The following is a 124,879-nucleotide window of genomic DNA, read 5'->3' as shown; positions in this document are numbered from 1 at the left end:
CTCTGAGTCACTTTCTTCTCCAAGGCCTTCCCTGAGTCCCCCAAGCAAAGCAAATTTTTGGTCTTTGTGTTTCCCAGAGCACTTTGTATTGTAGCTACTGGCGTGTAAATATTTATTTGCATTTTGGAGTAAATATTTGCATTTCCACTCAGTACTGTGGGGAGCAGGGGCCTTTTTTCATTTATATCTGTACTTCCAGGACTTAGCAAGGCCCCTGACACACAAAGAAATGGAATAAATGATTGTTTCGTGGATGAGTGAAGACCTCAGTGATTTGAAAAGATATTATTCTTTCACGGGGGAGGCTTCAGCACCCCTTTTGTCCTCGGTTTTAATCAATGATTGACATAAGAAGCAAGCATTTGAGGAAAATCTCTGAGTCTTCTGTAGAATTGTTGAAGATAGTTCTCCAGGAAGATGGTTGTCCTTGAAGAAAGGAGACTTGATAAATTCTTCCAAAATCTATTCAGAAAAAAAAAAAAAGTACCCATAGCAATTTGTTACAAGTTTGATACCTGTTTGCTTCCTTCTTAGGGAACTTGCTCATTGCCTTCCAAGGCAGACCATTCAATGCACTGTTGGACAATTCTTCAACTGGGGTGCCTTGGTGGCTCAGTCGGTTAAGTGTCCAGCTCTCAAGATTTTGGCTCAGGTCATGATCTCACAGTTCTTAAATTCAAGCCCTGCATCCAGCTCTGCACTAACAGCACAGAGCCTGCTTGGGATTCTCTCTCCCCCTCTTGCTGTCTGCCACCCCCTACTCCCATGCCCTGCTAGCAAAGCTCTCTTTTTCTCTCTCTCTTTCTCAAAATAAATAAACATTTTAAAAAAAAGTTCTTTAACTGATATCTGATTCTCCGTGACTCCCCTCACTGCCCCTAGCTCTGCCCCCAAGGATGCAGAGAGTAAGCCAACTCCTTTTGTCTTTTGAGAACTCTCTAGAGATTTGAGACAGAGGACTCCTCTTCCATACTTGCATCCTTACTAGTTCTGGCTCTTGGACCCGTCATGCCACATTATATTTTCCCTTTTCAAACTCACTGAGTGCTTTTGCTTCCCATGTCTCTGCATGTGCTATGTTTTTCTAATGCCCTCCCTCTACCCTTTCTTATCTGGCAGCCTTACTTTTTCCAGGATTAAAACTGCTCCCTCCTTCATTCATCCAACCTTGTGCCAGGCACTGTGCTAGGTGCTAGGGACACAGTGGAGAACAAGAGAGACACTGGTGCTGGTAGGCCAGGTTCTCGCTGAAGTCTGTTTCATGGTGTCTGAGTTAGCTTCTCTTTGCTCCATGCTTCTGTGTCTCCATTGTAGCACATACCACTTGTCACCTTGTATCATCAAAGGTTTCATGTCACCTCCTCTAAAGTGAGTTCCTGGAGAACACAGACTACTATCTTCCCTAGCCTTCACACACAGCTTTGCACACAGTAGGTGCTAAATAAAGTTTTGTCAAAGAATAGCCTTGTTCCTTCAAATAGTCTTCTTGTGACATTATTTGTGGCTAAGACCTCCTCCTGGGCTGCAGGCTCCTTGATTATGAAAACTTAGCATAGTGATAAGGATCAGAGAGATTAGCATAAAGCAAAGACTTCTTAACCCAGTCCACTTAATTCTGTAAGTAAGATTCTAAAAGCAGATTCACCTAAGAGTGAATATAAGAGGACTACATAATAGACTCTACATCGGTGTGCTCGTAAATGTGTAACAACCAGCTCTCTAGGGGAAAAAAAGCCCTGGTTTATAGCAGTTGCCAATTTCCATGGTGTAGATACTCCCACCGTGGCCAATTTCAGGCTAGCAATGTGACATCACTGAATGTGGAGTTGACGATAGGACACCATTATGTAGTATTTCCATTAGCGGGTCCAGTACATGTAAATAATTTCAAGAACATTGACGGTGAAGTGCAGGAATATAATTAGGGGTTGAAGAGTTTGAATGTTTTGAATATAACTTACTTGTGAGTTTATATGATTTAATGTTCAGAATGATAGTGTTAAACAACCAGCTTGCAAAATTCCTGAGAATTTAACACTTAGCTAGCTCTCCTGAGTCCTTAGAATCAGCTGTAGTACACTGCCTTTACTTGATGATGTCCTGATGATGTGAACAAATTGAGTCTTTAAAGCTGGGTCCAGTTTAGGTACAGCGGGAGGAAAGTCTTATTTAAAGGAACGGTCAGAGTTAATTTATTTGTAAATTGAACAATCCCCACTCCACTCCCACCCTTCAGCCAGGTTAGAGTTACTTATCTGTGTAACAAACATTTACTTAAAACCTATTATTGCTTCAGGACATATTCCTTTGAATCTCCAGATATTGTGCATATAGTTGGCTTAAATAAATGTTTGTAGAACGAACTTGAAGCTCACCAGTATTTATTTGTTTGGGTTTTTAGTGTGGCTTCGTGAACATGTCTAAGTCTTTTTTTGTTTGTTTGTTTAACCGTAGTGGGCCCTCCTCTCTTCCAAGAACAGCCTGCAAACAGAAATTCTGATGGAGAGAGGTATAAGGAACCAGGATGAGGGAAGGCATAGCCCTTAATTTCACAGGGCCCTCACGAGGGAAACAAGTGTCTTCGGAAGATAGAGTGGGATCATCCTTCATCCAGACCCTAAGCTCTGCTACCGGCCAGAGGCCTCCCTACTGCAAGTGCCATCACCAGCCAAGCCAAAGGAACTTATGCTACTGCCTCCTCCATGTTCAGGGGACCTTTGGAGAGCAGCTTGTCCTCAGAGATTTCTGTCTATAGGTCTGTGAAGATGTAGCTAGAGTGCCAGAGAACGGTGCCATATAACTTGGGTCCCACAGCCGGACGGTGGCAGGCACTGTACCCACCCAAAGCTGAGAATGAAGAGCTACCAGTTATCTCTGTGTTTTCTCCAGCAATATACAGAGTTTAAAATTTTTTTTCAGGGTTACTTTTTAAAAAAATGTTTATTTATTTATTTTGAGAGAGAGAGTGCACGCAGGAGCAGAGGAGGTGCAGAGAGAGAGGGGGAGAAAGAATCCCAAGCAGGGTCCCCACTGAGTATGGAGCCCTACACCGGGAACAATCTCACCACCGCGAGATCATGACCTGAGCTGACACCTGAGAGTCAGATGCTTGACCAACTGAGCCACCCAGGTGCCCCCTTAATTCTTGATCACTGCTATACTCCTGGCTCCTAAGACAGTGCCTGCCCATGGTAGAGTCTTACTGAATTTTTAAATTTAATTAATTAATTAATTAATTTAAAGTAAGCTCTATATCCAACGCAGGGTTTTAACTCATGACCCCGTGGCATGTTCCACCGATGGAGCCAACCCCGACTGTTTTTTTAAAATAAACGAAAATAAATGGAAGATAGAATACTTACCTGGATGATCTGATTCATGTGAGAAGTGAACCCTAGACTTAAGACTCCAATCCTTGGCGGGGCGCCTGGGTGGCGCAGTCGGTTAAGCGTCCGACTTCAGCCAGGTCACGATCTCACGGTCCGTGAGTTCGAGCCCCGCGTCAGGCTCTGGGCTGATGGCTCAGAGCCTGGAGCCTGTTTCCGATTCTGTGTCTCCCTCTCTCTCTGCCCCTCCCCCGTTCATGCTCTGCCTCTCTCTGTCCCAAAAATAAATAAACGTTGAGGGGCGCCTGGGTGGCGCAGTCGGTTAAGCGTCCGACTTCAGCCAGGTCACGATCTCGCGCTCCGTGAGTTCGAGCCCCGCGTCGGGCTCTGTGCTGGCAGCTCAGAGCCTGGAGCCTGCTTCAGATTCTGTGTCTCCCTCTCTCTCTGACCCTCCCCTGTTCATGCTCTATCTCTCTCTGTCTCAAAAATAAATAAAACGTTAAAAAAAAAAATAAAAAAAAATAAACGTTGAAAAAAAAAACTTAAAAAAAAAAGACTCCAATCCTTGGAATTTAACCACATTAGTATTTTCATCACTGTTATTATTACCTCATATATTGTTATCATCCCCCCCATCATCATCAACAACAGTGCTGCGTTGCACATGGGGGTTCTTACTGTTTATTGACTGACTGAATGAATGAATGGACAGACATCAACTTTACAGCTAGCCTCAAACTACCTTTCTAGTCTTATTTACTATTCCCCCTCCCCCATTCTAACTTCTTACATATACTATGCTCCAGCTACTCAGAAGCAATCATTTTCACTTACCACACTATGTCTCCACATTTCTGTGTGTTGACTTATTCTGCTATTCCTTGTATTTGGAATTCCCATTCTTTGTTTGGTGAGTTCTCATCCTTTCTTTAGGACCCCATTTTGCATCCCATCTAGATAGTCACTCTCGCTTCTGGCCTTCCAGTTCACTATGCCTGCACCACTGAAAAACCCATCTCCTATCTTGAATTATAGCTGTTTGTTGACATAGCTGACTATTCCCTCAGATAAGGAGCTCCTTGAGGGCAGGGACAGTAAATTTTCCTCTCTGTATTCTCAGGAATCATTGCTGGGCCTGTCACATAGCAGTTTCACAGTATTTGTTGAAATCAGTCTGATATCAGGGGCGCCTGGATGGCTCAGTCGATTAAGTGTTGGGCTTTAGCCTAGGTCATGATCTCATGGTTTGTGGGTTTGAGCTCCGTGTCGGGCTCTGTGCTGGCAGCTCAGAGCCTGGAACTGCTTCGGATTATGTGACTCTGTCTCTGTCTCTGCCCCTCCCCTGCTCACACGGTCTTTCTCTCTCTCTCTCAAAAATAAATAAATGTTAAAAAATACTAAAAAAAAAAAAACAACCCAACAGAAATCAATCTGGTATCAGACATAGGCTACATGCAGAGCCACATGCTACGTGCTGGAGGAGATGATATACAAGGCTGGTCCAAAACACAGTCCCTGACCCTGAATGCTTACAGTGTAATTGGAGACACAAGTCCTTTTCATAGGAAAAAATATCATTAAAAAACAGTGTATTCTAGAATTACATATGAGAAAGGAGAAAGCTTGGTGTGCTGGAACACGTAGAGGACTGGACTTGGTTTCTGGTCCCTACTTTACCATTAACTCACTATGTAGCCCTGACACCTTCTCTTCTTTAGACTTTGGTTTTCTTCTCTGTAAATGAAGATGATCAGAAGGCTTGGATGATTTCTAAAGCCAGATTCCAGCTCTGACATTCGGAGTTTGGCTCCATGGAAACTAGGTGGAAGAGACATGGTTAGAGCTCAGTAGTCTCAGTTTGCCCCCTGCTGGTCACTCGGCAACATCACAGTCAGGGTGACAGCTGTAGGCTTTTCCCAGGGCTGGAGACAGCAGAGCTCAGAGCCTGATAAACAAAGAACAGTGGGACAATGACCATTCTAGAAGAGAACCAATCAGGCTTCCCCCTGGTTACTGGTAGGTGGGTATGGAATCCTATACTCCTTCAGAATAAAGGAATTTAGGAGATCGTGCTCTCTGTTCTCAGCCTCCAGCTGAACCCATTTCATATCTGTTTCTTTCCAAACCAGAAGGAGTCAATCTTTGGGAGGCTGCTTTGTAGTCCTCCTGAATTTTTCTTCTGCTCCCATCACAGTGCTCTCTTCTGAGGCAAATCCTTCATTCTGGTCAGTATAACTATCCATTTATTTATGACAAAATGAGGGTTTCTCTCCCTCTCACTCTCTTCCTGGTATAGGGCCATGAGCCAAAGTGAAGGTAGTAGAAGGCTTTCTTTGGTAGGGTGGGGAGAAGAGACAGACTGTGCTAGAATGAGGCATGTGGTTTACACTGTTAAGATAACACTAGCAGAGAGAGGGTTGTCTTTTAGATGTTTCATTCAAAGTGGGATTGGGGAGGCCATTTGCCCATTTATTTCCTTATTCTCTATATGTTGAACCCAAAGGACTCTTTTTTTTTAAATATTTTTTTAATGTTTATTTCATTTTTGAGAGAGAGAGAGAGAGAGAGAGAGAGAGCATGAGCGGGGGAGGGGCAGAGAGAGGGAGTCACAGGATGGGAAGCAGGTTCCAGGCTCTGAGTTGTCAGCACAGAGCCCCCACGCAGGGCTTGAACTCACCAACTGTGAGATCATTACCTGAGCTGAAGTTGGCACTTAACCAACAGACAGCCACCCAGGTGCCCCAAACCCAAAGGACTTCTTAAAGTCACCTCAATTTCCTCCAAAAAGCCCCACAATTAAATCAAAGATGGAATTGGTTACTTGGAATCTTGGGCCAGAGCATAGAGGAAAAAGAATAGGGACTCTGAGGGTAGGGAAGAGAGAAGTAAAAACCAAGGGGAAGGGAGGTGGGGCAGAGACAGACAGAGTGAGAGCTGCTACTAATTCCATGTGGATTTATAGGTATCTAGAGGGGAAATTGTAGGAAACTCAAGAATTCTTTTTCTCCACAAATGTGCTTGTTTGCAAACAGAATTTTTTCTTTTCTAACGGTGCACGGTACTTTGAACCTTACTAAACATTAAAGGCATGACTACAGGGATAACGCTCATTCATCCCACATTATCTGGAATGTGCCCAATACTGTACCCAAAGCTGGCCCACCTGAATGGGCTCAGCATCCATACCTGGCCTGCCTGTTCACTGCTGAATTCTTAGAACCTGTCTTATGCTGCCACCTAGCAGGTGCTCAAAAGAGATCTGTTGAATAAGTGAATGATAGCTGCACTGTACTTTGTCCAGTAATATCTCAATTCCATGAGGGTAGGAGAAAGTCTACTTAGATTTTCATTCCTCACTGATAATGATAGGATTGAGAGTTATCCTTATAAAATACAAATCCATATGTAGAACTCCTTTGGTTCCAATGTTAAATCTTTCAATAGTCTCCCAATATCCTGAGTTTCTCTGTAAAATGGAGACAATACACACCCCTCACAGGGTTACTTTAGGTCTAAACGAAATAAAGATATCATGGCTTAGCATGTTGTAGCTGCTCAATAAATTCTAGTTCCTTTTCTTCTCCAATTTTCTAGCCTAATATCCAATCCAGTGTTCTAGCCATATTGAATTTCTTATCAGTCCCACCACACAGGAATGCCAGGAAGGCCATCCTCTCTGTCTGCCTGGTGAACTCGTCTTGTCCTTCAGAACAGAGCTCAAATGTCCCCCTCTTCTGTGAAACCTTCTGTCCATGCCCTCTTGCTTTCTGCTTCCTCATTACCCTGTATGTGTCTCAGTCATAGAGCATGTTTCTGTTATACTTTTTTTTTTCGCTTATACTTTTGCCTCTCTGTTAGGCTGTGACCTTGACAGGTGCAGGGACCAAGTCTTACTTGTATTTGTAGAGTGTTTAGAAAGAGTCTGGGAGAGGCTGGAAAGATGACAGAAGGATTAGCTTTGCAAAAGAACTGCTTCTTGGGTGCCCGGGTGGCTCAGTTGGCTAAGTGTCTGACCTCAGTCCCAGTCATGATCTCACTGCTTGTGGGTTTGAGCTCCGCATTGGGCTCTCAGCTGTCAGTGTGGAGCCTGCTTCGGTTCCTGTCTCCCTCTCTCTCTGCCCCTCCCCAGCTGGTGCTTTCTCTCTGTCTCAAAAATAAATAAAAACTTAAAAAAAAATCGCTTCTTCCTCTGAAACAAAAGGGAAGTAACTGAAGATGAATAATAGTAAGAATGTAGCAAGAATCTTTAAAGCAACAGGGAAGAGGCCAAATCTCAAGGGGGGAAATCTGGCTTGAGGGAGAGAGAATACAGGAAGAAGATGTCATCCCAAGAGATGAGGAGGGTAGAGGAGAGGGGGCAGTGGTATGGTCTGATCCTTCTCCTTCCTAGATGTGTGAGGTCTCAGGATGGACTCAGCACCTGGCTTAGCAAGAAGGGGTTCTTGGGCCTGCGAGGCAAAACAGCCTGGCCCCACAGAACTTGGCTGAATGGCCTTGCTTCACATCTGAGTCTTTCAGTCCAGCTGGGAGAGGCTGGAGGCTCCAGATGCCAGGAAGAGGGAAGGTTTGCAGTGATGTGCATGGGAGATTCTGAAGAGCTAGTGGTGGTATGGAACCATGGACACGCGATGAGAAAGATAGCAGGTAATCTGGGCAGCAATGCAATCCTCAGAAGATATGGTAGGAGTGACAGAACAAAAGCAGCTGGAGAGGGAGCACTGGTACATGTGACGCACTATTTGCTCCAGTTGGCATCTTTTTAAAGAAATATTTATTCGTGAAAGAGAGAGAGAGAAAGAGAGAACGAGCAGGGTAGGGGAAGAGAGAGAGGGACACAGAGGATCTGAAGCAGGTTCCACACTGTCAGCACAGAGCCTGTCACGGGGCTTGAATTCACAAACCGCAAGACCATGACCTGAGCCAAAGTAGACGCTTAACCAATTGAGTCACTCAGGTGCCCCTCCAGTTGGCGTCTTTGATGACTGCATTAAGGTGAGTCTGTGAGTCTCTCTTCCCTCAGTGGTCTGTGGTATAGGTGGGGACTTAGAAAAAAGACACAACTCCGACTCATTCTACTCTAGGCTGTTGTACTAAGTTTCTTAGACTGTTTCGTAACTTACAAAGCACCCTTGACAACTGTTTCCAGGTGACACTTCAAAAACAACAAACCATTATCTTAATCAGAGTACTTTGATGCAAACAACAGAAATTGCAAGACATTTAAGAAAAAAAAGAGAATTTACTGGAAGGATACAGAGTTGACAGGAAAGCTGGAGAGTTGGATGTGGAAAATGGGTTTCAACCTAGGAAAGCCAGGCAGCAGGCACCACAACCAAGTCTGTGCCTCAGGAATGATCTGGAATGGCCACCATCACTATGGTAGGGACTCCCATACCCCCAAGCTCCATCAGGGACCCACTGTGATTGGACACCTACTGTTTCTGTTGCTCTGAATAATTCTAAACTTGTCAATACGTTACATTTCATTCCCTGAAGATTCAAAGTTCAGAGAAGTGTGGCCAGGTGGCCAAGCCTGGGTCATAAGTCACGTTGTAGCTGCTGGGGGGCAGGTAGAATACCTCCCTGCTTCAGCTTCCCTAGTCTCAGCAACACTGCAAATACAACATAGAATGGGGCGTTCCTCCAAGTAAGAAGGACTCCAGATGCTGATGGTAAACTAAATAAAACAAATTATCCACCACGCCCTCATCTTTCAGACTGCTTTTCCTTTCCACTTCTGTTTTTGTCAGTTGTCAGTTGTGGTCATCATGTAGCGTTCCTAGGCTTGACATTTTAGAACCATCCATCACTCTCATTTTCCCACACAGTAAATAACTCTCCAGATTTCTTAGGTTTGCCTTACCTTCTGTCCCTGCTATAGCTTTAGTAAGATTGCTCTGGCGACAGCATAGAGGAGAGAAGAGACTGGGAGAAATTGGGAGTCAGATTCCTAGAAGGTTAAAGCTAAAAGAGACCTTTGAACTTATCTGTTATAGTGGTCTTATCTAGGAGTATTCATTAGAATTCCTATGGCGTTAATAAAATACACATGCTGGTATCTCACCTTCAGTAGATCTGAGGTGAGATTTTGGTGTGTGTGTGTGTGTGTGTGTGTGCACCTTTCTGAGGTGTGTCCCAGGTCACAAACTGCTCAATTTCAATACCCCCCCTTTTTTTTTAATTTTGAGAGAAAGCACGTGTGAGCAGGGGAGAGGCAGAGAGAGAGAGAGAGAGACAGAATCCCAAGCAGGTTCTGCGCTGTCAGTGTGGAGCCCAATGGATGTGGGGCTCAATGGACATGGGGCTCCATGGAGCGGGGCTCCATCTAATGAACTGTGAGATCATGACCTGAGCAGAGATCAAGAGTCAGATGCTTAACTGACTGAGCCACCCAGGTGTTGCACCAATACCCTGTTTTAAAGATGAGGAGCCTGAGGCCCAGAGAGAAGTTAGGTGTTTGAAATCACACAATGAGTTAACGAGAAGGGTAAAGGGGTCAGGACCAATCCCAGATCTCCTGGCTTTTGGTCTAGTGCTACTCAGACCTCTTGTTTTTTCCCTCTGTGACAGGAAATTTCCCGTCTTTATTTGTATCTAAGGAAGCATGCTGCATGTCTATCGTTCAGCTCTTCCAACAGTAAACAGGCTTCAGATCAAGAGCCCCAAACTGTCAAGAACGAGCCCACACCAAGAGCCCCAATCCCAATGGTAGTTAGTTTGATCTCTGGACCACAGGCCTCCTTGTCAGAATCTGGGCAAAGCGCCCTCAAGAACCTCAAGTGGGGAGTGAAATGAGGAGGATCCCTGGATAAAGGACAGTCCAGCTGAAGCCATACTTCTGTGTTTGCCAGGATTCTGACTGGGCCTCTGTGCACACAAGACCTTGTTTCAATTACTCATTGACTCTTCTTCAATTCTTGACTGTTCTTTAGCCATCTGGTTCTCATCTTGGGAATCTACTTCTTTCTTTTTCCTGCTCTCTGACTTCCACCAATCACTCTGCCTTGGATTGTTTTACCACCAGTTCAGACACTGTTTCTGGGCAATGGAAACCCAGGGCCTCTGATGCCTTCCATTACATTATGTTGCTTTTTTTGATTTTGCTCTCCTTATAAAACTTGTGCTTTCTTATAAAGATTCCCAACAGGAAATGCCATTTGCTTAATGTCCTCCTGCTCCATATCTACCTTAGTGCAAAGAAAGCAAAGGGTAGGAGAATTGCTATAGCAGAACCATCTATCAGAAGGGAGCCATTCTTTCTCCCATACCCTCTGCATCCAGGGGGGCTGGCATCAAAGTCACTCACTTGGTGACTAGCCCAAGTAGGAATGACATGGTAAGAGCTGTCCTTTAGGAAGCAACTCTAAGAGCTGTGGAGCATGGATTGGAGGAAGAGAGGCTGTGGGCAGGGAGACAACCTACTGCAACAATCTAGGTGAGAGATGACGGGACATGAATTGGGTGGTGGGAATGGAATGAATAGGAAAAGACAGGTGGGAAAATAGTCACTTTGGTGGGAGAAGTGGCAGGATTAACAAACTGACAGATGTGGTAGATGAGAGAAATGTAAAGAACCCTAGGTTTAGAGCTTGAGGAACTAGGAGGATAGTACCTTTAACAGGATGAGGGAAATAAGAAATACGCTGTTTTTGAAGGAGGGTGGAAGACAGTGACTTTGGTTTTGTACACGAGGGATGCAGACATTCAATATGATGTTTCCATCAGGCAGTTGAAAGTGCAGGGCTGGACTCAGGAGGTCTGGATGGCCAGTATCAGTTTGGGAGTTTCAGCTGGAAGAAAGTGTGAGGTGAGAGTGGGGGCACACCCAAAGAGAGAGGAGGACTGAGCCTAGAAGAAAACGCAGGCTTAAGCCCCAAATAAGGCGGAGGGATCGAAGGAGTCTGGGAAAGGGCTGAGGGGTTGAGAAAAAACCAGGAAAGTCTGATTTTGCCAGCCAAGAGAGGGGAGTTCCAGGAAGAGACGTGAATAGGGAAGATATGGAGATGAGAACTGACAAGAAGCTGTTATTTTTGGTAGTTAGTTGCTGGTCACTAAGTAGGCCTGGTCACAACAGCTACCCTTTCATGAAATGAAGCACTGAGGGAAGAAGGTTCTGGATAATTCACATAACCCCCCCACTCACTTTAGCCTTAGTTATCAAGGTAGTGCAGGATAAATGTAATTACTTCATAAAGTTTAACATCGCTCAGAATTTCCAAATCCCCTCAGTCCTCAACTTCACCAGGTTCGATAAGAGGAAATTGCAAAAACTGGAGGGCGAGGCTGAGGACGACATAGAAGGTAGCTAATAAATATTAATGAGGTTTCGCCTCCCGCCAATCGGGCCCGGGGAGAACCTTCTCCCGGCTCATTGGAGCCCCGCCCCCTCATAAATATGTAGCCGGTACCGCCCGCCGCGCACTGCCCCGCCCTCTACTCTTCTCCCTCGCAACGGACTCTCCCTTCAAACGGGAAACAAGATGGCGGCGGCAGGTCCGAGTACTCGGGCCTCTTCCGCGGCGGCAGCGGCAGCTCTGAGTCGGCGGGGCCGACGGGGCCGCTGTGACGAGATGGCGGCAGCCAAGACTGGGGCCCCGGGCGCGGCCTCTGGTCCCGCGTTGCTGGTGTTGCCGCCGCCGCTGCTGCAACCGCCGCCACCGCCGCGGCCGGAGGAGTCGGGCTGCGCCGGGTGTCTGGAGACCCTGGGCGAAGCTGCGGCCCTGCCGTGCGGCCACTCGCTGTGCCGAGGCTGCTCCCAGCGCGCCGCCGACGCAGCGGGCCCCGGTTGCCCGCGCTGCCGTGCCCGCGGCCCGGGTTGGGCCCGCCGTCGGGCCCGCGACGACGGCCAGGCCGACGCGGAGGTGCAGAGCGAGCGCGCCCGCCGCGGCCAGCCGGAGCGCTGCCGCCAGCGCCGGGACGGGGGCGCGGCCGCCGCGGGGTCCAGGCCGGAGCCGGAGCCGCGCGCCGCGGCCACGGAGCCAGGTGGAGCTTTCCCTCCTCCCTTTGGGGGTCTGGAGCGAGGCCGAGCGCGCCCGGCCTGGCCTGGTTGGGGGGGTGGAGGGTCCCAGGCCGTGCTCGAGCGGCTGTGTAGAGTTCGCGTGGGGTTGGAACTGGGCTCTGTCCAGACGCATCTGTTTCTGAATTTTGAACTTCAGAATGAAGTACGGGCACGATGGATTTGGAGGGGCAGTAAGGGGATCTCGCGCCTTACGGAAGTTAGAAGTTTGGAGGGAAACAGCATTCTTGGAACAAGTTAGGGCCAGGTTGGAATGGTGTGTGGGAGAAGGGTTCCTAACTTTGCAGGAGCCCTGGAGGATCAGAGAAGTGCTTGGTTTCGTGTTGGGTGAAGAGCTTGGGGTCGAACTGCGTGTAGAGAAGTGGCTCCTGGGCCTAAATGGATTAGTGAGAGGTATGGAGTATCCGGAGTTAAGGGGGCGGGTTGAATTTGAGGATGTGAAGAGAGCTTTTCAGACTAGAGTGTGGAGTGGGTTGAGAGAATGAACTCACAAGCGCAATTTTCACAAAATCTTGACAGAGCCTCGCACATCGGGGTTATTTATATTTATAATTAATAACTCCAAAAATGAATAAGCTGTCCAGTAGTGCTCGACAAAAAAAAAAAAAAACACAAAACAACAACAAAACTGGGTGGGGGTTAAGTTTCGTAAATGGAGATTGGTTGGCAGGGGCTGCTTCTGTCTCCATGGCTGTGTAGGTTTCCTGCTATCGTCCTGGTAGTTAAAAGTTGCGGGACTGTTGCTTTCAACTTCTTTGCCTTTCGATACCTCCCACAGCCTGCCCCTCTGGTGCTGAGCTTGACGTTGAAAGTGCCCTGTAAAAACACAAAACAGAACGGTGTGTAACTTAGGACTCCGAGACACATCCAGTCAACACAACATCTATGTTCTTTGATAAAAAAATGCTTACCTAGGAGGAGATTTCCAAGAAACATAATTAGGAAAGGCCAGATATTTGCACCTTTTGTGTTGGGAATTCTGCCATTTTTTTTTTTTTTTTTTTCAGTAGGGAAAAGGAAGCGTTGCTTGTGTATGAAAGTGCAGTCTCTAGAAACTACAGTTTCCGGAATGCAGTTCTGTTTTGATTAAAGCAGACACCTGCCACTGTCCTAGGATACCTTCCTTTTATTTCTTTGTCTTACTTGGCTATATTCCTTATTTTTCCTTTTAAGTTTCACAACATCCTTATGAGAGAGGTACTTTTATTTCCATTTTAGAGATGAAATTGAGGCCCAGAGAGGTTAAGTAACTTGCGGAAGGGTGAACCCCAATTCTATCTGATCCTTGTTCAGAGTAGGTGAGAAGGCCTCCCCAAACGTCATCTAATTTGTGGGTGCTGAGTGATGATCTCATATGCTCTTTAGTTTGCTTCAAGTTCTGAGATTATGGTAAAAATTTCTCTGGTCTTCCTACTAGTACTATTGATTATATGGTCAAATAAGATAGAGATGTCTGTTCTCATTTATAAAGTCTGGACTCCTCTGTGAAATATCAGTTCTGGACTTTGATTCATGAGAAGGAGTATGGCTTGATAATTTGTGCAAACTTTTTCTGATGAAGAAATTTGTCATAAAGTGTATCAGTGATTAAGGAAAATTATATAAAATGAGATTCCAAATTAGGATCTATTGAATTACTGAGTATCCACCAATTACTTATATGTTTATATGAGGACTGTGATGAAAAATATTTTTCCTTAAATATTCTTGTCGGATCATTGAGTGTATATAATTACAGGCTTATTAAGTCAAATCATTATAGGAGAATATTGCTGAACAGGGTTTGCGAATTATCTTCTAGCTTCAGTGGGTTGTCTGGACTTGTTAGGGTTATATACAATTTTTTAATTTAGAATTTTAATATGCCGTGCATTCACATAATCCAAACACAAATGTAAGAAAGTGTACAATGGAAAGGTTCCTCCTATCCCTTTACTCATTTCCCACTGCCACCAAAGATTCTCATTCTTCCACAGTTTCTTTATGCTTCTACATAAAAATTCAAATATATTTATTTTAGTTTTTGATCTTTTTACACAAAAGGTTGTATATTGTATACATTGTTCTGTAACTTGCTTTTTTCCATATAAAGATACATGATGGAAAACTTTTCATATCAGTATATAGAAGGTTTCTTTATTCTGCTTACAGCTGCAAGGAATTTCATTGAATGGCTATAACAATTAACTGTCTATTGGTAGACATTTAGGTTGTTTCCAATCTTTTGCTATTATAAAAAGTCAGTTATAAAATTGTTATATACATGTGTATGTGCATTCATATGGAGAGGTCACCTGTAGCTTTCACTAGATTCTCAAAGGGATGCAGAAAGAAAGCTAGGAACCATTGTTTTAACCCAGGTCTCTCATTCTACAGAAGAGAGAACTGAGGCCCAGAAGAGAGTAGAAAGTGACCAGCTAATGGTCATCATGAGTTAGTAGCAGATAAACAAGGACCAAAACAATAACCCATAAATAAGGGCTAAAACATAGCTTAATTCACAGTTAAATGCTCATGATGACTTGTAATAGAGAAAACTAAAAATACCAGTTTTATAAAAACTTACATTGTGTTTTTGAGTGGGAAACAGCAACAGAACTAGCAATTTTAGGTATATTCAGAAGTATATTGCTTAGCAGTTTTTTTGGGGCATAGTTAGGTTAATTGATAAAAAGAAAGGTCAGAATTCCTTTTTAATACTGGAAATTAAATTTTGTAGTAAATGCACTGGTGCTTAAGTGAAATTCTTATATATATATATTCTTATATATATATATTTTAATTTTGTTGAAGCCCCATGGCTCTTTTGGAATTGAATTGTCTATATAATAAGTATAAGAGTTTGTGCTTGTCGAAAATTTTGGTTGTGTTGGTGACATTTTTGTTTTTTACCAGTTTCCTGACAAGCTTTAAAATTCAGAACCTTAAGGACTCCTGTATAACATGTTTTGTTTTATTCTTCTATGCCTTGTCAGTTTGCTTTTGGATATAGCAAACTGTTGCACAGTTGACTTGTGCAACATTGTGTGAAGTCTACTTCAACTTTATCTTCCTTGAGGTTATAGCTCATGGCATATATTGACATAGTATTTGAACCATTTTGAGCAATATTCACAAGTATGTAATGAATGTTTGTGCTGGGCCAGGCACTGTTCTAGGTTCTTGGGAGACCTTAGTGAATGAAATGTTCAAAGATTTCTTCTTCTTGGAGCTTATATACTAAATTTAGAGGCAGTCTTTGTCCATTGATTAAAAATAAAAACTGTAGCACATGGGCATATATAGGTGCTTTTGCAACTGCATTTGACCCTTGAACAACAGGGGTTTGAACTGTGTGGGTTCCACTTATACATGGATTTTTTCAATGAATACATTACAGTGCTGTAAATGTATTTTCTCTTTCTTATGATTTTCCTAACATTTTCTTTTTTCTAGCTTAGTTTATTGTAAGAATAGAGTATATAATGCATATAACATACAAAATATGTGTTAATCAGCAGTTTATATTATTAGTAAAGCATCCGGTCAACAAAGGGCTACAAGTCAAGTTTTTGGAAAGTCAGTAGTTACTGTAGATTTTCAACAGTGCTGAGGGTCGGTGCCCCTAACCCCTGTGTTGTTCAATGGTCATCTGTATATACAACAGCAATACTTAAGTCTCATTGATAATAATTAATGAATCTTAAGAATTAATTTAGTCTTTTGATATGAAATCAAGAGTGACCATTCTAAATTATACTGCTTCTGAAATTGAAACCAAGACCTTTTTAGGATAATTCTTTTTCTTCTACCCTGGGTAATAATTGAAGAGAAAAGCTACACAAAGGCCAATGAGTCCTTTTTATTTTTTTATTTTTTTATTTTTTGGAGAGAGATAGAGAACACGAGTTGGGGAGAGGGGCAGATGGACAGAGAGAGAGAATTCTGACACAGGTCTTGATCCCACAACCCTGCGATCATGACCTAAGCCAAAATCAAGACTTAGACTCTCAACTGACTAAGCCACCCAGGAGCCCCACCAATGAATCTTTTAAATTGGCAGTTAAAACTTAAAAAAAATTTTTTAGTGTTAAAAGCGCGTTTCAAAAATTCAATAGTACCTCATTTATCCCATCCCTTTCATCACCCCTCAACCTCCCTGTTCACTTAGGGTTAACATTATACATTTAAAAAAAATCCTCTTTCTGTGACAAACAAGTCGTTCTGGTTTATTACTCAGTTGGCAGACAATGTTTGCTATGTGTGCAGCCTAAATTGCATTTAGGACTAATGAATAATGAAATCATGTGATTGTAGTGTAAAAGGATAAGAATTTCCCTCAACTGTAGGGATTTGTTGTAAAATGTATAAAATGACTCAACTTTTTATCCTTAATGACACGTACACATATTCCAGAATTTGAGAGTGTCCTTATGTGTTCTAATGCAGGAAACAATTCAGAATGAGATTACCTCGCCAACTAAACACTAATTACCATTAAAGGAATATCTGTATCCTATAGAATTCAGGGTTGAGCCTCAAGAATTTAGGAGGTATTTGGTTTTCTTCTTATCCACTTCCAAACTTCCAGTTAATCCGGACAATTGCCTACCCTTGAATTCATTTATATCTGAGGGGTTTTTTTGCTTTTTGTTTTTGTTTTGTTTTTTTTTTTTTTGAGTGTAGAATACGGGATATGTTTGTCAAATGTCATCCCACTAATTCAATGAGCATTTTGGGGGCACATGCTCTGTAAGATAATACAGTAAAAAAGGGGAATAAGACATGGTCCCTGTTCTTTAAGATTCCACAGTCTGGTTGGAGAAACACCTTATCAAAAATATTACAAAGTAGTAAGTGAGGTAAATGCATAAAGCCAACAGAGTATAGGAATGGGATAACTAAGCATCTGGAGGAGAGCTGAGGAATTTGAGCTCTATGCTGAAAAGGTAGGAATTTACCAGGTGAGAGAGGAGGGGATGGCCATTCCAGGCAGAAGAACCTACATGCACAAAGGCATGAAGTCTCTTGGCATATTCAGGGACTGACAGGAAGTTAAATATAGATGGAATGTGGGACTGAAGTGGGAAAGAAGAGAAGGGACTGGGGAAGTTAGATCACAAAGGGCATGGTATGTCATGATAAAATAATTTGGGACTTTGTCCTATAGACAGTACAGAGCCCTTACAGATTTTTAAGTAATGACGTCATCATAATGGTGTACTTTAGAAAGAATATTGGTTGGGGTATGGAGGAAAGACATGAATAGAAATGAAGAAGGGAGTCCAGTTAGGGGACTATTTTAGTAGTCCAGGCAAGAGATGAAGAGGGCCTGGACTAAAGCAGTGTCTGTGGGGATGTTTCCTTCCGTCATGCATTAATTTAGTAATCATTTGAGGGTCTTCTGTGTGCTAGGCAATGCAACTGCATATAGAATAAAGCATGATTCTTTCTCTTTGAGTCAGCGTAGTTGGGAAGATTGGTGCACAAACATGCAACTGAAATGTGTAATAAATGCAATTATAATGGTAATGCAAGATATCATTGTAGAAGGCAGTAAGGAATATGTTAATGGGGCAAGTTAATGGAGCAGGATCTGGAGACAGATTGCCTGTGTTTGAATTCCAGCTCTGCCATTTATAGCTGTGTGCCATTGCGTAGGTTGCTTCAACTCTCTGTACCTTAGTTTCCTCATTTGCAAATGGGGATAGTAATAGCAAAATCATAATGTTGGTAAGACTAAATAATTGGTAGAATGCTTGGCATATAAAGAACTCAATGAAGAGCTTCCAGCTTGGATGGGTCAGAAATGGCTTCAGTGAAAGGCAGACACTTGACCCTGAGTATTCAGTAGGTGGATGGGGGCAGGATGAAGATGAGGGAAACCGGTATATGCAGAAGTACAGGACTCTGAAATAACAAGGAGACTTCCAGGGATTGTAAGTAGGAGTGGTTGGAGCATAGACTACATGTGGGAGAGTGGGAGGAGATGGAATTCCAGAAATAAGCAGTTACTGAATAACAGTGGACTTTGAATGCCATGCTCAGGAGTGAGGATCCACTGAGGAATTTTAAAGAAGAGTTCCATCTTTGCATTTTAGAGTGATTACTCCTATAGGGTTAATGTAGCAAATGGATTGGAGAGCCCAGATTCTCTTTTAGCAAGAGGGCTGAGATGAGAAGATGCTTCTGCTGCAAATATCCAGAAAAGCTAGATGATATTGAATTAACAATTCTTTTAAAAGAATTCCCGAGCTTGCAGGAAAGACAGGAAAATCTCCAGGTTCTAGAAATAAAAATGGAACTAAAAACCAAAACTTTAGTAAGCTCATGCTATGTTGCCCTAGAGTGGGGGTGAAGGGGTGGAGTGAGGGGCTATTTCTGGTTTTCTATTCCTAGTGGATTGAGTTTTAACCACAGAAAAAGGAACCAAAACTAAGACTTATGCATAAAACTGGGATTCTTGATGTGCATTCAGAGTGAAGGGGTGGGCAGAGAATAATCTTCCTACTGGTACAAGCCAGTAATAAGAAATTTTGTCTTGATTTACTTGGGCTCTATGCAGAGAGGAAATGGAGAAAAGAGCTTTCCTGAGAAATTGAAGCGCATGATGTATGCCTTGCTCATATTTGGGATCTGATTTTATATTATATGGTTTTAAGTATCACCATGCTGAGAAATTAATATAAAAGCTGGCTCCAAACTAGTGATACCCATGGATCACCTGGAGAAAGGAAAAAAAAAGACTCTAAGAAGTACTCCCAACTCGCTCCAGAAGAGATTCTTTTTTTTTTTTTTAATTTTTTTTTTCAACGTTTATTTATTTTTGGGACAGAGAGAGACAGAGCATGAACGGGGGAGGGGCAGAGAGAGAGGGAGACACAGAATCGGAAACAGGCTCCAGGCTCTGAGCCATCAGCCCAGAGCCCGACGCGGGGCTCGAACTCCCGGACCGCGAGATCGTGACCTGGCTGAAGTCAGATGCTTAACCGACTGCGCCACCCAGGCGCCCCCAGAAGAGATTCTTTAAGAAGAGATAAGCCCAACCAAAGATGAACTTATAATTGAATGTGACACACGAGGAAACCATTTTCTAACATAAATGAGACTTAGTAGATATAACAAGCAAGGGGATTCTGTCTCCAGGAACTGGGATAGTAGAATAGCAGCTTGAATGATAATTTAAATTGGCACATTTTAAGTGACTAAAGACATTAAAGAATTAATGGAAATCTCAAGAAGTGAGAAGGACATTATGAAACAGGTGCATTTAAAAAAGAGCTAAACATAATGAAAAATATAGTCAGGGAGGTTAAAAAAAGCTCAGTGAATAAGGTAAGCACTAGTTTACACGGATGAAGAGAAAATCAGTAAGCTGGGAATTAGATATGTGGAAATCCTGAGGATGCAGAACAGTAGGATAAAGGAAAATCTGAAAGAGAGGTGAAGAGAAATGAAAGATCAAGAAGATCCATCATCTAATAGTTACAGAAGGAGAAGAATAGAATGTGGGAGACATGGAATTTAAAGAGATGGTGACTTGAGAGTATTTTGGAATTAATAAGAAGACATGAATCCTTAGGTTTTAGAGTCATGAGGCCCTAGAAAGAATTAAATGAACAAAGCAAACAACCCCCACAACTAAACACATTGCAATGAAACTGTAGAACACCACAGGCACTTTAAAAAGCAACCAGAAAGGAAAAACAAAGGAGCAACAGACTGAGAGCAGACATAACCAAGAGAGGCCAGAAGAAAATGGAACAATGTCTTCTCAGTGTTGAGAGATCTGAATTTTGTATTCAGCTAAGTTATAATTCAAGAGTGAGGACAAAATAAAAATATTTTCAGATAAACAAAAATACAGAGAATTTACCACACTGTTTCTGAAAGAACTATTATACTGAAGAATATACATCAGCAAGAAAGAAATGTAATGGGAGAAAATAGGATACAAGAAAACATGGTGAACAAAGAAATGGGTAGGTAAACTAAGTGAATATTGACTCTATAAAGCAAAAATAATTATGACTAATATGTGGGGGTTAAAACCAAAATGGGACTAAAATATCAGACAAGGATAAAATGTAAGCTGGGAGGGAAGGTGATCAGCATTGAACAGTTCTTAGGTTCTATATATAGTTCAGGAGGATAGAGATATTGATTAACTTTAGGCTCTTGGTCAGATGCATATTAAAAATTTAAGGGTAACTACCAAAAGAAATAGAATGTAAATTTGATCTGCTGCATATATATAGAACCATACTCCTCCCAAATTAGAGAATATACATTCTTTTATTTTTTTTCTTAAAAAATTTTTTTTAACATTTATTTATTTTTGAGAGACAGAGTGTGAGCAGAGGAAGGGCAGAGAGAGAGAGCGAGAGCGAAAGCGCGAGAGCGCGCGCGCGCGCGAGAGAGAGAGAGATTCTGAAGCAGGCTCCAGGCTCTGAGCTGTCAGCGCAGAGCCTGACATGGGGCTCGAACCCACAAACTGTGAGATCATGACCTGTGCCAAAGTTGGACGCCCAACTGACTGAGCCACCTAGGCACCCCAAGATTTTACGTTCTTTTAAACAAATGTAGAACATGCACATAATTAGGCACAAAAAGTTTTAACAGATACCAAAGATTGCTATATAAACTGTTATCTCATCCCAGTACAATAAAATTAGAAATCAGTGACAAATATAACCAATCCCCCTCCCAGTCCATGTTTGGAAATTTAAAAAGCAGAAACAAAAACGTCTAAATAATGTATGGTGAAGAACAAAATCATGGAAATTGGAATATATTTAGAGTTGAGTAACAATGAGATAGTAAACAACTATCTCAGAATCTGTGGAGTATAACTAAAGCAAAACTAAGGAAAATTTAAGTGTCTGAATTATGTTTCATTAAATCTTAAGATGCCATCATTTGTAAGATGTGCTGTCATTTACCAAACAATGCTTTACTGTCACTCAGACTTTTTAACTTTGTACTTACTGAAAGAGTTCTTATAAATTTATTACAGATTTAACGTATCACTTGAGCATATATTTTTTTTTTAATTTTTTTTTCAACGATTTTATTTATTTTTGGGACAGAGAGAGACAGAGCATGAACGGGGGAAGGGCAGAGAGAGAGGGAGACACAGAATCGGAAACAGGCTCCAGGCTCCGAGCCATCTGCCCAGAGCCTGACGCGGGGCTCGAACTCACGGACCGCGAGATCGTGACCTGGCTGAAGTCGGACGCTTAACCGACTGCGCCACCCAGGCGCCCCACTTGAGCATATATTTATAAAAGGAAGTAACGTGATAAATTAGAATATTCCTGTGACTTCATATTCAGAGCCTGATTCTTCTAAATCATGGAGGTTGTGTTTTTCTATGTAGTATTGTTTACTGTGTCATTGAGACCATTGGTGATACAGAATTTCTTAAAAGAGTGTTCCACAGCTCTAACATTTTTCTTTTCTTTTTAAGGAAAAGAACTTTTTAATTTAAATTTTAGTTAACACAGTGCAATATTGGTTTCAGGGGTAGAATTCAGTGATTCATCACTTAACATTTAACACTCAGTGCTCATCACAACAAGTGCCCTCCTTAGTATACATCACCCATCTAGCCCATCTCCCACCTCCCTCCCTCTGTCAAATTCATAGTTTGTTTTCTATTATCTAACATTGTTCTTTAACACTGCTGACACCCATCATGTTTGGATGCTCATGCTTGTTTGAGCTTGCCAAATGGCATCAACAAAATGTTTTCAGATGAGATTTATAGTTCTTCCTCAGATGGCCTTTATAGGCTAATACTGAGGTTACAGTTGTCCAGTCACCAGGGATAACCACCAAATCATACATTTTTTGATGAGCTTACTCTTTAATTGTGTACATTTATACATAAATAAGCAATGACAGTGCCATCATCACTGCTGCCTGGCTGACAGTGATTATAAGACTTCAACTGTAAGAAACATCCCAATTTCAGAGATGTTAATATGAAGAAATGTAGGTCCTAGAACCTGTAAGATATTTGAGTTGAAGAAAGCCTAAACATTATTGAATTAAGTGGTGAACCGAAATAGTTAGAAAAGTAATAGCAGAGGGGCACCTGGGTGGCTCAGGTCGTGATCTCACGTTCATGAGTTCCAGCCCTGCGCTGTCAGTGCAGAGCCTGCTTGGGATTCTCTTTCTCCCTCTGTCTCTACCCCTCCCCTGCTCATGCTCTCTCTGTCTCACTCCCTAAATAAGTAAATAAACAAATATTAAAAAAAAAATAGATTAAACCCAAAGGAAGTAGAAGATAGGAAAGAAAAATAACAGAAATTAATGGAATAAAAAATAAACAGTGAAGAGGATTAATAAAGCCAAAATCTAATTCACTGAAGGTCGTAATATGAGATTTATATTATGGGGGCGCCTGGGTGGCTCAGTCGGTTGAGCATCTTAACTTCAGCTCAGGTCATGATCTCACAGTGTGTGAGTTTGAGTCCCGTGTCAGGCTGTGTGCTGACAGCTCAGAGCCTGGAGCCTACTTCACATTCTGTGTCTCCCTCTCTCTCTGCCCCTCCCCTGCTCATGCTCTGTCTCTCTCTGTCTCAAAAATAAATAAAAACATTTAAAAAAATAGGGGCGCCTGGGTGGCGCAGTCGGTTAAGCGTCCGACTTCAGCCAGGTCACGATCTTGCGGTCCGTGAGTTCGAGCCCCGCGTCAGGCTCTGGGCTGATGGCTCAGAGCCTGGAGCCTGTTTCCGATTCTGTGTCTCCCTCTCTCTCTGCCCCTCCCCCGTTCATGCTCTGTCTCTCTCTGTCCCAAAAATAAATAAACGTTAAAAAAATTTTTTTTAAAAAAATAAAAAAAGGTTTATATAATGGACAAATCTCTGGCAAGATTGGTCAAAGAAAAAAAAACGAAGGCATAAATGATATTAGGAATGCAACAGGGAATACAACTACAGATGTGATAAAGATATAAAAATCCCGTAAATATAGAATATGGGCTTTATGCCATGAATTTGAAATATTGCATAAAATAGTTCACTTACTAAAAACTGCAATCTGTCACAGATTGCTTAAGAATAAATAGAAAATATGAACAGAAATGTAACTAAAAAAGAAAATGAATAGTAAAATCTATCCACTAAGTAATATGTAGATAAAATAAGCAAAATCCAGAATGTGGGAAACTGCAAGATACATGGCCCATTACCACAAATAATGTGAAGAAGAAGGAGGAAGAGGAAGAAGAGGAAGAGCAATAGAAGGGAAACCTGTAGATGAAAAGACGTAACAAATTTAAGTGCGTGAATTTATTTGGATCCTGATTTGAAAAACTGTTAAAACATTTGATAGGAATTTGAACACTGTTTGGATGTTTGTTGATATTAAAGATTATGAAATGTTCAACGTGACAATAGTTACATATTTTGTAAGAGTCCTTCAGGAGAGATACTAAAATGTTCCCAGATAAGATGATTTGATGTCTGGGATTTGTTTCAAATCATTCTTTCAAGGGGAGTGGGGAGAGGTAATGACTGGGGAATAGATGAAATATGATTGGCAATGAATTGATTGTTGAGGCTGGGGGATGGATAGGTTGGGGTTTATTATACAGGTATCTGTAATAAATATTTGGGACTTTTCTGTAATAAAAGGCAGAAGAAAAATTCTATCTGCTTAGGATGCACCAGGCACAGGGTTTTACAGGTTACCCAAATATTGCAGGATGCAGACTATTCCAGGAAAGAAAAGTGTTTTCAGGTTCCTTTTGGAAGGCTTTTACAACTTGATATCAAAATCATACAAGGACAGCATAAGAAAGGAAAAATACAGACCAATCTCATGAATGTAGATTTAAGAAATCCAAAATGAAATATACACTAATCTAGTAGTGCATTAAAAAAAACCTCACAACCAAGTAGCATTTATTCCAGGAATAGGGGTTCAGTTTAACATTAAGAATCTAATGTAATTCAGTATACAGCATTAATGAACTAAAGGAAAGTAAAACCATATGATCATCTCAATAGATTCTTAAAAGAGCATTTGACAAGAATTTACCATTCATTCATTTAAAAAGCTAGAACACCTGGAATAGAGGGGAACTTTTTCTTTTTTAGTGGAACTTGTCAATAAGGATGATTAGTGAGTGGCCAAGAACACTCAAGACAATTTTGGAGCACATTGCTTTATCAAATATTAAGCTATTATAAAGCTGTATTAATTGAAACAGGTACTGATGTCAGGATAGTTGGATAACCAGTGTTAAATAATTAAAAAGTCCAGGGGCACCTGGGTGGCTCAGTTGGTTGAGCGTCCGGCTTCGGCTCAGGTCATGATCTCACGGTTTGTGGTTTCGAGCCCCGCGTCAGGCTCTGTGCTGACAGCTCAGAGCCTGGAGCCTGCTTCAAATTCCGTGTCTCCCTCTCTCTCTGCTCCTCCCCTGCTCGTGCTCTTTCTTTCTCTCAAAAATAAATAAACATTAAAAAAATTAAAATAATTAAAAAGTCCAAAAAATAAAGAGTTGAGTAACATGCCCTCATATATTTGAATTTGATAGATGACAGATGGCATTACAAATCAGTGGGGCAAAGATTTTCTTTTTCTTTTCTTTTTTTTTTTTAATATAATTTATTGTCGAATTGGTTCCCATACAATACCCAGTGCTCATCCCAACAAGTGCCCTCCTCCCTGCCCATCTCCCACTTTCCCCTCTCCCCCAACCCCCCCTCTACCCTTAGTTTGTTCTCAGTCCTTAAGAGTCTCTTATGGTTTGCCTCCCTCCCTCTCTGTAACTTTTTTCCCCCCTCCTGCATGGTCTTCTGTTACGTTTCTCAAGATTCACATATGAATGAAAACATTATGGTATCTGTCTTTCTCTGCCTGGCTTATTTCACTTAGCATAATACCCTCCAGTTCCATCCACATTGCTGCAAATGGCCAGATTTCATTCTTTCTCATTGTCAAGTAGTATTCCATTGCATATATAAACCACATCTTCTTTATCCATTCATCAGTTGATGGACATTTAGGCTCTTTCCATAATTTGGCTATTGAAAGTGCTGCTATAAACATTGGGGTACATGGGCCCCTATGCATCAGCACTCCTGTATCCTTTGGGTAGATTCCTAGCAGTGCTATTTCTGGGTCATAAGGTAGTTCTATTTTTAATTTTTTGAGGAACCTCCACAGTGTTTTCCAGAGTGGCTGCACCAGTTTGCATTCCCACCAGCAGTGCAAGGGGGTTCCTGTTTCTCCACATCCTCTCCAGCATCTATAGTCTCCTGATATGTTCATTTTAGCCACTCTGACCAGCGTGAGGTGATATCTCATTGTAGTTTTGATTTGTATTTCCCTGATGAGGAGTGACGTTGAGCATCTTTTCATGTGTCTGTTGGCCATCTGGATGTTTTCTTTGGGAAAGTGTCTATTCATGTCTTCTGCCCATTTCTTCACTGGATTATTTTTTGGGTGTAGAGTTTGGTGAGTTCTTTATGGATTTTAGATACTAGCCCTTTATCCCATATGTCATTTGCAAATATCTTTTCCCATTCCATCGGTTGCCTTTTAGTTTTGTTGATTGTTTCCTTTGCAGTGCAGAAGCTTTTTATCTTGATGAGGTCCCAGTAGTTCATTTTTGCTTTTAATTCCCTTGCCTTTGGAGATGTGTTGAGTAAGAAATTGCTGCAGCTGAGGTCAGAGAGGTTTTTTCTTCCTTTCTCCTCTAGGGTTTTGATGGTTTCCTGTCTCACATTCAGGTCCTTTATCCATTTTGAGTTTATTTTTGTGAATGGTGTAAGAAAGTGGCCTAGTTTCATTCTTCTGCATATTGCTGTCCAGTTCTTCCAGCACCATTTGTTAAAGAGACTGTCTTTTTTCCATTGGATATTCTTTCCTGCTTTGTCAAAGATTAGTTGGCCATACATTTGTGGGTCTAATTCTGGGGCCTCATTCCACTGGTCTATGTGTCTGTTTTTGTGCCAGTACCATACTGTCTTGATGATTACAGCTTTGTAGTAGAGGCTAATGTCTGGGATTGTGATGCCTCCCATTTTGGTTTTCTTCTTCAATATTACTCTGGCTATTTGGTGTCGCAAAGAACCCATTTTCAATTGTTGTGGATAGTTAGCTAACCTTATAGAAAACCAGAAAAAAAAAATAGATCTTTACCTCATACTATACACAAAAAGTTAATTCCAAATAGATTAAATGTCAAACCACAAAACCTAGAAAATACTAGAAGTATCTTTATGAAAATGAGGTAGAGAAGGATTCTTCATACAAATAAACAGCATAAAGGAAAGACTGATAATTTGGACACATTAAACACTTCTGTATGATAATGTAAAGTAAGAAGATAAATCACAGGGTGGAAGAAAATGTTTTCAATGAAATAACCAATTAAAGATTAATATCCAAAATATATGAGAAACCACAAATCGCTATGACAGACACCTCACCAGAAAAATAGTGAAAAGATAGTCTATTTGAATAGACATTTCATGGAAGAGGAAAACTGAAAAGCCAGTAAACATCTGGAGTTATGCTCACTATCATTGATAATTAGGGAAAAGCAAATTAAGCCAATGATGAGAGGCTACCAGACTGCATAATTTATGATCAATTAATGATAATTAATGGGGACCCACATGCTGCTGGGGAAGTAAAACCCGGTATAACCATTTTGGAGAGCGGTTTGGCCATACCTAGTAAGGTTGAAGAGAGATATTCTTTATCTCTTGCCATGTGGCAATTCCGTTAATAGGTGTCTGCCCTATGTATGAATGTGTATGACATTTATGATATATATTCATGTATATACACCTATACACAATTACAAAGTTTTAAAAAATGATGCTCAATATAGTACTGGAAAGAGTAGTAACAGCTGTCCTTGATAAGAAAAGGGATAAAGGGATAAATTATGGTTCAGGCAATTATTGTTTATCTTTCTAGAGAGAACTATTGTTAATAATTATACATTTCCTGCCAGACTTTACTAGCTTTTTACCTATGCCTAAATATTATATATGGCTTTTTAAAAATGATAATTAGTAAAAAGAAATTGTTTAACTTTCTTTTGATATATAAGGGCCAAATTGATGTTTAATCACTTCATTGACTAGGGAAGGTTCTGTTGCCTCAGGATATCACTCACATGTATCCTGTAGTATCTGAAATTCAATACATATTTTCTTTAGGTCCCTTATTCTTGCGGTTCTCTTAAAATGCAGGTACTTTTGAGAAAGAGAACTAGATAAACTTGTTCATATAGGGTAGGGAGGTTTTATCATTTTATGCATTCTTAAAGTTGGGATAGTTTTGAAGAGGGAAATAGCATTTATGGAGTTTACTTTGTATTAGGTCCCATATGTTAGGTTTTATAGTTTACTTGCTAGACATTTATAGAGTATCTAGATGTGTAAGGCATTGAACTAGGTGCTTAAAAAGGGTAGACTTGAAGAGAGCAAGAATGTTTAGAGGAGGAACATTGAAGGAAGAAGAATTATCTTTCACACTTAATAACTGTGCCTGAGTCTATTTTAGAAGATTAGGTTAAAAATAAGTGTCAGACGATTGTGATGAAGATATGTAAGGGAAGAAGAGTGCTGATTAGTCATACTGATAAAGATGGTGCAAGACTGTCCAATTTCAACATCTCACTTTTCTTTCTGGTTTTCTAGAAGAAATGGATAGTATTACTGTGGAGATAGTTGTATGCAAAAGCTGAGCTGGTTTATCCCAGACTGATAACTTTCCATAAGCCTGCTATTAGCTATTTTGATTTGAAAGATCCTTAGTACTTAGGCTAAGTAAAGATTCTGTTTGTTTATCAGATTATCCCCATTCATTGAACTCTTTCGTGCCTATTGTAAATTGACCCTGGGGAACCTTGGAGGTCCTTCTTGGTGACTTTATTAAGAGCAGTTTTGGGAGAGTGGTGGAACAAACTAAGGCCCTAATAGCATGAGTTAAAGTGAGAAAGGAGAAACAGTGAATATATACACTACTCTTTGGAGGGGTCTGCTGTAAAGGGGGGCAGGGAAACAGGCCAGTACTTGCTGGAGGGCAAGAGCTCAGGAGTTGTTTCTTTTTAAGATAGCTGATATTATGTCATGTTTGTGTATTAGATTTGTGTGTTATCATAGTAGAGAGGAAGAAATTGATGCTGGAGAGAGTAAAGTGATGAGCTAAGGTGAGAGAAGATGAGACCTGGAACACCAAGGGGAGATAGATTTTATACATGAATAGGGATATTTCTCCCATTGTGGGGACTACTCATTGCCGTCTCTATATTGGACAATTTTAATGGTTTGAAAGTTAAGTTTTCTAGTGAATTAAAATCCACTTCCCTAGTTTTAGTATTCAAGTATTTAAAGACCATGATTACTTCTATCTAAATTTTTAGGTTAAACTTCTCAAATTCATTTCTTTGGTCTTCTTCCTTTCCAAATGTTCTGATCATGCTACAGTACTTAGAGTTCTTGTAATATAGTATGCTTTTTGGCCTTTTGTCCTCTATGATTATCCTACCTGGAAGACTCTATCTTCCCGTCAAATTATACTCATCTTCTCAGGCCCAGGTGAAATATTAAGTGCTCTGTAAAATTTTTTTCACACTCATACAGGAGTCAGTTATCTTCCTTTGTGCCACCACACAGCATATGCATCACTCATGTCACTGGATTTCAGTTCCTCATTTGTGTATCTGGCACTGCAGTGAACTTTCTGAGGTCCGAGATTATGTCTTCATGTATTCAGCACTTCATATGGTACTTAGAATATATTAGATACATAGTAAATGTTTAATGGAGGAAAAAGATTTCTAAAAAAAAATCCCTAAAAGTTCTTGATTATATGTTATGATTCCTTCTGGTTGGTCATCTTTAAATACGCCACTCAGAGATGACTCTCATACTTTAAATAATACCTGACTAATGCAAAGTGTGGTGGGGCTTACTGTCCCTCCTTCTGGATGCTAAATTCTTTTCTTTCTCTCTCTCTCTTTCTCTTCCTTTCCTTCTCTTCTCTTCTCTTTTTTTCTAAATCGAGAGAGAGTGAGGGGGAGAGGGATAGAGAGTATCTTAAGCAGGCTGCACGCCCAGTGCAGAACCTGAGGTAGGGCTCCATCTCATGACCCTGAGATTATGACCTGAGCTGAAATCAAGAGTGTATGCTTAAATGACTGAGCCACCCAGATGCCCCTGGATGTAAAATTCTTAATACTGCTAAAGATTACAGTAGCCTTACTCATACTGAATTTGTCAGCAACAAAACTGGTTTCTTTCCTTGTTTGTGTGTTTGTTTGTTTGTTTTTTGGGCATGAATTACTGTCAAGACATCTTCCTCATCACATGATTTACCACAAAATTTTTAAGCTTGAAGATAACTTATTTCCAATTTTGGTTTGGTTTTTATTTTTCTGAATAGCAGTGGACTTATTTTCCCTTGACTCCCTTCTGTTTTGCCATTTCTCTTGTGTTTTGCTTGTGTTTGGTTCTGTAAAACTTCAACAAAAGATTGGACTTTACTGAAGTTTACCTTTGCCTTAATTATAAAGAAAAGCTTTATTAACTTCAGCTTCCTTCAGACAACAAATTATTTGAAACTTTGGTATAAAATGGTGCTAATGGTATTAAAGATCTTTCTCATTGGTTCATTCTACAAAAATGTTTTAGGCCACTGAGTCTTACACTGAGACACATACCTAGAGACCATCCCTATCTTAAAGGAAATCTTCTAGTTTGGGGAGGCAGAGGCAGCGACAAATAATTATAACACGGGTAATAAATGCTACTACCATTGAGAGAAGTGCAGAATGTTATGAGGCCTACAGGAAGCTGATGTAATTCTCTCTGGGTTAAGCGGGAAAAGCTTCACAAAGGAGAGAGCGATGGATCAGCTTTGGAAGTAATCACTGTATAGTGAGAAGGAGAAAAACCATTCTGGAAAGGGGAAGTGGCATATATAAAGTCATAGAGGAGACAGGGTATGGCATATCCAGGAATAGATGTCTTAAGTCTGGGGAGGGGAGAGGTATTGCAGGAATGGAAAAATGTGGCTGGAGTGGTAGATTGGGTACTGTTTATAAATCTTGTAGGCAGAAAGAAGCCAGGAGGATGATAGGGTAAGGTCTGTGTTTTATAGAAAACCAAGGAAGCAGTGTTGATGGTAGATGGAAAGACAGAGAGTCCAAGAGAGCAATTAGGCTACCATTTAATACACACAGAATCTGTACCAAATAGATATTGGAGGATTAAAAAAATTTTTTTTAATGTTTATTTATTTTTGAGAGAGAGAGAGACACAGAGACAGAGTTGTGTGTGGGGGGAGAGGCAGAGAGAGAGGGAGACACAGAATCCTAGATAGGCTCCAGGCTCTGAGCTGTCAGCACAGAGCCTGATGTGGGGCTCAAACCCACAAACTGTGAGATCATGACCTGAGCCATAGTTGGATGCTTAACCAACTGAACCACTCAGGTGCTCCTAGATATTGGAGGATTAGATGAGAAAAGCAACCCTATTATGGTAAGTAGTACTCCCATTTTACAGACGAAGAAACACAGGCTTTGGGAGCGTAAAGATAAATATTAATATTTATCCTGTGGGTGGTAGCTTTGAACGCATGTAGTATAGCTCCAAATCCAGCACTCTTTCTAATTTTGGTATCATTCCACCTTGTGGACTAGTGTGAATGATTCTTTGACTCAAACAGAGCAGAAATTAAATCCAAAGGATTTTGTGCTAGGATGATGGATATAGTGGGACAACCATATGGTGGTCTTGTTCTGCCTACATCTACAGGGCCTCCCTCTCTGCAGCATTCCTATACCTGTATTTGCATCTACAACATCTTTTATTGTGTGTCTCCTGTTGATTTGACTGTGCTGATCCAATGCAGGCTGCCTAACCATGTCTAATTGTTTGGGCCATTTCTGGACTAAACAAGGAAGCTTACTGCTTTCACTCTACTCTTGTTTAATATGTACATTTGCAAATTCTGTTGATCTCTGTTACTTTGTCTTTCTCCAATCCATGTGTCTTAGTCAATTTGGGCTGTTATAGCAGAATATCATGGACTAGGTGGCTTATAAACAACAGACATTATTTTCTTATGGTCCTGGAGGCTGGGAAGTCAAAGATCAAGATGCTAGTAGATTTGGTGTCTTGTGAGGGCCCACCTCCTTGTTCACGGACTCATTTTCTTGCTGCGTTTGTCCTCACTTGGTTGAAAGGCAGAGGTCTCTAGCATCTCTTTCATACGGGCACTAATCCCATTCATGAGGGCAAAGCCCTCATGACCTAATCGCCTTTGCAAGGCCCCACCTCTAAATGCCATCACACTGGGGATTAGGTTTCAACATATGAATTTGGGGGGGGGGGCGGGGGTGAGGGGAGAGGTGGTAATGCAAACATTTAGCACCAGGCATTGATAGCTAGAGTCAGCAGGCCAGACCCAGCCTGCTGCTCATTTTTGTAAATAAAGCTTTTCTTGGAACACAGCCATACTTATTGTCTATGGCTGCTTTCATGCTACAGTAGCAGAGTGGACAGAGACCTTATGGTCTGCAAAGCCTGAAATATTTACTCTCTGGCCACGAGTCTATAGTCTTGGGCTACTCATTCTTTCCAAATCACGGTACAAATCAGGTTAATTCTTTAAGCTAAGGGAGCAAGATGCAACTTGAAATTTGAGTATTTATTAATTTTTATTAGCAGTTAATTTAGTAAGTACTTTAAAGTTGACCCACTAATACATATATGAAAAAACACTTTGGTGCCATTTTTTTTTCATTGAATTTCTCATATTTTCCTACAATTCCAAGAAATTTATATCCCTGATATATATCCCTATATCCTTATAGGGAAGTTTCTACATTCAATGAATATCAGTTATATAGCCAACACTGTACCAGACACATTACATTAAATCACATTTAATCATTCATAATAGTTCATTTAAGGGAGTTATTGTTACCCTTTTGGGAATGGGGAAACTGAGGACTAGAGATGTTGTGGTGTGCCCAGAGAGTATCTGAGTGGTATCCACAGCCCGGGATTTTGTACTTAAGAAGTTATCAGGTATACTCATATGTTTGGTAAAGTGCTATATTAAAAAAAAGTATTTAACTGAGTGACCAACCCAGGCAAGCACTGCTAATAGAATCACAGAAGTACCTCCTTCATACTGTGTGTAGGGGGGATTCTGCCCAAATTTGGCATTGTTACCACATAAAAGTAAAGAACAACCTATTCCCCAAGCATGTGGGATAACAGGTTTTATAGTTTATTAATAGTCGTACCATATTAATAAGATTAAATATGTTAGTATCATCATTGCTTCCGACCGGGTGAAGTTTAGATTCCTTAGCCTAACTTCATAGAGAACCTTGTTGAAGGTTCTCTATAATCTAGCCCGAGCCTACCTTTCTGGCCTGTACAACCTTTCTGTTTTAGTTAAACACTGTTTTAGTTATTCACTGTCCAGCCTTTATACTTCATGCTTTGTTGTTCGCATGAATTGCTTTTTCTCCCATCTTTTTAATTAAATTTTACCAGTTAGACTCTGCTTCGTCCCATCTTTTTTTTTTTTAAATTTTTTTTTATGTTTTTATTTATTTTTGCGACAGAGAGAGACAGAGCATGAGCAGGGGAGGGGCAGAGAGAGAGGGAGACACAGAATCGGAAGCAGGCTCCAGGCTCTAAGCTGTCAGCACAGAGCCTGATGCGGGGCTCGAACCCACAGACCGTGAGATCATGACCTGAGCCGAAGTTGGACGCTTAACCGACTGAGCCACCCAGGCGCCCATGCTTCGTCCCATCTTAAAGTCTTGCCTCTCCTTCCCAGCCCTGGTTCTCTTCCTCCTGTGGGTGGGCGGATGAGTATTGCAGTATTGGCTTGTAAGCTTCACTAAGCAATTGTTTATTTTGTGATATTGCATCTGTCATCATCTCTGTTGTTATTTAAATCTTTTTAAAAACTTTATGAATTTGTCTTCATTAATAAGCTATATTATAAATGCTTTGGGCAAAGGGTCTCATACTTTTTTTTTATTTTCAAGGGTTTTAAAAAAATGTTTATTTATTTTGAGAGAGAGAGCATGCAAGCAGGGGAGAGACAGAGAGAGAGAGAGAGAGAGAGAGAGAGAGAGAGAGAGAGAGAGAGTCCCAAGTAAGCTCCATGCTCAGTGTGGAGCCCGATATGGGGCTGGATCTTGTATCTGTGAGGTCATGACCTGAGCCGAAATCAAGAGTCGGATGCTCAACCAACTGAGCCACTAGACGCCCCTCAAGTTTTTATTTAAATTCCAGTTTGTTAACATATAGTGTAGTATTAATTTCAGGTGTCATGCCTTGTTTTGTATGTTTTTTCTTCCCACAGCAACTCCCTTCTTCTTCACTGGTCATTCCTCCTTTAATTTCCTAATCTCTGGAAACTTTTTTCATTATTCTTACATACTTTTTACATGATAACTTAATATTTTTGTTCCTTTTGTGACTTCTACATTTATATTGCTGTTTCTTTTTCCACTTGTTTATTGCTATTTCTATGCTTAGTGTTTGTTTGTTTGTTTTCTTTAAGCAGGCTCTGTGCCCAGTGTGGGGCTTGAACTCATGACCCCTAGATCAAGAGTTGTTGCTCTACCAGTGGCGCCAGTCACATGCCCCTGCTTAATGTTTTTTGTTTTTTTTTTATGTTTGAAATTATAAGGCATTGAGTCTGGCAACTTGCATCTCTCGTTTAATCTAAATGGTTTTCTATCTTTCTATCTTATTATTTCTTTCTTATATCTCCCATTATTAAAAAGTCTTTATATAAAATTTTAATGGCAGAATAATCATGCATTATATAGACTGTCTGTAATTAGCCTGATCATTCTCTCAAAATTGGACTTTTAGGTTATTCTCAGTTTTTGTTTTGCAATTATGAATAGGTTGCAATGAAAATCTTTTTATGTAAAAGTTTTTCTGTATTTTAGATTATTTTTTTAGATTCCTGGAGATTAATTATTAGGTCAAAAGTTGTAAGCATTTTATATGTTCTTGGTATGTGAGCTGTAACATTTTGATTTCATTAGTTCTTTGCCAAAGGATAGTTTTAAAATACAAGCAGTATAAGTTCATGTAGTGGTAATCTGTGGTGTTAATTACAGTACTTAAGTAAACAGTCTTAAAGTTTGGTATTAACATTTTATTAGCTTTTAACTTTTTCTCTCTGCCCTTTTTTTCCCCAGGTAACCACTCTTTATATTGCTTGCTATAAATTGTTATTTGTCTTGGGCAAGTGGGGAAATGAACAGTTGCGTTAGTTTAAGACAGTTAGTACTTGGACAGTTAGTACTTGGCTGTCATCTGAACTCTTAGAGTTAGAAGGAGTAAACCAAAAAATAGTAGATAAAATAGAAAACACTTTAGTTTCATTTTAGAATGGATTTGTGGTTCACTCTGCATGTCTCCACCTTCCTAATTCTAAATGATATGCTTAATTTAACATTAAGATTTCTCCTTTCACTTACTCTATTTGATAGTGGTTGTTTGGTGGATAGTACAAGTAGGTAACCTTGAAATTAATATGGATAATGCCCTCTTGTATCCTGTGGATCTCTGCACTTACATATATTTTGTTATAGAAGATGTACTTGGATTCATTGTCTTCCTTTTGCTTTTGTGCACCTCTATCTCTTGCTGTTCTGTGCAGCTCTTTTTTTTTTTTTAAAGATTTTGTTTTTAAGTAATCTCTACATCCAATATGGACTCAAACTTATAACGCTGAGATCAAGAGTCACATGCTCTACTGACTGAGCCAGCCAGGTGCCCCTGTTTATGCAGCTCTTAAATGTTTAGTTTTATAACTCTTTGACATTCTATAATTGTCTCACCCAACCAAGTATGTTTTTCCTCCCCTAGAAAGATTTTAAGTTTCTTTAGGACTTGGAACACAAATGTTTTTACCTTTACTGTATCCCTTTCTTGATTTTCTCGAAGGAATATTCTCTACTTTTGTATTCTTCCTCACTGCTCATTCCTTCTATAGTAATGGTCTGTTGTCTGATGATAAAATTTTGTCTTTTCCACTGCTTATGAAAAATGTAGATTTTGATTCTGGCTATGATGGAGCAGATTGTAGCAGACCAAAACTCCTGTTGAGAATAACTAGAAAAGCCTGATTTAAAAAAAAAAAAATCTAGGGGCGCCTGGGTGGCGCAGTCGGTTAAGCGTCCGACTTCAGCCAGGTCACGATCTCGCGGTCCATGAGTTCGAGCCCCGCGTCGGGCTCTGGGCTGATGGCTCAGAGCCTGGAGCCTGTTTCTGATTCTGTGTCTCCCTCTCTCTCTGCCCCTCCCCCGTTCATGCTCTGTCTCTCTCTGTCCCAAAAATAAAAAATAAAAAAAAATAAAAAAAAAAACGTTGAAAAAAAAAATCTATATGAAGGCATTGATACGTTGCTAAAGCAGCCAGGACTTCAGACATTTGTGGTCTCTTGGCGAATGGAGAGTGTAACTTTAAGAGGTGGAAAGATAGCAAAGCTTTCTTCATGGGGCTGGGGATACAAAAATTGTAGTTCAAGGCTGACAGAGCAACAAGAACTTGAGAGGCCAAGATCCCAGAGAGAAGGGAAGTACATTTCCCCACTCCCTTTTCTCCCTCTACCTGCTTTTTTATCTTAAGGATTTGTTGATTCTTAAACTGTGGAGGGTAAAAAAAGGGCTAAGAACCTTCACAGAAAGCTACTGAAAAGCAAAGGATTCTTGTAGCAGTTCTTTAATGGAGAGAAAATTTGAAGACCTTCCAAGGGAAGTAGTCCTGGTAAACACCCGGACTCTCAGTTGGACCTCTGAAGGGCTACAAAGCAGGGTAAGCTTTACAAGCTTTACAAAGACTGCAGCCAGCCTTGAATCCGCTCCTGTCCTGATTGGATTGCGAGGTGATCTGCCCTCATTCTAAATGCTTATGGAGAATATGATGAATCCTCTGTAGGAATGTGATATCATCCAGAGCCTCTACAGTTTTTCATACACAATGAAAGACATTCTAATAAAAATTACTGGGTAAACCAAGAAACCAGACCAGGAATTAAAGCAGACAGTATAGTAATAGATTCATGGTATCCCAGTCATCTGATAATTTATTCAGTGTCTCTAATTGAAGGATATTTAGGTTGTTTTCAGTCTTTAGTATTGTGAGGATCCACAGTGAACATTATTTAAAAAAAAATTTTTTTTAAGTGTTTATTTTTGAGACAGAGAGAGACAGAGCATGGGCAGGGGAGGGGCAGAGAGGGAGGGAGATACAGAATCTGAAGCAGGCTCCAGGCTCCAAGCCATCAGCACAGAGCCCCACACAGGGCTCGAACTCGTCAACCTGAGATCATGACCTGAGCCAAAGACGCTCAACCGACTGAGCCACCCAGGCGCCCCCACAGTGAACATTCTTATACGTAACATCTTTGTACACATCTGTGAGATATCTTTAAGATAAAGGATACCTTTGCTAACTCGTCTTTATCAAACTCTTTGATTTTTGCCAATCTGATAAAAAGAAGTGTTTTGTTTTTAAAAGTTCTTGGTATCTTAAAATATGAGTGACATTGAACACATTTTAATATGTTTATAAGTCATCTGAATTTATTTTTAAATGTTTATTTATTTTGAGAGAGAGAAAGAGAGTACATGCAAGCAGGGGAGGGGCATAGAGGGAGAGAGGATTCTAAGTAGGCTCCGTGCTTCTTCCTTCAGGGGGTCAACCTCACAAACCACAAGACTATGTCCTGAGCTGAAATCAAGAGTTGGGTGCCAACCTCTGACTTTATTTTTGCTATAAGCCACCTGTTCATGTTGTTTGCCTATTGTTTTATAGGGATTTTAGGCTTTAAAAAAATTATTATTAAAGAAGTAATAAGGAATTGTGAATAAGAGCACAGATTCTGGAGCCAGATTGCTTGGGTTCAAGTCATAACTCTTTCACTGATAGCAGCATAGCCTTGGGCAAATTAAATGCTCTATAAAATTGGGATAATAGTATGTCCCCTTTGGGTCATTATAACGATTAGATGAGTTAATAAATACAAAGTGCTTAGAAATGAGCCTGGCATAATGTAAGTGTTACATAACTGCTGGCCATCATAATGGTGTCGCAGGTGGTGATAGAGATGGAAATTACCCAAAGAGAATTTTTTTTTTTAATTTGCCCAAGGATAAAAAGCTAGTAAGTCTGAGTATTCAAATTAGGATCTAGGTCTTGGGACCTGAGTCCAAAGTTCTTGTTCTTTCTGATGTACTGATAAGAATTTGAATGTACAGGGGTGAAAACTCAAGCATAGCCAGGTACCAAGGAATGATTAACTTTGGATTTGGGAGTTGTTAGGGTTAACATCTTCCCAGTACAGTTGAGTGAGTTTCTTTTTCTAATTTTGTATTGAGTATGATTTGTCAGTGATGCTTCATTCCTGAGGTTTTGGTACAATTAGAAAAATGCCTGTCTTTTATTTTGTTTTGTTTGTTTGCCTTTATTAATAACCCAGTCACCCCACCCCAGAGAAAATCCTTTTCAGGAAGGACCTTCAAGGAAGTATAGCTGCTCCTCCAGTTCACATTAGACTGAATGCAATACTCTGTTTAGGTCACCAGCCACAGGGATGTGTCATTCTTAAGGCATCATATCCTTAGAGAGTTTCTCTTCCTGTTAAACATAGTAGTAGTTGGAGGACAGGCATTAAGAAAGTATTACAACCAATGGATTCATTTACAAATACCAAGATATTCAGCACCTCAGTGACACCTGAAGTAGTTTCTAGCTTGTCTTTTCTGTGCAGTGAAGGAAAGGTGAGTGGTTGTTTCTATGCTACTGAAACACTTGAAAATCCCTATAGAAGCTGGTAGAGGAATTGGGTTTGGGACTAACTTCTCTGGACTAAGGAGGGTAGTGGTGTTTTTAGTCTCCCACGTTATCAATATCATTCACCAAAATATTAGATTTGTTACCAAGGATGAGCCTACAATGCCACATTATAATCACACAGTCTGTAGTTTGCTTTAGAGTTCACTCTTGTATGTTCTTTGGGTTTGGACAAATATATAATGACATATATCCATCATTATAATATTGTACAGAGTATTTTTTTATTAAATTTTTAAAAATATTTTATGTTTTATTTATTTTTGAGAGAGACAGAGACAGAGTGGGAGCGGGGGAGGGGCAGAGAGAGAGGGAGACCCAGAATCTGAAGCAGGCTCCAGGCTCTGGACTGAGCATCAGCACAGAGCGCCATGGTGGTGTTTAAACTCACAAACTGTGAGATCATGACTTGAGCTAAAGTCAGACGCTTAACCAACTGAGCTACCCAGGTGCCCCTGTATAGTGTGTTTTTACTGGAGTAAGAGTTCTCTGTGCTCTGCCACCTCATCCCTACCCCCCTCCATTCATGGCAAACCCTGGTCTTTTTTTTTTTTTTCTTTTGTCTCCATAATTTTGTCTTTTCTAGAATGTCATGTGGTTGGAATCATTCAATATGTAGCTTTTTCAGAGTGGCTTCTTTCACTTAGTAATATGCATTTAAGTTTCCTCCATGTCATTTCATGTCTTTAATAGCTCATTTCTTTTTAACACTAAATAATATTCCATTTTCTGGATGTACCACAGTTTATTTATCCATTTACTTACTGAAGGATATCTTGGTTGTCTCCAAGTTTTAGTGATTATGTATAAAGCAGATAAAAATATCTTTGTGCAGGTTTTTGTGTGGACATAAGTTTTTAACTCCTTTGTGTAAATATCAAGGAGTACAATTGGTGGATCATATGGTAAGACTGTTTAGTTTTGTAAGAAACTGCCAGACTGTCTTCCAAAGTGGCTGTACCATTTTGCATTCTCACTAGTGGTGAATGAGTTCCTGTTGCTCCACATCCTCGCCAGCATTTGGTTTTCTCCATGTTTTGGATTTTGGCTATTCTAATAGGTGTGTAGTGGTATCTTGTTTTAATTCATAACTCCTTAATGACCTATGATATGGAGTATCTTTTTATGTGCTTATTGCCATGTGTATATTCTTGGTGAGGTGTCTGTTAAGGTCTTTTACCCATTAAAAAAAAATCAGATTGTTTTCTTTTGAATTTAATAGTTCTTTGTATATTTTTAAAAAACTTATAATTTTTTGGAAGTAATCTCTGCATCTAGCATGGGGCTTGAACTCACAACCCCGAGATCAAGAGTTGCATGCTCTACTGACTGAGCCAGCCAGGCACCCCTAGTTCTTTGTATATTTTAGGTAATAGTCTTATGTTTATATCAGCTATGTCTGTTGCAAATATTTTGTCCAGTCTGTGGTTTATCTTCTCATTCTCTTGACATTGTCTTTTGCAGAGCAGACATTTTTAATTTTAATGATGTCTACGAATTATATTTTTGATAGTATATATGAAAAGGCATCACCATACCAGGGTCATCTGGGTTTTCTCCAGTTGCTCTGCTCTAGTGGTAGCATTGCAGGTGTTTCAGCCATAATTTCATCTTTTGGAGTGGAGGAATCTGACTTATGACCCTAGAAAGGCAGAGGGAAATAAAGAGAAAAAAGTCCCACATCAGCAGACAGCAGCTCTTGTATTATAAGTGATTGTTTTTTTCTTTATTAAAAGGTGGGGAACCTGAAAGGTTAATAATGATTGATAAATGTCTTAGTATAATTAATAATGTTGATTTTATACATGTTTTCCAGTCAGCTTTAAGAGACATTGTAAAAGGCTGTGATTTAAAAGGGGAGATTTTCGGGGCGCCTGGGTGGCTCAGTCGGTTGGGCGGCCGACTTCGGCTCAGGTCATGATCTCGCGGTCCGTGAGTTCGAGCCCTGCATCGGGCTCTGGGCTGACAGCTCAGAGCCTGGAGCCTGTTTCGGATTCTGTGTCTCCCTCTCTCTGACCCTCCCCCGTTCATGCTCTGTCTCTCTCTGTCTCAAAAATAAATAAGCGTTAAAAAAAAAAAAATGGGAGATTTTCATTTTTCTGGCCCTTTTCTGTTCCATTTCTCAATAGTTAAAGCAGATTGAAACACCACATTTCAAAAAGCTTCAAAGAAATTATTTAGATATTATAGCTACTCTTACGTAAGTTTAAAATCTAATAGCATTTTTACCATCATGTTAAACTTTAATAGAGTATTTCAGAATTTGGAGAAACATATTGAGTAGTAAATTAAAATGAAATAAAAATATTGTTACTGAATCATTAACTTTACAAGTTATCTAGTGTGTTGCCACCCTTGTCTCTCAGGTAGAAATGAGATCTAAAGAGATTTTAATTTTAGTCCATGGTGTGTGTGTGTGTGTGTGTGTGTGTCTCAGGAAAGCCCAAGACCACCCAGTTATGATGATTCACCAGCAGTACTAATAGGACACTGCATATAGTTATGCTCATGGCTATGAATTATTATAGTGAAAGGATATAATTCAAAATCAGCAAAGGCACATAAGACAAAGTTCAGGGGAAACCAGATGAAAGCTTCCAGAGTCCACTTTCAGTTAAGTCACACAGAACATGCTTAATTTCCCTAGTAACAAGTTGTTAACAACACATGTGAAATGTTGCCAACTAGGGAAGCTCATTAGAGTTTTTATTAGGGGCTGATGATGGGCACCCTCTGCCTAGCATGTGCCAAAATTACAGACTCCCAGCCTGAAAGAAGGTATTCACCATAACTGTATTGTTTCTATAAATAATTTAGGTGTAGTAAATCTGTACCTAATCAGTTGTGGGGGTGCAAACTCTACTGAAATCCAAGTTCCTAGGCCCCAGTCACCCAAGGGCCAACCTTGTAAGTGGGCCTTTTGAGATAGGCAGTGAGGCCTGCTATGTTAATTCTTTTCTACATTGTGTGTATGTGTGTGTGTGTGTCCGTGTGTGTGTGTGTGTGTGTGTGTGTGTGTGTGTGTGTGTGTGACATTTAGTATATAGTGTACTTTTATTAAATGTTAGCTGTTTTTATTTATTATAGGGATTCTTCATTGATTACTCCTACTTCTATTAATTGTGATCTTCTGCATTCCTAGGAGGTAGGTTGGCCAGTATTTTGATCTTTATTTGATAGATGAAGAGACCAAGGCAAAGAGAAGCCTTGGCATTTCTAAATACTTTCACTTGATTGACCGAGCAGGTATTAGAATCTAATATGGGTTTTTTTTGCAAGTCCATAGGATAAAGATGGGATTTTTTTTTGCCATGTTGACATTTCTAGAGGGCATTAGTAAAATGGGAAATAGGATTAAATATTTAAATTAGTGTCATGTTGGATCAATTCACAGTTTTTTTGTATTTATGTAATTTGTGAATTTGGGGGCACAATGCCATTTAATGTAGCACAGTTCTGTTGGGGCAAAAAATGATCTTGACTATTTAGCATTTTGTATTGTTAAAGCATTAAACATCATTAATCTTTAAAAAATTTTTTTTAATGTTTATTATTTTTGAGAGAGAGAGACAGAACGTGAGTGGGGGAGGAGCAGAGAGAGAGGGAGACACAGAATCTGAAACAGGTTCCAGGCTCTGAGCTGTCAGCACAGAGCGCTACGTAATGCTCAAACTCACAAACCATGAGATCATGACCTGAGCCCAAGTCAGAGGCTTAACTGACTGAGCCACCACCCAGTTGCCCCTAAACATTATTAATCTTAATCTGAGATTAAGCTAATCTATATTAGTACTGATTTTGGTGAATGTAAATTGGTACTTCACCTCTACCCTACCCATTACCTTTTACTCTCAAATAAGTCAAGGCCCAGATTTCAGTCAGTATGCTGAGTTCCACTTGGCCTTATATATAAACTTTGAGATTTCTATTAATAGGTGTCCGAAAGTTAATTTAACTTGCAATGTAATATACTTATCAAAGCAATTGAATAATTATATTTTTTTCTTGTTAAGTTGTAATTGCAAGTAAACCATACCAAACCACAACTTCTTTCTCTCTCCAATACCAGAGACAATTTTGTAGTTAGTAGATTTTATTGCATTCCACTATACTGGCTGAAATAGTTTATAGTGTTTTCATTTTCATTATACTCATTTGATCCTCATAATGGCCGGTCATAATACTCTGATTTTACAGAAGAGGAAGTAGTTGAGATGAGTTCTCCAAAGCTCTGGAAACTTCTAAGTTGGGGATCAGGCTTTTAACTTTGTATTATTTACACTATGTGATGAAGATGGTAAGCTCTTTGGACATTTTGTTCTAAATGTTAGCAAGACCGTTTTCAAGAAAACAAATTCTCCAACAGTAAATAAAAATTGTCATCATTTCCACCAGGCCACCACTAAAATATTTTTGGTCCCTTGTGTTGGATAGTAAATTTATAAGCCTGAATAAGACTGTCTTCCTCTTGTTGCTCCTCAAATAAAAAAAAGGTTTGGAATTTTTAAAAGGAGACAGGAGAAGAATCTTATACTTTGTACCAGAAGAAAATATGATAGAATTTGCTATTATATTTTGGCCTGGGGAAGGTCTTTCCAATTGTACAAAAATACTGAAGCCATAAAAGGAGAAGTTTGATTAATATAACTACATAAAAATAACCACTATAAGCAAAGTCAAGGCAAATGATAGACTAGGAAAAGTATTGCTAGTTATGTGACATAAAGCTAATTTACCTTAAAGAAAGAGAGCTTTTACAAATCAAGAAGAAAAAGTTAATATAAGGAGTAAAGAACATTTCATATCAAAGTAAATGCAAATTACTCAAACATGAAAAGTACTCAATTTCACTCATAAAATATGTATATAAGATACAGAATTTCGCCTATTAGATTGGCAAAACTAAAATGTTTCAACACTTGTTGTGTTGGAAAAGGTATGAGGAAATGGCATTCTTATGCATTGCTGGTGGAACTTAAATCAGTATAGGCTACCGGAAGGAAGGAAGACTTGGTATTGTCTGTCAGAATTACAAAAACACGTAGGTACATATTCTTTGACACAGTAACTGTAATTCTAACACTTTGATCTATGAATATACTTGCAAAATGATATGCATGCAAGATCATTCATTATAGCATTGTTTGATAACCTTTGGAGATTTAACACCCCCCCCCCCACCTTGATATCTGTATTTTGGTCCTTCTCTTTATTCTAGGTATTACTTTGTCTTCTCTCTCTTTTTTTTCTTAACCTGTTTTACTAGAGCTTGGTTTATGGGTCATTTCATAGTTTCACCTAAAAGATGCAACCATCCGGTTGTCTGTTTTAATCAGCAGAAATCTACTCTGGCAAATTTAAGCAGAAAAAGAATTTATTGAAAAAGAATATTGGGTAATCCAAAATAACCAGCCAAGTAGCCAGAAAACTTGGCTTGGAAAATAGCAGCTAGGATCCAAGAGCAAAGTCTGTATAATATGAATTCTTTGGAAGTTCTTTGTGACCTAGTGAATTTTTAATTGTTCCTTGTTTGCTTTAAGGAATATATATTCTATTCATTGAGTGCACATATATGTAAATATATTAGGATAAAGTTTGTTAATTTTTTTGTTCAGTTTTTCTACATTTTTACTTCCTTTTGGACTGCCTGATGTGTTTTTAGTTGTGGTGTGTTAAAATTTCTTACCATTATTTTGGATTTATTAATTCCTCCTTATAATGTTATTAGTTTTTTTGCTGTGGTATATGTTCATACAAGTTTGTGATTATTATATCTTCTTGGTTGGGTTGCCTTTTTAATCATTATTTGATTTCCCTCTTTATTCCTATTAATAGTTTTCTGTTGGTTTTGCCATTTACTAGTTTTGTGGCCTTAGGCAAGTCATTAACCTCTCATTTTCCTTCTTGTAAAATGGGTATAATACCTACCTTACAAAGTTTCTGTGAAGATTCACTGAGAAAATATATATGAAGTATTTTTTTTTTCAACGTTTATTTATTTTTGGGACAGAAAGAGACAGAGCATGAACGGGGGAGGGGCAGAGAGAGAGGGAGACACAGAATCGGAAGCAGGCTCCAGGCTCTGAGCCATCAGCCCAGAGCCTGACGCGGGGCTCGAACTCACGGACCGCGAGATCGTGACCTGGCTGAAGTCGGACGCTTAACCGACTGCGCCACCCAGGCGCCCCTATATGAAGTATTTTACATGTGATAGGTTCTCCATAAATGGATTCAAAGTACTGTATTGCCTTAAGGGTTTTCTTTTACCTCTCTGCTTCTCCTTCTCTATTAAAGCATCAGATTTTAAATACTGTTTGCCTATAATTAGAAATGTGCTTAAGGGATATGATGAAAATAGTCATCAGGACTTTTTTTAAGTGAGTGAAGGTGGTGGAATGTTTGCCTCCCACATGCAAAGTCTAACAGTTCTCTAGTACTTGTAGGCCTTTAAGTTACTGTTCCCTGCTTCTGCATTAGATCCAGTGTTTCTATCTTCCATATTTCTTAGGTATGCTAGAGTCTTTCAGAATAGTTGAGACAACTGAAAAAGGACAAAAGTCAATTTTTTTGAGGAGCCTACTTGTCTACAACAAATATTTATCAACCTTAGTGGATATAGAGTTCTTAGAAAGTCTTAAAATTAATACTGTATTTTGACTACTACATATACATAGAGTTATATAGAAATGTCACATTTAAGGAGTGTAAATGTGGACTTTTCCGCTCCTTTTTGTTAGCATTTAGAACTTATTTATTTATTTATTTTGAGAGAGAAAGCGCGCGTGAGTGAGCGCACACGTTAGTGGGGGAGGGGCAGAGGACAAGGGAGAAGGAGAATTTTTTTTTTTTTTTATATAATTTATTGTCAAGTTGGCTAACATACAGTGTGTACAGTGTCCTCTTGGTTTTGGGGTAGATTCCTGTGATTCATCGCTTATATACAACACCCAGTGCTCATCCCAACAAGTGTCCTTCTCAGTGCCCATCGCCCATTTTCCAGAGGGAGAATCTTAAGCAGGCTCCATGCCCAGCATGGCGCCTGATGCAGGGCTTGATCTAACAACTCTGAGATCATGACCTGAGCCAAAATCAAGAGTCAGATGCTTAACCAAATGAGCAACCCAGGTGCCCCTAGAACTATCTTTTATTCCTATTCTTAATTCGGATTTTTATCATCTATTTATATTACCCGTGTGTACTGTATGTCTCCTGTGGTCCTGGATAGCTTGGACTTAAAAATATAGAGAGATGAGGGTAGAAAACAGAATTTCAGCTAAGAAAACAGTGTAGAAAGTTTAAAAATATATGGCATGGATCTATTGTAACTAAACAGTCAAGGGTTAAGAGATCCAATGCTGGAGAAAGATGAAGTTGTGATCTGTCTTTGGAGGGCCTTGAATGACAGATTGAAGAGTTTTGACTTTCTTCTATAGGCCAATAAAAACCACAAAGGTTTTAAGGGTAAAAAAATCAGGTTATATACTGGAAATATTTACAGGTTGGATACAGGAAAATACTCTGCTGGCAATGGCAATGTTGAAAAAGAAATAGAAAGATACAGTGTTATGAATAAAACTTCAGCTCATTTAAAATGTTACTTAGTAACATTGAACTAAGAACTTTAAGTATAGTTTTTCCTTGAGGTCCTTTTACATGTTATTTTACCAGGCCCTTCCAGACCATTCTATATAAAATAATCTTTTTCTTTCATCCTACATTTATTTTCCTCCATAACAGTACCACCAGTGGTATTATGTACACACTTGTTTGTTTACTGTCTGTAAGATCCTAAACTCCACGAGAGCAAGGGCTTTATGTGTTCAGTGCTTCTGAACCAGTGCTTAGAACTCTGCCTCATTTCTACCCTTTAATAAATATTTGTTAACGAATGAATGACTATTCAAATTAAGATGACTACAATTTTTCATGTGGTTTATAATGTGAGGACAGCAGTAGGACAAGGTTTGGGGTTCTTTCCTAGAAACTTCTGTTAAAAAGTGTTTCTTTTCCCTTTTCTCCAGAGTTTATATTCAGAGCACCAATCAAATTAAGCAAGCCTGGGGAACTTCGTGAGGAATATGAAAGCCTGAGAAAGGTATAGTATACACATTATCATATCACTCATATTCTTAAAGTAAATTGAAATAATGACATTAAAGAATGCTTAGTGGGTTTTTAATTTACAATGCAGAGCCTTTCTCTGTATTACCTTATACCGTAGCTATAATAGAAGTAGAGTAAACCTTAACTAAGAACCTCTTTTTAGCTGTCCTTTCAAAGATGAAAATGTAGCTCACCAAGCCTATCTTACACCTGCAACATGGGGGTATTCTTGGCATTTAAATGTTGGTTAAAAGCTAACATTTAAGCTTTAATAATAATAGCTTGTATTATTTTTCCTTATCTTGCAAAGTTCCTCTAATTATGTGTAATTGGTGTTATCTTTTGTTGCTTTTACTCTGTTATGTACTCCAGAAGAACTGTAACTTAGGCCATTCAGAGGGTAGTGAAATAATTTCCTAGGTGGAGAATGTTTACCACTGGGAAAGCTTTTAGCTACGTTCACATCATCTTATTTTAGATGTTCTCAAGCTAATTGTCTGGGAATCACTTAGAGAATTAAGATGTCAAAAAGGCTGGTAATAAGAAGAATGTTACAAGATGTGTATCATCCTTCCCCAGCCCTTTCCCTATACCACCACACCTTACACACCTCCGTAAATGATTCTACATGTGGATATTTAATGTTTTGTAAAGGTAAATAATCCACCTAATCTGAATCAGACATCATCATAAAACAGGTGAGACAATAACATTATTGTGGCATTTTATATTGAATGGAAAAATCAGTATTTAAGGAGGTCACATGAAGGAGAAAATAGAGAACTCTGTTAATAATTAATAATGTTAATTATTATACATTTTTTGACTTTCTCTTTTAAGTGAGAGTGTCAAATGTTGACTTGGGTCCTCATGCTCCCTTTTATTTTATTTTATTTTATTTTATTTTATTTTATTTTATTTTATTTATTTTTAAATCATGACCTAGTAACTTTTTTTTTTAAATTTTTGTAAGTGTTTTTTAAAATTTACCTTTAGAAAGAGAGAGACAGAGCGTGAACAGGGGAGGGGCAGAGAGAGAGGAAGACATAGAATAGGAAGCAGGCTCCAGACTCTGAGCTGTCAGCACAGAGCCCATCACTGGGCTCGAACTCACAGACTACAAGATCATTACCTGAGCCAAACTCAGATGCTTGACCCACTGAGCCACCCAGGCACCCCCTCATGCTTCTTTTATATTAGTATTATGAGGGCACTTTGGTTTCTGCCCTTTTTTTTTTTTTTTTATTTTTTTTAATTTACATCCAAGTTAGGATATAGTGCAACAATGATTTCAGGAGTAGATTCCTTAATGTCCCTTACCCATTTAGCCCATCCTGCCTCCCACAACCCCTCCAGCAACCCTCTGTTGGTTGTCTGTATTTAAGAGTCTGTTGTGTTTTGTCCCCCTCCCTGTTTTTATATTAGTTTTGCTTTCCTTCCCTTATGTTCATCTGTTTTGTATCTTAAATTCCTCATATGAGTGAAGTCATATGATATTTGTCTTTCTCTGATTGACTAATTTCATGTAGCATAATACCCTCTAGTTGCATCCATGTGGTTAGTCGCAAATGGCAAGATTTCATTCTTTTTGATTTTCGAGTAATACTCCATTGTGTGTGTGTGTGTGTGTGTGTGTGTGTGTATATATATATATATATATATATATATATATATGTATATACATACACACCATATCACCTTTATCACTCATCCATCGATGGACATTTGGGCTCTTTCCATACTTTGGCTATTGTTGATAGCACTGCTGTAAACATTGGGGTGCATGTGCCCCTTTGAAACAGCCTGCCTTGGGGCGCCTGGGTGGCGCAGTCGGTTGGGCGTCCAACTTCAGCCAGGTCACGATCGCGCGGTCCGGGAGTTCGAGCCCCGCGTCAGGCTCTGGGCTGATGGCTCAGAGCCTGGAGCCTGTTTCCGATTCTGTGTCTCCCTCTCTCTCTGCCCCTCCCCCGTTCATGCTCTGTCTCTCTCTGTCCCAAAAATAAATAATAAACGTTGAAAAAAAAAATTTTTTTAAAAAAAAAGAAACAGCCTGCCTGTATCCCTTGGATAACTACCTACTAGTGCAATTGCTGGGTCGTAGGATAGTTCTATTCTTAATTTTTTGAGGAACCTCCATACTGTTTTCCAGAGTGGCTGCACCAGTTTGCATTCCCACCAGCAGCGCAAAAGAGATCCTCTTTGTCTGCATCCTCGCCAACATCTGTTGTTGCCTGAGTTGTTAATATTAGCCATTCTGACAGGTGTGAGGTGGTATCTCATTGTGGTTTTGATTTGTATTTCCCTGATGATGAGTGATGTTGAGCATTTTTTCATGTGTTGGTTGGCCATCTGGATGTCTTCTTTGGAGAAGTGTCTATGTCTTTTGCCCATTTCTTCACGGGATTATTTGTTTTTTGGGCATTGAGTTTGAGAAGTTCTTTATAGATTTTGGATACTAACCCTTTATCTGATATGTCGTTTGCAAATAACTTTTCCCATTGCATTGGTTTCCTTTTAGTTTTGCTGATTGTTTCCTTCACTGTGCAGAAGCTTTTTATTTTGATGAGGTCGCAATAGTTCATTTTTGCTTTTATTTCCCTTGCCTTCAGAGACGTGTTGAGTAAGAAGTTGCTGTGGCTGCAAAGAGGTTTTTGCCTGCTTTCTCGTCTAGGATTTTGATGGCTTCCTGTCTAACATTTAGGTCTTTCATCCATTTTGAGTTTATTTTTGTGTATGGTGTAGGAAAGTGGTCCAGGTTAATTCTTCTGCATGTCGTTGTCCAGTTTTCCCAGCACCTCTTGCTGCAGAGACAGTCTTTATTCCACTGGATATTCTTTCCTGCTTTGTCAAAGATTAGTTGGCCATATGTTTGTGGGTCCATTTCTGGGTTCTCTATTCTGTTGCATTGATCTGAGTGTCTGTTTTTGTGCCAGTATCATACTGTCTTGCTGATTATAGCTTTGTAATACAGCTTGAAGTCCGGGATTGTGATGCCTCCAGCTTTGGTTTTCTTTTTCAAGATTGCTTTGGCTATTTGGGGTCTTTTCTGATTCCATACAAATTTTAGGATTGTTTGTTCTAGCTCTGTGAAGAATGCTGGTATTATTTTGATAGGGATTGCCACTTTGGTTTCTGTTTTTAAATCACTTACACAGTGTTTTTCTACTTAAGAAGAAATTATTTTTAGCGACCACATCAAAAGAACCACAGATTCTTTTTACATAAAATTCCAGAATCTGCAGATACTTAATTCTGATATACTTTTTTTACAAAGAATATGGAAAATTTAAACCTATCAGCTTGAAGATAAAAAGAAAACAAGGATTGGAGGTAGAAAAAGAAGGTTAAACAATGCATAGTAAGAGCTGAGGTTTTTAATAAGCTTTGGGAGAGAGAAGGAAACCTTGGGGAACTATGCTTTTATTCTTATTAGGAAGGAGGGACAGAAAAGCGGTTTTAAAAGGGATTGATGGCAGAATGTTTTTAAGGGAAGCTAGGGCAGTCTCACCCTATATAAACTGGATTGGGCTTGAAAAACGCTCACCTATGTCTTTTGGGTTAAATAAATGACATATAAAGCTCCCTCCACCCACCTGCAAGTACCCAAGTTATCTGGCATCCATTGTACAACCTGGAAAATGCAAATTCAAGTCATAAAATCAAATGGCACGAGTATGGCATATCTGTACAGTAGACTAATATTCAGCAATAAAATGGAACGTGCTACCAGTTGGATGAACCTCAGAAAGATGCTAAGTGGGAAGAGCCAGATACAACGGATGCACATCATTGTATGATTCCATTTACAGAAAATGTCCAGGATAGGCAAATATATGGAGACAGACAGTAGATTAATGGTTTGTTGGAGGAGGGGATGGGAATGGGGAGTAAGAATAAATGGGCCTGTGTGATTTAATTGCAGTGGTGAAGATTTTTACAACTGATTATGGTGTGTTCCACAAGTTGGTAAATTTACTGAAAGTCACTGAAATTATACACTTGAAGTGGATAAATTATGTAACATGTAAAATATGCCTTAATAAAGTTGTAAAGGAGAATTAAAAGGCGCTAGACATCTAGATGGAGAACTTGATAGAGAAAAAGGTGTCTCTTAGAGTGCATATTTTATTTTCTAAAAGAAAACAAAGTAAATATATAATTATTTGGATGTATATTTAGAGAAGGAAGATCCTTAAAAGTTTCCACTCAGCAAGGGATGGTAGGTGGAAATTCATTCTACACAACTCATCATTACTATTTGATGCATAACATGCTACTGATATACTTTTTATTTGGTATATTTTATTTTGTTTAAGTGATAGTAAAAAATTTTATAAGGGCTATGAAAAGTTAATAAGAAATTTTATTCTTGGGGCGCCTGGGTGGCTCAGTCGGTTGAGCGTCTGACTTCAGCTCAGGTCATGATCTCACGGTCCATGAGTTCAAGCCTCGCGTTGGGCTCTGTGCTGACAGCTCAGAGCCTGGAGCCTGCTTGGGATTTTGTGTCTCCCTCTCTCTGCCCCTCCCCTACTCATGCTCTGTCTCTCTCTGTCTCAAAAATAAATAAAAACATTAAAAAAATTTTTTTAAAGAAATTTTATTCTTCTAATTCTAGTTCTTTTAGAAGATACTTACTTAGTAATCATAGATTATCCTACCTATGGGGGGAGTATTATGCTTAAGGTTACTCTGAGTTTCTAAATTTTATGATTCTGTGAGTGGATTTATATTTCCAAATATGTTTAAAACTTTCTTCCTGCCATGTATCATATATAATTTTGGGGTTTTTTTTGAAAAGAAAAATAATGTAGAAATATGCAAAGCAAAATGTGAAAATTCCTCTTTTCCTTATTTTTCATTATCCTCCCCATAGTTAACTTTGATAACTAGTAACAACTAGTAACATCAGTTTAGGTCCTTTATATACTTTCATACACACACACACACACACACACACACACACACACTTTAGTCTTTTTCAGTATAAATGAACTCATGTTATATAGTCATTTACTCATCAGATATTTTTTGTGTCCCTACTGTGTGCCAAGCACTGGAGATATGGTGCTGCAGACACCTGAGGTCCTTGCCCAGGGAGATTCCATTCTAGTGCCAAAGACAGTAAATTAGCAAACAAATACTTAATATATATTACTAAAGTAGGATCAGAAGAGTTACTGGGAGGTAGAGAGGAAACTTGAGGAGACACAAAAAAACTGTTTTAGATAATCAGGAAGGTCTGTCAGAGAGGCAACATTGGAGTTGCTACGTGGGTTAAGTGAGGTAGCAAGCCAAGTAAAAGTATGAGGAAAGAGTATTCTAGGCAGAGGAGCAGCAAATGCAAAGTCCCTGAAATAGAAACAAGTTTGGCTTGTTCAAGGAACAGTGTGGCGGGAGTTGAGTGTGCAAGTGGTGGGTGAAAGGGTGGTATAGGGATTTGGTAGGAGATGAGTTGGAAGAAATAGAAGGGCCAGATCAAAGAAGGCCTAGTTGACCTGGTAAAGAACCTAAATTTACTTTAAGTGTGATGTGAAGCCAGTAATGTGATCTGATTTATACTTTTAAAAGGTCTCTGGTTGCTGTGTAGGGAATAAACTATAATGGGCCTAGAAGTTAGGAATTGTATTTACTGTAAATAGTAGAGACCCAAAAATAATGACCAAACAAATGAGGAGTTTTATTTTTCTCTAGCAACCGAAACCAGATGTATGCAGCCTAGGGCTGATATAGCAGCTATGTGACATCAGGAAGTCAGGTTGCTTTTGTCTTTCTGTTTAGGCATCTTCAAGTGTGCTTGTCTCCTTGTGTGAGATGGCTGATCCTTCTCTAGAATCACATGTAGACAGAAGTCAGAGGCAGAAAGGCACATATCAGCTGATTTTTTTTTTTAAGGGTTTTCTCCAAAGCTCATTCAGTGACTTCACTTGTGCTTTATGGTCCAGTGTCATAGACACTCTCTAGCTGTCAGGGAGGCTAGGAAGTACAGTGGTTTAGCTGGGTGCATTAACCTCCCAAGTAAAATATGGGTTCTCTTGGTAAGGAAAGAAAGAATGGATATTGGGTAGGTAGCTAGCAGTCTGTGACTTATGGGACAAGAATGAAAATAAGACCAATTAAGGCACTTTTGGGTTTAAGCAGTCTTGGGGTTTTGCTGGAAGTATGACAGAAGGAGAGATGCAATGAACTGGCGAGTTTTGGACCATGGTTTTTGAAGTTATTTAAAGGAGGGAATTGAGAAGGTGACGGACATTATGGACAGTGAAAGAATGGTAGCGTCAATGGGCTAGAAGTTTTGATGGTGGTAGAGAACTGTAAAAGTAGGGTCACTAGCAAGTGACTGCAAGTCATGTTAGAAAGCTAGGAAGCGTTGGTCTAAATGTGAGAAGCTTAAAAGTGAGACTGGGAGGTGGGTTAGTTATTGGACAGGATGAGATTTAGAATATGATCAGGGAGTAGATAACTGAAGTAGGATGGAAAAAAAAAGACTTATTTAGGAGGAGGTACAGGAACTGAGAGAGTATACTGATGTTGAAATCTTCAGGAATCATCATTGAAGTAGTTGGAGAGAAACGTAGGTGCTGAGTTTCTCTGTGAATAAGGGGAATTGCCAGAGAGATAGGTAGATGATTACCACAAAGAGGGGTTATAGTAAACACTTCAAAGAAGCTAGGATTTTTGAGGAATAATTGATCTATTCTGTAACTTCCTCTTTCTTTCACTAACAGTATGTGTTTTTTTTTTTGTGGGAGGTAAGGCTTTCATATAGATACTTTTTCATCCTGAAAGATATTTCATAATATGGATGAGGCATAATTCACTTAACTATTCCATTATCATTAGTCATTTAAATTCTTCCCAATTTCTCCCAGTTCTAAAGAGATGCTGCACTGAATACACATGAACATGTGCAAGCAAACACTTCCTTTAGGTTAGATTCCTGGAAATGAAAGTTCAGGGTCAAATGGTATGAACACTTTGTATTTTGGTGGATATTAGCAAATTGCCTTTTAGAAAGACTTTTTCAACTTACTCTTTCACCAACAGTAAAAGGGAGGCCCCTTTTCTTTAAATCCTTGCCAAGTTTTTATTACTTTTAATACTTTGCTAATCTGTTAGATAAAAATATCTCATTGTTTTACTTTGCATTTACCTGATTACTAGCTAGAAAAAATGTACAGAAAACATATAAATGACCAGTGAGCCTAAGATGCTTCCTCTAGCTAGTAATTTATATGTTTTCTGTACATTGTTTGTTCACAACCTTTGAATGTGAAAACCAGTTCCATCTTTTAGCATTTGTAAACTTGACTACTAAAGGATGCTTTTTTCCCCCTGTGCCTTTGTAGATGTATTCTATTGAAAAAGTTTCTGATTTCTTTTTCTCCCTGACATTTTATGGGGTTTTTAACTGGAAGGAGAAAATTAGCATGTGCTCAGTCTCCTATCTTGTTACATTGCCCGAGGAAATAATTTTGTTGTATTCATTCTAGAATATATATATATATATATATGTATATATTATTTTTTTATTTCAACAGACATTTACTGTAGACAAGACTATAACAATATTATGTAAGATAAGAATATTGTTATAGTCTTGTCTGCAGTAAATGTCTGTTGAAATAAAATAATTTTAGCAAGAAATTATTTCAATATGGATATCTTTTTATGTTTCTATGCTATATGAGACTATTAGTCATTTTTGTCTTTTAAAATAATTGATTCATCTCTGTAAGTTCTATTTATTGGTTGGATTAAGCTTTTTATTTACACCATTATTTCTTCTGCTTACAGTTTATTTGATGCTTAATTTTGACCACCAGGTTAAATAGTTGCTTTATGTTAGAGTTAAGAAACATAATCCACATGCTCTTGTTTGACTTCTTTCAATCAGTTGGACTCTGAAAGGTCGTAAGTAGGAGAAAAAACAGCCTCTGCTTCTAGACTGCTTATCTCCCTGGTTCCTGTAGTGGGAAAGATGAACTGCTTTCGGTAATTCTGTGGATCACATGAGTGGTATAGGCTTTCTCTGAATTGGTTTACTGACCTATCCATTTTCTTTTTTCTCTCTCCCTACTGGCTCATTTTTGAGGAGTATTTTCTCCCCATTGCTGGCTGAATTATTCAAGTAGTAAGCATGCAGTTCTTAGTCCTTAGCCAGAGCACAGTGTAATCAGATATGGTCAATGGGTTACTGAAGTGAATAATGTCTCTATGAGGCAGACACTAACTTTTGTGAAGGAATGTTTTGAAGGTAAGGAAACTTTTAGGACCTCATTGTTTTTGAAATTATAAATCTTTAAAGTCTCTTTTATTATCTTTATGCCATGAACTTAAAATATAATGCACTTTATTTAAACTTGAACATTTCACTTAAATCTATTTGGCTATGCAGTGCATCAGGAACCAAATGTTGAGCTGGCCTTACCCACTCCTCCCTTTAAAAAAATTTACTTATTTTAAAAGGAGCTTATTTACCTAGAAAGTTTAAAATATGTTCTGTCACAGAAGCAGCAGACTATTTGTTTAAAATTTTTTTTCCTATTAGATTGTAAAATCTTTCCTGATGGATCTGTTCATTTAGTCTCTTCAACTCTCTACTGCATGTAAGATACAGTCATCCCTACTTATCCATGGGTGTATGTTCTATGACCCCCCCCCCCCCAGTAGATGCCTGAAACTGTGGAGAGTTCCAAATGCTGTATATACTGTGGTTTTTCCTGCACATACATACCTATGATAAAGCTTAATTTCTAAATTAGGTACAGTAAGAGAGTAACAATGCTAATAATAAGATAGAGTAATTATAACAATATACTCTAATAAAAGTTATGTGAATGTGGTCTCTTAAAATACCTCATTGTACTGTACAATGATACACTCTTCTTATGATAATGTGAGATGGTAAAATACCTATGTGATGAGATGAGGTGAGGCGAGTGATGTAGACATTGTGATGTAGTGCTAGGCTACTGTTGACCTGATGATGTGTCTAGAGGAGGATCATTTGCTTTCAGACTGTAGTTGAGTGACTCTGCAGAAAGCGAAATCATGGATGGGAAGGGAGTGGAGACAGTTTAGTGTAGTATCTTGCATATAGGTATTCACTGAATGCTGATTGAATGGTTGATCGTCTAGTTTCAAAGCTCCTCCTTTTAAAATAAATGACTGGTGTAAGGATGTATATCTGGCTCACAATAAAGCTAGATATATTTTAAGATTTCTAGAGTTCTTTTTGCTACAATGTTTGTTATTTTTGTTTCTTATTCCTCTGTAATGTTATCATGTAATCTTGGAGGAAATGCCTGCTTTTTGGCAGGTGCTGATGTGCCTGTTTCTAGAACCAGAAAATAGACACAGAATCGCATAGTACATTTTTAAGAGAAAGTAAGCTATATGGTAAGTTATAATTTTGACTGCCTGAGGGAAAAACAGCTGTTGCTGAAAATCTAAAAATATTAAACCTGGTTGTTTTCTTCTTTTGCTATTTACAACTATTCAGACAAGGGGGAACAGCTTTATCAAGTATGTAGTGGCTTTTCAAAGAAAATAACATTTGGGGTGGAGTGCCTGGGTGGCTCAGTCAGTTAAGTGTCGGACTTTAGCTCAGGTCATGATCTCATGGTTTGTGGATTCGAGCCCCACGTCAGGCTCTGCACTGACAACTCAGAGCCTGGAGCTTGCTTCGGATTCTGTGTCTCCCTCTCTCTCTCTGCCCCTCCTCTGTTCACCCTCTGTCTCTCTCTCTCTCTCAAACGTAAATAAACATTAAAAAAATTAAAAAAATATCACATTTGGGAAATTCAAAGCCTGATCAAATGTAATTATAATAGAAGGTTATTCAAAGTTATTTCTGCATTGTGCTATCTTTCCTTGTCTCTGATTTATGAGAGGATCAGTAGTTATAAGATTATTGTATTAATATAGTACCTTTTATGGTTTAGAGAACAGTTTAAATAAAATCATTTCAATGCTACTCGTGAAAGCCAAACTAGGGAATTTTTTTAGAGCAGTTGCACCTCTTTTTACAAAACGATTTTATTTTGTAGAAATATGTGATTAGTGAAGGTTTTAAAAAATTAAATTTTTTTCCTGCTTATAAAAGTAAGCAGAATTGTAAAAAGGAAAAAAAAAGTTCAGATAATGAAAAGATTTAAAGAAGAAAGGAAAATTACCAATAATCTTGTCATCTAATAGCCAAATTTAAATGTTTATCATAAATTTAAGCTTAAGATTTTTTACAGAATAAAGAATCACACTATACAAACCATTTTTACTGATTTTTTAATTAAACATATGTGAAATTTCCATGTCAATAAATTTAGATCCATGCCAAAATTTATAATGATTATATAGAATAACAGAAAATATCATTGTAATATATCACATGTATGCCAATATTTTCCTTAAAAGCCAAAACCATTCAAGAATGAAAAATAACTTCTAAAAATATAGTATTTCAAAAAGATTCCACAAGAAAATTTTTAAAATTTCTCCTCTCTAGCCAAATTTGTGTGAAAATTCACAAGTAATCTGCTTTCAGTGGAATTGCAAGGTTGGTTATATTTTTCCGGATTCAAATGAGAGTTAAAGTCTCATGCTTCTTACATCCGAGACTCAAGTTTTTTGTTTATTTATCTTAAACTTAAAAAAATGCAGGTGTTCTTCAAATCACAATACAGGTGTGATGTCGATATTTTACTCTATTATAATGAGAAAGAGCCACTGTCTGAGTTCAAATCCTGGCTCTGCAAAATAAACACCATAGCACCTGGCTTATAGAGTTATAAGAGAGAACATAAATACAACCCTTAGCAGAGGGCCAGGCACTTTATAAATCAAACCTTCTCAAGGATGGTCTTCAGACCTACTCAGTAATTATTTATAAATTCCAGATACCGGGGCGCCTGGGTGGCGCAGTCGGTTAAGCGTCCGACTTCAGCCAGGTCACGATCTCGCGGTCCGTGGGTTCGAGCCCCGCGTCGGGCTCTGGGCTGATGGCTCAGAGCCTGGAGCCTGTTTCCGATGCTGTGTCTCCCTCTCTCTCTGCCCCTCCCCCGTTCATGCTGTGTCTCTCTCTGTCCCAAAAATAAATAAACGTTGAAAAAAAAAAATAAATAAATTCCAGATACCATTTTTCTTTTCTTTCTAAGAGGAATGCAGTCATCTTCCTTCACTATTGTGAAATAGTGCCTGGCACATAGTAATCCATATATAAGAATTATTATTATTCTCTAAAATTTGGAATCCTGAAGAACCTAGCACGAAATAAATTCCTCCATTGCTGCCATTTGTTTGTTCATTTGAGTAAGAAATGGCTGACCGGGGCGCCTGGGTGGCGCAGTCGGTTGGGCGTCCGACATCAGCCAGGTCACGATCTCGCGGTCCGTGAGTTCGAGCCCGGCGTCGGGCTCTGGGCTGATGGCTCAGAGCCTGGAGCCTGTTTCCGATTCTGTGTCTCCCTCTCTCTCTGCCCCTCCCCCGTTCATGCTCTGTCTCTCTCTGTCCCAAAAATAAATAAAAAACGTTGAAAAAAAAAAAATTAAAAAAAAAATAATAAAAAAAATAAAGAAATGGCTGACCTTCAAAAAGTCATAGTTGGAAGTTGGAAAGTTAGTGGTATGAACCAAATGATTCTCCATTTTCTTGAACTTGCAACAGTGAAGAAGGCCTGTATTTGCCTTTTCATAATCAATGTCTTAGAGATCTTTCTTTCTACTTCTGATACGTGAGTTCCCTCCTGTCCATTTAGCCTTTTATTTTATATATTTAAAAAAATTTTTTTAATGTTTATTTATTTTTGAGAGAGAGAGACCCAGAATCCAAAGCAGGCTCCAGGCTCTGAGCTGTCAGCACAGAGCCCGACACGGGGCTCAAATCCACAAGCCGTGAGATATGACCCGAGCTGAAGTTGGATGCTCAACCAACTGAGCCACTCAGGCACCCCTCATTCAGCCTTTTAGCTTGGCAATTAAATGTAGGACTTCTGTAGCATCTGCTGGTTCAATTTATGTGTAAACTTGAATCCCTGTGATTAATTTTATATGCATTTCTGCATAATGCATGTAATTTAAAACCTATATTAAAGTAATTTTAAATACCTTATTACATAAAGGAGATATTTTGTAAAATGTTATCTTGACATAAAAGTTTATATATGCTTAGCTCTAAATGTAACATTTAAATTGAAAGGTGTTTGAGAATTAAAGTGAAGACAGCATAGTATCATAAATATGATATCCTTAAAACTAAGTAAGAATCATAAGAGCAAGTCAATTGCTTTGGTGTTATTTATGTGATTGCTCAAGTAGAAATCATGGCTTTAACTTTGTATGCAAGAGATCATTTGCTATGATTCAGGATGCTATGAAATGGAAACTGCAAGTAGTCCTAGTTTACCCAAAACACTTTTAAAGAAATTTTATTTAAATCCATCTTAATTGACATATAGTGTAATAATGGTTTCAGGAGTAGAATTTAGTGATTCATCACTTACATATAACACCCAGTGCTCATCCCAACAAGTACCCTTCTTAATGCCCATCACCCATTTAGCCCATTCCCCCAACCCAGCACCCTTCCAGCAACCCTCTGTATTTAAGAGTCTCTTTGGTTTGTCTCTCTGTTTTTATCTTATTTTTTCCTTCCCTTCCCCTATGTTCATCTGTTTTGTTTCTTAAATTCCACATTTAAGTGAAATCATATGATATTTGTCTTTCTCTGACTGACTTTTTCTTAGCATAGTATATTCTAGTTCCATCCACATTATTGCAAATGGCAAGATTTCATTCATTTTGATTGCCAAGTAATATTCAATTATATGTATATGCCACATCTTTTTTATCCATTCATCCATTGATGGACATATGGGCTCTTCCCATAATTCGGCTATTGTGGTAGTGCTCCTATGAACACTGGGGTACGTGTGCCTGTTTGAATCAGCATTTTTGTATTCTTTGGATAAATACCTAGTAGTGCAATTTCTGGGCCATAGGGTAATTTCTATTTTTAATTTTTTGAGGGACCTTCATACTGTTCTCCAGAGTGACTGCACCAGTTTGCATTCCCACTAAAAGTGCAAAAGTGTTCCCCTTTTTCTGTATCCTCGCCAACATCTTGTTTCCTGAGTTCATTTCAGCCATTCTGACAGGTGTGAGGTGGTATCTCATTGTGGTTTTCATTTGTATTTCCCTGATGCTGAGGGATGTTGAGCATTTTTTCATGGGTCTGTTAGCCATCTGGATGTCTTCTTTGGAAAAGTGTCTGTTCATGTCTTTTATTCATTTCTTCACTGTATTGTTTGTTTTTTGGGTGTCGAGTTTGATAAATTCTTTATGGATTTTGGATACTAACCCTTTATCTGATATGTCATTTGCAAATATCTTTTCCCATTCCATCAGTTGCCTTTTAGTTTTGTTGATTGTTTCCTTCTCTGTGCGGAAAATTTTTATCTTGATGAGGTCCCGATAGTTCATTTTTGCTTTTGTTTCCCTTGCCTCTGGAGACATGTCTAGTAAGAAGTTGCTGCAGCCGAGGTCAAAAAGGTTGTTGCATGTTTTCTTCCCTAGAATTTTGATGGTTTCCTGTCTTATATTTAGGCCGTTCATTTATTTTCAGTTTATTTTTGTGTATATTGTAAGAAAGCGGTCGAGGTTAATTCTTCTGCATGTCGTTGTCCAGTTTTCCTATCATCATTTGCTGAAGGACTGTCTTTTTTCCGTTGGATATTCTTTTCTGCTTTGTCAGAGATTAGTTGGCCATACATTTGTGAGTCCATTTCTGGGTTCTCTGTTCCACTGATCTGTGTGTCTCTTTTTGTGCCAGTACCATATTGTCTTGGTGATTACAGCTTTGTAATACAGCTTGAAGTCTGGAATTGTGATGCCTCCAGCTTTGTTTTTCTTTTTCAACATTACTTTGGCTATTCAGGGCCTTTTCTGGTTCCATACAAATTTTAGGATTGTTTGTTCTATCTCTGTGAAGAATGCTGGGGTTATTTTGATAGGGATTGCATTGAATATGTAGATTGCTTTGGGTAGTATTGACATTTTAACAGTATTTGTTCTTCCATTCCATGAGCATGGAATGTTTTCCCATTTCTTTGTGTCATCTTCAATTTCTTTCATAAGCCTTCTATAGTTTTCAGTGTACAGGTCTTTTTATCTCTTTGAGGTTAGGTTTCATTCCTAGGTATTTTATGTTTTTTGATGCAATTGTACATGGGATTGATTCCTTGATATCTCTTTCTGTTGCTTCACTATTAGTGCATAGAAATGCAACTGATTCCTGTACATTGCTTTTATATCCTGAGACTTTGCTGAATTCATGTATCAGTTTGAGCAGTTTTTTGGAGGACTCTTTTGGATTTTCCATGTAGAGTATCATGTCATCTGCAAAGAATAAAAGTTTGACTTCTTCCTTGCTGATTTTGATGCCTTTTATTTCTTTTTGTTGTCTGATTGCTGAGGCTAGGACTTCTAGTACTATGTTGAACAACAGTGTGAGAATGGACATCTCTGTTGTGTTCCTGACCTTAGGAGAAGACCTCTCAGTTTTTCCCCTTTGAGGATGGTATAAGCTGTGGGTCTTTCATATATGGCCTTTAGGATGTTGAGGTATGTTCCTTCTTTCCCAACTTTCTTGAGGGTTTTTTTTTTTAATCAAGAAAGGATGCTGTATTTTGTCAAATGCTTTTTCGGCATCTATGGAGAGAATCGTGTATTTCTTATCTTCTATTAATATGACATATCACATTGACTGATTCGCGGATATTGAACCAGCCCTGCAGCCCAGGAGTAAATCCCACTTAATCGTGGTGAATAATTATTTTAATGCATTGTTGGATTTGATTTGTTAGTATCTTGTTGAGAATTTTTGCATCCATGTTCATCAGGGAAGTTGGTCTGTAATTCTCCTTTTTAGGGGGGTCTTTGGTTTTGGAATCAATGTAATGCTGGCTTCATAGACAGAGTTTGGAAGTTTTCCTTGCATTTCAATTTTTTGGAACAAGGAATTGGACACAAGTAATCTATTTCATTTTCTTAGCATTTTATTTACTTTTGAGAGAGAGAGAAAGAATAAATAGGGGAGGGGCAGAGAGAGAAGGGGACAGAAGCTTCAAGAGAATAGGTGTTAACTCTTCTTTAAATGTTTGGTAGAATCTCTGGAAATCCATCGGGCTCTAGACTCTTGTTTTTTTAGGAGATTTTTGATTACTTTGTCATGTCATAGAATGGGTTTGGAAGTTTTTCTTCGATTTCTATTTTTCGAACAGCTTCGATAAAATAGGTATTAACTCTTCTTTAAATGTTTGGTGGAATTTCTCTGGGAAGACATCCAGCCCTGGACTCTTGTTGGGAGATTTTTGATTACTGATTCAATTCCTTTACTGGTTATGGGTCTGTTCAAATTTTCTATTTTTCCTGTTTCAGTTTTGGTAGTTATATGTTTCTAGCAATTTATTCATTTCTTCTAGATCACCCAATTTGTTGGCATGTAATTATTCATAATATTCTCTTATAATTGTTTGTATTTCTGCGGTGTTGGTTGTGATCTCTCCTTTTTCATTCATGCTTTTATTTATTTGGGTCCTTTCCTTTTTCTTTTTGATCAATCTGGTGAGGGGTTTATCAATTTTGTTAATTCTTTCAAAGAACTAGCTCCTAGTTTTGTTGATTTGTTCTGTTTTTCTGATTTCGGTATCATTGGTTTCTGCTGTATTTCCCTACTGCTGCTGGTTTTGGGCTTTCTTTGCTGTTCTTTTTGTAGGTCCTTTAGGTTTAAGGTTAGGTTGTGTACTTGAGACATTTCTTCCCTCTTTAGGAAGGCCTGGATTGCCGTATACTTCTCTCTTATGTCCACCTTTGCTGTATCCCAAAGGTTTTGGACTGTCGTATTTTCATTTTCATTGGCTTCCATGTACTTTTCAATTTGCTCTTTAATTTCTTGGTTAACCCATACATTCTTTAGTAGGATGTTCTTTAGTCTCCAAGCATTTGTGATCTTTCCAAATTTTTTCTTGTGGTTGATTTCAAGTTTCATAGCATTGTGGTCTGAAAATATGCATGGTATGATATCAATCTTTTTGTACTTGTTGAGGGCTGATTTGTGACCCAGTATGTGATCTATTCTGGAGAATGTTCCATGTGCACTCAATAAGAATGTGTATTCTGCTGCTTTAGGATGAAATGTTCTAAATATTTCTGTTAAGTCCATCCAGTCCAGTCAAAACACTTTCTTTTTATGGCAGCATCAGCAATAATCACCAATTAGACCAAAAGAGGTGGTAACTGTTAGTATCAAATGAGAGTCTAGGAACCAGATAGAAGATACAAAGCACTGACTGCTCTAGATACCAAAGTAAATTGAAATGTTCTGACACTAATTTCATTAACAGGTTTATCGTGTTTGAAGTAATCGTTCTGAAGCAGTGGTATTATATACTTTACCAGCCTGTACTATATTTCTTCCATAGCCTCTGTAAGAGTTTAAAATATTTTTAATGTCCTCTATTAAAGAATAAGCCCAGACATCAACAAAAATGTATTCAACCTATTTACTGAGATAGTGGTATTTAGTGGGTACAAACTACGGGCTATTAAGTGTATGATTTGTTAGATTGTTAAAAATATATTGAAAATTAACTTAAAGATTCCCATTACCAGCTTGTGGACATCTTAAGGGTCTAGGGTCCCAGTTTGAGACTTTTTGGTCCAGAGATAACTAGAAAATATAGAAAATGAGTTAAATGTGTATAATTCATAGAATTTATTTAATGTTTTCATATATCATCCTCTTATAGGAAAAATTTGTTATTACTTATTGGTGGAGGGGAGAGATTAATGAAACACCATAATGCTGTATGGTCCTACAGCTGTCACAAGCCATTTCTGTAGTCTATCATTGGGCAGTGGACCATTTTACCAACTCAGATAAGGAAATGGAAAAATTATAGATGAATGAGCTTCTTTTAAAAATTTTTTTTTTTTAACGTTTATTTATTTTTGAGACAGAGAGAGACAGAGCATGAACGGGGGGAGGGGCAGAGAGAGAGGGAGACACAGAATCAGAAACAGGCTCCAGGCTCTGAGCCATCAGCCCAGAGCCCGACGCGGGGCTCGAACTCACGGACCGCGAGATCGTGACCTGGCTGAAGTCGGACACTTAACCAACTGCACCACCCAGGCGCCCCAATGAGCTTCTTGTCTTTAAAGTGCTATGGGGTAGTACTCCTCCCACCAGCCCTGTGTAAATGGTACTATCAGGGTTGGTTACCTTTTACTGTGGAATTGAGAGAAGCTCCCTCAAAGCATGGGGATGGGTACGGTCACCAACAACAGTATGGTTTGTATCACAGGGAATATTTGTTGGAAGAACCTTTTAAAAATTGTTTAGCTCAACCTTATTACTCACTTCAACTGTATTGTACTAGAAAGTAAGCTCCATGCACAACTTTGTCATCTTTGATCAGGGCTGTATATGCGCAGCACCAAAAATATGCCTGACACATAGACTCTAGTGTTCTGTAGCTGTTGGTGGAACTGAACTTTCTGAACACAGATCCCAGTCTAGAATTCAAGCAGGAGAGGGGAAATCAAGGAGCAATGGGACACAAACAGTTCCATGGTCCCCTTCAAAAGAAGCTCATAGTGTCTGGGGGCAGAGAGACTTGAAAACAAGGAATTGGACACAAGTAATCTATTTCATTTTCTTAGCATTTTATTTACTTTTGAGAGAGAGAGAAAGAATAAATAGGGGAGGGGCAGAGAGAGAAGGGGACAGAGGACCCAAAGCGGGCTCCATGCTGACAGCAGCAAGCTGGGGCTCAAACGCATGAACTGTGAAGGTCATGACCTGAGCCGAAGTCGGACGCTCAACCAACTGAGCCACCCAGGCGCCCCAGTAGTTTATTTCAGAAATTCATGGTAGAAGTGCTCTCTGGATGGTATGAAATGTACTTTAAAATACTTCATTTGGGGGGCATCTGGGTGGCTCAGTCGATTAAACATCCAACTTCAGCTGAGGTCTTGATCTCACAGTTGGTGGGTGCTGACAGCTCAGAACCTGGAGCATGCTTCAGATTCTCTGTCTCTCTCTGTGTCCCTCCTCTACTCAGGCTCTCTGTCTCTCTCAAAATAAATAAATAAACATTAAAAAAAATACTTCATTTGAAATAGTGTGGTATGTATATGTGTTTTTTATTTTAATCTCTAAGCATGGCTAGTTAACATTTGAAGTGTTATGTAGCACTTGAAAGACTATATTGTCAGAACCTTCACTGTATAGGCTCTGATAAGCCCTTCAATTATTTCTATAATCGTCCAGCACCTAAGGTTTGTTAGCTAGCATAACATATGTTAGAAATAATTTCTAAATTTTTAAATTTTGTAATATTCCAGCAAATATAAAAGTGGAGAGAACAATAAAATGAACCCCTGTATACTGATTACCCAGATTCTGCAATTTTGAAGATAAATAATTTTTCATGGTGAAATGAGTATTGTTCAAGATGTGGCTTAGCTACAAATATTTTACAGGCATTTCTGCCCTTGCATGATAGGATTTAAGAATCTAGTGAGCTCTGTAACCTGTTCCTTCTATGGAACATTGGCCTGTGGCTGGGAATTTTATTTGGCTCTGTGTTTAGCTGTTAGTGGAAAATTCACTTACCTGATTCTGACCAGAATCCTGCTACTAAAATATTGCCTTGAGTGAACTGTCATGCAAGATATTTATTGTAATATCTAAAAGGATGGAAAGCTAGCTGGAACTTCATGATACTATATGACACAAAAATTTTTTAAGTGCTATAAAATATATATAACAAAAATTTGCCTTTTTAACTATTTTTAAGTATACAGCTTAGTATCCTTAAGTACATTCACAGTTTTGTGCAATCATCACTGCTGTTTTTTTTTGAAAATTTTTTCATTACTCCAAACAGAAACTCTGTACCCGTTAATCAATATCTTCCCGTTTCTCTATCCCCCTAGCCCCTGGTAACCTCTAACTAACTTCCTATTTTTACAAATTTGCCTATTCTAGATATATAAGTGGAATCATACAGTATTTGTCCTTTTGGTCTGGCTTATTTCACATAGCATAATGTTTTCAAGGTTCATCTACACTGTCACATGTTTTAGTACTTCATTTCTTTTTATGACTGAATAGTATACCATTGCATGGACATTCCACATTTTGTTTATCCATTCATCTCTTGACGAATACTTGGGTTGTTCCCACTTTTTGGCAATTGTGAATAATGCTGCAATAAACACTGGTGTACATGTATTTGTTTTGAATTTTTGTTTTCAGTTTTTTTTGAGTAGGAGTAGAATTACTGGGTCATACGGATAATTGTATATTTAATTTTTTGAGAAATTGTCAAACTTTTTCACAGCAGCTGCACCATTTTACGTTCCTACCAGCAATGTCTGAGGGCTCCAATTTCTCCACATTCTTGTTAGCACTTGTTATTTTCCTTTTTCTTAAAAAAAAAATTATTATAGTCATTCTAGTGGGTATCTCATAATGATTTTGATTTGCATTTCCCTAGTGAATAATGATGTTGAGCACTGTGTTGTGTACTTATTGGCCATCTTGTGTCTCTTCTTTGGAGAAATATCTATTCAAGTCCTTTGCTTAATTTTGAATTGGGCTGTCTTTTTGTTGTTGACTTCTAATAGCTCTTTATGTATGTATTCTGAATATTAAGTCCTTATATATGATTTGCACATATTTTCTCCTACTCTGTAGGTTGTCTTTATACTTTATTGATAAACATCCTTTGGACAGAGTTTTTAATTTGGACGAAGACCCAATTTGTCTCTTTTTTCTTTTGTTGCTTCTGTTTGACTTTTTCATTAAACACAATTATGTTAAGATTCATTCACTTTGTTGCATGTATCAATAATTTATTTTTTGATTGCTGAGTAGTATTTCATTGTGACTGGATATGTCACAGTCTGTTTACCTGTATGCCTTTTAATAGACATTTGGGTTGTTTCCAGTTCTTGGCCATTACAAATCTGCTATGAACATTCATGTATGTCTTTGTATAGACATATATTTCTTTTTCTCTTAGGTAAATGTTTAGATGTGAAATGGCTAGATCATAGGGTAGGTGTGTGTTTCATTTTTTAAGAAATTGCCAAACTTTTCCAAAGTAGTTTTACTATTTTAATTCCTACCAACTGTGTGAAAGTTCGGGTTTTTCTTGATCTTCACCAACATTTGGTATGATTAGTCTTTTTAATTTTAGCAATTCTAATTGGTGCGTAGGGGTATCTATCTCATTGTGGTTTAAAAATTTTCATTTCCCTAATGACTAATGATGTTTAGCATCTTTTCATGTGTCTATTTGCCTTCTATATATTTTCTTTGGTTTAATGTCTGTTCAAATATTTTGCCTTTTTAAATTGGGTGATGTATTTTCTTATTGTTCAATTTTGATCTTTGTGTATTCTGGATACAAATCTTTGATCAGGCATATGCTTTGCAAATATTTTTCTCCCAGTCTGTGTCCATGTTTTCATTCTCTTAGAGTCTTCTGAAGAGCAAGATATTTTTTGTTTTGAGTTTTTGTTTTCAGGTTTTTTTGTTTTTTTGTTTTTTTGTTTTTTTTGGCTAGGAGTAGAATTACTGGATATCTTTCAAGAAAAATAGTTTATAAACTTTTTTCTTTGTAGATTGTGGTTTTGGTATTATATCTAAGAATTCTTTGCCCAGCCCAAATTCACAGAGATTTTCTCCTCTGTTTTCTTCTGGAAGTTTTAAGGTTTTAGGCCTTACATTTAGGTCTGTGATCCATTTCAAGTTAATTTTTATATGTGGTGTGAGTATAGATCCAAGTTCCTTTTCGTGCATATGAGTGTTAAGTTGTTCGAGTATTGTCTGTTGAAAAGACTATCCTTTTTCCATTGGATTGCCTTTGCTACTTTGTCAAAAATCAGTTATCCATATATTTCTGGGTTTATTTCTAAACTCTATATTCTATCTGTACCACTGATCTATTTGTTTATTTTTATACCAATGCCATGTTGTTTTGGTTATTGTAGCTTTATAACAACTCTTGAAATCTGGTAGTGTTATTCCTCAAATTGTTCTTTTTCAAAGTTATTTTAGCCATTCTTGCTTCTCAGTATACACATCTGAATTTTAGTATCAGCTTGCCATTTCCTACAAAAAAAGGCTTCTGGTATTTTGATTGGGATCGCATTGAATCTATAGATCAATTTGAGGAGAATTGGCATCTCAATAATATTGAGTCTTCAGACCCATCAACATGGTATATATTAGTTTTTTAAGATCTTTTAAAATTTCTGTGAACAATATTTGTGGTTTTAAGTTTCCACATCTTTTGTCAGATATAAAGTATTTCACATTTTTTGATGTTATAGTAAATGGTATTTTAAAGTTTCAATTTCTGATTGTTCATGCAAGTATATAGAAATACAATTTATTTTTATATTTTGATATTTTGATATTCTGTTGCTAAAACTCATTTAGTAATTCTAGTAGTTTTTTTTTGTAGATTATAGTGGATGTTCTACATGGAGGATTATGTTGTCTGTGAATAATGTTATTTCTGGGAGACTTTACTGCTAGATTTCAAGAATTGCTATAATGCTAGTCATCAAGGCAACATGGTATTGGCATAAGGAAAAGACATAGATCAATGGAGTAGAATATAGACCTGGGATAGACCCACTCATATATCGTCAACTGATGTTCATAAAGGCACAAAAGTAATTCAGTGGCAACAGTATAGTCTTTTGAACAGTGGTGCTAGAACAAACTGAATATCCTGTGAGTATCTAAAAGTGAATCTTGACGTCTGTACAATATACAAAATTAATTCAAAATGGATCATAGACTAAACTTACAAGCTAAAACTATGCAGAAGAAAACATAGAAGAAAACATTTTTGGCCTTGGGGTAGGCAAAGATTTCCTAGACAGGAACACAAAAAATCCTAATCACAGAAGAAAAAATTGATATATGGGTATCAAAATTAAAAAATTTCACATACTAGGGAAATAAAAAGGCAAAACAAATAGTGGGAGAAAATATTCTCAAAATGTGTATCTAACAATGGACTTGTATCCAGAATTTGTAAAGAATTCTTGGACTTAGCAAGCAATAAGTTAAAAAAAAAAAGAAAAATGTGAGAGTGAAAGGTTTGACCAGACACTTCACAAAAGAAGATATGCTACTAAACAAATGAAAAGATGCTCAACATAAATAGCCAGCAGGGAAATAGTTATTAAAGCCACAATGAGATATCCCTTACATCTTTTAGAATGGCTCAAATTAAAAAGGCTAACAATTCCAAGAATGAGAATGAATAGGAGAGTGTGAATCATCAGATACTCTCATGCAAGGCTAGTAGGAATATGAAATGGTATGACCATGATGGGAAACATTTTGACAATTGCTTTATAAATTTTGGGGCGCCTGGGTGGCGCAGTCGGTTAAGCGTCCGACTTCAGCCAGGTCACGATCTCGCGGTCCGTGAGTTGGAGCCCCGCGTCAGGCTCTGGGCTGATGGCTCAGAGCCTGGAGCCTGTTTCCGATTCTGTGTCTCCCTCTCTCTCTGCCCCTCCCTCGTTCATGCTCTGTCTCTCTCTGTCCCAAAAATAAATAAAAACGTTGAAAAAAAATTAAAAAAAAATAAATTTAAACATATACTTACTGTGTAACCCAGCGAACCTGCTTGTAGCCACTTAGCCAGGCAAAATAAAACATCTGTCCACAAAAAGACATGAATGTTCTTAGCAGCTTTATTCATAATAGCCCCAAACTAAATAAAACCCAAATATCCAACATTTGAATAAACACATTTTGGTATATTCATACAACTGAATGAATGTAACTCATCCATAAAAGGAATGTCTTAATAATAAAATTATTAACATGGACAAATCTCATAAATATGCTCAGTGAATGAAGCCTGACACAAAGGAATATATGTTGTATGATTTTATAATAGACAAAACTCATCTGTAGTCACAGTTATCAGATTTAGGGGTTGCTTAGGACTGAGTAGGAAGGGGGATTGATTGCTAGTGGGCTTGAAGGGACTTTCTTCAGAGGTAAAAATGTTCTATATCTTGATCAGGGTGATGATTACATGGATATATACATTTGTCAAAACTCACTGAGCTAAACATTCTGTAAGTGTTCATTTTATTAGATGTAGACATGCCTTACTATAGTTCACTTAAAAAAAATCAGTTCTAACTGGGTTGTAGATCTAAATGTGAAAGGTCATACTGGCACAAAAACAGACACTCAGGTCAATGGAACGGAATAGAGAACCCAGAAATGGACACACAAATGTATGGCCAACTAATCTTTGACAAAGCAGGAATGAATATCCAATGGAATAAAGATAGTCTTCAGGAAGTGGTGCTGGGAAAACTGGACAGCAACATGCAGAAGAATGAACCTGGACCACTTTCTTACACATTCATAAAAATAAACTCAAAATGGATGAAGGACCTAAACGTAAGACAGGAAGCCATCAAAATCCTAGATGAGAAAGCAGGCAAAAACTTCTTTGACCTTGGCCGCAGCAACTTCTTACTCAACACGTCTCCAAAGGCAAGGGAAATAAAAGCAAAAATGAACTATTGCGACCTCATCAAAATAAAAAGTTTCTGCACAGAAAAGGAAACAATCAGCAAAACTAAACGGCAACTGATGGAATAGGAGAAGATATTTGCAAATGACATACCAGATAAAGGGTTACTATCCAAAATCCATAAAGAACTTATCAAATTCAATGCCCCAAAAACAAATAATCCCGTGAAGAAATGGGCAAAAGACATGAATAGACAGTTGTCCAAAGAAGATATCCAGATGGCCAACCGACACATGAAAAAATGCTCAACCATCAGGGAAATACAAATCAAAACCACAGTGAGATACCACCTCACACCTGTCAGAGTGGCTAACATTAACAACTCAGGCAACAACAGATGTTGGTGAGGATGCAGAGAAAGAGCATCTCTTTTGCACTGCTGGTGGGAATGCAAGCTGGTGCAGCCACTCTGGAAAACAGTATGGAGGTTCCTCAAAAAATTAAAAATAGAATTACCCTACGACCTAGCCATTGCACTACTAGGCATTTATCCAAGGGATACAGGTATGCTGTTTCGAAGGGGCACATGCACCCCAATGGTTATAGCAGTGTTATTGATAATAGGCAAAGTGTGGAAAGAGCCCAAATGTCCATCGATGGATGAATGGATAAAGAAGATGTGGTATACATATACAATGGAGTATTACTCGAAAATCAAAAAGAATGAAATCTTGCCATTTGCAACTACATGGATGGAACTAGAGAGGGTATTATGATAAGCGAAGTTAGTAGAGAAAGACAAATATCAGGGCGCCTGGGTGGCGCAGTCGGTTAAGCGTCCGACTTCAGCCAGGTCATGATCTCGCGGTCCGTGGGTTCGTGCCCCGCATCGGGCTCTGGGCTGATGGCTCAGAGCCTGGAGCCTGTTTCCGATTCTGTGTCTCCCTCTCTCTCTGCCCCTCGCCCGTTCATGTTCTGTCTCTCTCTGTCCCAAAAATAAATAAACGTTGAAAAAAAATAAAAAAAAAATAAAAAAAAAAGAAAGACAAATATCATATGACTTCACTCATATGAGGAATTTAAGATACAAAACAGAGGAACATATGGGAAGGGAAGCAAAACTAGTATAAAAACAGGGAGGGGGACATAAGAGACTCTTAAATATGGAGAACAAACAAAGGGTTACTGGAGGGGTTGTGGGAGGGGAGATGGGCTAAATGGGTAAGGGGTATTAAGGAATCTATTCCTGAAATCATTGTTGCACTATATGCTAACTAACTTAAATGTAAATTAAAAAAATAAATAAAATAAGTATGAAAGGTCAAATAACAATCTCTTTAAAGATAACACGGGAGGTGAGGCACCTGGCTGGCTCAATTGGAGCCAGCTCAAATTGGCTGGAGCATGTGAATCTTGACCTTGGAGTCATGAGTTCAAGCCTCATGTTGGGCATACAGCTTATTAAAAAGTTGTTTTTCTTAACGGTAACATGGGAGAATTTCTTGAACAGGATACACAAAGAGTTGGTTAAGTGTCCAACTTTTGATTTCAGCTCAGGTCATGATCTCACAGTTCATGAGATCAAGCCCCATGCCAGGGCTCTGCGCTGACAGTGTGGAACCTGCTTGGGATTCTCTCTCCTCTCTCTCTGCCTCTCCCCTGCTCACATGCTCTTTCTCTCAAAGTAAATAAGCTTCAAAAAAAAAAAAAAACCCACTGAAGTTAAACTACCTTAAAACCTGAAACTTTTGTCTGAAAGTTTCTGATTTTCATATACATGAAAATATATATGTATATACATATATATGTCCTATGTATATTTTTTCTTGAAAATTGCTTCATATCCAAAAAATATAAATAACTCCTACACATTACTAGGGAAAAAACCCCCCAAATATCTAAATGAAAAAAGGACAATAATGTGAATCAGCAGCTCATAAAAGAAGATTTCCTAATAGTCCATAAACATATGAAAAGCTGCTCTATATCTTTAGTCACCAGAGAAACGCATATCTAGTCATAATGCAGTCCCAGTATATACTCACTGGAATGACTGAAATAGACAAATGGTACTGAGTGTTAAGGCTGAGAGCAACTGTCATTCTGCCTCATTGGGGGGTGGAAGTGTTCTCTGCACAACCAACTTGGGAAGCTATGGCAGCGCACCCATGTCTTATGACTAAACAGTTTCTCTTCTACAATATACACCACAGAACAGTATGTGTATCAGGATACATCTTCAAAAATATTCATAGCAGTTTATTTGTGAATAGCCACAAATTAGTAACTCCCCAAATATCCATTAATGGTAGAATGGTTAAATTGTTTTGTAGTCAAACAGTGGAATAGTATAAAACAATGAGAAGGTACAACCTACTCTATGCACCTACATGGATGAATCTCACAAATAGAATGTTGACTGAAGAAAGACTGATAAAATACCCATGAAAGATTCCACTTACATAAAATTCAAATAGGTAAAAATGAGTTTTTGGTGTTGGAAGCTGGAATTGTGGTTACTTTTAGGTAAAAAGAGGCACAGGGAGTACTGGTTTCTTGATCTGGGTGGTGGTTACATGGATATGCCTATTTTGTATAATTGATCATACTTTGCATTCATGATTTGTACACTTCTCTGTTTATAATCCTTGATTTTAAAGAGTTTATTTTTATTTAAAAATTTTTTTGAGAGAGAGAGAGGGTGGAAATGAGTGAGGAGCAGAGAGAGAGAGAGAGACAGAGAGAGAGAGAGACAGAAGCAGGGCTCATCTGAAGCGGACTCATGCTCACCCGATGTGGGGCTTATGTTCACCCTTAGCGAAGCTGATGCTCACTGAAGCGGGGCTTGAGCTCACCTGACGTGGGACTCAAACTCACAAACCCTAAGATCGTGACCTGAGCCAAAGTCAGATGCTTAACAACTGAGCCACCTGGGCACCCAAAGACTTTATTTTAAAAAACTAGTGAAGGGGCGCCTGGGTGGCGCAGTCGGTTAAGCGTCCGACTTCAGCCAGGTCACGATCTCGCGGTCCGTGAGTTCGAGCCCCGCGTCAGGCTCTGGGCTGATGGCTCGGAGCCTGGAGCCTGTTTCCGATTCTGTGTCTCCCTCTCTCTCTGCCCCTCCCCCGTTCATGCTCTGTCTCTCTCTGTCCCAAAAATAAATAAAAAACGTTGAAAAAAAAAAAAACTAGTGAAGGCAAAGTAAAGATATTTTCAGGAAAAGATTACATGGTGTTTTTTTGGTAGTGTGACTGGATATGAGATTAATGTACAGAAGTCAATAGTTTTTCTTTAATAATTAGCATCCAGAAATGGAAGTGGTAAAAACCATTCCACTTACAGTAGTGGGCAGCTTCACTTTGGTACAGCCTGAGATCTTGTTTAGGCTCCTAGTGCTTGCCTCTTGCTTTTAGCATTAGGGCTTCTCTGTAATCGCTCTCCAGTGCCTACCATGGGAACTTCCTTAGGTTGTACAAACCAGTGTGAGGGGTATTTCATGCCTCGTGAAGCAAACTTTGGTCGGTGGGAGGTAGGAATCAATAGATCCATGCTTCCCTTTTTCTCACTTCAGACTGACAGTCTTGACATGCATTTTATACAGTTTCTCATATTGGCCTTTGTAGCCAATTATTGGACCCACCACCATACCACTTTTATTGGCTTTCTTTCCTTGGTAAGTTTACTCTGTATTCAACTCCTACTCCCAAAGTATTCATGCATGAGCCTTCTTCTCAGACTCTGTTCAGCTACCCATAACAAAGAATTACATGGCCTAAGAGTGCTGAGGTTGAGAAATCCTGTTATCGGAAGCCAGTGGTTTGCTCTTCAGTATTCAGTCTCTGCGACTTTGGGGAATAACCACTGAGTGTTAATTTTTGTGTGTATAAAATGATAATAATAGAATCAAACAGAGTCCTTAATGTTTAAATGAGGTAAGCTCTCTAAATTTAATGCCTGGCACAAAGAACAGTTCAATAAAGAGCAGCTATTGATGTTTCTTTTTCAAGTTTATATGCTACTTTCCGACACTCCCGAAGTCATTTTCCCTGACTGTGAAAACTCTTTCCTAGACACCAAGTTCTCAAGTCCTTATAAAAAACTATTCAAGGGGCGCCTGGGTGGCTCAGTCAGTTGAGCCTCTGACTTCAGCTCAGGTCATGATCTCGCGGTCTGTGAGTTCGAGCCTTGCATCGGACTCTGTGCTGACAGCTCAGAGCCTGGAGCCTGCTTCGGATTCTGTGTCTCCCTCTCTCTGCCCCCTCCCTGCTCATACTCTGTCTCTCTCTCTCTCTCTGTCAAAAATAAATAAACATTTAAAAAAAAAACTGCTACAGAACCCAGTAGGGAGAAGACACAAATATCATTCATATGAAGATTTAAATGCACATGTAGGTTTTTCCATTTTGTAAGTTTTTAGCTGTGTTAAGATGACAGTGTGTTAGAGACTCAACATTACAATAGAAAGGTTGTTTTGCCAGAAGCAGCCCATGTCAAAGTTCATTGTAAAATTTTGAGAGCAATAATAAACATTAGTAGGAGGCAGAAGGATGCATTTTAAAACACTAGAAAAGCCAGAGGACATAGTATATAAACACCATTAAGTAAACAAAATAACACTAAAATATATAAAATAGGAAATGTAACAGTTTTTTTTTTAATAGCAACATCTGTGGGGGGGGGGCATTATTGGAGGCAATCTTGTGCATTTAGGAGGTTTAGTAGCAATCCTTGGCCTCACCCACAGTCTGCCTGTAGCACCTACATACCCCCATACCCTCAGTTGTGACAACTCAAAGTGTCTCCAGACATTGTTAGATGTACCCTGGGATGTAAAATCATCTTTGCTTGAGAACAACTGAGATAAGCCTAGATTGGAATTCTAGTTCCTGGACTATGGCACTGGGAATTTGAACACAATACCTAACTCCTAAAACTTAGTTTTCTTATATGAGATGATGTATGTACAGTGCTTAGCCTAGCACCTGACACACAAGGAGTTCAATAAATGATAGCAATTACTTTGATGCTAAAGCTTGTTCTCTTTTTTGCCACTCTGCCTCTTTATCCTCTAAAAATGAATTGCCCCTTTATGTAGCCTGTGGTTAATCTGTTGAACAAGAATTTTTCTTCTGATATCATCAAAAGACATTGAGCTTTCATGTGGGCAATTAATATAGGCTTTAGGTTTACTTTCTTCCTGGCCATGGTTTGCTTTTCATCCTTTTGTTTTTTTGTTTGACTTGGGCAGAGTTAGGAGTACGTTATTTCATTTGAGCCTCTTCCTGACATAACATTGTGTATGGTGTTCATTGAATATTTGTAACCTCTTGAATTAGACTCAGCATATTAAAGATTAGTTCAAGCCTGTAGCAATCAGACGTATAGAAATTGGAAAGATAAAACTAAATCTTTTTTTTTCTTGGTACTTTGAAAAAAATTATTAAAAGTTTTAAAAAATTATTTTTTAATTTACATCCAAGTTAGCATATAGTGCAACAATGATTTCAGGAGATTTCTTAATGCCTCTTACCCATTTAGCCCATCCCACCTCCCACAACCCCTCCAGTAACCCTTTGTTTGTTCTCTGTATTTAAGAGTCTCTTATATTTTGTCCCCTTCCCTGTTTTTATACTAGTTTTGCTTCCCTTCCCATATGTTCCTCTGTTTTGTATCTTAAATTCCTCATATGAGTGAAGTCATATAATATTTGTCTTTCTCTGATTGACTAATTTCACTTAGCATAATACCCTCTAGTTACATCGACGTAGTTGCAAATGGCAAGATTTCATTCTTTTTGATTGTCGAGTAATACTCCATTGTATATGTATACCACATCTTCTTTATCCATTCATCCATTGATGGACATTTGGGCTCTTTCCATACTTTGACTATTGTTGATAGCGCTGCTGTAAACATTGGGGTGCATGTGCCGCTTTGAAATGGCACACCTGTATCCCTTGGATAAATGCCTAGTAGTGCAATTGCTGGGTCGTAGGGTAGTTCTATTTTTAATTTTTTGAGGAACCTCCATACTGTTTTCCAGAGTGACTGCACCAGTTTGCATTCCCACCAGCAGCGCAAAAGAGATCCTCTTTCTCTGCATCCTCACCAACATCTGTTGTTGCCTGAGTTGTTAATGTTAGCCATTCTGACAGGTGTTGAGGTGGTATCTCATTGTGGTTTTGATTAGTATTTCCCTGATGATGAGTGACGTTGAGCATTTTTTCATGTGTCGGTTGGCCATCTGGATGTCTTCCTTGGAGAAATGTCTATTCATGTCTTTTACCCATTTCTTCACGGGATTATTTGTTTTTTGGGCATTGAGTTTGGTAAGTTCCTTATGGATTTTGGATACTAACCCTTTATCTGATATGTCATTTGCGAATATCTTCTCCTATTCCATCAGTTGCCTTTTAGTTTTGCTGATTGCTTCCTTCACTGTGCAGAAGCTTTTTATTTTGATGAGGTCGCAATAGTTCATTTTTGCTTTTATTTCCCTTGCCTTCGGAGATGTGTTGAGTAAGAAGTTGCTGCGGCCAAGGTCAGAAAAGTTTTTGCCTGCTTTCTCATCTAGGATTTTGATGGCTTCATGTCTTACATTTAGAACTTTCATTTTGAGTTTTGAGTTTATTTTTATGAATGGTGTAAGAAAGTGGTCCAGGTTCATTCTTCTACATGTCGCTGTTCAGTTTTCGCGGCACCACTTGCTGAAGAGACTGTCTTATTCCATTGGATATTCTTTCCTGCTTTGTCAAAGATTAGTGGGCCATGTGTTTGTGCGTCCATTCCTGGGTTCTTTGTTCCATTCCCATGATCTGAGTGTCTGTTTTTGTGCCAGTACTATACTGTCTTGCTGATTATAGCTTTGTAGTACAGCTTGAAGTCTGGGATTGTGATGCCTCCAGCTTTCGTTTTCTTTTTCAAGATTGCTTTGGCTATTCGGGGTCTTTTGTGGTTCCATACAAAATTAGGATTGTTCTAGCTCTATGAAGAATGCTGAAGTTATTTTGATAGGGATTGCATTGAATATGTAGACTGCCTGGGTAGTGTTGACATTTTAAACAGTATTTGTTCTTCCTATTCAGGAGCATGGAATATTTTTCCATTTTTTTTTTTTAAATTTTTTTTTTCAAAGTTTATTTATTTTTGGGACAGAGAGAGACAGAGCATGAACGGGGGAGGGGCAGAGAGAGAGGGAGACACAGAATCGGAAACAGGCTCCAGGCTCTGAGCCATCAGCCCAGAGCCCGACGCGGGGCTCGAACTCACGGACCGCGAGATCGTGACCTGGCTGAAGTCGGACGCTTAACCGACTGCGCCACCCAGGCGCCCCTATTTTTCCATTTTTTTGTGTGTTGTCTTCAATTTCTTTCATAAGCTTTCTATAGTTTTCAGTGTATAGATTTTTCACCTCTTTGGTTAGATTTATTCCTAGGTATTTTATGATTTTTGGTGCATCAGTGGGATTGATTCCTTGGTTTCTCTTTCTGTTGCTTCATTGTTGGTGTATAGGAATGGAGCCAATTTCTGTGCATTGATTTTACATCCTGCCACTTTGCTGAATTCATGGATCAGTTCTAGCAGTTTTTTGGTGGAGTCTTTTGGGTTTTCCACATAGAGTATCACGTCGTCTGTGAAGAGTGAAAGTTTGATCTCCTCCTAGCCGATTTAGATGCCTTTTATTGCTTTGTGTTGTCTGATTGCTGAGGCTAAGACTTCTAATACTATGTTGAATAGCAGTGGTGAGAGTGGACATCCCTGTCTTGTTCCTGACTTTAGGGGTAAAGCTCTCAGTTTTTCCCCATTGAGGGTGATATTAGTGTTGGGTCTTTCATATGATCTTTTATGATCTTCAGGTATGATCCTTCTATCCCTACTTTCTTGGGGGTTTTTATCAAGAAAGGATGCTGTGTTTTGTCAAACGCTTTCTCTGCATCTATTGATCGGATCCTGTGGCTCTTGTCCTTTGTTTTGTTGATGTGATGTATCACATTGATTGTTTTGCAGATGTTGAACCAGCTCTGCATCCCAGGTGTAAATCCCACTTGGTCGTGGTGAATAATTTTTTTTAATGTATTGTTGGATCCAGTTGGCTAGTATCTTGTTGAGGAGTTTTGTGTCCATGTCCATCAGGGAAATTGGTCTATGATTCTCTTTTTTAGCAGGGTCTTTGTCTTGTTTTGGAATCAAGGTAATGCAGACTTCATAGTCAGAGTTTGGAAGTTTTCCTTGCATTTCTATTTTTTGGAACAGCTTCAAGAGAATAGGTGTTAACTCGTCTTTAAATGTTTGGTAGAATTCCCCTGGAAAGCCATCCAGCCCTGGACTCTTGTTTTTTGGGAGATTTTTGATTACCAATTCTATTTCTTTACTGATTATGGATCTGTTCAAATTTTCTATTTTTCCTATCTCAATTTTGGTAGTTTATATGTTTCTAGGAATTTATCCATTTATTCCAGGTTGTCCATCTTATTGGTGTGTAATTGCTCATAATATTCTTTTACTATTGTTTTTATTTCTGCTGTGTTGGTTGTGGTCTCTCCTCTTTCATTCTTGATTTTATTTATTTGGGTCCTTTCCTTTTTCTTGATCAAACTGGCTAGGGGTTTATCAATTTTGTTAATTCTTTCAAAGAACCAGCTTCTGGTTTCATTGATCTGTTCTATTATTTTTTTGTTTGTTTGTTTGGTTTTGGTTTTGATAGCATTGATTTCTGCTCTAATCTTTATTATTTCCTGTCTTCTGCTGGTTTGGGTTTTATTTGCTGTTCTTTTTCCAGCTCCTTAAGGCATAAGGTTAGGTTGTGTATCTGAGACCTTTCTTCCTTCTTTACGAAGGCCTGGATTGCTATATATTTCTCTCTTATGACCGCCTTTGCTGCGTCCCAGAAGTTTTGGGCTGTGGTGTTATCATTTTCATTGGCTTCCATGACTGTTTAATTTCCTCTTTAACTTCTTGATTAGTCCATTTATTGTTTAGTAAAATGGTCTTTAGTCTCCAAGCATTTGTTATCTTTCCACATTTTTTCTTGTGGGTGATTTCAAGTTTCATAGCATTGTGGTCTGAAAATATGCACGGTATTGTCTCAATCTTTTTGTACTTGTTGAGGGCTGATTTGTGTCCCAGTATGTGATCTATTCTGCAGAATGTTCCATGTGTATTGGAGAGGAATGTATATTCCGCTGCTTTAGGATGAAATGTTCTGAATATATCTGTTAAAGCCATACAGTCCAGTGTGTCATTCAAAGCCATTGTTTGTTTGTTGATTTTCTGTTTAGGTGATCTGTCCATTGTTGTAAGTGGGGTTGAATTCCCCTACTATTATGGTATTATTATGAATGAGTTTCTTTATGTTTGTGATTAATTGATTTATATATTTGGGTGCTTTCACATTTGGAGTATATATGTTTACAGTTGTTAGATCTTCTTGGTGGATAGACCCCTTAATTATGATATAATGCCCTTCTTCATCTCTGTTACAGTCTTTATTTTAAAGTCTAGGTTGTCTGACATAAGTATGGCTACTCTGGTTTTTTTGTTGACCATTAGCATGATAGATGGTTCTCCATCCCCTTACTTTCAAGCTGAAGGTGTCTTTAGGTCTAAAGTGAGTCTCTTGTAAACAGCATATAGATGATCTTGTTTTCTTATCCATTCTGTTACCCTGTGTCTTTTGATTGGAGGATTTAGTCCATTGATGTTTAGAGTGAGTACTGAAAGATAGGAACTTATTGCCATTATGGTGCCTGTAGAGTTGAGGTTTCTGGTGGTGTGGTGGTGTTCTCTGGTCCTTTCTAGTCTTTGTTGCTTTTGGTCTTTTTTTTTTTTCCATCTTTTCTCCCCACAGAGAGTCCCCCTTAAAATTCCTTGCAGGGCTGGTTAGTGGTCATGAACTCCTTTAATTTTTGTTTGTCTGGGAAACTTTTTATCTCTTCTTCTATTTTGAATTACAGCCTTGCTGGATAAAGAATTCTTGGCTGCATATTTTTCCGATTCAGCACATTGACTATATCCTGCCACTCCTTTCCGGCTTGCCAAGTTTTTGTGGATAGGTCTGCTGCAAACCTAATCTGTCTTCCCTTGTAGATTAAGGACTTATTTTCCCTTGCTGCTTTCATGATTCTTTCCATGCCTGCTTATTTTGTGAATTTGACTATGATATGCCTTGTTGGTCAGTTTTTGTGGAATCTAATGGGAGTCCTCTGTGCTTCCTGGATTTTGATGTCTGTGTCTTTCCCCAGGTTAGGAAAGTTTTCTGCTATGATTTGCTCACACGAATCTACCGCTTTTTCTCTCTTCATCTTCTGGGACCCCTATGATTCTGATGTTGTTCCTTTATAATGAGTCACTGAGTTCTCTAATTCTTAAATCATGCTCTTTTGCCTTAGTTTCTTTGTCTTCTGCTTCATTGTTCTCCATAAGTTTGTCCTCTATATCGCTGATTCGCTGCTCTGTTTCATCCATCCTTGCTGCCATGGCATGTATTCAAGTTTGCAGTTCAGTTACAGCATTTTTATTTCATCCTGACTAGCTTTTACTTCATCTCTGCAGAAAGGGATTCTAATCTATTTTCAACCTCAGCTAGTATTCATATTATGATTCTAAATTCTGGTTCAGACATCTTGTATCTGTGTTGATTAAGTCCCTGGCTGTCCTTTCTTCCTGTTCTTTCTTTTGTGGTGAATTCCTTCATTTCATCGTTTTGAAAGAAGAAAAGGAATTAATAAGGTACAAAAATTACAATTAAAGAATTAAAAACAACACCAAAAAAAAAAATCAAATAATGGAAGTTAGATCCTAGGTGTGTTTTGGTCTTTTTGTTGAAAGGACCTTGATAGATTAGAGAAAAAAAGGAAAGGAAAGAAAAGAAAGAAAAAAAAGGAAAACGATTGAAAAGTTGAAAAAATGAATACAATGGAATAGAATAAAATGAAATGATGGAAGCAAAATAGAATTTGAAAAATTTACAAAAAAAGTAAAAAATATAGTAGAAAAAAATTAAAAATATTTTTAAGAACCGTGGAAAGTAAAAATAATTTTTTTCTCTTTCTGTATTCAGGAATAAGAAAAGAAAAATAAAAAAAAGTGAATAGATGGACTAGCAAACAGACTGAAATATGATTGAAATTAAAACGGTTTCCCCTAGCAGTCAAACTATGAAGCACTTTATAGTCCGTTAACTAAGCAGGCAGAGAGACTTGAGGAGTTCCTGAAGAGCGAGGTTGGCCCAGTTGGACTGGGCTTAGTGTAACGGCTCCATTCTCCACTAGATGGCGCTGCTTAGCTTACTAGGGTGGGTTGTTGTGGTGCAAGTAGGTGTGTATGCGCATGTGAGGGAGGGGTGAAAATGGCGTCACCTAGCTACCCAGTCTCTAGTATCAGAACTCTGTGCTCTCCCTGACCGGCAGTCAAGCACCCCTCCTTTGCCTCTGGCTTCCGTCCACTCTCTGCTTTTATACTGTGACCAAGCTGTCAGGCTGCCAGGAGGCACTTCCCTCCTGAGTTTTGTCTCAGATGTGGCTGTGTTTCCCGGCCCCTTACTACTGAGGGACTGCAGCTTTGACCTATTCTGACCCTCTGGGGGAGGGTCTCACCAATCAATGATAGGGTGCCCGCCCGCCAGGAACATTCGCAGGACTGTGCTGCTGCTGATGCCCAGAGACTGCAACTGGGTGCCAGCCCACAGCAGAAAAAGTTCATGTGATTGTGTAGCAGCAGCGTTTCAGGGATTATGGTAAATCACAACACATCTGGCACCAGCCTTCCCCCTTAATGCCCTTGTTCCAGCACCGTTGAATGTGGTTCTTCTCCAAGGTCCTCTGGGACCTTTGCCTGTGGGGTTGTCTCACAGCCTCTATGAAATGTCCCCCCGGCCGGGGAACCGGCTCTCCCCGTGTGGCCTGAGGACCCCTTGGACCTCGCTCTCTGCTCCTGGGGATTCGCCCTTCCCACCAGAGTACTACCAGGTATCTAGCTATGGAGTTTGAGACTCTGCACTCCCCCTGTTTATAAAGTGTTCATGGAATTTAAACCCTTTTCTTTATCCTTTCTCCCTTTTTTGTTCAGTCCCTTGCATACTCTTTCTTTTCTCTCCAGCTGCTTTCAGGGATTGGGGGAAGGATGCTTTCCCGTACTCTTCCTGCCTTCTCCATCCTCTCTCCAGAAGCAAAAATAGTTTCCTCCCCTCCACGGCTTCTCTCTCCCCCAGTTCACTTCTCTGTGCTGCACACCTGCCAAGTTCTGTAGTTCAGGTTGTGCAGATTGTTGTGTTAATCCTCAAATTAGTTTTCTAGTTGTGCAAGATTGGTTTAGTGTTGATCTGGCTGCATTTCAGGGACCAAGACTAAATCTTAATTGTTTTTATTGTTGGTTTTGCTTTTTAACCCTGAGGTGACAACCAATGCGAAATATTTGTTCTCTAGCTTTATTTTTTTTGCAAGTATGATTGAAAATTAGTAGCCTGTAAATGCCTTGATATACCTTATGTCATTTAAGTTTTGTGAAAACCCTAGGGCAGTGAAAGGAAAATAAAAGGAAACTCTTAATGTACTGTAAGTACACAGCAAGACACTACATTAAATCCTTTATATTATTATTTATTTCTTACTACAGTATCTACAAAGTAAGTAGCATTACCTATTTTGTAGGTGAGCATATGATGCTTCATTTGCCCAAGATGGTACAGCTGGTAATAAGTACAGACCCACTGGAACCTGAGTTTTTATTCCAATGCTCATCTTATGTTCATAATGTCCTGCCACCTCCAAATGAGGAGCATTGGCTTCTGCCTTAAATTTATTTGTAAACAATGTATTTTGACCTGTCCTCTGGACCACAAGATAACGGCATAAATTGCAGGACATTGGAACTGTGATAATTTTTTCTATTGCCTCTAGGACCAATGACCCCTGGCCCTCTGTGGCCTACATCTTGGCTATTCTCCTCACTTAATGTAGTTTTATCTAGTTTCTGGGAACGTGGAAAGTTTTTAGGTTCAGCCTTTTTTGGCTAAGTGAGTAAATCTTATTTTTTGATTACGCATATTATTTTAGCTTTTATCATTTCATATTGCTTAAGAATGCGGAGTAGTTAAATCTTAAGTCATGCAGTGTATGTTTGGCAAAAGTCAAGTGAAAGCAGACTTACTTAAAAATTAAGAGGGCTCTATATCTAATAAGAAAAATAGTCTCGGGGCGCCTGGGTGGCGCAGTCGGTTAAGCGTCCGACTTCAGCCAGGTCACGATCTCACGGTCCGTGAGTTCGAGCCCCGCGTCGGGCTCTGGGCTGATGGCTCAGAGCCTGGAGCCTGTTTCCGATTCTGTGTCTCCCTCTCTCTCTGCCCCTCCCCCGTTCATGCTCTGTCTCTCTCTGTCCCAAAAATAAATAAACGTTGAAAAAAAAAATTAAAAAAAAAAAAAAGAAAAATAGTCTCAAACTTCCATGTGATGTTTGTTCTAATAGACTACTGAGTAAAAAATGTTTTGAAGTCTATAGTTGCCTAAAACTCTCCTTCTCGGTGTGATTTGTATTTTTAGCTGAGAGAAGAAAAGTTGCAAGAGGAGAAAACCTCTGAAGATCAAATCCACAAGCTGTTATCAGAGGATACAGAAACAGGGAAAAGAAAAATGGATGAACAGAAAAAGAGAGATGAGCCATTAGTACTGAAATCAAATCTGGAACATGTAAGTATATCACCGTTTTGATGGACATCTGGCCCCAAATCAGTAATTATCCCAGGTGATGGGGATTTGCAAACCTATGTTTGTGAGCTATGAGACCAGAAGAGTTGCTGAGTATGCAGTTTAAGAGTAGTGAAAAACTTAGTGCCTCGATGACAGCTGGAGAAAATAATTCTGAATGAGACAATTGAGACTTGGGTGAAAAGATTAAGGAACAGTGGGGAAAAAAGGTGAGTGAGGGGAAAAACCTAGTACAGGATACTACTTGTGGAGTATTCTATACTATTCACTACTATTCAATACTGTTCTATTCAATACTACTTACATGTGTGTTGTCGTTTTGACTTCTGTGTTGTGATTTGACCTTTGAGTTTTGTACATCTTATATTCTCAACTAGGTTTCCTTAAAGCTTGTATTTGATTTCCTTTTATTCTTTTTAATGCCTTAAGCAACACAGTGCTAGAGATAAGGTAGGACTTCAATATCAGATTACTTAGTTTAAACTAACCCTAAGTTACTTAGTTTAAACTAACGCTAACCCTTAGTTTAAACTAACTCTAGACTTCTAATCTTGCAAATCTTGCCTGAATTGTTTTCATCACTTTTTTACCAAGCAGATTACTCAAAAAGGTTGTAAATGGTATATTTAATGTATGTATGAAAGCACTTTTGGAAGGCCTACTGGATGCTCAAATGGATAATTACAATTGGGTTTTTTTTCTTTAGTTAAGTCTTACTGGATCAGACCTTTTTCTGTTGCTTGCTGTGTGTACTTACAATATCTTTAGTGTCATAATCTTTTAGAATAGTTTGTGATTTAGCCTTGTTAGTATTTCAGGTTAGCTTCCCAATGAGCTGGAATTAATAAAAGTTTTACTGTATTTAATACAGAGAACATAGAATGGAAGGAAAAAAAAATTTTCTGCACCTTCAGAAGTCTGCTCCTTAAACAGATCCCAGCATTGTAACGGACTGTACGACTTTGGCCAGGTTACTTAATTTCACTGTGTTTTGGCTTTACTCTTTGCAAAGGTATTTTTCCTGACCTTCAGGAAATGAAGTTACTTAAGCTTTCTTGGATCAATAGTAATTGCTGCTATCAACATGCATGTGCATTTTTTATCCCATTTATAATAATAATCGTTATTATTTAATTCTTATCAAAACCAATCACTTGCATTTTAGAGGGTTTCACTCTTCCATAAGATTCAATTTAACAAATAAGAAATGCTTGTGTACTCTTAATGCTGTGTTCATTGGGAACTACAAAAGGAAAAAGACTGCTACTGGACAGCATGCAGTTTAACTAGGATGGCGAGAATAAAACATGTCTTGCGCCTACAGTATGTTTTCTGACTAGTAGCCCCAACTGTGGTCTGTGATCTCTAGACAGCAACCTTTGCCTCTTTACCCCAACAGGACTGTCCTTTAGAGCCTTCAGGCAAAATGATCCAGAAGGACCTTTCTCTTTAGGACAAACCAGTCTTGACAAAGAGAGCTTACCCTTCACTGTGGTCCTTTGATAGAAAGAACCTGCTGTTTTTGGCCTTGCCGGATTCAGGTTTCATCCAGGAAAAGATCTCTAGTATTAATTCATGTCAAGGCCAGGAAATTGCTCTAATTGCTTTTTCTTTTGCCACTACCAACTTTGAAACAGAAATCAACTGCATTTTGTTAGTTTAAAAGGAATTGTAACCTGATTGTAATCTTAAAAGGAATCAAGAAGTATAAATCCTCAGACTTGTTTTTATTGGTAGTAGTCAGTTTCAAAACATAAAAAAAATTTTTTTTCTACATTTATTTATTTTTGATAGAGACAGAGCATAAGAGGGGGAGGGGCAGAGAGAAGGAGACACAGAATCCAAAGCAGGCTCCAGGCTCCGAGCTGTCAGCACAGAGGTTGACATGGGGCTCAAACTCACAAACCGTGAGATCATGACCCGAGCTGAAGTCGGACACTTAACCGACTGAGCCACCCAGGCGCCCCAGTTTCAAAACATTTTATATACAAAAACACATTGAATAAAATCTCACTTATGAACACTTAAAGTTTTAGATTTTTGCTATTTTACCTCTTTTTCTGTTTGCTTTTGTCTGTTTTGAGGACTTTTACATGGCTCTGATTTTGCTTTAAATATGTCTTAAGAGTTTTTGGTGTTAAAAAAATAATTTCATTTAGTTTAGCCAAGACTACGTTCAAATGGGGACCTAAGAGAAGCTCAAGTGGTCTCAGTGGAAAGCCAGCTGAAGGATTGTTTTTTATAGAGAGAACATTATGATTAGAGCTGAACAGATCATTTTGCTTTCCTGCCCCCAAAGACTTGGTGACACCTCATTTCCTATGAAAGTAAATGAGAATTCTTTACTCTAACATTCAAGTCCTTAGTGTAATTCTAACTTATCTTCCATCGTTGCTCATACCCCCAAATTCTAGAGAACAGACCTGTTTACTTTCCCCCCAAATATATAGCTTTATGCTTTTCTTTCTTAAGAGTTTTTGCTCTTGCATTTTCATCTAATTGAAATGCCACCCTGCTTACCTGTTTGAAAGCTATTCATCTGTCCAAGCCCAGTTCCAAAGCTGTCACCTTCCTGGAACCTATTAGGGATTCCTCACTTGTTTCTCTACTCCTGTCATCTACTTTTTCCCCTCCCAACTTTGTAACTTTTACAGAATTTATTTCATTCTCCCTTAGATTATGGTTGTGTATTTGTGTTTCTCTACTAGATTTATAAGTTTGTTGAGTAAGCTATTTTAAAATCTATTTTAAAATCTAACTCAATCTTTAAAATTGAGTTAGCTATTTTAAAATCTCCTACACTGTCTTGTACATCATAGGTGTTGGGTACATGTTTATCAAATTCAATTCAATGGAGGGAAGAAAGTGCTTATTCTAGAAGATATTACCATCTGTTGTTATCAATGTGGAGTGGAAATAAAATGGACATGACAATCTACTATGATTTGTTATGGTATAGTTAATACCAATAATGTGAATTGTTGGAAAACAATCTGGTATAGCAATTTAGTCTTATCAAAGATTATAAAGCAAAAAGTGAAAAACTGCTTGTCATCTAACAATTTAGAGGTAACTCTTAGAAACATTTTGGTAAATAACCTTCCAGACCTCTTTTCTAAGTATGTGTAAAGAAACTTCAAACGTAAATTGAAAGACTCAAAATAAGACTCTAAAATAAAATGAAGGTAACTGAATGAGTATCAACAAGATGGAAAAATCTGATTCTAGGGGTGTTTAGAACCCCTTGCAGAGAAAGTGACATTTCAGATGCCTCTGAAGGGCCAATGAGTATTTCTTTTAAGCAGAGAATGTGGAATAGGAGTTTTAGGCAAAGGGAGTAGCATGTTCAGAACAGAGCCTTTGAAAGTCTTTGATGGTACATGGAGAGTAGAAAGTAGTTTGGTTGTACTAGAGCTCAAGGAGTTCCCTTTATGAGACCTGGTGGGAGAAAAATTATGAAAGAAGGTTGGGTCTAGTTTTTGAAGATTATTGTATCATACTGAGGTGTTTCCACTTTATCCTTTAACCAACAGTTAAGCAGGGGAGTAACAGGATTATATTTGTGTGCTTAATGGTATGGTAGGATTAGAGGGAAAAAGGCTGGAGAGAACAAGACCAGTAAGTAGATAATTGCAACAGTCCAGGAAAAAGAGGATGAGAATCTAAGGAAAGGCAATGACAATGAGTATACATGGAGGAATTCTGTCTGAAAGGCATTTTAGGAGTAGAATGGGGTAGAGTGGAACTAGCATGAAGGCACTTGGAGACAGACACTCTGGATTTAAGTAATAGCGTTAGCTACTTATTAACTCTACAGTCCTATGCAAATTAATTATTCTGGGCCTCAGTTTGCCATCTGTAGAAGAAAGGTAATCCCTTCTTAATAGGACCGATATAAAGCATAAATGAAATAAAATATTTAGAAGTGTTGGGGGTACTCAAAACCTCTATGCAGTGTTTCTGTGACTTTGAAGAAAGGGAAAGGGAAGAGTCATAATGACATTGAGGCTTCTAGCTGGGTTGGTAGTGGGGCTTAGAGAGGAAAATACTGAATTTAATTTTGGATATATTAAGTTTGAGCTATTTGGGATATCCAGATTGGGATCTCCAAGAAGCGGTTGGAAACATTGGTGCTTAGAGAGAAATGACATATAATAGATGTGGAACAATAGCTATGGGAGATTCCATGGGAACACAAATAGACAATGTTGTCTCCCTTGTCTCCTGCCAGTGTCCTGCACGCCTCTCAGATTCAGAGAACGAAGAACCTTCCCGAGGCAAGATGACACAGACACATCGCTCGGCATTTGTTTCCAAGAACAACTCCTACTCCTTAGCTTTCCTGGCAGGGTAAGAGACTGATACTGAAGTCAGTCAAGGTTCTTCCATTCTGGAGTATGAGACTAAAGGGATGGGGTAGGGGGAGCAAAAGTATTTGTTGTAGCTACTTTGGGGAGGGAGAGGTGGGAATGGGGGAAAGATGTGGGAATTGGGTTTTCAAATATGGACTAGGAACAAGGGGCTGATCTAAAAGTAATTTTTACTCGTTTCTGGTATCCTCAGAGTAGTATTATGCTACTTTCTGTGCTACAAAGTGTGATCTTTCTATCTTGGGAAGGAACAACAATGTCAACTTCTGCTAACAACATCTGTCGATTCTCTCTCTGGAGTTTTTTGTCTTAGTAGGAAGTGAGGCCACAGTTGATTTTATTTTCACTGCCTAGAACTAAAATATATCTTGAATAGGTTTCAAGAAGACAAACTGCAAAGTTTTTAAGACCTTGTCAAGAAATCTCTTGATCCTTTAGACTTTGCAGGCTGTGGAGATGAAAGGAGGGAGAAATTGGATGGATGTTGGATGATGGAGGGAATAATGAAGCGCTAGATGGAAGGAAAAGGAAGGAAGGAGGAATGATGGAAGAAAAGAGAATGAGAGAAGAAAGGAAGGGGGAAGGAGTGATAAATAGGAAGAAAGGAAGAAGAAATGGGGGAAGGAAGTAAGAAGGAATCATTCATTCAACAGACATTTTGTGAGTAGCTACTATATGCCATGCACTCTGTTTTAATATAAAGACGAAAAGACACAATCTTTATGCCATTTTGTTATCTGTTTTTGGTTAAAACCAGCATTGTTCACCCTTATATCTAGGGTTCCTCTCTTTCTTCCCAGCAGCACTGTGAAGTAGATCTCTCTTTTTTGCTGCCCCTATGGACATATACTTGGTTCCGTTTTAAGTTTTTTTATTGCTAATCACTAATAAATATGACCCCCAAAACTACCAAGTTTAAGATGTATAATGCATGTACTATTATGATTCCTGATGTAATGTTTATATCTAAATCCTTTTTGTGTGTGTTCTTTTGGAGCAGTCTGATTTTCTTGTTCTTTCTGAGAATAGAATTAATTAAACCTCCCCCCTCCCCCTTCCCCTTCCCTTAAAGGCCTCCCCTTCTGCAGGTAATGGCAACTCCTTCCAGGAAGGCTCTTTCCTAGAGTATTTATTCATTCATTTGACATTTAATGGCCACTGTATTGTAACCACTTAGGTTTGATTGATGTAATCAGAACCCAATAAGTGAGATATAAGCCAGTTTACTTTCCATTTATGGTAAAGATGAAATGCTTGCATTGTGCATATGAGCTTGAACTATAGATGCCCCCTAAAGTTAAAAAATTCAAGACTGCTTGACTAAGGATTTTTCAGTTGCTGATTGTATATATATGGATTGCCCCCATTTATAGCAGGCATATTTTAATGATTATAAGAGGTCTACTGAGAAGAGAAACAGATCATGTCATTCATTTTAGTCAAGTCACAGTAAATACTTACTGAAACAAATAAATGTGCTTTTAGGCAGTCTGTGATAAGTTAATTAATATCTCATAAATTTGAAATGACTTGGAAAAAAGAGAAATTTGTCTTGAAATCCAAATATGCCAAGGTCAAATTGCCCCAATTAGTTGGAGTGGATATTGATCAATTGTGCCATTGAATTACTTATCACCAATTCTAGTCTCTACTCTTGTAATTCATTCTTTTAAAGAGGGTAGCAGGTTAATATGTCATTACTTAGAAATGCCTAGCAAGGAACTTAGAAAATTCTTCTCTAAAGGGTAAAATGTAAAAAGCCTTTATGCAGAGGTATGCTTTCAGTTATGTGTGGCTCTGGAATATCTGTAACATATCTTATTTTCCTGCTCCTCGGCCCATCCTTGCCCTTACTGTATATCATTGAGCCACAATGGGACTAATTCATAGGAAAACATTCACTTAACATCTTACTGTTAAGGAATGCTTATGATTTGTCTTACACATTTCTGGGTTTCAGCATTCATTTTTCCAAATGTCCAAGGTTGTGGGCTGAGTTCAGTTATTAATGAAGTACAGTTATTAAAATAATTCATTGGATTTGGTTGGTAGGCTTATCTTTTTAGGACATAGTTTGCTGATGTCCTGGAAAACTTAGGTTGGAAAATCTATTACCATAATATTGTGAATTGCCTGTCTTATTTAGTCAACATACTTTTTTCCTTAGATAAGAAAATATTTAAATTTCAGTTCCAAAAGATACTTAGAAAAACAATTTGGACATGTTAGTGCTGAAATTGTCGCAGGTGAACTGGGGAGACCCGGAACCCTCATCTCAAAGATGTCTCCGAAGGCTCTTGGTCTTGTTGCAAGAAAGAATTCAAGGATATACCAGACACAACAGCTGAGCAGTGCAAGTAGAAAAGTTTATTAAAGTGAGAGTATGCTCTCCAAGATGTGAAAGGAGGCAAGCTCAAGGGAGAGCTATTCACCCTGGGGTTTGGGTTTCTTTTATTGACAGTTGTTAACTAGGGGGTGGAATATTTATTAGGGTGGAATATTTATTAGGGAATATTGGGTGGAATATTTATTAGGGGATTTCTTGGGAGCAGGATTTCACACCTTTTCTCCCTTACTTGGTCTGCATCTCTATCTGGCCTTCTTCATCTTGGGCCTGTTTGATTTGATCTGGCTTCTGTGGGTTTGTTTTTGGTGTGCTGCCAGCAAAGGTCTCTAACTTCCCTGCTAGGCTAGCGAGCCCCACCTCCTTTGTTGGCCTCCAGGCATCCTGTTAAAGCCTAACTAACTGCTTACTCTAACACAATGAGATGTAGCATATGGATATATTAAAAAATAATTAGCATGGTGATGTTGCACAACAATGTGACTGTAAACTTAAAATGGTTAAAATGGTAACTTTCATGTTATATATATTTTACCACATTAAAAAACGTATTAGCATCGTTAATCATTTCTGGATATTTCACATGCATTTTTTTTCCATGTGTTAAAAACAAACAACAAGAGAATAGGTCTTCTCTGTAAGTTCTTTTCTTAAAGAGAGGTCATAAGTAAAAGCTTTCAGAGTTTTTTTTTTTTTTTTTTTTTTTTTAAGTTTATTTATTTTGAGAGAGAGAAAGCACAAGTCTCTGGGAGGGGCAGAAAGGGAGAGAGAGAGAATCCCAAGCAGGGATTCTGTGTGGAACCCAACACGGGGCTCAAACCCATGAACCATGAGATCATGACCTAAGTAAGCTGAAGTCAGACACTTAACCAACTGAGGCACCCAGGTGCCCCAAAGCTTTCAAAGTTTTTACAACTGTATTTAAAGGAAATCAATCTGTATTTGTTTTACTTACCTACTTTGTAAAGTTTTCTGTCTTAAGCCCAAAGGCATGGAGGTAAGAGTGAGTAAGCCTGATAGGATAGCTATTTTGGACGGAATCCATTGGTTGATTCTGGCTATGAGTCTTGCCAACAGCTCTGTCTCCATTTATTCGAAAAATTCAAAGCAAAGAGGGCTTTGGAGTATTATTCATAAAATTCTAGAGCCTTACTGAAAATGAAACTTCTTTCAAGTAGGCAGAGTAATAGTTAATCCAAGATCATTTCTAAGTTAATCACAAAATATATGTTAATTGAGAAAAATTAACTTGACGGGTGCCTGGGTGGTTCAGTCAGTTAAGCGTCTAAATTCAGCTCAGGTCATGATCTTGTGGTTCGTGAGTTCAAGCCCCGTGTTGGGCTCTGTGCTGACAGCTCGGATCCTGGAGCCTGCTTCAGATTCTGTGTCTTCCTCTCTTTGCCCCTCCCCCACTCATACTCTGTCTCTCTGAAAAATAAACATTAAGAAAATTTTTTTAATTAACTTAAACCATAAGATATATAATTGTAAAGTTAAACTTTTATTTTAAATATCTGAAAAATTGGTTTAAATTTATGTCCCTCCACTCTTCATTCCCTTCTTCCCCACTAGAATCAAACCAAACTTGATTGCAAATTCTTCTAAAAGCTCAGCCTGGAAAACTTTCTCTGTTGAGATAGTATTTTTTCAAAAGGCTACATGTCCACTTGCATTTTCCTCTTTGCTTTTGCTATCTGGAAGTTTAGGATTAGGACAGAGTTTTCCATTCAATCGTCATGACTTTCAACATAGCCTATAATAAAAAAATTTTTTTTGTATACTTTTTCCGTATTTATTACTTAATGTGATCTATATCCTCTGTTAAGGCTCAGTTTTTATGTGTTTTTGCAGTAAGTCACTTTGGATTCTTCTTGGAACTAGGGCCTAACCGTAAAAAGGATATAATTTAACCATCTATCCTCTTTCCAGTTTAAAAAATGAAACAAAAAAAAAGAAGAAGAAAGAAAGTGATGCAGTAATGCCAGTACTGCCATTCCATATAAAATTGTATCTTAAGTAAATAGTACCCAGCAAGATTTCTGCCACATGATAATTCAGTGACTGTTACTGCTGCTATTTTGTTATATTCTTTTAGAATTCTCTTAGATCTGAAAAGGATCTTTTTTGAGGGGGAGGGGGTTTGTTTTTATTTTTTCAATTATTTTTATTAGTTATTATTTTTTTAATATAATTTATTGTCAAATTGGCTAACATACAGTGTATAAAGTGTGCTCTTGGTTTTTGGGGTAGATTCCCATGGCTCATCGCTTACATACAACACCCAGTGCTCATCCCAGCAAGTGCCCTCCTCAATGCCCATCACCCATTTTCCCCTCTTCTCCACCCCCTCCATCCACCCTCAGTTTGTTCTCTGTATTTAAGAGTCTCTTTTGGTTTGCCTTCCTCCCTCTCTGTAACTATTTTTTCCCCTTCCCATCCCCCATGGTCTTCTGTTAAGTTTCTCAAGATCCACATATGAGTGAAAACATATATCAGTCCTTCTCTGACTTATTTCACTCAGCATAATACCTTCCAGTTCCATCCACGTTGATGCAAATAGCATGATTTCATACTTTCCCATTGCCAAGTAGTATTCCATTGTATATATAAACTATATCTTCTTTTTTTTTTTTTTAATTTTTTTTTCAACGTTTATTTATTTTTGGGACAGAGAGAGACAGAGCATGAACGGGGGAGGGGCAGAGAGAGAGGGAGACACAGAATCGGAAACAGGCTCCAGGCTCTGAGCCATCAGCCCAGAGCCCGATGCGGGGCTCGAACTCCCGGACCGCGAGATCGTGACCTGGCTGAAGTCGGACGCTTAACCGACTGCGCCACCCAGGCGCCCCGTAAACTATATCTTCTTTATCCATTCATCAGTTGATGGACATTTAGGCACTTTCCATAGTTTGGCTATTGTTGAAAGTGCTGCTATAAACATGAGGGTACCTGTGCCCCTCTGCATCAGCACTCCGGTATCCCTTGGGTAAATTCCTCCTAGTGCTATTGATGGGTCATAGAGTAGTTCTACTTTTAATTTTTTGAGGAACCTCCACAGTGTTTTCCAGAGCGGCTGCACCAGTTTGCATTCCCACCAACAGTGTGAGAGGGTTCCCATTTCTCCATATGCTCACCAGCATCTGTGGTTTCCTGAGTTGTTCATTTTAGCCACTCTGACCAGTGTGAGGTGGTATCTCAGTGTGGTTTTGATTTGTATTTCCCTGATGAGGAGTGATGTTGAGCATCTTTTCATGTGTCTGTTGGCCATATGGATGTCTTCTTTGGAAAAGTGTCTATTCATGTCTTCTGCCCATTTCTTCACTGGATTATTTGTTTTTCGGGTGTTGAGTTTGGTAAACTCTTTATAGATTTTGGATACTAACCCTTTATCTGATATGTCATTTGCAAATATCTTCCCATTCCGTCGGTTGCCTTTTAGTTTTGTTGATTGTTTCCTTTGCAGTGCAGAAGCTTTTTATCTTGATGAGGTCCCAATAATTCATTTTTGCTTTTAATTCCCTTACCTTTGGAGATGTGTCGAGCAAGAAATTGCCACAGCTGAGGTCAAAGAGGTTTTTTCCAGCTTTCTCCTCTAGGGTTTTAATGGTTTCCTGTCTCACATTTAGGTCTTTCATCCATTTTGAGTGTATTTTTGTGTATGGTGTAAGAAAGTGGTCTAGTTTCATTCTTCTGCATGTTGCTGTCCGGTTTTCCCAGCACCATTTGTTAAAGAGACTGTCTTTTTTCCATTGGATATTCTTTCCTGCTTTGTCAAAGATTAGTTGGCCATACATTTATGGGTCCAATTCTGGGTTCTCTATTCTATTCCACTGATCTATGTGTCTGTTTTTGTGCCAATACCATACTGTCTTGATGATTACAGCTTTGTAGTAGAGGCTAAAGCCTGGGATTGTGATGCCTCCTGCTTTGGTTTTCTTCTTCAGTATTACTTTAGCTATTTGGGGTCTTTTGTGGTTCCATACAAATTTTAGGATTGTTTGTTCTAGCTTCAAGAAGAATGCTGGTGCAATTTTGATTGGGATTGTATTGAATGTGTAGATTGCTTTGGGTAGTATTGACATTTTAACAATATTTATTCTTCCTATCCATGAGCATGGAATGTTTTTTTCCATTTCTTTGTGTCTTCTTCAATTTCCTTCATAAGTTTTCTATAGTTTTCAGTATACAGATCTCTTACATCTTTGGTTAGGTTTATTCCTAGGGGTTTTATGGTTCTTGGTGCAATTGTAAATGGGCTCTGTTTCTTGATTTCTCTTTCTGTTGCTTCATGATTGGTGTACAAAAATGCAACCAATTTCTGTACATTGGTGTTGTACCCTGCCACTTTGCTGAATTTATGTATCAGTTCTAGCAGTCTTTTGGTGAAGTCTTTCAGGTTTTCCATGTAGAGTATCATGTCATCTGCAAAAAGTGAAAGTTTGACTTCTTGTTTGCCAATTTTGATGCCTCTTATTTCATTTTGTTGTCTGATTGCTGATGCTAGGACTTCCAACACTATATTAAACAACAGTGGTGAGAGTGGACATCCCTATCATGTTCCTGATCTCAGGGGGAAAGCTCTCAGTTTTTCCCCATTAAGGATGATGTTAGCTGTGGGCTTTTCATAAGTGGCTTGTATGATGTTTAAGTATGTTCCTTCTATCCCGACTTTCTTGAGGGTTTTTATTAAGAAAGGATGCTTTATTTTGTCAAATGCTTTTTCTGAATCTGTAGACAGGTTTATATGGTCCTTATGCTTTCTTTTATTAATGAGATGTATCACATTGGTTGAGTTGTGAATATTGAACCAGCCCTGAAGCCCAGGAGTGAATCCCACTTGAACATGGTGAATAATTCTTTTTATATGCTTTTGAATTTGATTTGCTAGTATCTTGTTGAGAATTTTTGCATCCATGTTCACCAGGCATTTGGGCCTGTAATTCTCCTTTTTTTTGTGGGGTCTCTGTCTGGTTTGGGAATCAAGGTAATGCTGGCTTCATAGAATGAGTCTGGAAGTTTTCCTTCTATTTCTGTTTTTTGGAACACCTTGAGAAGGATAGGTATTAACTCTGCTTTAAATGTCTGGTAGAATTCCCCTGGGAAACCATCTGTCCCAGGACTCTTACTTGTTGGGAGATTTTTGGTAACTGATCCAATTTCTTCACTAGTTATGGGTCTGTTCAATTTTTTTTTTCTTCCCATTTGAGTTTGGGTAGTGTGTGGGTGTCTAGGAATTTGTCCATGTCTTCCAGGTTGTTCAGTTTGTTGGCATATAATTTTTCATAGTATTCTCTGATAATTGCTTGTATTTATGAGGGATTGGTTGTGATAACTCCATTTTCATTCGTGATTTTATCTATTTGGGTCCTCTCTCTTTTCTTTTTGAGAAGTCTGGCTAGGGGGTTTATCAGTTTTGTTTATTTTTTCAAAAAACCATCTCTTAGTTTCATTGATCTGTTCTACTGTTGTTTCTTTTTTAATTCTGTATTCTTTATTTCTGCTCTGATCTTTATTATTTCTCTTCTTCTGCTGGCTTTGGGGTTTCTTTGTTGTTCTGCTTCTAGTTCTTTTAGGTGTGCTGTTAGATTTTGTATTTGGGATTTTTCTTGTTTCTTGAGATAGGCCTGGATTACATTGTATTTTCCTCTTAGGACTGCCTTTGCTGCATCCCAAAGGTTTTGGATTGTTGTATTTTCATTTTCATTTGTTTCCATATATTTTTAAATTCCTTCTTTAATTGCCTGGTTGACCCATTTTTTCTTTAGTAGGATGTTCTTTAACCTCCATGCATTTGGAGGTTTACCAAACTTGTTCTTGTGGTTGATTTCAAGTTTTGTAGCATTGTGATCTGAAAGTGTGCATGGTGTGATCTCAATTCTTCTATATTTAGTGAGGGCTGTTTTGTGACCCAGTATGTGATCTAGGTGAATGTTCCATGTGCACTCTAGAAGAATGTGTATTCTGCTGCTTTAGGATGAAAAGTTCTGAATATATCTGTCAAGTCCATCTGGTCCAGTGTATCATTCAGAGCCATTGTTTCTTTATTGATTTTCTGTCTAGATGATCTATCCATTGTTGTAAGCGGAGTATTAAAGCCCCCTGCAATAATCACATTCTTATCAATAAGATTGCTTATGTTTGTGATTGTTTTATATATTTGGGTGCTTCTGAATTTTGTGCATAAACATTTATAATTGTTAGCTCTTCTTGATGGATAGACCCCGTAATTATGATATAATGTCCTTCTTCACCTCTTGCTACAGCCTTTAGTTTAAAATCTAGTTTGTCTGATATAAGTATGGCTACTCCAGCTTTCTTTTGACTTCCAGTAGCATGATAGATGGTTCTGCATCCCTCACTTTCAATCTGAAGGTTCCTCAGGTCTAAAATGGGTTTCTTGTAGGCAGCAAATAGATGGGTCTTGTTTTTTTATCTATTCTGAGACCCTATGTCTTTTGATTGGAGCATTTAGTCCATTTACATTCAGTGTTATTATTGAAAGATATTGATTTAGAGTCATGGTGTTATCTGTAGGTTTCATGCTTGTAATGATGTCACTGATCCTTTGTGGTCTTTGCAACATTCCACTCACAGTCCTTGGATCTCTTGTAGGGCTAGTTTAGTGGTGATGAATTTCTTCAGTTTTTGTTTCTCTGCGAAAACATTTTCTCTCTCCTTCTATTCTGAATGACAGACTTGCTGGATAAAGGATTTGGGCTGCATATTTTTCCTAGTCAGCACATTGAAAATTTCCTGCCACTCCTTTCTGGCCTGCCAAGTTTCAGTAGATAGGTCTGCTACTACCCTTCTGTGTCTACCCTTGTAGGTTAAGGCCTGTTTATCCCTAGCTGCTTTCAGAATTCTCTCTTTATCTTTGTATTTTGCCAGTTTTGCTATGATATGTCATGCAGAAGATCAATTCAAGTTATGTCTGAAGGGAGTTCTCTGTACCTCCTGGATTTCAATGTCTTGTTTCCTTCCCCAGATTGGGGAAGTTCTCAGCTATGATTTGTTCACATATTCCTTCGGCCCTTTTCTCTCTCTCTTCTTCTTCTGGAACTCCTACGATACAGATATTGTTTTGTTTTATTGAATCACTTAGTTCTCTAATTCTCCCCTCATGGAACAGAATTGTTTTATCTCTCTTTTTCTCAGCTTCATCTTTTTCCATAATTTTATCTTCTATTTCACTTAATCTCCCCTCTGACTCTTCAGTCCTCACTCTCATCACCTCTAGTTTATTTTGCACCTCATTTACAGCATTTTTTAATTCATTATGACTATTTTTTAGTTCCTTGATCTCTGCAGCAATAGATTCTCTGCTGTCTTCTATGCTTTTTTCAAGCCCAGCGATTAATCTTATGACTATGATTCTAAATTCTTGTTCAGTTATATTGTTTACATCTGTTTTGATCAATTCTTTAAGCTGTCATTTTTTTCTTGGAATTTCTTTTGAGGAGAATTCTTCCATTTTGTCATTTTGGCTAGTTTTCTGTCCCTTATGTGTTTTACAAGCTTGTTATGTGCCCTGCACCTGCGAGCACTATATTAAAGAGGGGTCATACACTCTCCAGGGCCTCACCCTTCAGGAGGTGCTTTTGGAGGTGTTACTTGCTCTCTGTTGTTGTGACTTTGGTTACTTTTTCTCCCTACTCGTGGTGATGTTTTGGACCCTCCACCAGGTGTGTTTTGATTTGTTCAGTGAAGTAGCCCTGGAAAGGAAACAAACGAAAAACAGAAAACAAAAACAAACACACAACAAATAAACAAACAAAAAAAAACAAAAGCAAAAAAACAGAAACACCAGCTACAAGTAAACAGGGTGGAGGCAGTGCTGATGGATGAGGCCTTATCCCATACAAAGAGAGAAATGACAGGGCAGGGAAAAATAAAATAAAATAACAATTGACCAGACAGAGAAACTATACGGCTTAATCCAGAGAGGGAGAGGAAGAAAAATAAAAAAGGAGGCAGGGAAAAAGAAAAGAAAATTGACCAGAGAAACTATACGGCTTAATCCAGAGAGAAAGGAAAATAAAGAAGGAGGTGTAGAACATGTATAAAGAGAATAGATTAAATATTTCTGATTAAACAAACCAACAACCACATTAACCAGACTAGAGGAGGAAAGAGATAAGAAGGAGAAAAGGAAGGAAGAATATATATATAATTGTCCGAGAATTTAATCAGGCAATTTCAATCAGTCTGGAGGAGGGGCTGTCTGGTCCTCAGCGTCTATGCCTCTCCAGGAGATAGCAGTTACCAGGTGTGGAGGGGCGTGGTTTGATGTAGGCCCACTGTCCCTTCCCTGAAGCCCCACCTTGGTGGTGGGGAGAAAAATGGTGACACCCCAGGCTCTCCTGCACGGACCAGGTGTCCCAAATCACTCTGTTCAAGCTATCCTCACTGTGCCGTGGGCACAAATGAGGTGGTTTGTCCTGTTCCACCAGTTCCCGTGCCTCCCTGGCACTCTTCTGGGTCTTAAACCCCTATGTCCTTAAGGTTCCCACTCCATCTGTCCTGGTTTGGGGAAAGTGCTGCTCTGCGCCGCTGGATATAGGGTCTCTGGCTGGCAGGCGCAGGCAATCTTTGTCCTTTGAAAGGATATATACCTTCTTCCCACAGCACTCCAGGGAGGGGATTGCTTTCTCCCACTGTGGACTGTGCCTCTGAACTAGTTACCGAGCACAGGGCTGGCTCCCCTCCTCCCCAGGTGTGTGAACGGGGCAGTCGGCCCCAGTCTGGAGAAAGCCCCACAGTTAGAGATTAGATCTTTCTCTTGTCCAGATACAGTCTTACACTTCCCCAGCCTCTCTTTCTCTTCCCTTTGTCTCTGCAGAGGGGATTCCGCCCCTGTTCCTCTGCCGTCTGCCCATTTTATCTCTCCCAATTCGCAGCCACGCATCTATGGCCTGACAGGTTGTCCTGGTGGGTCCCTGGAGAAGTCTCTGTCACTTTGCCACATGGACTCTTGGAATTCAAAGTCCTTTGGCCTCAACACTGCTGTGTTTGAGAGACGAGGGAACTTCAGATCCCTCTACTTCTCTATCATGTTGGCCCCTCCCTCTGAAAAGGATCTTAAATATTATCTTACCTAATTCTTTTTTTATTGATGAGAAGACTAAAGCCCGGAGAGAGAGAACATTGTTTGCCAAATTGTAGATAGCTAGAATAGTAGGCATCTGAGTTAGAACCGAGGTTTCTTGTTCTTTCCACTTTACCCCATTGTCCCCTATCACCTTTTTATAGACCCCTATACTGCCTCTGCCCATCTCCCCACTAGACTTTAAACCCCTTGCAACCAAGGACAGCATCTTGTTCACCATTATGGTTGCTCTGCTTAGTACAGTGTCTGGCATATCGAGCCTCCACTCAATAAATACTTAGGGAATGTTTGAGTAAGTCTTGTGCTGTGGTAGGTTAAACTGGAGCTTTGTCAAAATCAATTGTCAAACTTATCAAACTTGCAGCATAGGAGGGAGGGCTCAGGTCGCTGTAGAGGCACACACTGGCTGGTGGTTGTTTTTATAGACTAGATTCCATATGATTAATACGGGGTGGGGGTGTCTAGTACCACACTGATAAAGTGTATATATTATAAAGTTGATTTTAGCCTTCAAATGCATTAACAATAGCTTATGATGGTACTTTTTTTAGAGATTCTATAAAAGAAAACTGTTTCCCACTGAGTAGTAATTAAGCCTTTATTAAGTAGAAATTAACCACATATTTTGTTTTCTAATGTCCAAATACTTTAAGCCTGAGTCTGTGGCTCAGGGTGGGGCACATCAAATGAGACCTAAGATGCTTACTATAAGGTGTGTTTGAGGGGAGATAGAGACAGAAACTAACAGACTCAGCAATAATAAATGCATGCCCAGTCAGTGTTGCAGACCTGTCCCTCTTCCTTAAAGTGAACAAATGAAAATACATATGCTTTCAGATACCAAATAGAGACACGAGCGGTATGATATTGGAGGACTAGCTGCAGAATTGATGAAAGGAGGCACAGCCAAAGAGGTGGAGATGGGGAGGATAGTCTAGGGAGATGGTAGGGACGTTGTGTGAGCTTGAGTAAACTCATTGGACCCACTTCTGTCTCATCTATGCAAAAGACAGGTTGTTAGGCCTACCTGCTTGCTGGGCAGGGTCTTTTACTGTGTGATTACTGTTTTTTGATGTTCATTTATTTCTGAAGAGAGAGCACAAGCAGGGGAAAGGCAGAGAGAGAGGGAGGCAAAGGATCTAAAGCAGGCTCCACACTGGCAGCCAAAAGCCAGATGCAGGGCTCGAACCCACGAATTGTGTGATCATGACCTGAGCTGAAGTTGGATGCTCAACTGACTGAGCCACCCAGGCATCCCTACTGGATAATTTCTTAAGATCTTTCCACCTCTCAACTAAAGCCTCTGGAAGTGGCTTACTGGGTGGCTCAGTTGGTTGAGCTTCCAACTTCGGCTCAGGTCATGATCTCACAGTCTGTGAGTTCGAGCCCCGCGTCGGGCTCTGTGCTGACAGCTCAGAGCCTAGAACCTGCTTCAGATTCTGTGTCTCCCTCTCTCTCTGACCCTCCCTCATTCATGCTCTGTCTCTCTCTGTCTCAAAAATAAATAAACATTAAAAAAAATTTCGAAGTGGCTTAAAGCAGACTTTTTAAGAGTGGAGAAAATGAGGCCATGGCATGAAAAGAAAGGGGTGAGGGGAGTTAGAAAACTCCATAAAAATCTAAGGATTAGACTTAGCAAGTTTGTGTGTGGGGAATAATCAAATGGTAACCATAAGGGAGAGGAGGCTGTGAGAGAAAGATGAGGTAATGAGTTAAAAGAAACCACAAGACTTGATGATGGTCTGGGGCACATTGTGTGTGTGTGTGTGTGTGTGTGTGTGTGTGTGTGTGTGTTTGTGTGTGTGTTGGGGAGGGATAAAGGAATTGAAACAAATCAAGCAGATGAACTGGTTATTAAGAGGACAAATCGTGTTAAAAGTAGTGGAATGTGGTTGCAAAGGGAACAGAGCTTGAGGAGAGGTGATGTGGAACATAAGGAGAGCAGCAGGTTTATAGGTGCCAGTAATTTCTCTGCCACACCAGGGTAGTTTTCAGAGGGTGGGATGGTGAGTGGTAGCAGGGGAACTAGCTTTTCTCCGGTGCTTCCGGTCATGTTGAGTACTTTACACACCTCATTTCATTTAGTTATCACATTAATCCTACAAGATTTTTTATACTATTCCCATTTTTCAGCTAAGGAAAATGCAGTTCAAAGAGGTTAAGTAACTCACCCAAGAGCTTCTCACCGCATTATAATGACAGAGATGGAACTAGAACTCAGGTCTCTCTTTATCCCAAACCTATGCACTTTCTATCAAACTACTGAAGGAACCCTGTGACCAAAGGCTCTGCACTTGGAACCTCATCTTGAAATGATCTACCTTTGCAAGGGAAAACTGCCTTCCTTCTCTTTGTTTAATTTATACCCTGCCTTGTTCTAAAAAGATAAAGGGTTGCTACAGAGGTAAATAAGAACTTGTCCAATTTTCCTCATTTTTGAGGGGACTGAAGTCCTTTTGCATGATACTAGTCCTTTTAGAATATAGCTGTGAAAGCAGTGTTCCTCCATCTATCACCAAATGAATACTGATATGTGTCCAGAATAGCCAAACAGGTAGAGACAGAAAATAGATCAGTGGTTGCTTAGGGCTTGGGGAGAAGCAGGAGCTTAGGGGTGATAGCTAAAGGGCATGAGGTTTCTTTATGAGGTGATGGAAATGTTCTAAAATTGGTTGTGGTAATGGTTAAATAACTATGTGAATTAAAAACCATTAAACTGTACACTTAAAAAAAGAAATAATACTAGTGTACACAAGGCAGATAACCCAGGTCATAAATACACAAGGGAAAGATTATAACAAGATCTCACCCATTTCTGGGTGCACAGCAGCTACAACTGGGCCTAAGAAGGTTTCTGGTTTCATTCAAGTATGTGTGTATGTGGTGACGTTTGGGAGGGCTCATACCCCCAGGCTAGGGCCTGGAAGAAGGCTCCTCTCCAGCCTTCAGCTTCTAGGTGGAACTCAGCTCTGCCAGACCTGAGAGTTTAATTAATAAGCTACTATGGTTTGGATATGTGAGAGTGGTGATTGAACAGTTCAGAGCATGAGCTATCTAATCTTTTGTATCATGTATTACCATTTGAAAACCCTTTAAGCAGTATTTTATAAGCATTAAATCTTCTAGTTTTCCAGCTGCATGTTTATACTGGCTGCCCCTCCTTTCTTTCTTTGTAAGTCAGACTCATTGTGTTGGTGGGTATTTTTAGCCTAACTCTACATCCCAGAAACCATCTGGTCTCTTGGCAATGGAAATTTTAAGCCAGTTGCCTTTTAGACAATGCTGCTTTCTCTTGTTTATGACTTCATTATGTGTTTGGAAGAGAGAGCTTCTCTAGATGTGCTGGGTCTGTTTTATGCCACAGCAGAGTAGAATGTAAGATCAATATCTTGTGGTAGAAAGAACACAAGCCTTAGAATCATAGAGATACAGGTTTAAACCTTGGCTTCGGCTGTGTGACCTTGGAAGATCACCCCCCTCAGTTCTTTGACTGTAAGTGAGGATGATGATGCTTATCTCATAGAGTTTCTGTGTGGATTAAATGAGATACAGAATACTTAAAGTAGCATAGTGCCTGACAGATATTACATTCCTAATCAATGTTTAAGTTTTCTCTTTTTTTCATAATAGAGAGGCCTTTCTGTATATATTTTTATTCATTAATATGAAATTTATTAAATATATCCATTGTGTGGTGGTGTTTAGGGGTACAGAAATGGATGTACACAAAGTAATGGGAGTAGTTACTTCACTTATTTTTTTAGTGAAGATGTTGTTTAAGTTCTTTCAGTCCTAAGAACATCATCAAGTTCACTGGTCTTGACTATTCTCAGCCTGTAATTTTTTTAAGTTTATTTATTTATTTTGAGAGAGAGAGAGAGTGAGAGCAAGAGCACGTTGGGGAGGGACAGGGGAGAGAGAGAGAATCCCAAGCAGGCTCCATGCTGTCAGCACAGAGCCCAAAAGGGGGGCTTGATCCCATGAACTGTGAGATTGTGACCTGAGCCAAAGTCAAGTCATAGGCTTAACTGACTAAGTCATCCACTCAACCCTCAGCCAGTATTTTGAAGCCTCTTATTTTGAGCAAATACTACAGTAATATGTTTATGACTTATAAGATGTTTTTACAATAATTTTTGTAGCTCTTCATGTAGCAATAACAATGTAAAAGGGTGATAATAGAGTTATACAGGAACAAAAAAAGCTTTTTTATGCTATTGAAATTGAATTGGTATTAATTTTGAAATAGATTGTTGTAAAATAAGATGTTTATTGTAATCCCCAGAGCAACCACTAAGAAATAATTAAAACATATTTAATAAAGGAATAAGAAGAGACTCAAAATGCTATACTAGGAAATATCTAACACAAAAGAAGGCATTAATAGAGAATTGATGAACAAAAAAAGGTATAAGGTATATAGAAAACAAATAGCAAAATGGCAGAAGTAAATCCTTCCTCATCAGTAATTACATTAAATATAAATGAATTAAAACTCTCCAAATAGAAGACAGATATTGGTAGAATGGATTTTTTAAAAATATGTTCCAGATATAGGCTGAGACTCACTTTAGATCCAAAGGCAAAAATAGGTTGAAAGTGAAAGGATAGAAAAAGATATTCTATGCAAACAGTGACCAAAAGAGAACTGGAGTAGCTAAACTAATATCAGACAATGTAGACTTAAGGACAAAAATTATTACAAGAGACAAGACGGACATTGTATAATGATAAAAAGGTCAATCTTTTAAGAAGATATAACCATTGTATGGGGTACCTGGCTGGCTCAGTTAGTAGAGCATGCGACTCTTGATCTTGGGGTTGTGAGTTTGAGCTCCATTTTGGGTGTAGAGATTACTTAAAACACACACACACACACACACACACACACACACACACACACACACACACAACATTGTAAACACATATACACCTAATAATGGATGCATAAAATATATGAAGCAAAAACTGACAGAATTGAAGGGAACAGTAAACACTTTAATGATAATAGTTGGAGACTTTGGCACCCAATTTCAATAATGGATGTAATATTATAGATGAAAGGTAAAGAAGGATATAGAAGACTTGCACAATATTGGATACCAATTAGACTTACTATATATAAAGCATTCCACCCCACAACAGCAGAACACACATTCTACTATAGTGCACATGGAAAATTCTTCAGGGTAGACCATATGTTACACCATAAAATAAGTCTCAATAAATTTTAAAAGATTGGAATAATACAAAATCTTTTTTGATCACAATAGAATGAAGCTGTAAGTCAATAACAAGAAAAACTGGAAAATTCACAGATATGTGGACATTAAACAATGCATTAAAAAAAAAACAACACATGGGTCAAAACATAAATCACAAGAGGAGTACCTGGGTGGCCCAGTTGGTTAAGCGCCCGACTTTGGCTCAGGTCATGATCTCGTGGTTTGTGAGTTCATGCCTTGCATTGGGCTCTGTGCTGACAGCTTAGAGCCTGAAGCCTGCTTCTCATTCTGTGTCTCCCTCTCTCTCTGCCCTTCCCTCACTCATGTTCTGCTTCTCTCAAAATAAGTAAACATTAAAAAAATTATAAAAGGGGCGCCTGGGTGGCGCAGTCGGTTAAGCGTCTGACTTCAGCCAGGTCACGATCTCGCGGTCCGTGAGTTCGAGCCCCGCGTCGGGCTCTGGGCTGATGGCTCAGAGCCTGGAGCCTGCTTCCGATTCTGTGTCTCCCTCTCTCTCTGCCCCTCCCCCGTTCATGCTCTGTCTCTCTCTGTCCCAAAAATAAATAAACGTTGAAAAAAAATTTTTTTTTAAATTGTAAAAAAGAGGGGCGCCTGGGTGGCACAGTCGGTTAAGCGTCCGACTTCAGCCAGGTCACGATCTCGCGGTCCGGGAGTTCGAGCCCCACGTCGGGCTCTGGCCTGATGGCTCAGAGCCTGGAGCCTGTTTCCTATTCTGTGCCTCCCTCTCTCTCTGCCCCTCCCCCATTCATGCTCTGTCTCTCTCTGTCCAAAAATAAATAAAAACGTTGAAAAAAAAATTAAAAAAAAAATAAAATAAATTAAAAAAAATAAATAAATAAATAAAAATTGTAAAAAAGAAATCACAAGAGAAATTAAAAAATACCTTGAGAGGAATGAAAATGAAACCCAACATACTAAAACTTGGGATGTAGTTGTAAAAGCAGTGCTTAGAGGGAAATTTATAATTCTAATTTCTATATTTAAAATGAAGAAAAATCTCAAATAAATAACCAGATCTTCATCTGTGGATCCTCCCACCTGAGTCACAGGCACTCCCAGCACTAAACACACTTCATTCACACCTCCACCCTGTGGCTCACTTTGCACATTTCTACCCATGACTAGTGAGCATGTGTAGAAAGCCAGCCAAACTCTGTGGGCAAGGGAGAGACCACAAACTTCAGTTTTAGTGCCACCTTTGGAAAAGCAAAAGGGTGCTTTTGTGTCAGTGCATGGTCTGGTGTGCTGCAGGATCAAGAGAAGTCATACAAGCTTAAGAATTCTGCCATAAGAGGGAGCAAGAAACAAGGAGCAAATATGTCCATAGAAGATCTGAGGAAGCCTCAGAATCCCTACCAAGGCAGATGGAAAGTATGTCTTTCCCAAAGGCAGTTAATAAAGACTGGAGGAAGCGACTGCAACTTTGTTTATTTATTTTTTTCAATATATGAAATTTATTGTCAAATTGGTTTCCATACAACACCCAGTGCTCATCCCAAAAGGTGCCCTCCTCAATACCCATCACCCACCCTCCCCTCCCTCCCACCCCCCATCAACCCTCAGTTTGTTCTCAGTTTTTAAAAGTCTCTTATGCTTTGGTTCTCTCCCACTCTAACCTCTTTTTTTTTTTTCCTTCCCCTCCCCCATGGGTTTCTGTTAAGTTTCTCAGGATCCACATAAGAGTGAAAACATATGGTATCTGTCTTTCTCTGTATGGCTTATTTCACTTAGTATCACACTCTCTAGTTCCATCCACGTTGCTACAAAGGGCCATATTTCGTTCTTTCTCATTGCCCTGTAGTACTCCATTGTGTATATAAACCACAAATTTCTTTATCCATTCATCAGTTGATGGACATTTAGGCTCTTTCCATAATTTGGCTATTGTTGAGTGCTGCTATAAACATTGGGGTACAAGTGCCCCTATGCATCAGTACTCCTGTATCCCTTGGGTAAATTCCTAGCAGTGCTATTGCTGGGTCATAGGGTAGGTCTATTTTTAATTTTTTGAGGAACCTCCACACTGTTTTCCAGAGTGGCTGCACCAATTTGCATTCCCACCAACAGTGCAAGAGGGTTCCCGTTTCTCCACATCCTCTCCAGCATCTATAGTCTCCTGATTTATTCATTTTGGCCACTCTGACTGGTGTGAGGTGATATCTGAGTGTGGTTTTGATTTGTATTTCCCTGATAAGGAGTGACGTTGAGCATCTTTTCATGTGCCTGTTGGCCATCCAGATGTCTTCTTTAGAGAAGTGTCTATTCATGTTTTCTGCCCATTTCTTCACTGGGTTATTTGTTTTTCGGGTGTGGAGTTTGGTGAGCTCTTTATAGATTTTGGATACTAGCCCTTTGTCCGATATGTCATTTGCAAATATCTTTTCCCATTCCGTTGGTTGCCTTTTAGTTTTGTTGGTTGTTTCCTTTGCTGTGCAGAAGCTTTTTATCTTCATAAGGTCCCAGTAATTCATTTTTGCTTTTAATTCCCTTGCCTTTGGGGATGTGTCGAGTAAGAGATTGCTATGGCTGAGGTCAGAGAGGTCTTTTCCTGCTTTCTCCTCTAGGGTTTTGATGGTTTCCTGTCTCACATTCAGGTCCTTTATCCATTTTGAGTTTATTTTTGTGAATGGTGTGAGAAAGTGGTCTGGTTTCAACCTTCTGCATGTTGCTGTCCAGTTCTCCCAGCACCCTTTGTTAAAGAGACTGTCTTTTTTCCATTGGATGTTCTTTCCTGCTTTGTCAAAGATTAGTTGGCCATACGTTTGTGGGTCTAGTTCTGGGGTTTCTATTCTATTCCATTGGTCTATGTGTCTGTTTTTGTGCCAATACCATGCTGTCTTGATGATGACAGCTTTGTAGTAGAGGCTAAAGTCTGGGATTGTGATGCCTCCTGCTTTGGTCTTCTTCTTCAAAATTACTTTGGCTATTCGGGGCCTTTTGTGGTTCCAGTGACTGCAACTTTAAATGTGAAGGCAGCAATGCAAAACTTCAAGGAACATGAAAAATCATGGAAATATGACACCATCAAAAGATCACAATAATTTTCCAGTAATGGATCCCAAAGACATGAAGATCTGTGATGTACCCAATAAAGAGCTCAAAATAACTGTTTCAGAAAGCTTAGTGAGCTACAACAAAACACAGAAAGACAATTCAACTAAATCAGGACAACAGTACAGTAAAAAAAGAAAAAGAAGTTTAATAAAGAGAAATAATAAGAACAACAACAAAAATTCTGGAGCTGAAGAAAATGTTGAATGAAAAGAAAAATGCAGTGGAAAGCATTAATAGCAGTGTGGACTAAGCAGAAGAAAGAAGAATGGGAGACAGTGAAGAAAGCCAGTATGACCTGTGGGATACCGTCAAAAAATAATAATAATAATTTTCAAACTATTGGAATTTCAGAAGGAGAAGGGTGGGAGAGGGAGAAGGGAGCAGAAAGGTTATTTAAAGAAGTAAGAGCTGAGAACTGTTCAAATCTGGGGAAAGGTTTGGATATCTAAATTTGGGAAGCTCATAGGTCACCAAACTCAACTTAAAGAGATCTCACCAAGACACATAATAAAGCTGTAAAAAATCGAAGACAGAGTGAGAATCTTAAAAGCAGTGAGAGAAAAGAGGATTGTAACTTATAAAGGAACCCCCATATGCCCTCAGCGGAATTCTCAGCAGAAACCTTGCACAGCAGGGGAATGGGGTGATATATTCATGGGTTGAAAGAAAAAAACCTGCCAACCAAGAGTACTCTATCCAATAAAGCTGCCTTTCAGAAATGGAGAGGTAGACTTTCCCAGACAAATAAAAGCTGAGGGAGTTCATCACCACTAGATCAGCCTTACAAAAATGCTGAAAGGAACTCTCCAGACTGAAACAAAATAATGCTAACTAGTAACATGAAAATATGAAAATACACAACATACTGGTAAAGGTAAATGTATAGTAATATTAGAATTCTCTAATACTGTAACATGGTGGTACATTAACCACTTAACTCTAGTATAAAGTTTAAGGGACAAGAGTATTAAAAATAACTATAAAACAATTTGTTAATGAATACATATGAAGTGTCTCGTGACATCAAAAAAGTAAAGGGGTAAATCTTTTGTATGTGATGGAAGTTAAAGTGTTACTGGTGTAAAATAGAGTGTTATATCTATAAAATATTTTATGTAAGCCTCATGGTAAAGCACAAAGCAAAAGCCAACAGTAGAGTCACGAAAAAAAAAAGGGAAAGGAAGCAAAGCAATAGTACTATGGAAAATCGTTAATTCACAAAGGAATGCTGAAAGAGAGGGAGGAGGGATCGAGGGAAGTATGAAACAGCTACAAACAACAACTAAGATGGCACTAATCACTTCCTATCTATCAGTAATTACTCTAAATGTAAATGGGTTAAATTCTCCAATCAAAAGTCATATAGGGGCACCTGGATGGCTCAGTCAGTGAAGCATCCAACTCTTGATTTTGACTCAGGTCATAATCTCATGGTTTGAGATTGAGCCCTGTGTGTCAAGCTCTGCACTGGGCATGGAGCCTGCTTATGATTCTGTCCCTCCCTCTACCTTTGCCCCTCTCCTCAAAAAATAAAAATTTTTTTACTCATGCTCTCTCTCAAAAAATAAAAATTAAAAAAAAAAAAGGCATAGAGAGACTAGATGGATACAAGACCCAGCTATATGCTGCATACAGGAGACACACTTCAGCTTTAAGGACATATAGGCCCAAATTGAAGGGATGGAAAAGATACTGCATGCAAATGAAAACCAAAAGACAGAGTAGTTATTCTTATGTCACACAAAGTAGACTTTAAGCCAAAATGGTAACAAGAGACAAAGAAGGTCATTATATGATGATAAAGGGTCAATTCATCAAGAGGATATAACAGTCATAAATGCACCCAACTTGGGAGCACCTAAATATATTAAGGAAATACAGATCTGAAGGGAGAAATAGACAACAATATAATAATAGTGTGGAGGACTCTAGTACCTACTTTCAACAGTGCCTAGATCATTCAGACAAGAAATTAATGAGGAAATGTTGGAGTTGAACTGTACTTTAGACCAACATAAAACTAACAGGCACACACAGAACATTCCATCCAACAGCCGCAAAATACATATTCTTCTCAAGTGCATATGGAACATTCTCCAGGATAGATAATATGGGTCACAAAACAAGCCTTAGAAAATTTAAGAAGATTGGAATCATTCCAGATGTCTTTCTGACCACAGTGGTATAAAATTAGAAATCAATAACAGGAGGAAAACTGAAAAATTCACAAATATGACAAAATTGAACAACATGCACCTGAACAATCAGTGGATCAAAGAAGAAGTGAAATCAAAAATATCTTTAAACAAGTGAAAATGGAAGCATGACATACCAAAACTTGTCCGATACAGCAAATCCATTCTAAAAGGGAGTATACAGCAATAAACACCTACATTATGAAAAAAGAAAGATCTCAAATAAACAACCTAACTTTACACCTCAAGGAACTAGAAGAAGCCCAAGTTTGCAGAAGGAAGGAAATAACAAAGATTAGAGCAGAAATAAATGGAGACCAGAAAAAGAATAGAAAAGATCAATGAACCAAAGAGTTGGTGGGGTTTTTTTTTCTTAAAGATAAAATTGACAAACCTTTAGCTAGGCTAACTAAGAAAAAAAAAGAAGTCTCAAAGAAATAAATTGGAACTGCAAGAGGAGATACCACAACTGATATCACAGAAATACAAAGGATCGCAAGAGACTACTACGAACAATTATATGCCAACAAGTTGGATAACCTAGAAAAGAATTGGATAAATTCCTAGAAGGATACAACCCACCAAAACTGAATTATGAAGAAATAGAAAATCTGAACAGATCAATAACAAATAAGGAGATTCAATCAGTAATAAAATACCTCCCAACAAAGAAAAGCTCAGGACCAGATGGTTTGCCTGGTGAATTCTCCCAAACGTTTAGAGAAGAATTAATGCTAATCCTTCTCAAACTTTTCCAAAAGATTGTAGAGGTGGAAACACTCCCAAAATCGTTTTATGAAGCCAGCTTTACCCTGATGCCAAAGCCAGACAAGGACACTACCAGGAAAGAAAATTACAGGTTTATATCCCAGATTGTGAATATCAATGCAAAAAATCTCACCAACACATTTGTGAACTGAATTCAGTAGCACATGGAAAGGCTCATAACCATGATTAAGTGGAATTTATCTCTGGGGTACAAGGATGGTTCAACATAGGCAAAGCAATAAATGTGATATACTACATTAATTGAAAGAAAGGTAAAAATATGATTATTTCAATAGGTGCAGAAAAAGCATTTGACAAAATACAACATCCTTTTATGATAAAAACTCTCAACAAATTTGGTACAGAAGGAATATACTTTAACATAATAGAGGCTATATAAGACAAGCCCACAGCTAACAACATACTCAATGGTGAAAAAGATTGAAGGATTTTCCTCTAAGGTCAGGAACAAGACAAGGGTGCCCACTCTCAGCACTCCTATTCAACATAGTACTTGGAGTCCTAGCCAGAGCAGTCAGGCAAGAAAAAGAAGAAAACAAGGCATCTGAGTTGGAAAGCAAGAAGTATAATTGTCTTTGTTTGCAGACAATATGAATTTATATGTAGAAAATCCTAAAGACCACACACACACGCACACACAAACTATAGAGCTAATCAGTGAATTTAGTAATGTTGCTGGATACAAAATTAGCATACAGAAATCACTTGTGTTTCTACACACAGTGGAATATCTGAAAAAGAAATAAAATAGCCTCATTCACCATAGCATCAAAAAATAAATAAATAAAATACTTAGGAATAAATTTAATCAAAGAGGTGAAAGATCTATATACTGAAAACATTAAGACGTTGATGAGAGACATTGAAGATACAAATAAGTGGAGAGTGTGGTACTGAAATAGAAGTAGATATGTCAATCGGTGGAACAGAATTGGGAGTCCAGAAATAAACCCATATACTTATGGTCAGTTGATTTTCAGTAAAGGTACCGAGGCTATTCTATGGGGAAAAAGAATAGTTTCTTCACGTATCGTGTTGGGACAACAATTAGATATCCATATACTAAAAAATGAAATTGGACCCCAATCTCACACCAAATAAATCAAATTGAATCAGATACCTAAATGTAAGGGCTATAGCTATAAACTCTAAGAAGGAAACAGAGATTAACTGTAGAATTACTGCTCTTATAGCACTTTTGTGATATGGTAGGGTGGACTTCAGTGACTGGATGTGTCTGTGGGTCAAGATTATCTTTCATCAATCTGTCTTTCATGCCTTGCACCAAGTTGGTACTCAGTGAAGTCAGAAGACTAAGGGAACGGAAGAGACAGACAGTGACAGTTTCAGCTATACTGAAGTTTACCAAAAAAGTTTTAGATAGTCAGAAACTACTTTGGGTGTCCTTGTTGTGCTTGAGTGCCGCAGGTATGGGTTTCTTCCCTGGGCCTTTTCTTTCACCAAAATGGAATTTAGGGGGCATATGAAGAGGTTCCCCCCAGCAATAGGTACCTGTCATTTGTAGATCTGATAATTTGGGCATGTAGCCAGTGTCTTTAAATTTGACTCTGCTACTGCTGACAATATGGATTCATAGCATGTTTTTAAAAATTATATTAAACTAATTCTTAATTATGGAGTATTTGGACCCCTAAATATAGGTACAGCCTCAGTTTGAATACCAAGGCAGCTATTAATGAACTGCTGTATTGAAGGTTACAAAGTTCTTTCTTATGTTGAGCAGAACATCTTTTTCTCTAAGTGTCTACTGTTTCTCCAGTGGAATGATGCCAAACAAGTCATGTATTTGAAATAATAATACCTTCTCTTTCAGCCCTATGTTCATTCCTCCTGACCCAAAGTATATGTTGTTCACCCCAGCATTTTAATCTGTCATCCATTTTACTTATGGGTGGCTTACACCACTGACAGTTTGTGTGAGTTCTGGGAATGCAAGTGAATTTCAATACGATGCCAGGCAAAACCCAAAACACGCTGATTTCTAAGCAGCTGCCTTTATAGGGTGATGTCTAAGTTTCCTACCTGTTCCCAAATACATTTCCCACTAGAAGGTACAACTCTCACATTATTTGCTTAGGTTCAGTGTTGAATTTTCTTGGTAAAGTGCAGGCATGAGATGCAGGTTGGCCACCACTTTCTCCTATTAATACGGTAGCATAGATTAGTTCTGCAGACTGGAACCATATAGCAAGGTGATGTGGCCATGAGACATAGGATTAGAGGGTTTTGAATGGGAGGAATAGCACAGAAATACTGGAATAGAGGCCACTGTGGGTAGGGGCGCTTAGGAGGTTCAGTCTGTTGAGCAGCCGACTCTCAATTTTGGCTCAGGTCATGATCTTGTGGTTTGTGGGGTCGAGCCTCACTTTGGACTGTGGACTGACAGTGTGGAGCCTGCTTAGGATTCTCTTTCTCCCTCTCTCTGCCCCTACCCAGCTTGCGCTCACTCGCTCTCGCTCTCTCTCTCAAAAATAAATAAATATTAAAAAAGAAGCCTTTGCTAGAGACATAGGGAGAGGAAAGGCACTGTGGGAATGCACCTTATTACTTCCTTTGTAAGTTTTCTGAGTTAATCCTGGCACAGTGAAACTTAAAAAGTAAATCTTTTGCTACAAAAGAGTAGCTGTGATGATGTATTTCATTCCAAAGCTAAATAGAATCATTCGAGGAAATAATTTCTGTTTGGGATCGTCTACATGGCTATGTATCCACCTTGACTTCTGGCAAATTCTTATTTATCCTTCAGACTACATGTGCCATAGGGAGGCTTTCCACGCTGTCCTCACTCCATCCAGGTAATTAATAACTCCCTCGAGGCATACTTTTTTGGGTACCACTTCACTGTATTGTATGATTTATTTGCCTGCCCCACTGGACTCTGAGTCCTTGAAGACCCTAGACTGTGTCTCATTCTTCTCAGTATTCCCAGTGCCCACATGTGCTCCTCAGTGACTGGCATATAGTAAGTATGATAATTGTTTGTTGAATAGAGTTGTAGCACAGGGAAAATAACAGCTGCACATATTTGTAAAGGCATCATTCTCACCGGACATGTATTAGGCACAAATTGGAGATCAGGAAACAAAGGTGAGTAATAAGATAATCAAAAACTCCTACTTATAGTTCCCCCTTGTCAGTGGGATAGGTGACAGTCACCTGCATATAATCCTTACACAATAAGATTCATGTTATAATACAGGTATTCTGGGTTTTGGATTGGGTTGTAAAGTCATAATGTTGCATGCGTCAGACAAAAAAAAATCACGTGTTCATGAAATCTCTTGAATAACCGATTTAGGCCTTTGGAAGCTCAAATGGAATAAATTAAGGAAGAGACTACATTTAATTTTGACTCCCCACATAAAAATTTAGTGCAGTGCTATGTATTTTGTAAGTACTTAAATATTTGTTTCTTGGCTGACTTAGATTGCTTGAGGAGAGGGTTGGGCCTAATAAAAGGAAAAAATTTATTGTTCATAAAGGTGATTTTTATACTCTATCCACCCTATTAAAGAAGGCGAAGTATCCCTACATCTCTCTAAGCTCGAGCAGAACAGCCATTGATTGGTCTTTCATATTTAAGCAGGATCTAGTTTGGAAACAAAGGCTTACACTGAATGTCCTCTCTGGAGAGCTCTTTCTCTTTTGACAGGATTTGTTCTTAGAATGTGTTCTGTTAATAAATCAATTCATTTCCTATCTGTAGCTTGCCAAGGGAATTGTCTTTCTTGGTAGATGGCTTTGAGGGCACAGAAGAGATTGTTATTCTTTTTTCCTTAGTTAGCATATGGGCTACTTTTGACTATTTGTCTTTTATTTATTTATTTAGGAACCTAAATTCCAAGGTGGAAAGGAGTCAGAGCTGCAGTGACACAGCTCAGGACAGAGCGAAGAGCAGACTCAGAGCAGCCCCAACAAGCAAAACCAAGGTACATCTCAGACACAGGCTTCTGGAGCTCTCTACTCCCATCCTGTAGCTCCCTGCACATGGCCACGACAGAAACTATTGCGCACGCTATTTGAGTGGGCTCCACATCCAATGTGGGGCTTGAACTCATGACCCTGAGATCAAGAGTCATGTGCTCTTGAGCCAGTCAGGTACCCCAGAAACTATTCCAGACAAGCAGAGGCAGAATGGGTCCTGGGTATACTAATTATGTTGGAGAAGTTTGCGAATAGATGGAAAGGAAGAGAGTTTGCATTGAATTCGTAGCCAGAAGGGTGGAATGAGGGCCAGTAGAAGAACTTTTTTAAAAGTTCTAGATGAGGTTTTTTTTCCCCTGTAGGTTTTCAATTTTATTAATTGTTTCAAGTGTGTAGGAATTTCTGCAAATGGTGCATATTCTAGGTTAGGGATTTTCCCCATTTCTTAGGCTCACATCACCTTCCATCCCTTTTCTTACCCTTCCCCCACTGCCCTTCTACCATCATAAAAGAGTTATGAAGAAAAAAAATATATACACATGTATGTATAATCTTTTTAACTTCTTTTAGGTCACAGCTATAACCCCAGCCTCCAACCCCATCATTGGTGTCCTCTTGTCCACTCAGAACAACCGCTGCCTCTCAGCCCCTGACTTAACCGTTGAAAAGCGTCTACCCTTCAGCTCCCTCTCATCCTTGACTTCCTTGCATAAGCCCGAGCGCTCCATCAGTCCTGAGAGCAATGACAGCATCTCCGAAGAACTAAACCATTTCAAGCCCATTGTCTGCTCACCATGTACTCCTCCCAAGAGACTCCCTGATGGCCGAGTGCTAAGTCCCCTCATCATCAAATCAACACCCCGCAACCTAAACAGAAGCCTGCAGAAGCAGACTTCTTATGAGGCTAGTCCAAGGATCCTCAAGAAGTGGGAACAGATCTTTCAGGAGCGGCAGATCAAAAAGACCCTTTCGAAAGCCACCCTCACCTCCCTGCCTCCAGAAACAGGGGAAGACTCACTGGTCTCTGAAGTTATCCATTCTAACAAGGAGAAGCCACCTCAGGCTTTAAATACAAGACTGGCCAGTGGGCAAGTACTCTCTGAGTGTGTAGGACCCACCCTCACTGACCTTGATTTTTTCCCCTCCGTTAGCCAAACAAAAGTGGAACAGGGCAGCGATAGTAAAAGGAGCTCTGAGATCCCGTTGGAAACCTGCTGTTCCTCAGAACTTAGAGTGGGAGCCAGTGGTACTTTGGAGACGGAGCAGAGTGAAGGGCCGGGGCCAACCCCAGATGCTAAGTTAGACAAAACCTGTATAAGCGCAACCATGAAAATCTCGGCAGCTCATTCAGCGCTACCCAAAAATAGTGTTCTGGGTGGGGTCCTCAAAACAAAGAAGCAGCTGAAGACAGCAAATCATTTTGATCTGCCTAATGGTGTGCTGGCAGACAGCCGAGGTGAGGAGCCGCTTCCTTCCTTGCGTCGGGGCCGGAAAAGACACTGTAAGACCAAGCACTTGGAACAAAATGGCTCCCTTAAGAAACTGCGACAGAGCGGTGGTGAGGTGGTCCTGGCCCCGGCAGAGCCGGTGCTGCGGGAGATGGAGCAGAAACTGCAGCAAGAGGAAGAGGACCGGCGGCTGGCTCTGCAGCTGCAGCGCATGTTTGACAACGAGAGGCGGACTGTGAGTCGGCGAAAAGGAACCGTGGATCAGTATCTCTTACGGTCCAGCAACGTGGCCGGGGCCAAGTAGCACCTAATGAACAGTGTTACCTATTTTTAAGAGGTCTTTGGGCTTGATCATTTATCCTGAAGAGCTGAGTGTTCTCACTTTGGGTTTCTTTCAATGGCAAAACACTGTCTGATACAGTTCTGGGAGGTTCCGGGGCCTTCGTAGTCCATGTCCAAGGGAACTGTGTCTCTGCCTCCCTGCGACCGAGGCCAGAAGCACTCCTCACCCCAAAGTGACCTGTCCCTGAGGGCTCCTGGGCCAAATCGGGCAGCACCCACTTGGAATGAGATTCAGGAGCACAGTGGCCAGAGTTACAAATGGTAGAGGAATGAGGGGGGATACCTTCTTAAACCGACAGACCTCCTGACTTCTTTCAACAGGGTGTTATTTTAAATCAGCCTTGCAGATAAACATTACTTCCATCTGTGTCGTAGAAGTGGATCTGCATTTTGGCAGATTCCAAAATGATTGTGTTCCCCCTTCTCCTTATCCATGCCACAAGTAAATGTACCTACTGAAATTGGTTGAGTTTTTCCCTTCTACGAAAGTTAATTTACCTTCCCTGTTTAAAAAGTAACGTTTGATTAATGCTATATAGTTGACAGACCACATTGAGTCACTGTTGGATTTGGTCTTCTCAGGAGTGCTAACATGTAAGCGGTGTGAGCCCCATTTTAGATGATGGAGCTGCAGGGCGTGTGTTCAGATTCTCTCATTTACTAGGTGGAACATCCCAGACTGACTGTTGGGTCTCCCGACAAGAAATCCCATAGATTTTCCACACTGACAGGTTGCTGTAATGGATTGTGACCCAAGGAGCCTAGGGAAACTGGCTGGGCATGTGAATACTGATTGTGCAAAATCCATAGGCAGATCATTGAGATTGACGGGAAGTACAAACAAATATTATGCAGTTATCTTCCCTTCTCCCGGCACAGTTTACCCTTTTGTTTTCTTGGGGGTGGGGCGGGGGAGACAAAGTACAGTTGAGCTTCCTTACTACTCTCTACGTGTCCAAGAGTTATCTGCAATGTTGATCTAAAATCCAAAACAATTGCCCAGAAGTCAGGTAAGAGCAATGCTGAAACTCCATACTATGGAAACAAGGTATCTAGCTGGATGCAGCTGGTAAATTCAGTCCCATGGACCTTTGGGGTTTATTTTCCTTAGCAGCTGACACCATGTGTCTTTTGCATCCCTGGTGGTGCTTGGTGCTTCTGCCCGTCTGGGCTCATTGAGAATAGGGATTAAGATATGATTTTAGGGAATCTCAGATGGGCTGGCGTTCCCTGTGCATGTATGAGCTGTTACTATAAAGTCATGTGACTGGCATTTTAACAAAGGCTTTAGAGCTTCTATATCCCAGTGTATGTTGTCTCCCTTGCGTGGCCCCAGCAAGATACCACATAGTTGTCTAATGATGTTGCCATTGGCAAAAACATTTCTGGAACTCTCCTCAAAGTCTAGAAACGTCTAGAAATATAGACTCCTAAAATGTTAGAATTGGAAGGGACCTTAAAGGTCATCTATTCCAACCTCCTCCTCTTACTGAGGCAGAAGCTAAGATTTGGAATGGTGACTCACTGATTACTAGGGATTTATTACATCACCTTCTTTTGATTCCTCCTGGGAGATTTGCCCCTTCTTCTCTGGACAAATCTTTAATCTTTTGTGGTTATAGAAGGGAGAATTTTAAGTTTGAAACCAGTCAGAGGCTATTTGAAGCCTCTGGAAGAGAAGGTAGGTCAAGAGGGTTTGGAGTCATAGATGAGGTACAGCCATAAAGCAGCTATTTTCTTCTGCTCCTAAACAGTTCCCAGAGAGACGTTCCAGAGATGTCTTAAGCATTCTGGTCATCATGGAGATATGTGGAGGCTCCTCAGTGACTACGTTGGTGGGAGTGTCACTCGAATGTATGTGTTCTGTGTGTCTGTGTGTGTGCACACATGCAAATGTATGTTTAAACATGCACCAATCTCATTACTTTATATTCACACCACTTCAGTTCTAGGCCCTGCCAGCAACATGTCTCCAAAGGCTGCTGGAGGGTTGGTACCCAAGACAGAAGAGCTGGTGCTGGTGCTGGTCTGCGGAGTAAGAGGAGGGTGACTTAATGCCCTTAGAGAAATCATCAGTTCCTGCCATTTCACACAGTTCCCCTTGGTTCGGAGTACATAATATCGGAAGGCTAGTCTCGTTGGTAGTAGCAAAGACACTTATTTTTCCACTTGCCACCTTTTTCTATATCTCCAGTAATTTGAAAAACATTTTGGTTGGAACTGATTTTTGTTTTTGGAAAAAAGATAAATATTTTTAATAGAAAAAGATATATATTTTAAATATTTCCCCCAAAGTACTACTTTCATTTTAAGAAATTGCATAGCAGTAGCAACAAATTTTAGTTTCAGGTGCAGAGTGAAAAGCTACTTCCTGTTAAGTGAACATTCCAGACGCTGGATCCAACTTACTGACTTTCCCCTTTGCACCTACTGTTGTGCCTGGAATGGTATCAACAATTGTTGTTTTCCAAACTTCCAGCTGAGCAGTAGCCCTTTACACAGAGGCAAAGTGGTTTAGGTTAAGGAGCGACAAGGCTTCACCTCTGATCTGCTCGGCTTTGGAGGAGGAAAAAACCACTAAGGTATTATCTGTATTTTAAAATGCTTCCCTTACTTAACTAAAACCTGAACACTTTTTGCTTCTGAAAGAATTCTGTGTCCTGTAGCTCGCTTGCTTGCTTGTGAAGTTTGTCACAAATGGAGTTGTCAATGTGAATTATTTGGAGACGGAGAAAGACAAGAAAAGGAAAATAGAGCGATGGGAGGGTTTGTGGGCTAGAATGAGAGAAATACCATTTCACAAAACAAACATTTCTCATGAATCATTGGAATCTGGTTCACCCTACAAATTTCCCATGCCCTACTAACTCTGTTCTTTGTGTATATGCATTCTGTGTTTTTTATTAAAGGGGAAGTTCTGAGAGGTTGGAGGATCAAGGTCATTCTGATGGGAAGTCCAAGAAATGCGGTGCCCTGGGAAGGGGGAGCTCAGCCCTTTTCCATAGAGTGGGAGAGACACTTTGGGAACATGCTCATGACCCGTTGATTGTATCTGCTGGAAGAAGTCATCTGGGCCTGTTGGGTTGGTGTCAAATCAGGCGATTAAGCATCCAGCCCTTGGCCCCTTTCGTATAATTGCCTCTTTTTAAAAGGTTAATTTGCCTTGGCTGAAGCTTCCCAGGAAAACCCTTTGTAAGTGGCTTCATTTATTTTTTTAATTTAATTTTTAGACTTTTGTCTGGAGGAAGAACTGGTGATGAATGCCTTCTGTTTTTGTTTTGTTTTTTTTCTCATTTTTCCTAAAAGAAAAAAATGCCCTTAAGGATTAAAGCTGCTTAATTAATTGCTGTCTGATTACAAAGTGACAAACTAAGATGGGAAACTGCCACTGTGCTTGACTGGTGAAGCTGATGACCGAAGGCTGTGCCGTTCATTCTTTCTGTTCCATTCAGACATTCCTGAGCTTCGTTCGAACTTGTGCCAACCCTGTGCTGGGTCATGGAGATACAAGGATGGAAAGGACAGTCCCTGCTCCTAAGAAGCTCAGCCGCTAATGGAATGTATTTGAAGGTATATGTGGCTGGAGAGTTTGTTCATGCTCGTGTGAAAGGCCACTTCTTCATAGTGATGATCTTGGATGGAGTCATTTGAGATACTGTCCAGCACCTGACAGGCTGCACTGAACATTTTAGACACCCCCATCAGTATTTCTCAATTTGATTGCAACACTGCTTTCCATTTCCTAAGTAATTTTATCAGAGGAGAATGAATTTTCTCCTCCAGTGATAGAGGACAATAATTTCTCTTCAGGAGCTGCTTTTACATAACCTCCAGGAAATGAGGCAGGGTGTGGATCATTGACATGGTCAGAGGAGGCCCACATCCCACCTTACTGATCTCCTAACCTCTCTCCCAACCAGACCTCTCACCAGAGCTGGCAGCAACTTTGGATTCCTTTCCTTTTTCCTGCCTGGCTTTTCATGGAAATGGAAAGCCAACAGGAGAGGAAGGAAAGAAAAACTGAAGGCTGGATTATAATCATAAAATGCTGTAGCTGGAAAGGGCATGGAAATAACTCAGATCAAACTCACCCATCTGCTTCCCCTTTTTTTTTTCCTAATAAGGAACTTGAGGTCCAGTGCTTTATGCCCTGTTGACACTGTAGTTTCCTAGGATCTAAATAATCTTTTTAAGTTACACACACACACACAATTTGCTAACGAGGAGGACACCCAAATGATATAGGAAGCTTTTTGTTTTAATAGCTTTTTTCTTTTAAAATTTTTCAGAATTAAAATATGCCTCTGTCCCCTGAATACATACCCAGATAGGGGGAACCCCATAATGTGACTAATGTGAATATGGAATCTTGGGAAGTGATATATTTTGATTGGAATAGTCATCATTTTAACCACCAAGGGTTAAAACCATGCCAGCCCTTCATTTTTCTTTGAAAAAATCAAGAACTCCTTAGGGACTTAAATCTTTCTCAGCCAGCCTTTTCCCCCATCAACCAAAAGAGTGGTATTCAGCCTGGTTTTTAGAAGTGAACATAGTTGCTTATAAATTCTTGTGAGTTAGTGACAAAGCAGGTATGTTTTTTTGGGTCAGGGAGATTCTAGGGAAAGCTGCTGTTGAATAGATTTTGCTCCAAAGATGATATAGAAAATGCATCTTTACACGTGATTGTTACCCACTGTAGCTTTCTGAAGAAGATCGTTCTATAGGAAAAAGAGACATAAGCAGAGGTCACAACCAGTTTAGAGATCGGTTAAATTGGATGAAGAAAAAGTGCCAAGACTGAATGTGCACATTGTTCTATGTATTATCAGTATTTTTATTCTTCCTAAGAAAAATATTTACACACTTTGCTTTGTGAGTAAATGCTTCCTTAATGTCTTGTTAATAAGCGTGGCAGGCTCCCTCTCTACCTTTTCTGGTGTCTTAAATCAACTGGTTGGACAGAGCTGAGCTAAGGCCAGGCTTATTCATCTTCCTTCCCTCTCATTTAATAAGAGGTAAAAACAGGCAATGCACTCCTCAAAGATTAAATTATTAGAGCTCAAGAGAAGCTTTTGGGCCCTGGGTCTGGCCCTTAGCCTGCAGCAGAACACTTCAATTCCTAAGGAGAGAATGTATAACTGTGTGAGGGGAAAAAATTATCTTAAATGCCATCTAATGGTTTTATTGTTACTCTCAATTTGTACAGACACTGTTGTCCTTAGGGCCCTTCCCCTTCCCACCTACAAACAGAAAATGGGATGCATATTGGTTTTCTACCTGCTGTCTTCACTGGAATTGGAGAAGGGGCCTGGATCCTTGTGGACCGCCACTGCGGGCTGCCTCCTCTCCAGCTCATCATAAAGAGCATTTTGACAAAGTCTCAGAACGGGGCATGCCTGGTCAGGGATGCTTCTGACCACAGAGAAATGGCACAGAATCAAATGGGGTGATGTGTTGTTTATTTAAACAGTACCAGGGTGCATTCTTCAGTGTGTGTTTGCCTGCTTAAGGAGAGGCCCAAGTTGAGAATACAGTAAAGCAAACTCATGAAAGTGAATGTTCTGTTTCTAGTTAAAGTTTTAACCTCTAACGTGTAATCTCAGACAAATCTGGGCTAATAGACTATGTGTGTTTGACTTTTGGTGCTATCTTTGCTCTGGGAGATGCCCCACACTGGAATGTCTCACTTTGGCATTCAGACTGGGATGGGAGAAATTAGGAGGCGAGATGGGGTTTCCATGGCATGCTGCTGGAGCATGAGTTTGGAGTTATTTCCAATGTATAACTGTCATTCTCCTATTCAACCATTCTTACTCCTAATGAAGGCACAAGAGTCTGAGTAAAGAACAGATGTACAGGATGACACTGTCCTTGCATACTGGGGCAGTACCCCCAACATCTGATTTAAAAATCAGCTTTGGAAGCAGAAATTCATCAAAATACCCTTGGTGCCAGTTTCTCATCAAACACAGAACAAACGTATCCCTGTTTCATCTAAACTTGTAAAGCCAACTTGAAGGACTGATGTAAGAAATGCCATACATGGTAAACCAGCACGTAAGGGTCCTTTGAAATCTGGCCCAGACTCTTCCAAAAGAGAGTATTTGAAATGATTTGCAAGAAACAAGGCAGCTGCTTGGAGGTAGAAGAATGGAATTTGTCCCTTGGCCCTTAACAGGAAATGTACTACATATCACGCTCGTGGATTCCCTGATAGCCTGGTCTGGTGAAAGGATGGGAGACTCTGGCCCTAACATAGCATGGAAGCTGGGTCTTCTGACTCCAAGGCCACTGATTATTCAATCTTTTCCTGTTGCCCTGGCTTAATCAACTGAGGGTAGTGCCATCCTCTGCCACTGGTCTTGGCTAACCCTAGGGCTCCAGCTGCTTTCTGGGTTGGATCTTCTGGACTTGGGCCTGCCAGGGCCAGAGAAATCAGTCTTCCCTCTGCACCCACTGACCCACTGTAGGGGTGGGAGGTATCCTACAGTAGCAAGGATTGTGAGTCTGTATCTAAATCAGTTTGCTTTCCTGTGGCCACATCCAGCTCCAGGTAGTTACTGGCCATCTTGGATAAGTGACGAGGAGAACAGGCTGGGCCTACCTAGTTTTGGAGAATTAGTGGTAGGAGAAATTATTTCTTCTGGTTTGCTCTTGTTAGAAGTTTGGAGAAGGCTCAGAAGAGTGTGGCAGCCAGCTCCCATCTGCTTATGGCAAAGGAAGGGGGCTCTGGGTGAAAGCAGCCCAGGGGGTTGAATCATCTAGCAGCAGATCAGATGTGCCAGGGAGAGTGTGCTGGTAACAGGGAGGGTTGGTGCCACCCAAAAGGCTTCCTTGATTAGTTATGGATTCCTGTTCATTTGACAATTCTAGTCAGAGGCTTTACTCACTGAGACAACTAGTTCACATCTCTTCAAAAGAAGTCAGAACTCAGGAAACCAAGCAACTGAAGTCTGCTCACTTGGACACAACTGGTAGACGATTGTATGGCTTCCAGAGATGCAGCAATTCACCTGCACGGGAGGCTGAGTAGACAGTGTGATACGCTGCCTCTCATACCTAAAACAGGCACTAGGAGAGGCAACTAATTTATTCAGATGGTATCCTATGTGGAAAAACAGTTCACGAGCGTTTGACCTGGATAGGTGAAGCCTCTTCAGGATGCTCTCACATTGGTGAAGGGCTCTGGCCTGGCTGGGCAGAGAGAGCAGATATATGCCTGGCTAAAAATCAGAGCTAGGAGCCCCGGGGGACTTCGGCACACAGCTTAACTCAGTGGTTAGAACTGTCAGATAGCTTTCCCAACAAAGGAAGTGACAGCCTTTGGAGGGAGTTAGTTCCCCATCACTAGGGGTGCAGGAAGGAGCTGAACAATCTGTTAGGGGGACCGCAAGATGCTTCCTGTCTTGAGGCTGGGTAGGACGTTCCTAGGAGCCTTTCAAGCCTGAGGGCCTATGGTTTGATAGTGTTTCTGGCTGAAAGATGCAATCCGTTTCTCTAGAACTGGAACCTAGCAAGGCTTACAGTGTAAATGTTGGGGTAGAGTCTCCTTCCTAACATTAGGGGAAGGGGATTTGGGCCCCAGGAGACCCAAGGCAGCAAGTTAGCAACACACTCTGCAGGTGAGTGCCACCGTGGGTGACCCTGTATTACATGTATCTGTCCAGGTGCCTGTGTCAAGTGTGACGTAACACCCTCTGTAACTAGATATGTGTACGTGACCGTGTGACTTCCGTGAATGCAGATGTATGCATCTGGTATGACCACAGCTAGGTGTAATTGTGTAACTGGCCACGTGTGTGAGACTGTGTGGCCAAGTATGATAGTAAAGCTATTTCTGTGTCCTAACAGAGTCTCACAGTCACAATACAGCAAACACTCCACCACGCGTCTGTCAGACCTGTGGCGGCAAGACAGATTAGATCTCAATAATCACCTTACCTGCAACTGAAGTTGTAGGAGTTTGTGCCTTGCTGAGGAGCCTTAATCCTCGTGCCACCAATTCCTGGACCCTGGGACCTACACGCCTGCTCCCCAGGTCTGAATTGTAGGTACCCTCAGGAGAGTAGCCTTAGCAGCGAAGGCTGCTCAGGAGACCAGTCACACTCGGTGTCCATTCCCAAATGCACATCTCTGGAGTTCAGTGCCAGTGGCCTTCGCTAGATCCACCTGTGGAGCAGATGGTGACTCCTGGGCACTCAGAAGAATGGGGCAGCCCCACAGGCTGCTGTGGCCAGAACCAGTTTACTTACTGTGAGCCCAGGCTGACTTTGCAGGATCTGTTTTAGAGCCACGGTGTTTGCATCTGGGACTTCAGCTTGTGTCCTGGATGAGAGGACCTTAGGAAATTCCATGTAAGTCCTGCCCTCAGCCTGTCCCAACTTTGTGGCCATGACCATCCAATAAGGGAATTCCCAATCCTCTTCCCCTTCCTCTCCATTTGCCC

General features: G+C 39.3%; 1 protein-coding gene across 1 annotated transcript; it reads left to right on the top strand.

Annotated features, from left to right (window-relative positions):
- The first annotated feature begins 11,801 nt into the window (after positions 1-11,801).
- Positions 11,802-121,301, top strand: RNF169 (ring finger protein 169). The gene is made up of 7 exons (XM_047071427.1): positions 11,802-12,308; positions 46,226-46,299; positions 83,427-83,573; positions 87,823-87,941; positions 114,546-114,645; positions 115,211-118,284; positions 119,340-121,301. The coding sequence occupies exons 1-6, from the start codon at positions 11,807-11,809 to the stop codon at positions 116,390-116,392; spliced, it is 2,124 nt and encodes a 707-aa protein (XP_046927383.1). The 5' UTR covers positions 11,802-11,806; the 3' UTR covers positions 116,393-118,284; positions 119,340-121,301.
- The last annotated feature ends 3,578 nt before the right edge of the window (positions 121,302-124,879 follow it).

The sequence above is a fragment of the Lynx rufus genome, unplaced genomic scaffold (genome assembly GCF_022079265.1).
Source record: "Lynx rufus isolate CCGP_SWC_20201006 ecotype Redwood Valley unplaced genomic scaffold, mLynRuf1.p SCAF_9, whole genome shotgun sequence".
In the NCBI taxonomy this organism is placed as follows: Eukaryota; Metazoa; Chordata; class Mammalia; order Carnivora; family Felidae; genus Lynx; species Lynx rufus.
The sequence above is the reverse complement of the archived record's forward strand: the minus strand, read 5'-3'. Positions and strand labels throughout refer to the sequence as shown.

Bases quoted from the DNA above. Each gene is read 5' to 3' on its own strand.
- RNF169 (XM_047071427.1), top strand. From the start codon at position 11,807: ATGGCGGCGGCAGGTCCGAGTACTCGGGCCTCTTCCGCGGCGGCAGCG. The intron at 46,300-83,426 runs GTATAGTATACA...TTGTATTTTTAG, and splicing joins AATATGAAAGCCTGAGAAAG to CTGAGAGAAGAAAAGTTGCA. The intron at 114,646-115,210 runs GTACATCTCAGA...AACTTCTTTTAG, and splicing joins CCCCAACAAGCAAAACCAAG to GTCACAGCTATAACCCCAGC.